Source organism: Thermobia domestica, chromosome 10, assembly GCF_964235325.1.
Source record: "Thermobia domestica chromosome 10, izTheDome1.hap1.1, whole genome shotgun sequence".
In the NCBI taxonomy this organism is placed as follows: Eukaryota; Metazoa; Arthropoda; class Insecta; order Zygentoma; family Lepismatidae; genus Thermobia; species Thermobia domestica.
The window spans coordinates 228,508,096-228,628,686 of record NC_137463.1 but is presented as its reverse complement, the minus strand read 5'-3'; the positions used below and the strand labels follow the sequence as shown (position 1 = coordinate 228,628,686).

At 36.0% G+C, this 120,591-nt stretch overlaps 2 protein-coding genes across 3 annotated transcripts; one reads left to right on the top strand and one right to left on the bottom strand.

The window, feature by feature from the left end:
• Positions 1-7,063: 7,063 nt before the first annotated feature.
• LOC145663035 (polycomb protein EED-like) lies at positions 7,064-56,564 on the bottom strand. 2 transcript variants are annotated; one of them, XM_081729174.1, is made up of 8 exons: positions 56,409-56,564; positions 43,491-43,630; positions 37,253-37,424; positions 25,514-25,646; positions 23,741-23,904; positions 20,617-20,856; positions 15,843-15,995; positions 7,064-9,442 (listed from the first exon to the last, which is right to left on the bottom strand). In XM_081729174.1, the coding sequence occupies exons 1-8, from the start codon at positions 56,505-56,507 to the stop codon at positions 9,242-9,244; spliced, it is 1,302 nt and encodes a 433-aa protein (XP_081585300.1). In that variant the 5' UTR covers positions 56,508-56,564; the 3' UTR covers positions 7,064-9,241. The 2 variants fall into 2 exon arrangements, with proteins under 2 accessions (XP_081585300.1, XP_081585301.1); XM_081729175.1 differs by lacking the exon at positions 56,409-56,564 and adding an exon at positions 56,298-56,363.
• A 14-nt stretch (positions 56,565-56,578) lies between these two features.
• Positions 56,579-95,724, top strand: LOC145663034 (uncharacterized). The gene is made up of 8 exons (XM_081729173.1): positions 56,579-56,737; positions 63,475-63,567; positions 68,049-68,201; positions 69,053-69,239; positions 71,081-71,558; positions 79,490-79,982; positions 84,739-85,034; positions 95,283-95,724. Exons 1-8 carry the CDS (start codon positions 56,700-56,702, stop codon positions 95,564-95,566), a joined length of 2,022 nt encoding a protein of 673 aa, XP_081585299.1. The 5' UTR covers positions 56,579-56,699; the 3' UTR covers positions 95,567-95,724.
• Positions 95,725-120,591: the final 24,867 nt, after the last annotated feature.

Genomic DNA, 120,591 nt, shown 5'->3' with positions numbered 1-120,591 from the left:
TAACTAACAACAACCATGATACATTTTATAATTCTTGTAATAAGCCTTACTAACGATTGAAGTTTCTTACAGGTATAATCTGGTTCGAACTGGGATGCACAGATTCTTAGAAGTGAATACTTATCTCTCAGTCTGTTTCTAATTTTTACCCTATTCTTATTTTCATTTGTCAGATTAAGAATAGTGTTCGGGGCCGCATCTGGCCCGTGATCCCATTATTACTCTAACCCATACAACAAATTTTGTCATAATCAGTATTATTAAAATTACTAACCTAGTAATTAATGTTCTCATCAATCTTTCGAGTGTGACACTTATTTTTAGGGGAACACAATGGCTTAAATCGTTTAATCAGCTTTTTTTTTTATTATTTTATTTTATTTTAATAATGATAATTATGAATACTGCGTAAATTTTATCTGTCTTATGGTTGCCTACCTTTTCCAATACTTTTTATAAATTGCTCTTGTTACCTCTACACCGTCCAATCTGAACGTATTGACTTTTTCGATTGTCTGATGTGTTCTTTAATTCGGTGTTAATATTGCGTTTGGTGTGATCTATATATGAAGAGGAACATTTACACTGAGCACAATAAACACCTGATTTATTTATTTGATCAACAAGATAACTTTTAAAGCCGTTGAGATGTTTTACTTTTCGGGGGGGATACTGGAAGCAGATATATGTTATGTTTAGCAAGAATATGTCACAAGAAGAGGGTATTTCGAGATTGTCACTTCGTCTAAAATAACATACATAAATATAAAACAGGTTAATGTGATAGGTTCAGGGGGAAAAAATGTGATTAAAGAATCATTCTTTATTCATAAATATAAACCGGCTTCAAATCTGGATTTTGGCAACATTGATAAAATTGGCTACATACGTTTCATGTATGTTTTGGATCTGGCAACAATGACATAATATAGACACCGCGTTTCTTCCAACTGAACTCGTTCTTTCTTTCAATGTGCTTTGTTCGTGGTTTTAGTTTCCATCCCTCACGTGTATTTATTTGGTGGTATGTACTCCTGTTCCCATACCATATTTCTCTCATCTATTTTTATCCTTCTTACCTTACTACTGAAGGCGGAACTATCTTGTTCCGATATGTTTGGAGAATATTAGTTTTCCAGGGGAGGATATTTCAGTAAGTAGTCATTTAAAATAAAAAACTCTCATGCGACTATACTCTTTCTAGCCTTAGAAAAAAGTAGATGTAAACAAACCCACCGAACTACCAGTGGGTCTATGACCAGTGATTGGTTGTTGGTCTCATTGCACTAGTGTCCTACCGCAATATAATCCCTACTAAGATATTACTTTCAAATAAAGATATCTGAATTTATCCTGCATTTTGTGATAAGAAACGCAATATATTTAATGTTTAACAACAGATGTAGCTTTATTTCAACTTCATCCGTATTTGAATATACAGTAAAACCTGTCTTTAACGGACCCTTTATTAAACGGAAAACTGTCTTAAACGGAAATATTTCACGGTCCCATGAATTTTGGAGAACAAAACGTGTAAAACTCCCTTCATTAAGCGGAAACTGTGTTACGCGGACAACGGAAAGAAAAATAGACATTTAACGGAAAATTCTGAATTCCGGACTACAGCGTTTAGAAGATGTTTAGACATTCTGTGAGACACACATTACACTGTCTGCGATAAAATGTTCGTTCTTTTGTTAAATATTTCTGGACAGTGTTGACCTTCCCCAACCACTACTCATATTCACCCCCACAAATTGTCCTTAATCCCCGTAACTTCATCAAGAATCATACGGAATGTCGGAAAGAAGAAAACGAGATAGAGGAAGAAGAGGAATACGATACCGAGTTCCAAGAAGAGTGTAGAAGAAATACATATCAAGATTCCCTTAGAAGTCTAAAGGAACTGCAAAAATTCGCCTTACGAAAAAATGATTCTGATTCACTTAGTATAATTTCTCAGGCTAAAGTGTATGCGGAAAGTCAAGCAGCCAAGCAGCAATGTACACAGAAAACCCTGCTTGGCTATTAGAAAAATAAAGAAAACGTGTGCATAGCATATTTTGTATTCATTTTAATTTTTTTGTGTATTTATTTGTAGAAGAAAGAAGTACTGTAATCAAACAATGTACGTACAGCAATATATTTTCTCAGTATGCCCCTTTATAAGCATGTATTTTTTTTAAAGAAAGGAAAGGTCTACCTCCACTAAGCGAAAACCTGACTTTAACGGAAATTTTTGCAAGTCCCGCTCGATTCCGCTAAAGACAGGTTTCACTGTATAATATTTATTGCGCATGCGTGTGCGCTCCGACTCTGTTCATTTGAAATTATAGAATGCAGAGTTTCATGGCGACGATAAGTGACAATAGTCCGTCTCATGTTACAAAACATAAAAAAGGGCCACAGGAACAGAGGCAATCTCGTTTACACAACAATTTAAGAAAATTCATATTTCCAACATTTAACCATAATTCCAGTGGTTAGTGTATTAATTATTTACCAACCAACCGAGCCTTACACTTTAGAAATTTTGCGACATTAACCTAGCATTCGATCTTGCTGCTCACATCTCTCGCTGCCGAAGCACGTGAGAGCCGCGGAGTAATACATTTCGCTTTGTTTACGTCTACTTTGTTCTAAGGCTGGAAAGACTTTACACAATTGTAATGTTGATTACACTGGACAACAAATTTTAACTTTTTTCATACTTCGGAAATGAAAAATACATTTTCTTATGCAAATGAGGATGCTGAAGACGAAAATGACAATAAAAATCCTAAGTGTAATCGACAGAAATATGTGTTACGTAGTATTAACACTGTTAGATTCTTGTATCTTCTTTGTTGATTTTCACTTAAGTAGCTATGCTTCAGTATTGTTCACCCAAGTATCGTGATTCATATATCATTCGCTTGAAAATAAACCAATCTTGCAAATCGTACTATGCACGTGCGTATGTGATATACAAGAGGAGGGAAATTTGAGGTAAAATTAGGATTTTTTTTTATCTTCAAATGTAGCGCCTTTGGTGCGGCCTCGGCTGCAGGTATCAAAATATATATCTCGAAAACTACTGTGATTCATACGTAATGCGTGTACCAAGATTCATTATAATATCTACAACAGTTATGAGGGGAAAATATTTCTCAATCCTACATGACAATACCAAATTTCATATAGCGAAAAGTGATATATAAAAAGAATTCATGATTTATACGTCTTTCTCTTGAGAATAAAACAAGCTTTCAAATGGTACCATGAGAATGTGTGTGTGTGATGTACGAGAAAACGGAAATTGGGGTGAAATTGGAAATTTTCCGTTCATACAATCCCTTTTTTCAATATAGTGCCCCTTGGTGCCGCCCCGGCTACAGGTACACAAATATAATATACCTTGAAAACTACTGTGGTTCATACGTAATACATGTGCCTAGTTTCATTGTAATATTTACAATAGTTATAAGGGGAAAATATTTTTCAATCTTACTTGAAAATACCAAATTTCATGGAGGGAGAAGTGATATAAAATAAAAATATATAAAGTGACGTTCGTGCGTAAAGAGCAGAAAATGCATTTTGTTATGACGTTAGACATGAGCCAAAAATCACTTGAAGCAAGTATAGATTTTATGGTATGATAATTTATTATACTGTGCGTAGCACAGCGTTTGTCCCAAAGAATTTAAAAGGGTTAATAAGAAATTAAAGCCATATAAAATGGAAGTGATAAAAACTTACATGGATTTTACAAACGGCGCCTCTTTACCTGTCGCTTGCATTGTGATTCTGGAATATCTCTAGCAATTGTCCAATAATAATCAACAAGCATAGATTTGCTCCAGTGGTCCTGATGTCGTTTCTCCATCGTAGATGTAACTTGGTTGAAATGTTTCCCATGTTCATCGCTGACTGCTCCGCAATTTTTCGGGAAGAAATCTATGTGGGAGTGCAACACATGTATTTTTAATGACATATTACACCCCATTGCGTGGTAGGAAGATACTAGATGCTCCACTAGTTCCTTATAGTTCTGAGACCGCTCTTTCCTAAAAAATTCATCACCGGTCACCGTCGGAAAGTACCCCATGCAATCTTCTTCTTATTTTCTAATAGTGGATCAAATTCAGAATCATTCGAAAATTGTCGAATTTGAGGGTCAATAAATATTCCCTGCCTGCAGGCCCGTATTTAGGTAAGTGCTATTCTGTGCTCGAGCACAGGGCGGCAGTTATTTTTTTTTTTTTTTTTTTTTTTTTTTGATTCGCAAGAATGTTTAAAATTAGCAAGGGGTGAGGATGAACTTGAACATCATGATACTGTTAAACCCAGCGACCTCGAAAACTATAAATTCAACACTAATATCTGTAGTTTTCGATTACTTTTAAAATCTCGCCCCCTCCCTGCGGAGTTATGATCTTGAAATTGAATTGGATTAAAACTGTCACTATTCATCTCAGTGACCCCAAAAACTGTGAATTCAGGTCTAATAATATTGATCGTTTTTCGTGGGTGGGGGGAGGGGAGAAATTTTGTGCGGGGGCGGAAAATATTTAAATACGCGCCTGCCTGCTTGATTTTAGTTTCAGTAATTTGTGGAAATTTACGCAGAATATGCTTGAAAGCATCATCTGTTTGGTTCATACTTTAAACGAAGTACTTGATTAAACCTAATTTAATAAGTAAAGGAGGAAGTAAAACTTTAATGTATCAAAGGAATATATTGAACATTGTAGAACCTTTTAGTTCTTCAGAATGTAGCACAGGACGAATAGCTGAAGGGATAATGGGATAAGTAATGTCCTCTTTCTTTCTGGATAGACCTTTAATTGGAGGAACCATGCAAAAATAGCAGTTTGAAGTATGATCTGTCAGCTCTCTCCATATCATTGGAACTGCAAACGACATGCATGGCCTTTTTACATGTAGCCAGTCCCGCAAGTTTGTAGAACAAATATTGCAACATACGTATATGTGGTGCTCACTTCTTGTCCATATTTCCCACTTTACAGCCAAAGTACAAGTGATAGGCTTTCTTTATGACAGAGGTGAAATTTCATTTTTGATTGGCAAATGTTACTTCGCCGCAAACGTAACAAAAATTGTAACTGTTAATACATTTACGGGACATGTTTTCTGGTCAATACAGTTATATAACAATAAACAAAGAAGTAACACCACTCTTTAACCCACTATCTCATCACGCCCACGTTTGGGATGGCAAATTGCAACTACAAAACAACCTTGCACATGTTTTCTCTGTCAAACTCTTCAATACAAACTAAACCGTTATGTGGTTGATGTTTCTTTGTTAGCGATGAAGTGCAAGCGGTAAGGATAGCAATAAAGTTAACCGTCAAAAAGTAGAAGTTCATTGAAATAATGAGACAGCTTATGTTGCCACGAACTCTTTAATTTGCGCGCAGGAGCACATCTAATAAAAACGCATTTCTTTGAAATCTGAACTAATCTTTAAAAACTAATTTCATATTCGTTATCAGCACCCTAAAATTAGTAAGAATTAGTTACTTTTATCTCCGAAGCATTTTCACTGTTGACCAGTGTTAGGCTTTAAAGAAAAACTCTGTTTTGTCTTGTGTAGTTTTCAAGCAACATGAAATTCCTAAGATATTTGAGATCGCTTTATTGATAGAAGGTACTATTTAGCTTATTATTTAAAAATTCAAAAGAATTAAAAAAAAAAAAAATCCTTCAAGTCGGTGCACCCAAACTGTCCTCAGCCGGCTGCCACTCGACATTTTACATTCGCCGTCTCAATAAGACATAAATGGCAAGTGCGCGGTGAACTCCTTAATACAATACAACACCACGTTGAACCAGTAACAATGTGGCTCTTTTTCTGATGAATGAAAAAAAAAAAATAATGTCAAGACCAGGTATACAACCCCGAAAACAACAGATAGATTATCTAAAATGCATCGGACAGGGATTCCAAATCAATTCAAATGGTATGTGGAGTTGCTGAACACCGTGGTCAAGCCTTGGGTGGTTGCTGGAAAACCCTACGTGTGGCAGCGAGATTCAGCTCCCCGCCATACCGGCGGGAAGACTCAGAAGTGGTTGTCACGAAATGTTTACTAGTTCACCAGTCTCATTGTGTGTCCCCTAACTCCCGTGACTGCAATCCTATGAATTATGTTTAACGAGTGGTTGAGCAAGTAACTAACCGTGCTTCCTGTAACACCAAGACCAGCTGATCGACGGAATTGAGTTGGCGTGTGAGACTGTGCCTGCCGCATGTAACAGATGCTGGAGCTGCCTTAAGGTAGTTGTGGATGCTCAGAGTGGCTTTTTGAATAATTTCTCTTTTCACTGTTGCAATCTTGATGTCACTTTTCCATGTTTTCAATATATTTCGTTTTCATCCAGATTCCCTGTTGTTTCACCAGCAATTCTCAAATTTAGCCCAGAAACCCAGTAGCTGTCTTGTGGTTTCACTGCATGTAAGATCTTCCTTCGTTAAACCTTACTCTCACATACACTGCACGCTGAAAAATCACATACATATATGAAACTAAAACTATACCTACAATCATTAATAAAAAGTGTGTTTTGATTACCATGAAGTTTATTTTCCGTATCATCTAAGTGGATACCTTACTCTTTTTAGCGAAATGAACTAAAACCACTCGTCTAGAAATCCTTGTGTGTTTCATATAGTGTGTAATATCTAAACCGAAGAAAGCAGAAATCAAGCAATTCGTTGTGAATCAATGGTACAGAACTGCTGATTGGACCACTCTTTCATCAGTTAGAAAGCATCATTCGTTCGTCACAGGAGCACTATTACTGTAAGATTTACTTAATGATTTTAGATTATCCCTTCAATCGCATCTAAATTGGTTTGCTTCCAGATTTTTCTATTATATGCGCCCATTAATATACTTCTACATAGTCTTGATAAGCCTGCCTTGTAAAGTTTAAGGGGGTAAGTGCCAAATTTGGAAATGCATAATTTTTCTGCCACTATGAGACAAATATTTGGAATATGGAGTTACCTTTTACGTTCTTTTCGTTTGGAAATGATATTTGCGTTCCAAAATACATGTAACATTTTATTTCGTTCTGCAGTTCATACTACAAGCTTTAGTCTCTTTTCGACACTTCCAGAAACAAATACAGTATGCAAAGAATACCTGTAACTCCTGTATATTTCTCATCTACAAATATCTTGTATAAAATTGCAAAACAATACACAGACATGTTTACTAAACATAATTATTAAACTGACAATAAATATTTGCATAAAAGAGATATCAGTCTAAAATTATCATTACACGATCTGTTCTGAAACTCATCATACAAGCTACTGATTCTGTACAATTCGTATACACTGTCTTCATGTGAAACAGCGACACCTTCCAATATGACAGCTGAGTAAACTTCCAATAACAAAAAAATAATCCACTATTATTGCTTTGGTGCAATCGCAAGTAACACGTAAACGACATTAATTCCTTTTTTTGCTGCTACACTTTTTGCAAGAAAATATACAGTTAATTCTAAAAAGTTTCACTCAAAACGAGTCACATTTCCAGAATTAAGTTAATTTTTGTTCACATTATATAATACATTAAAAGTACAATAATACGTTAACTAAACTCACCTATAATGTACCTTGGAAATTCTAAAAGGATATTTATATTTCTAGTTTAATTTCGGCAACTAATCCTGTTGTCTTTGACGGCTAGACAGTAATGAAGAACTTTGGCTTCACAAATATTTTTACATTTTATTCAACTTAGTCTTTTTTCCGCACAGCACTAAAATCAGCAATTAACTTCTTAAAATTTTACTGACACCGTGGGCACAACACGCACTAACTCAAAACGAGTTACCAATATGAACGCACTCTACAATGTACTTTTACATACGTTTCATATAATATTAAAATGCTTCACTTCACTTCCTTTAAGATTGCCAGGTCACATTACAGGTGTTAGTTAATCTGAACAAAATGTGCCAAATAGAATCTGTGCTAATATAATAATAATACGGTTTTCTACATTTGTATCTATAGCTGGATGTATACAATGAGAGAAATATTGAGGGTTCAAAAGTCCCTCCCGAAATATGTAGATAAAATACTGGAAAGTTATATACTGATTTTCTTTTCTATGGTAATCTTATGGGTCCTTTAGTTTTTTCTTTTCTTTTACAAAAAAAGGAACATTGAGTACAAGCATTTTTGTACGCAATTATACCACATACAACAACCATTAAAAAAGACAGATAAGAAAATCGCATTTCATTGAGATAATCCTGAAGTTATGCTAGCTTATTATTATAGATATTTCGCAGTTTAGAACTACTCTGGTCAAACTTGTACTAAAGTATTTTTGCTTACATTGTCTAAAAAAATATTTACAAATATCAAAATAACTGAAGAAAGAAAAACAATGTAGCCCGATACCAGCATTTTGTAGTAGTTGTAATATTTACCAAATACTTAAAGTAGTCGACTAAATTCTTTAAAAACGAATTATTACTTCAGATAAATGTTCATTCTCCACTTAGTCAGTATTTCATAATCTTTTTATAGAAGTTACATTCTTTTAGGTATTTCCTTACACAAATAAAAAACACTTGTCACATTGACCTGCTATGTGGTTAACAAAAATTGACCATCATCCAGTCAAGGGTTTGATAAATACAATCTATACAATGAATACTGAAGAAATTCTTATTGTCCAAATCAACTCCAAAACACTTCAGGTGAAATTGATTTAAGTTACTATGTAACAAAACACTTTCCAGCTAAATAATAGGATCCAAAAGATTCAGTATTTCCAGTTATCTCAGATAACCTAACAAGATTATTATGTCGCTAATAGGAAACATCTGACCACATAAAGTACCACTGAAAAAAAAGTAATAATAATAAAAAAGGAAATAATTACAAACGCACATGTGCACTACAACTATACGACAAAATCCTTAAATGTACTCAGAAAAATACATATCTACATTTCCTTTAAACAGGAATCTGTATCGCAAAACGATTAGTTGGTTATGTAACTGCAGAAACGTTTGCACACACGCTCCGCGGAAGACAGCATCTCATTCACGAAATCATTCTTCCATTCTAGACTATTTTATGAGTTAATGACTCGAATATTCATATACAAACAGTTTCTCCTGAATGATATATGTACTGACCAATTCATTAAAAACAATTAATGGTCCTGCATTGTCAAAACCTAGTTTTTATATAGCCAATTTATGTTACTTTGTCCCATCTCCAAATGGTCCCGTCGTCACATACACACAACAATACACTTCCGTCCCTACTCAGACTGGTTTGACGAATAGCTGCAGTACATCGAGGGTGAACGAGGGTGCTGCATCTGGAATGAGTGGGGTCACTCACATCCAAATCCCATACATAAGTACGACCTACTTGGTTTCCAAGTGCCAATATCTGCAATGAAGTACAACAGATTTACATAGAATTATATCTATGCGAAAAGTAAGACAATAAACATGTGAGTTTCCCAGAGTTACTGACGAAGGCAACATAGATTGCTGAAACAGACTAGTGCAATTAAAGTGCATTTGGATGCAATAAATTGATACAGATTTTAGTAAGTCAAAATCATATCCTTAAATAAGTATACAACAAACATTTAGTCAATACACGCATGTAAGGTTTATTGAAAACTTGTTGAGCAGACTGTTTTTTACATTATATCTGATATCAATCTAAAATTTGAACAGTGGATTCTAGGTTAATTTTCACAGATCCGGTAGTTTTTTTTTTTTTTTTTTTTAATGAAAGAAAAATTTAATTGGAAACAAAATTCTAGAAGACAAATCTCAAACCAACTAACTTTTCACCATATTTATTGGGTGCATGTATTCTATTTGTGGGTGTGGAAAAATATTAGTCATCCTGACTTGGGTTATGTGAAAATCTGGTAACAATTCTAAGAAAACTCGTACACGTGTATTTTTTTTTTTTTTAATAATAACGAATTTAAGATTTTTTTCAGACACTATTAACAAAAATTAAGCAAAAATAATAAACGTCAACATAACACTCTCTTTTAAAATGTACAAATTGTAATTTACCTTGATTAGTGAACCAGGCCATTTTATACCTTGACGCAATGATCCCCAACACACTAATAGATCGCGATATTTTAGAATTTAAAAATTAATGTTATGTCATCCAGAAGGCCAACGACACATTTTATTTTTACTATGGATCTTTAATAATGAGCTGAAGTTTATTTCTAGACAGACTCTTTATCAGTCAACGACAGCAAGAATATTCAATTCTACTTAAGGATATTCGGTACTATATCAGGGTGTCTACTGGAATACCAGAAAGTAAATTCATGACTTTTTCATGACTTTTCATGACCTTTTTGTTCAAATTTTCATGACCATGGCGATAAAAATTTACCATTAGTAATAATAAACCCCTACCATCAGTGGCGCATCGGTTAAGATGAAGATCACATTATGTTCTTATTTGTCTAATGTACATAATGTCGATTAGCTGACAACTAATTTTAAAATGCAAGAGCAATTTAAAAGGCAGTAAACAAATTTTTAATTGCGGTTCAAGTATGGATTTAAGGCTTACCAGGTTCTATAGATTTTTAAAAAAATCTTGTGAACAGTCCCGTTACATTCAGCTAGGTTTTTTATCTGCATTTTATGTACTCTGAATTCTAAATTTATAATTTTCGTTTACAAGAAAAGACTGATTACGTAAATATACAATTCATTTCCATCGTGTCACATTTGAAATTAGCGTACATAAACATATTGATAAGACCTACTGAATTTGTTCATAATGGAACCTTCATCCTGGATGGGGTCTGATGCCTTCTTTCTTCTCTTTTTTCAAGGGTACTTTTACAAATATTTTTTTCTCACAGTCTGCATACTAGTATCACATCAAAACTTTAAAAAAAGTGAACACAAAAATGGACATCTTGATTGAATATCACATAATTAAAGAACTTATCACATAATTAAAGATCATAGTGAGTTTAGTAAAAAACATTTCATAAAGCTTTATATGTAGAAAATTATATTAGTTTACATAGAGTCTGGATACTTTCATATACTTTTAAGCTAGTCATATACTTTTAAGCTCTTTCCAAAGTATTCATAATTTTAGGGGTCGCTGAGATAAATAGTGACATTTTAATCCAATTCAACTTCAAGGTCATACTCCACTCTCTAGGAGTGAGGTTGGGAGATTTTAAAAGGAATCAAACACGACCAATATTAGTGTTAAATTCATAGTTTTCGAGGTCTCTGAGTTTAACGATATCAGTTTTCATGATGTTCAAGTTCATCGTCACCCCTTGGGGTGGGGGTAGGAGAGGATGACTTTTTCAGATAAAATAGCTAATTAGTAACTACTGTAATTAGAGCAAACTAAAAACATTAACATATTTTCTCGTGCTTGCACGGAACTATGCGGGTTGCTGCTCTTAAATATCACTTATTGTGAATCTTAAAGAAAGAATCTAAAATTCTGCTGCCTTGTGCTCGAGCACAAAATAGCACTTACCTAAATACGGGCCTGCTCTTACCAGTGAATCACTCTATACTGTATTTGAAGTTTTAATTCTGAGTATAATTATCCATCTAGCAGAAATTTGTCTGAAATTAAGCACTCAGAGAACTGCCCAAAGACAAAACAAATTATAAAAGAAATTCGTTTTAAAAAAATAGATCATCAAATTTAAAATCTGCATACTCAAACGAATAATATTATTTGCATAAGTCTAAAGGCCCAAAAATACACAATTTACATTTCTTAGAAGTAAAGAAATAGCAGATCAGAAAGTTGGACAGTAAAAAGTTGTTACTATATTACAGAGACTAGAAGATGAAATGGGGAGCAGCTAGGAAGACAGTAAAGTACCAGTTAGCCAGCACTAACTGGTGGGGGAAATTCTCACAATTACTGACCTGATACAACTGTTTCAGTACATGCAGTATGAGGTATAAAAGTATGAAGTATAAAAATATACTCTGAGATTTCAGATTTTCATGACCAGTTGGGTAAATAAAGGACTTTTTCATGGCTTTCATGACCACTAAGCAAAATATATGACTTTTTCATGACTTTCATGACTTTCATGACCAGTAGACACCCTGTATATAGAAATTTATACTTTTAAACTACATTAATTTATATTAGCATTAATAAAAAATCTAATAAGGGTATCGCAATATCATGAGAGATCTGCAAAGTGAGTAGTCAGTCAAAAATGGTTGGAAATTTGCCTTGACGTACATAAAAAATATCTACTAGCCAGTCAGAATTCTAAATAAGAAAGCTTGAGAAATACGGCACTAGACACTTGCTAAAATAAAAATATAGTTGCTTTCATTAATTGTGCTAAGAAGCAATATCCAGAAAGCATTTCATATATAATTTAAACTCCCTCCGCCAGCTCTTGTCCATTACATACTAGCAAACTAAGTTGTAAATAGTATTACCACATAAGTATAAGAATGGTAAATACTTCCATTCTTATAGCAATATATTTTTTGGTATAAGAACAGTTTCCTGCAAGCCATACTCGAATGATAATCGCAGCCCAACCCTTTTAACACTTCAGAAAAAAAAAGTTTATTTTACACCACGCTGCACTGTACCCCCTGTATCACTCTCCCGAGACCATGTCGTCCCGTCAAGTGACTCATCAAGGTTGGTATTAATGTATTTTCACACTTCCTAGGAATATTCAAATCGATTTGCTTGCACTTCCTATATTCAATACGATCCAAGTTTTCTTGGCAGTTTCAATGCGAATTGAGATCGCAAGATTTCGTTATTGGTTACTTCAACGTTATGTCGGCGAACTTGTATAAAAAGATTAGGTATTTCTACATAGAGATACTTATGAGCTTAACAGAAGCACCTGGAGTCGGAAACACTTCAGATGTTTGAGATAGTGACGGACAGGCGGCGACTATAGTACTGGGCTGTTGGTGTTTATGTGTAAGGGTAAACTCCGTACTACGTGAGGAGCAGTAGGAAGGAGTGCAGTGAACTGAGCAGACGGAGATAATGTAAAAAGGGTGACCACTTTGATTGTTGCTTGGTTATGTAGTGCGAGCGTAACGAAAGTGTGTTCCGACGGATAGTGTCCAAGGTAATGATGATCTACAAAACTCACGGCAAAGACGTCGACGAGGAGGAACTTTGGTCCAAAGGAAACCCTTACTGATAAGTCTCGTCTACCATTAAAGAAAACTGTCAGTCAGAACCGTCGTGCGGCTGCAGTTAAAGAGACGAAGGTACTCATAAACAACACTTCCCATAGCCTGTATCGATTTAGGGATTTAGATTTCTGAAATTTCGGCATCTATGGCCATTTTGAACGTCACGTATGAGGGATGACGTCCTTCGGCGAGCACATTATCCGGGGAAAATAAAGGAAAAACTGGCCTGGGACCTATAGATAGGTACTACCTCGGAATTTGCCTGGTATGAATGAAGAAAACCGAGGAAAACCTCATTCAGGATGACTGGCATGAAAAAGCTGTTTACACTTTTTCGACCGAATGCCCCCACCCACAGACTGTATCGACATCACACCCCACCGCGAGTTACATGACATGGGGCATACAGGGTCGGGTTGCACTGCCGAAACAACTGATAAGGTACAGAAAGTTTGGTAAGATGTCACAGTGCCGCGAACATGCAACATGGCCCGCTGATGACTGGAAACGTGTCATACGGTCAGATGAGTCATTGTTTGCTTAAATATATTTGCCAGTATATACATATATATTTATTCAAAGCGAATTAGCTATGCTGTGTACTTTTATTTTTCCAAAAGGTCATCTCAAAAACTCGGGGTCGTATTATATTCGAAATCGCGCTACAACGGTATCTTCCTTCTTTACTGATTACCAAAAACACCCTATGAATCTTGAAAGACGGTGTCGTGTCCGTCTTTTTTTTTCCGGGGTACTCCCGTTTCCTTCCATATTCTCATTCTACGAGGGTCGGCTGATAAGTTCTCGGCCCGACCCCTTCCGAATGTACTATCCTGATGTAATTGATGTCTTGTGAAATGTTGATCTTTTATATGTTTAAGTACCAAATTTCACGATTCTACCATGAACGGTTTTTATTTTACAGGTAATTGAATGAACCATGGCGGAGCTAGATGTCAAATTCACCAAAGAGGAGTTGCGAGGTGTAATGAACTTCATGCAACAGAAGTCGCCCAAGGAAATCCATGGTTGCATGCTAGACACATTGGGTGGGCAGTACCCTTCATACTCCACTGTGAAGAAATGGTGTGCGAACTTCAAGCGTGGTGAATTTTCAACAGAAGATGATAACAAGTCTGGCAGGCCAGTGTCAGTGTCAACTCCGGAATAAGTGGATCAGATTCATAACGTGATTTTGAGCAACAGACGGATTTCGCTTCAGAAGATAGCTGACAAAGTGCACACATCCAAAGAACGTGTTGGGTCAATAATCCATGATCAGTTGGACATACGCAAGTTTTCTGCGAAATTGATTCCGAAATGTTTGAATGCGGATCAGAAACGCGAACGTGTGAGATCATCGCAGGAGATTTTACGGCATTTTGCAAACTCCAAGGACGATTTTTTGGATCGGCTTGTTACCCAGGATGAAACGTGGTTGCATTACTTTGATCCGGAAACCAAACAGCAGTCATGAGTGACGCCACTCAGGATCTCCAAGGCCCAACAGATTAAAAGCACAAAAGTCCGCAGGGAAGGTGCTTGTTTCAATATTCTGGGATAAGGATGGTGTTTTGCTCAAAGACTACCTTCCAAAGGGCCAAACCATAACTGCAGAGTATTACTGCAGTCTGCTGGGTAAGGTAAAGGACGCTATTAAAGAAAAGCGCCGAGGAAAGTTGACACGAGGTGTCTTGTTCTTGCAGGACAATGCTCCCGTCCACAAGGCTGGCAGAACAATGGATTTTCTGAGGGACCTAGGGTTTCAGTGCATTGACCAGCCACCTTACTCGCCAGATCTTGCCCCTTCTGATTATTATTTGTTTCCAAAACTCTAAACAGCACTGAAAGGACACAAATTTCACAGTAATGAATAGGTGATAACAGCTGCGGAAGTTTTTTGCAAACCCTGAGAAATCTTTTTGAGGGGTTGGAGAAGTTGCAGCATCGAAGTGCCAAGTGTGTTGACCTTCGAGGGGGCCTATGTTGAATAGCCTCACACTTTCATGCCTGCAGCTCAAGTCCTTCTGGGTTGGGCCGAGAACTTATCAGCCCACCCTCGTATCAATTTTTCCATTATTCACTCGCCTTAATCATTCGTCTCTCTCAACCTATAGGGCAAATCCTAGAACGTGAAACTGAAATATTTTGAGAGACGATATCATCGAATGTACACTCATGTCCAAAATAACTGTTGCACATCTATAACTGTCTTCTTGTAAGAATATAATTTGATAATTATTTTGGAGGGTATTAATACTGATACTATGTGTATAATCGGGAAATATATATATTTGTGGTAAATTTCCCGGGAAAATAATTATAAATACGAAAATTAGAATGAGTAAAACAAAATGTTGCTAAATGGAGAAGAAAGTTTTATTTTCGTTTTATTGTTCTTATTTACTGCTCTTTTGACATGAAATTTGCCACATGCATGTCTTTGCCGATTATACACATACTAACATTATAAGAAATACCGGGCGAATTCGTTTTCAAATTATATTCCTAAAACAACATATTTATAGACATGCAACAATAATTTTGGACATGAGTGTACATATTCACAAGGGAATTAGAAACAAAATACGCCAAGAGCACTACTATATAACTATCTTTACCTTCTGCCAGAAGTCCATAGCAAACCTCACGAACCATATTTCGCATTCACGATATTCAAACCGATGAACAATAGTTACAGTGGTTTCATTGGTGCGGAGTTCTTTGTCATCAAGGCGTCCAGGTTTCCAACATACAATGCTGTTCTCACATGACTAAAACAAGAAAATAATAATAATAATAATAATAATAATAATAATGCAATATGCACATAATAATGCAATAATAATAATTATACAAGAAAGGAAACTACTATTACATATAACTATTTTTTCATGACAGAATAAACCATAAAAACTGTGGTTCAAATACCTTTGATACAACATTGTAACAAATATAGTCTATTATAATCAAATTTTAATGTATACTAATTTGCAGACCAATCGCCTAAATTGGAACAGAATAAATCGATGCAAAATTTAACTTTCCGAGTTAGCTATTCTAATTAGAATATTCTTTAGGATAATTAGGTTTCCGATCCCTTCAGAATACAAAGCTAATGAAGCGATCATGTAGACAGAGAAATCCAAATTCCTTTAACTTCCTTCACTGAATCTCATTCTCAAAAATGAAAACCTAGATATTTCAAGATATTCGTGTGTCACAGTGATTACTATCGAAAGCGTGGCACTAAAAATATTATTAAACGTTGAGTGAACGAAAGGGATTACTACAACTTTAAGGGATTCGTAGATACAGATATCCTATTATACTAACTGGAACCCCCCACGCTTCTTTCTTCCCTTCTAGAAAAACTCTGAAACGCATATTTAGTTATTTTAAAGAAAAAGCCAAATATCAAATTTCCTGTCTCTAAAGTTATGGGATTCCGAAATGTAGCCATCTTATTATAATAACTGTAATTCCTGTATATAACAACCTTTTACCTTACGATCTCATTTTCTTTCCTTTTAAGTCAAATATCATAAAGCACTGAAACAATTATTATAACTGTTTCCTACCTAGATATTATTATAACTATATTATATCTGAATCTTATATAACAATTATAATCCCCATTCATTTTCTTCCCTTCTAGAAGATCAAATATCTGAAATTGCTGAAACATGTTTCAAGTTATTTTAAATGAGATGTCAATATAATACATTTCTTGTATCTAACCCAGCGTTTCCCAACCGGTGTGCCGTGAATGGGCCGCCAGTGTGCCGCGAGGAATCGAAACAAAATTATTAATTTTATAGCAATCAAATTGCAAAACGTAGGGGAAAATGTATATTTGTATTTCACATCACTATGAACCTCTGCTATGAATCTACAATTTTAAGTTTCATACCGGGTTACTGTTCTGTACATTTCTAATGTTGTAAAAAGTATTTGTTATCATTGTTATGACCATTATTGCTTCTTTACTGTTGCAGACTATTTCGTAACTTGAAAATTTAAAATATCATCCAATCCTTTCGAAAAATTACCTACATTCGTGTTTTAAAAGTAGAAAAGATTTGTTTGTTCGATCGTTATTTAGTGATCTTCCTTCTTAGTAACAGGTTGGATACAGTTTTTAAAAAGGAAGCGTATTTTTAAAAACCTGAGTCCAATATTTCATTGCAATTGTTTTCTATTTTTAAATTAGAATGATAAATAAGCATAATGAGTTACCACGCGGGAAAAAAAGAGTGACAGAGCTTTCTTCTCTGTGAGGAGATCAATAATCACAGAAAAAATAACACCAAATAATAATATATATATATATAAGTGTGCCGCGAGAATCCAAGTAACACCCGTAGTGTGCCGCAAGTTGAAAAAGGTTGGGAAACGCTGATCTAATCTTTAGTCTCTCGGAGATATAGGCATTTTACTATAATAATTTCCCCCCTCTCCTTTCTCGTCGAATTTCCAAAATTCCTTCCTTACTGGTATCTTACGTCACAAATCTTTTGTACTGTCTAAATTTGATATTCTATCTTAAGCGGTTTGACCTAAGCGTTGATCAGTCATTTACACAGGACTTCTTTAATAGGTATATAAAAATGAACAGTAATATTAAAACTAACATGGAGGCCAGGAGCAATATACTCATTTCTAGCTTATCAAAACATTTGTACGAATCCAGGTTAAAATACTTCATAAGTTAAAAATAACAAAGAAATTGAAATCGACAAAAAATTTAACACAGAGTGGGATAACCACTAAATAATATAAACGAAAAGTGCTTCTACATGGCAGGCTTATTTGTGTAGTAAAAACCTGATATTAGTTATTAGAAATTGGAATTAGATTTCTGGGCTTTCGGCATCTACGACCATGTTAGTCCGTCATGTATGAGGGATGACGTCCCTTGGTGATCTCACTACCCGGGAAATTGGAGAGGAAGAAAGGAATAGGGAAGCGACCTGGGACCATCAAGGCATTTGCCTGGTGGGAATGAGGAAAAGTCACGAAAACCTCACTCAGGATGGCTGGCCTGGAAAAGCATTTACACTTTTTCGACCGAGGAATCAAACCCAGGACCGCTCGCACCAAAGACGAGAGCGTCAGCGACTACGCTACGCTGGCCCACTGATATTAGTTGCTCTCTTCTTCTAAACCTTTTTCCTAGTTAGCTGGGGTCGGCTTTTCGGATCGCTTGTCCTCCATCTGTTTCTATCTTCTGTGTGACACCACTCCACCATATCGTTCTTAATACACTCTTCCCCATTTCTTCTTTGGTCGGCCTCGGGGTCGTTTCCCACTCACTTCTATAGCATCTACTCGGTGAACTACGTATTCCAAAGGTCTTCTTCTTACATGCCCAAACCATCTCAGTCTACTTTCTTGCAGTTTCTACTACTGGTCTCACCTTTATTGCTCTCCGGATCACTTCTTCCTTAATTTTGTCCTTCCGCTCACTCCACACATACATCGCTGCATCTTCATCTCCGCGACATGTAACTTTGTTCCTCTCTCTTCTTCGTCGTCCAACATTCCACTCCTAGCAATAAGGCAGGTCTCACTATTGTTTTGTGAACCTTTCCTTTAAGGTGTATTGGTACTCTATGGTCACACAACACTCTTGCCGCTTCTCTTCATTTCGTCCAACCGCTGCTAATTTTGCTGTTTACATCTTTTCTATTCCTGCGGTTTCCTCAGAACTGATCCCAAGTACTTGAATTTCTTCGTCCTTATCACGTTTTTCATCAAGTTGTATTTTTGTATTCTCGATTACAGTTTTCCTGAAAGGACAATGTAAATATTCTGTCTTAGTTCTACTAATTCTAAGTCCTTTCCTTTCCAATGCTCCTCTCCACGCATCTAATTTTTCTTGCAGCGCTGCCTTGATCTCACTCACCACCACGATGCCATCCGCAAATAGCATATTCCAAAGTGCTAATTCTTGGATATCCTTTGTAAGTTCATCCATCACAATTGTAAAAAGGTATGGGCTAAGACTAGATCCCTGATTAAGTCCCACTTTAACTGCAAACTCTTCTGTGATATTTTCCATAAGTAGAAGCTTTGCTTTGGTATAATTAAATATAAACTTTAAGAATCAGAAGAAAGATATCTTAGCTGTTGTGTGTATATACGATTGTACAGTTATCCTGTATCACATAGTGTCTGATGAAGCCAAAGAGTTAGTTGGCGAAACTGTAACAAGTGTTGAACTTTAACGAAAATATATAGTTTTGCTCAGCAAATAATTAGTTTATATTTAAAACTCTTCTGTTATTCTGCACGTGCTCTTCACTGATATTAGTTGTGTGGTCATTCTATCCGGACCTTAAAGGCAGATGAGAGTAAGTCATTTTTATTAAATTTTTAGGAGAGACAGAAAACAGTGACTTACTTCTTTTTGCCTTTAAGTGCCTTCGGACTTATATCCAATTTTATTGTTGCTATTTGATAAAGTATTCATAATACAACTACAAGCTTTTTAAGAATAAGAAGATATCAGAACACGCGTTTCAAATCTGGCAATAACTCATTTTCCGGAAAAAAAAAAAAAAAGACTTACTCCCCTCTGCCTTTAAGATCCAGATATGTTACGAAAGATTTTCATCACATAAGTACATTTAAGTTACAAATATTTCATAATAACAGGTTTTCTCTACGCTGAAGTAAAGTGTAACCAACTATGTATTTACGCAGTGGAAAACTTAAATTTTAGTACTTGTTTTTCGAGCAAACTTCAACAATACTTCAATATTTTATTTTTATACAAGATCCACAAAACCTTTATAGGATATAAAGGGTATTCCAAACATTTTTCATTTCATGTCCAATGAGTCTTCTTTAAGATGTGCAGACGAAGTAGTGAGTTGGTGCTCCGAAGTAATACGGATACATTGCAGCTTGAGGAGTAAAGTTTCTTTTTCAAAACTGAGTAGAGTAGTCTAAACAAAAATTAGGATTCAATAATCTTATTAAAGCACATAAATACAAAACAAAACTAAAAAATCACATCAACCAGATAACCTGCCAACTCTATTACTCTGCGTTCAACTGTCAGTCAAACACGAAATTGACAATGCAGCTTGACTGCTTCAGCACATTAGAGAAGCGACCTTTCGTCACGTTCTTCATAGTATAAATCCTGTTCTTGCCTTATTCTGCCTATGATTATGCCTGGTATCAGCAACGAAATATCTTAACCTTATTTTCATTTGATTACAGCCATTTTCAATATTTGTGTTCACTATGAACTTCCAAATAAAATCATTAAGTTTTTTTTCGAATTCTGTGCTCCTTCGTTTACGTGTTGCGTGATATGATTTTTAATTAAACGTAGAAAAAAGTTTGCATTACTGCATGATAAACGAAATGCTTCGGACTCACCTTTGACAGTACGAAGTCCCCGAGCCATCGAACACAATCGACATAATTCCGGTGGATATCCCTTGTAGAGAAGTCCGGAAAATGTTCTTTCACAGAGTCAAAAGGACGTACACTGCGATTAGCATTAAATGTATAAGAATTACGAATAGCTTCTTGAAGTTTTTCTTTGTCCAACCGCCATAATTTAAGTGAATGATCCATCCCACATGACATAATGCGTTCTCCACGAAGATCGAAGTCCTAGGAAAGAATGATTTAAATGCTCATAGTAAATGTTTCAAAATATTAGCACACATAATAAGAAATAGATATCTAGTAAATATCTTTTACTACATCTTTGTTACCAAAAACTGTGAAAACTTCCCAACTTCTGAGGATGTAATTGGCAAATGAAACTGTGGTGTGTAAGTGTATATTATTCGCTTATAACACTTTAAAATTTAACCCCTTAGCAACAGGCAATGTAAAAACAGTCTTTACCTCACAAATACTTTATATTCAAAGATAATAGGGATGCATTTATAACGGACAATTTGAAAATGTGCTTTGTTCTTAAATGCAAAAGAATGCAATACGCAAGTAATGTTTGCCGCGCTGCTTATTTAGAACAAATATTAATAATAATAATAATAATAATAATAATAATAATAATAATAATAATAATAAAAAGCATGTAACTATGCAATCTGACCAATGGTCGATCATGGGTTTTGGCTTACCGTGCTGAATGTTGATCATTACGTTGCATAAATCCTTCTACAAACCAGTCACACCTCTTCATTTTTGAGCTTGGTGTTTACCAACTTCTTTACACGTTCCTTCCGATGAGCTCATTCGCGGTTAAGCGGTTAGCACACGCGCCTTTGATGTGGGAGACCCGGGTTCGATGCCCGGTGGGAGTTCATGTGGTTCGGATTCCACGTTAATCAGTAGGTCCCGTCTGATATAGCCTCGCTACTGAAAGGAACGTTAAAATCAACTCAACTCAACGTTCCTTCCGATGCTTTATATTCTCTACATATACATAACCTCTTAACAATCATGACTGTTCATTAAAATATTATTTCAGTGCGACACAAGGTAGTCGCGTTATACTTTAAGTAAGTTAAGTGTGATGAACAATGTTTTCAAGAAAGACGATGTAGTGGCTGGTCTAAAAAGGAATTGATAGCGTAATGGTTAATCCAAATGTCCAATAAGCCGAAGATCCATACTTCATGCCTGGCCAAGTGGCACATCTTAATCTTTCGATTTTACTCTTTGTTTTACTTAATTTCGGATGAACTAGTGTACGTCCATGATGATCTTATCTGTTAGGTGATATCAATATTCTTACCGAAGTAAAGTATTGTCTAATGTAACCATAAAAATCATTAGATGCAAACTTCCAACGATAACTACGAAACATTACTTTGAAAATACGAGGCGTGTTTTTTTAAGTAAGCAACATTTCTAAATAATTAAATAAATAAAAACAACTATAATTTTTGTAACAATTCTATTGTTACACGAAAACCTGTACCTTAATCTACTTTTCTACATAGTTTCCACGAATATCAAGGCACTTATCGTATCGTACAACAAGCTTGTGAATATCATCCTCATAGAAGTCTGTCCCGATTTGACAACCACTGCAACACGGCCATGAGCAAAATTTTCGATAATTTAAGCGTTGAGTCATAATTTCATAAAGAATACTTCTTGCAACTTGAAGAAACTTCGCAGATAACAACGAAATCGTAAAGCGTCTGTTCTTTTTCATGTCTTCGTCAACTTTCTGCACCGAATCTTCAGTGATAACAGAAAGTCGCTCACTTCGTTCCTCATCATGAATATTCGTGCAGCTATCTTTACAAGTTCTAACTCATTTCCTTAAAATTCCATCACTCATAATGTTTTCTCCATACATGTCATTAATCTGGCGATGAATTTCAGCCACTTTCACGCCTTTAGCACTAAGAAAACGAATTACAGCGCGTATTTCACAGTCGGCGGAGCCTTTTCAACTACCCACAAACCATAATAAAACCATCTACTACTAAACAAGAAAGAAAGAAAGAAAGAAAAAAAAAACGTGAATGTAGACAAAACTATGGATTTCACACAAATATTGGTAATTTTACATTATTTTTACATGTCTCGGCACCCTTTTTACTATGGGCCCCGTTCCTTAGCTGATGGGGGCTTAAAATAAAAGTAAACGCTTTCTTGAGTTTCACCATTGAGCTCAGCGACCCCGAAAACTATGGATTTGACTCTAATATCGGTCATTTTCGATTAGATGTACATGTCTCGGTAACCCTCCCTCCTCCCAGCAGGTGGCCCTGGCCCGCATAAAATGGTAGATTAATTTGAAAGCCATTACTAATGGAAGCGTCACCATTGATCTCAACGACCGTGAAAACTATGGATTTGACACTAATATCGGTGATTTTGGATTAATTCTAGAACATTTTGGAATATTCAATCAATAATGATTTGTGTAGAAAGAAAAGCAACATTGAAATTGAAAATAAAGAAATGCACGCATTGTCGTTAAGATTTAACTTTTTTTTTTTTTTTTTTTTTTTTTTTTTTTTTTTTTTTTTTTTTAAAGCACAGTAACACCGTTGCTAGGGCGTTTTCTCCCTCTAGGACCCATGCTGGTCCAAACCGAAACCTTCTTCATGGATGGCAGATACAGGGCTACAATACCACATAACTTCCATGGGGCTCTGGGTCTTGGTTTCGGAGCCTTTGTGGCACGCACGGATAAACCACACTTACTTTTATTATATATATTTATTTATTTACAAGTGATGTTCTAGACACTTTCCCTTATTCTCTTGTAGGCGACTTTGCATGTACTTGCACTAGTCCACTTTTGAAAGGTCCTCCATTTCATCTCAATAGTTCCCAACAAACGAAGAAAATCATTTTATTATTGGCCATTTATTTCCGCTGAGCTTAGCACACAAAAATAACACCAGTTTTTCTTCAGTCAGACCTCTAATTATTTAAGTGGGTCAAATTGATTTCGCTTTTGCATGCTTTGAACGTAATTTTATTCAAAACAAACAACAATAAAAGTACCTCTAGAAACAAATGGAACAAAATAAAAATCGAAGTTCACATAGATACTTACTGCACTTAACACCTCGTCTCGATGTCCTTCGACTCCGCCAAATATGGCAATACATAAGTCTGTCTTGATATTCCATAGTCGCAACGCGTGATCTTTGGATACGGAAAGAAGAAGGTTTGGATCCCGAGGGTGAAATTTTAGTTCATTGATAGCATGGCCATGACCTATATTAGGAATAAAACAAAAAACAAACAAAAAAAAATACAATAAAAAGGAACACTTGAATCTACATGCTACAAGTAGAGAAATAAACGACGAGATTATTAGCACAGATAATTTAGGGAAACAACGGCAATTTGGAGCGATTTTGTCACGGACTACGTTAAATTTTTGTACATGATTGTACTTTGAGTTCATTACTCTTCAAAATGACTTACAAAAATAGTGAAACAAAATTTTGGATATTTCAAAACTCATTTGTGATTAACCTAAAATTTCTTTGTCTATAAAACTGCTTTGTAATTCTGTCTTTTGTTGCCCCGTACTGATGTCAACGTCATCGTGTAAGTTCATGCATTGACAAACATGATTATATTCCTGTAGGTACATGTACCTACTATTTTGCCATTAATGCAGTGAGTATGTGACCTCACCATTAGTCGAGAGACAAAACCACTTCAAAATTGTAACTAGAGGCATTAGACTTTATACTTAGACTAGGAAGGAAAAAAAAATCGTATCCAACCTGGGCGCGAACTAAATATTAAAGTTATAGATTATCAATAATAAAGTGTTCCATCAATATGAGCTCGCACTATAAGACCATCTGAAAATTCAACATCAAATAAGGTATGTACTTGCATAATATTCGTCAATATCTAATTTTGATACGGTACTTGCACCATTTTCACAGACATAAACGTTAACTACATGCATTCTCCAAAATTCAATTCTTTTCATTTCACTCTAAACAAAATGTCCATGAATACTCTTGTAAGATTACCAATGTCTAGATTTCAAAAAAAGTCGGTTATTGCTATGACTGAGGTATCTCTAGCATACGTCCCTAAAAGATGTTATTTATAAATAAACTCATAACATAACTACAATATGTGACTCTAAAATATTAGAATTATCCTGTAAGCTTTACGAGTATTAAATCCCGGAATTAATACAGGCGTACTAAAATCTACACCATTAATAAAATACATCAATTTCTTTTAAAAAGAAAGAAAAATCCAGTACCCGTAAGGTTATAATAAAATCATCAACATGAAGAAGTACAAATGTCTTCTTTTGAACTTCCATATAAAAGATAACGCATTTTACTGACACGACAATAAATAATAATTTCCTTGAAAAATACAAATACAAATACAAATAATAATAATAATAATAATAATAATAATGATGATGATGATGATGATGATGATGACGATGATGATGTTGCCACACAGTAAAGGCTTAATGTTGTGACTGGTTTTAAAATAAATACAACAAGTTTTAAACAGAGATCACATAACTCACGTATAATCACCGAAATTAGCTCTCACATGGCCAGATCAATTGGAAGTTCTACAAGTTTACCGAACCAACGGAAATAGCAATAAATATATTCGAAGAAACCACTCTTTTACTTACATTTCTTCTGAAACTTTAAGATTAATATTAGTTTTTTCTCTTTCTTTTCTTTCTTTTTTAACGTCAAATTTAACGCCACCAAAGTGCTATGTTTGAACCTCATTTCCATATTTAAGTTCACACGGACGGAATATACAATGATACATGATCTCGTACATTTTAACTGCTGCAACACAAGCTAAATTTACTTACCTATGTAATGACGAATGCAAGCCATTGTAGCTGGGCTAAAAATACGAATAATTCCTCTCGAGCCTGCTACAGCTAAAAGAGGTTTGCCGGCTTCGTCGTACGACCAAGCACATGTGTAATAGTTTTCATCCATCTATAAATCCTAGTTAAGGAATAACTGTCAGAATTTTCAAGGATATTATTTAAACTATTGTTCAAAGTGGTCTCGACATTTCGACCTGCTGCACACCATTTAGAGGGTACTCTTAATATACACTAGGGATGGCCAAAATTTTCCGGAATCCGGATTCCGGAAATTTTGTTTTCCGGAATCGGAAAATTTACTTTCCGGAATTCGGAAAAATTCCGGATTTCGGAAAAATTCCGGATTTCGGAAAAATTCCGGAATTCGGAAAAATTCCGGAATTCAGAAAAATTCCGGATTTCGGAAAAAATCCGGATTTCGGAAAAATTCCGGAATCCAGAAAAATTCCGGATTTCGGAAAAATTCCGGAATTTAGAAAAAATCGGAATTTTTCCGAAATCCGGAATTTTTCCGATTTTACTTTCTGGATTCCGGAAAGTAAAAATTCTGGAATTGGCCATCCCTAGCTAGTAGCTGTTAAAAGAGAAACACAATAATGAATATATATACTGTATTAGTTTCTTGTAGTTGGATATGTCTTTATCACTTACGTAGACAATTGCTACTGCAGTTATTTACTGTTTCATAAGGAAGGGCTTATTTTCACACACAAAAAAGTCGCCGGTATGTCTCAAACATTATCGCGTTCCCACCTGCAGCTGCTCCAAAGCACTGCAAACTACTTTATAACCAGACGAAAGGCAGTGGAGGAAAAGAAATCTCAACAAATATTCTAATAACATTCGCTTATTGTCAACATACCTACAGTGAGCGCAGAAAGTGTTCGTACACCGTGCATACTTTATATTGAAAACAGCTAGCATGAGAACGGGAGGTGGAAAATATATATATAACCAGAATTAAGACTACACATTCATACATTTTATTTCTATATACAAGAGAAAGGCCAAACAAACACAATCACTGTTTTGTTCAGAAGAAAAGAGAGATTTCCTTTTTTGTAAACGCAAAATGTCACCGTACACTTATGCTTGAATTAGTGCTTATAAAGTATATTACGTTATTTGATATTTTGTGGGATTACCCTGTGCGTTAATGATTGTCTGTAGTCTTCGTGGCATTGATTTCACCTGTAGTAGTTCGTAGTTCTGTAGCTTCGGGACTGATTATGTCCCATTCTTCTTGAATAGCTTTTCTTAGGCCTTCTTTAGTAGAGACAGGGCCGGCGCGAGAGAGGGTCGAGCCGTGCCACCGCCCAGAGCGGCAAGTCTAATGGGCGGCAAAATTTGAAAAAGAAAAGAATACTATCAAAATATAATGCTTCGTAATAGGCTCACATGGAAAAATAAGATTGTGTTAACCTGAGAATATAATTGAACTTACTTTACTCACATTCAAGAAAATACTCTCTCAGGAAATTCAGAGCATTCCTCCTCGTTTTCAATTATCAAACTACTAGCCACAGGTATCTCGTTCAATATTTCCCTTGTAGCAGTGTAGATAGGATTTTGAGCTAGAGTGCATAAGATTATCACGGTGTCTTTTTATATTTTTTTCTATTCAATAATGTTCTAACGCTCCGCTCCAAGTATGCAAAAGGTACACTCCCACTTGAGACAGGCCGTTCTAGCCTGTAGCATCCAGGGGCGGATTCAGGACGAACTACTGGGGGGGCGGTGGGTTGTAATACTGCTACTTAGAGCTACTTTTAAGAGCTTCAAAAAATAAACTATATAATTTATTTATATATAAAATAAAAAAGTTTCCTCTTCTGGGGGGGCAATCGCCCGATCGCCCCCCCTGGATCCGCCCCTGGTAGCATCTAGAGACATTTAGGTTCTAATAGCGAGTTTTTGACCAATTTACAAATTGTTCATTCCGAATATAGTAAATCGTACAGCGTATTATTTCTTGAGAAATGTCTCATTTTTTGTATAGCTAAAAAAAGTTTATGACTTTTTTTTCTGCGTCAGTTCAACGTTAGGCCATACTAAAGGAACATATTAGTAGTCTCACTTTAAAATCATAATCCACCACAAGGTGGGAGAGCCGAATTGATGCTCTGACGCAGTTATCAAATATAGGAAGTTTATGATGCCTTACTTCAAATAAGTAATGACAATAGAACCGATAGAATGGTCGTCCACGATGCTCTGTGTATAGCAAACCAGCTGAGTTACTTTTCTTTCCTTTACTCACTCGTTGTCTGATATGACTTTAAAGCATTGATTATCATGTGTTGGATGCAGTAGGATTTCTTGAAAATATATCTGGGTACTTTGAGAGGAGCAGAAATTATGCAAAGTTTAAATCTTACTTAGTTGATACGATGGACTTGGCATCAGCATTAGATACGGGTGATCCACTGATACGTAATACAGTGCAAGCTCGAAGTCGAAAGAAAAGACAGTTTCAGTACGAGGCAGAGGATGAAGCTACTGAAAACATCCACAAACAAGATACAAGATCGATTTTTATTACAAAGTTCTAGAAGTGATTGTGTTAGCTTTTAAGAGAAAGATTTGAGCAACTTAAACATCACAGCGAGTATTTCAATTTTCTTTGCGATATAAGTAATCGTAAAGATATAGCCTACCACCTGAACTTTTTGTCTGAAAAGTGTACTAAACTTACCATCATTTTAACACACGAAGAATTGAAAGATATTAACCCCAGTGATTTGAAAGACAAACTGAAAGTGTTATCCACTATAATTAAGCCTGTGAAAGTTCACAAATAATAATAATAATAATAATAATAATTTAGGAACATGACTTTGCTCCCAATGTTAGTATTGCACGTAGAATTTTGTTAATCTTGCCTGTAACAGTGACAAGTGGAGAAAGAAGTTTTTGGAAACTTAAGTTTATTAGAAACTATCTACACTCTTCTATGTCTGAAACACGCTTGAGTGGTCTAGCGACGATATCAATAGAACACAAATTGGCTAAAACATTGGACTACGTGATGTGATAAAGGAATTTGCTCATATCAAAGCAAGAAAAGTTTCTTTCAATTAAGGTATGTTAAATTTATGTATGTCTATTGTGTTTTAGTACATTATAAGGCTTAAGCTAATCACTTACATTTACCATAATTATCTGATTTACTGTATTATCTTCTTGCTCCATACTTTGTTGAAAACGCCTTTTGATATAAAATAAGCCTAAAAATTAAAATTCTTAGTCATGATTAAAGTATATTTTTAAAATTTTATTTTCTGTATGCGCTGCTCTATATTACAGATATACAGCGAAATCGAGCATACTGAATATTGTGTCAGTATAGAGTCGTTTAAATATTACGTGAACATTCCAGAAAGGTAGTTTTTTTTTTTTTTTGTTTGTTTGTTTACTTTTCCATTTTATACATGTTTTTAAATGACACTTGAACGTTATCTGTCAAAATAAGGTTTGCGGATTAAAGGGGCGGCATGTGAAAGCACCGCCCAAGGCGGCAAAATTGCTAGCGCCGGCCCTGAGTAGAGAAGCTGTGCCTTCTGATTGTTGTCTCCAGAACAGACCATAGATGTTCTATGGGGTTCATATCTGGGGATTGGGAAGGTGTGCGAAGCTGTTTCAAGGTATTATAGAGTAGCCACAATCGAGTATTTTCCGCTGTATGTTTGAAGTCGTTGTCTTGCTGAACAATAAATTGTTTTCAAGAACCATCTTCTGCGCACTAGTATGGAGATTTTCCTTTAATATGTTAATATACACTTTGTGGATCATCACTCCATCGATAAGGTGGAGACGACCCACTCCTGAGGCACTCATACAACCCCAGACGAGCACGGACCCTCCTCCGTGTCTTACTTTAGGGACGAGATTTTGAGGATTCATCTCTGTATTCACCTTGCGCCATACAATACGCCTCCCATTGGACTCGATAAAGTTAAATTTACTTTCGTCCGAAAATATGACCCTATTCCAGAAAGAAGCCTGATCCCTTATCTTTATACTCTTTTTCAAACTTTAGTCTCTTTATACGATTTGTCTTGTTCACCCAGAACATTTTCCTGGCTATCCGACCATGATACCTTGCAAATATTCCGCACTGTACTGGCTGATACTTTAACACCGCGTGTTTCCAGATCCGTTGCCAATTGCACAGCACTATTTTTTGGAACCTTTTTTCTTTCCCTAATAATGTAACGTTTATCTTGTTCACTCAACACTCTTGGTCTTCCAGTTTTTTTTTTTTTTTTTTTTTTTTTTTTTTTCACACAGTGATAGAAACATTATACATCGCAATTATTGTTTGTACTGTTGAACGAGGCCTGTCTGCAAGGTTTGCTATCTTTCTCAAAGACTTACCCTTCTTATGCAATTTAATAATTACTTTTCTTGTCTCCTCATTTGTTTCTGTTCGGTTGCTTCCCACTTTGACAGCCCACCGTGCAGTTTTTTCACTTCTATTCACAACTAAACTCATTCTGTTACTCGTCATGCTATACAGAGGTGTATACTCAGGTGAATACTAGTGAACCCCAGTTGTGGTATCTTTGTTTCGTATTCGTACGTCAGGTGTACGATCACATTTTGCGTCTACTCTATACACTTTCTACGGAATTTATTTACTTTCTGACCATTAAACTTGTCTTTGTGGTTCCTTATTGATATATTCATAAAGCTTAGTTTTCATTATTCATATTGTGTGTGTTATTACACTTCTTAAATTTTCTGTTTCTTTTTCGCAGGCATTCTCGTTTCAATAGCATAGGTGTACGAACACTTTCTGCGCTCACTGTATGTACAGTAAATACAAATTTATAATTTTTGACTTTACGAAGTGTACAATGTAATTGTTCAATAATTAACATAAGCAGGCATTCATTAATTTATATTAATATAATAATTAATAAAACTAATAAGCGGGTGATTGATGACTCAGTGGTAGAGTTTTCATCTATGGTATTCTAACCCAGGACATGTGGGTTTTCGATGGCTGATTTTGTGTTCGAAAATTTTCCCGGTGGAAGGCCTACCTTTCTTATATTTGTTCCATCATCACTCATTAACGAATTTAGTTTATCAAAACTCTATAGCCATATATTCATTCTGTCCGTCAGTGAAGCAAACAGTCTCAAGAACTATCTGATGGATTACCAATCAATTTTGGCCATGATGTACAGAGTCAATAGTTAAGAATCGAGTTCCCTGATAAATGTAATATTCAAACCGGAAGCGGTACAAATCAACCATTTCCGGTTTTAACGTTAATCATTATATAGTAAATATGGTAATAGATAGCGAGAAGCGGTTTCCAGTAATCGACATATATATAACATTCATGTAGATAGAATGTTACCCAATTTGTGCATGTGCTGAAAATAATGAGCTTAGGTATTTAGAGAGCATTTTCCACTTTAGAAAATGTGTGCTTGGTAAAGAATGTAGAGAATTAGCTGAGTCAGGCATGTAGCTAGAATATGGTAATAGGAAGGGGGGGGGGGTCTGTCACGAAATACTGTGGTTATTTACCAGGGGCTCAATCATTCTAAACTATTCTATTGGCAACATATATTGGTTCGTTTAGCCAAGATTTCTAATGGGGGGATGATATGAAATACTGTGGTTACACACCAGAGGCTCGATCAATCTAAATATTTTACTGACAACATACCCATATTGATTGGTTAGGACAATAAAATGAGGATATATTAGTAAGTATTTTAATAAGAAGCTATGAAGAAATCTCTAGTAAAAGAATATAAAAAAGTATTGAAAAAGATATAGTTTTCCGAGGTCATTCGAACGGTGTCGAGAATTTTGCGTCTGGGAAATTTGCGCCCTACCTCAAGAACAGGGAAAATTGCGCCTGCGATGTACCTCCACCGGGAAGTTGAGCCCTGCGAAATAAAAGAACCTATTGGAGCTTACGCATTTGCTCGGAGGGGCTGACATTACAGCATAAACAATCCTCCCCCCACAACCATGCCATTTGTGATTTATTTTCATTGTGGCTATATAAGGGGAGAATAAACTTCAATATAAGCCAAAAGAACACAACGGATCAACGCAATCACTGCTTCTTCCAGAGATGATTTTGGGGGAACACTGGCCTCCCCAGAGCTCTCAGAGTGCCCCCTCGGAGGAGACCAAAATAATACGTCTATAATATAATAATAAATAGAATAGTACCAGCAGTGACCCCCCTCCGGAATACTAAGTGTGCCCCCCGGAAAATGTTTTTCTGAAAGAACGACTGAACGCAATTGTGTGTTTGAATTCCAGCAAGTAAACACACTGTACATAGTTTTCTTGATAATATTACTGAACTGATTTTACATTCACTTTACATTTTCTTTTCTATATTTTGTGTCCTGAAAAGCCAAACAACTCGCAAGGATTGTGAACAGAGATATCTGGGTAGAGCCAAACAGCCTTTTGTAGATTAAATTATACTCTTTGATTATATTAATAATTATATATCAGTCATTTATACTTTTTTGTAAATTTTGTAGTATAATGAAAAATTGTATTTGTATGGATTGCCCTTTAGTGAACTAAAATTGTATTTTTTTCATTTGTTCGGAATATTATAACGGATGGAGTAACTCACTGAGACGATGATAGGCAAGCCTAGTTCAAGTGTGAGTGGAAGTTACTTTACACAATACAAAAATAAGTTGAATTGTAGGGCGCTAACATCCCAGTGCAAATATATAGCCGGCGCATTTTCCCCTCTTTTTGGGGTAGGGCGCAAACATCCCAGTGCAAATATATTGCGAGCGCATTTTTTCCTATTTTTGTGGTAGGGCGCAAATTTCCTGGGCGCAAAATTCTCTCATTCAAGGAAAATATAATGTCCGTGAAGTTGACAAGCCACTTATGTCAGACTCCATTTCGACTTTAAACGTCGCTAGTGCTACGTTAGTGTTCGATAGTGACGCAAATCGTTAGTACTTCACAGATAACGTGTGCTTTTTAAATAATGGATATAGGTCTTCTAACTGCATGCCAACACGCCCACTTCTAAGAATCATCTCAAAAATGAGGTTAACCGTTAGAGCAAGTAAGTGCTCATTAGTGCCATTAACATTAATGCCTCCATCGTACGGCCCTTTGAGTAATGATAATAGCACGCTCTTTGCTAGTCTCAATGCGTCCCTATATTCTCGCGAACATTCTGACGTGCCCAAGTTAGTTACTTTTTTTTTTTTTTTTTTTGCAACTATTGTTTATCTGTTATTGTTTATTGCTAGTCTGCAGAGTAGTCCTTACATTAATATGCCATTGTACTTGATAATCATTGCGTATTTACAAGCAGTTTGTTATTACTGTTAGAAGATATCAAAAAACAACAGATAAAATCTACTACTTAACGGTTCACATTTTTCTTTTACAGTACATAAACGATTAATAATAATAATAATAATAATAATAATAATAATAATAATAATAATAATAATACTATTCCAGCACAAAAGTTATCAATTGCATCCCACTGGCAACAAGCGACGGATATTTTAACTTCACAAAAATTAGTTTCTCACGATTTTCTGGAAAACTACGTATAACATCTTCATTATGTCAAGTTGTTTATCTCAGTGTGATATATGTCTTACCTCTAGACAATATCACAGTAAAACAAAAATTAAATATTAGAAGTACATCGTACTTTTGGACTACATCTCATTAACCATGGGAAGATTGAGTAGTGTATACTTTAGGATGTAAGTTTCAGCTTAACTTGCATCATACATTCTTAGGATTACAAAAAGGAAATTTGTTCGTTTGCGTTTGAACAAAATTCTTAGGATTACATAAAGAAAAAAAAATTTTCCGAATTCCGGAATTTTTCCGAAATCCGGATTTTTTCCGAATTCCGGAATTTTTCCGAAATCCGGATTTTTTCCGAATTCCGGAATTTTTCCGAATTCCGGATTTTTTCTAAATTCCGGAATTTTTCCGAATTCCGGAATTTTTCCGATTTCCGGATTTCCGAATTCCGGAATTTTTCCGAATTCCGGATTTTTTTCTAAATTCCGGAATTTTTCCGATTTCCGGATTTTTTCCGAATTCCGGAATTTTTCCGAAATCCGGAATTTTTCCGAAATCCGGAATTTTTCCGAATTCCGGATTTTTTCTAAATTCCGGAATTTTTCCGAATTCCGGAATTTTTCCGAAATCCGGAATTTTTCCGAATTCCGGAATTTTCCGATTTTACTTTCCGGATTCCGGAAAGTAAAAATTCCGGAATTGGCCATCCCTAATATACACACATAGAAAAGAATGAAATGTTTAACTTGATGCTCCACGCTTGTACCATTTAGGCTAAAAGAGACGGATGATTGATTAATGAGAGTAAATCATTATGGAAGAAATGGTGGAATGAGAATGTGGTAGGAAACGGAAGAACCCCGAGAAAATCCACGGACTCGACTTTGTCAACCACAAACGCGCACGACCTGGGATCGGACCAATGACCCTTCGCATCATACACGAATATAGCATGTCATTTTTCCCCTCGCGCCTAAGAGTAAGGCGTAGAAATATCGGCCACTAGCCCAATTTGGGTCCATAAGTAGTGAAAGTTACTAGAATTTAACGATCATGCTTTAATCTCATTGGAATTGAAACAGGAATACATATATACGCTTAATAATTTCGAATTTAACATTACACAATTATACACCATGGCTAAGACTATATAATGTTTACTCCATAGGATGGTGATCCAGATAGAGCAAGCATTATTTTTGATAGTCGTAAATAGGACGTTTGCTCGAGCGTTGACGATGAAACAAGTTATCCGAAGAAAGCTCCTTTCAACGCCAACTACACATAAGCAAAAATTCTACGTACAACTTTTAGAGACACAAAAGATTCAGCATCATATTTTCGGAAAATTAATGAATTACACACATAATAAGTAAAGTAAATTTTGCACCATGCACTTAAACGAATCACCACGAGGCGTGAAGGGATGACATGCACAATCGCAGAAAATACTCGTCAATCGATTCGAAAATTTTAATTATATTGATACTTACATAGCCTTAAAGTGGGATATAACAATTAAGGTAATACGACATATAGATGTTTCTTATGTTGTGAGAAATAATTCGATTCTGTTAAGTGTAGAACATAATTACGCAGTGTCTTGTTGCAGCAGGGTAGAATGTGCTGTTATATGTCCATCTTGTTGGCGCCAAGTAGTTTGTCTCCCGCTAAATCTCTTCAGCTCTCGCTGTTCGCGTGGGTTTCACGCGTTAAGTGACGTAAGAGCGGACAGAGCTATGATTGGCTGAAGAAGTGTTGATCAAGGTCACTCCGCCCACATGCATCCGATGAGTGAGAACACACACACACTCACACATAGAAACGTCGTCTGCTAGTATATGCTAGTCCTTTTAAATTAAAAAGAGAGTTAAACTGCTTGAACTGCATATTGCCAAAATGATGCATAAATGAGTTTATGACAACTATAATGATGATGTGAATGACAATGATGGAATGATGAAAGTAGGAGGAAACAGGTAACCTCGAGAACCCACACACACTGTGTTTATTTACTATAAAGCCTATTTGGCGAGAGCTGGGATCAAAACAGGGATCCCACGCGCCTGAGGTGAGCGCTCTACAACTGAGCCACTGCGGCCCTAATGATAATAATATTGAAATTCTTCATGACCGAAACTGATTGCCAATTAAAGTTATTTTCTTCTCACTGTTCGCGACAGAATCGGCCAGTTAATATTGACAAATGCTGCACGTTACGTGTGAGAATGCGACGAAGGCTGCATTCCCATCCCCTCATCCAAGTCCGCAGTCAAAGATGTATTTGTCGATGCTTAACCCTTTGCTATTCTGTCGAATGTAACTGCGACGTTATACTAATATCGGATATACTTAAATGTAGGCATTTTACAATATGTGGATTAACTGCTAAGAGCATGGAATAATTAAATAATAAAAGATTTTTATTAGTTCTTTAATTTTTTATTTTAAGTGATATTCTCTTTTGCCGACCTTAACCGAGTTGCTCTCACGGCCAACTCCTATCGCACTTGATAATATGGCGCAATTTCGGCCATAAGCAGAAAAAGACGCAGTGTATATTACGCACAAAATTAATGCCTTACACGAGTTTCCATAAGACTACTGTCTTATTGTAACGACCATCCCTTTATTCTTTACCGTGAGTCTGTGGTCGCATAGAACACCACGTACTTTCTTCAATTTCGTCAACCCCCTTGATTTCTGTGTGTTATTTCCACGTTCAAATCACTATGTCAAGACCGAACTGTTTCTCGGATCCAGAAATAATGGATTTACCCAAATCTACATAAACCATTAGGCAAAAATTTAGTCCATTTCTGCCATCCCAAAACATATATTTTAAAAAGCATTTATATTGTCAAAGTTATGTTGTAAAATCGCTTTCTTACACCTGAAATCGGATTTATTATTTTTTTTTTTTTTTATTTCGTACAAACTGCTACTTAAACTTTATATCCTTGAAACCGAATTCTCTACAAATCAACCTTAATTTTTGTCCCAGTGTCGATAATTAGACAAACTATCTTCTTGTATATATAAAAGTTTCAAAAATATAAAATTTTAATGAATCTACGAATGCCTCGGAGTAGAATTACTCTACGTTTTGTTCTAGAAAATTTCAACTTTCTTTTGATATTTTTATATTAGCCGTAGTCTAGAGTTCGAGGAAAATATTTTTAAAGATTCCAGTTACCAACACCCAACCGTTTTGGAAATCTGGTTTACAGAGGAAAACAGTTCAAGCCTGTTTTAACCTTAGGTTCACTTTTCGTAAACTCCATCCTCTCCTCAGCCTAGGATTCAATGAGTAAACTGATACAAAATTTCAAGTTCTGCACCCAAGAGTTCCAAAGATCGCGGAGAAGTTCAAGGAAAGTTTTAAACTCTCCTTCTTTCCTTTGTGATTGCAATTTTGTAATACTCTACATCATCCTCAGCCCATCGTTCAAGGAGAACATTTATATTAAATTTTAAGCTTTTGTGCATAAGAGCTCCGAAGATCTCATACGTAAAAGTCGAAGAAAATGTTCAAATATCCTGTTTTAACCCGTAAATCATCTTTACTTCGTCAGTTTAGGACACATGGGAAATATTTATATTAAAAAAAATCTAGTTTTTGCGGCAGTGAAATCTGGGTAACGGCAAAAATATTTAAAAGCACCCTTTTCAATCGTATTAAAAAAAAAAAAGTCATATTTACAGTCTAAGGTGTAAGGAGAACATTTACATAAAATCTGAAGATTCTATACCTAATAGTTTCGAAGATCTGACGAACAACAAAAAGTTATTCAAGCCCACCTATTCCCCGTTAGGGCCCACACTTCGCAAAATATTTTATCTACAGCTTAGAGTACAAGGAAAATACAATTATACAAATTCCACGGTTCTACAACCAAGTTTCAGAGATCTGTCAAAAGGCAAAAAAATCATTTGAGGATTGTTATCCTCTCTTAGGACTCGCATTTCAAAAAATTCCGTTTTATCTACAGCTTGCAATGCAAAAAGAACACTTTTAAAAATTTCGAAGTTGTATGCCTAATAGTTTTGGATATCTGGGAAACGACAGAATGTGAACTTTACAATAATTTTTTCGATTAAATTGTAAAAAATGACTTATTAGATATATTATCTGAAAGCAAAGGATACATCAGGATCAGCATAACACTGAAGCAGTTTCATTCCACTTCCTTCCAAGCATTCATATATAGTTACACGGTTGCTTCCCACAGCAGCAAAAATTAAAGGCTGTCCTTCTCTCAAATGATGATTAAACTGTGCACCAAATAAAGGTTGTCCGTGATCCTCTTTCACGCTGCATCTGTTAATAAAGAAGAGAAAGTTAAAAAAATACACTATACAAAGGAACAATTATTGGCAAGAGACTCAAAAACGAGACTGACATATTTAACACTGGATGATGCAATTGTGTTGTGTTACCTCCTTCTGTGTTACACCATTCATTATTACTTGAACAGCACTGGTAAACAGGGTTGGCAAAACATGGTTTTTATTGAGAAAAAAAAACTTTTTTTTTAAAAAAAAACCCAGTTTTTTTCTTTGTTTAAATAATTTGCTCTATGTATTTATATAACATATGGACAAAAATACGTTTGTTTGGCCTTGGTGTCATTATCCAACAATCGCGTTATGCTGAAAGGGATCACATAAAATTGTCCTTCATTTGAACTCGAAACCGGGACTAATTGAATACAAATGCGATACATCTGTCGACTCACTTACAAAGGAAAAATGAAATGAAATGAAATCTTAACGCCCCACGGTTATGCCGGTTAGGCTAAAGGAGACGGTGATTATGAGAAATGAATGAAATGGTGGAATGAAGAAAGGGGAGGAAACGGGAGAACCCCGAGAAAACCCACGAGCACGGTGTTTGTCCACCACAAAATTCACACGGCGCGAGCTGGGATCGAACCAGGGACACCAAGCACCGGAGGTGAACGCTCTACCACCGCGCCCCCTCACTCACAAAGGACTCCTGATACAAATACATTGTACTGATCCTTACATACTTGTTAATATAATTGTCAAGAGTCATTTCAGAAAAACAAAAAGATGAACAGTTGCACAAGTGAAACCATTATACAGAATTACATATGGACAATTTTAAAATACTGCAGAGTACTGTAATTTAGTCTAAGTTAGTTCACTACGACTTTTATTAGTCCAAGCTAAAGAAATACGACGACTTAATTTGCATATCAGTAAGAAAATTGAATAAAGATACGAATTATTTGAGTCCACTTTGGCTCTGACCCATTTATACATAAAATGATACCAAAGATACTTCTGATTTCAGTAAATGCCTCTCGTGGGGTTTGTATGACCCCCGAAAAAAAGTACGGCATTTCAATGTATTTTATCAATAGTAAACATTATTAAAACGAAACAATACGAGTTGTGGCAATTAAATAACGAGACTGGTGTCATAAATGTGATGTACTGCAAAGAAAGTTACAATTGAGGCGTGCCTTCCATTGTTCAAGGCAATGCTGTAGATCATCAGATGTCACCCTGTTCAACAACTCTGCCGTTTTTCGTTTCACCTCTTCCACAGACTGAAAATGCGTTCCCTTCAATGCACTTTTCACTTTTGGGAATAGATAAAAGTCACAGGGAGCCAGGTCTGGGAATACGGAGGATGGCTGAGCACAGGAATGCGTTTGGCTGTTAAAAACTGCTTCACAGAAAGGGCATTATGAGCAGGTGCATTGTTTTGGTGGAAGATCCATGTATCGTTCTTCCACAAATCCGGCCTCTTCTTTCTTATTCTTTCCCTCAGCTTGATTAGGAGTTCTTTGTAGTAGGTCTGATTCACCGTTTGGTCTTTTGAATGTCTTTTTGTTCCTAAGAGGTTTTTCGGGACAATTTTTGCACAAACTTTCATCATGTTTAAATTGTCATGCAAAATTTATCTTACTGTCTCCTTGTTAATGTTCGTCATGTCTGCGATCATCCGAATGCTCAGACGTCTGTCTTTCCGCACAAGTTCATTAATTTTTTGAACATTTTTGTCCGTTCTTGAACTCAAAGGGCGGCCGGGTCGTTCATCATATTCAACCTCCTCCTTACCTTCTGAAAACCGTTTGTGCCATTCGAAAACTCGCGCACGTGACATAGCATTATTACCATACACCTCTTTTAACATTGCACAACATTCCGTGTTTTTTTTTTTTTTTTTTTTTTTTTTTTTTTTTTTAATTTCACCAGAAATTTGATGTTAGTGCGCTGCTCAACTTTACTGTTCACCAGGATTCCGTCACTACTACAAAGAAAAGATTCAAGCCTGCAAAGAAAACAAATGCTTGCAGAATCATGAAACAAACAGTGGCTGCTAATGAAGGTTCAAGATCAACAACACATCATTAGCCACCTCCCCCCACGATCCTGCGTGACAGGAGGTGGGTAGTCTTGTTATTTAATTGCCACACCTCGTATTTAGAATTTTTCTTTTATTGCAATTGCATAACAATAACAAACTATAAAAAATCACAAAAGAAACATTCATAAACTTATAAAAGAAAATTGCTTTTGTAGTATAATCTCTTTGAGTAATGAATGGGAAATTTAGGTCTGAATATAATACGAATAATATACGAGAGTGAAAGGTGATAACTCACAAACGTGTGTTCATCTAGATTTTACGAACATTTACGATTTTTGGTTTAAACCAGCCAACCCTGCTGGTAAATGTCATAGGTTGTGAAGTAAGTTTTCAGTAGGAGTTTCAAATTGGCGAGGGGCGTGGGAGACCCGGGTTCGATTAACGGTGGGAGCTCATGTGGTTCGGATTCCACGTTAATCAGTAGGTCCACGTCTCATATAGCCTCGCTGCTGAACGGGACGTTAATTTAAAATCACCTCACCACCTCAAATTGGCGAGGAAGACAAGGGGCTTGTTGAAATATCGCCCCCGGAAAACAGAAAAGTGGTAAGCGCCGTTCTCCTTGATTTCCAACTAAGTGCATACCACTTCATGTTCAATGTTCGCAGAAACGAGACAAGTCGCAGGAGACAATATGAAAGGTCTGCAGTGTAAACTGAATTCTATAGAAGAATGAAAGAATCGGAATTAATTAGTATTTCATTCGTTTTTTTGCTCCCTTTAGAAATTTGCAGTCTGGCGCTTAGCAACTTTCTGCTTTCATGTGGCGATATGGAGTTTTCAAAAGTAAGACGGATGCAGAGGTATTTTTCTCTAAATACTGTAAAATTACCTTCAAGGGCAGTAGTTTTCATACCATAATTTAGCACACGGGATTCGGTTTTCTCCCACAATCTCTATTATATAAGCCTTGTATACATAAAGTCACTATAATTGTGTATGAAGACTAATACAAAGTTCTCTATGTAGTTTGTCTGGGTAAAAAGGTGTCTCAAGGCCAGGCAGCCAAGGGAAGAATACCATACAGCTCCAGGCAAGCAAAGAGAGACTGAAGTTCCATAGGATTCCAGGCAAGCTAAGCGAGAAAGGAAACGCAGAGCTCCAGACAAGCTAAGAGAGCAGGAATGACCACCGAAGCTGATACCGATGAAGGTCTTCTGAACAGCGATGATGTTAGTGATCCTTTCGTCACATGACTTGATGATGAAAATGCTTGTCGTCTGCTTCCTGTAATAGTGTAGTAGGAGAGCACGTGTTTTTGTTTCAAATAAGAAGCAGACGTTGGTGTTGACAAATACAGATCACGTGTAGATACTACAATACTGTCAAAAGTTTTTATTCTATTTATTTTTAAGTACTGCTCACTCCTACAACTTTATAACATTCTTTTAAACGAATAACAATTCGAATAAGAGATGAATTAAAATAAACTGTATTCTTAAAATATTGATGAAAGTACTACATGGGGATGCGTCTTGACTGAACTCTTAACAATCATTAGTTTGCTTTGTTAAACTGGACCTTTATGTTTTTTTCCATGATCAATTCTGTATTACACGAAACATACAGTAACGTAGAATCCAAAGTAAATGTAGCAATCCTTATTGCGAGTCGAATCAGAATTACATGCACAGAAGTTCGTGTGCTAGCTATACGAGAACGAGGGCCTCTGTAAAACCCTTCCAAAGATCAAAAGTAAAAAAGAATACAGTTAGCAGCTGAATATTTGGGAATGTTAATTAGCTGTTTGGCTTCTATTTAGAGTCGTTTGCTAATTAAAGATTATATTGCTAGGATTTCTCGATTCGGAATTTTGCGTCCCAATATAACTATCGAGATTGTTAGTCAAACACAACTTCCTAACCTTGGCTCGCGTCAAATTAATTAATTAATATTGAACTTAAATTATTGTTTCAAAAGTAATTCGTTGATTAAGGTGATGACTACTGATTAGATGTGGCCATTTTTTTGATTTTTTAAATTGAAGTATGGTTTATTGTGCTTTGAAATTACCTAGATAATATATAAGTAAATATATAAATTACGGGATTTGCTTCAAGCTTATTGGGAAATTATTTAATTTACTCGGTTGACTGTTGACTTGCTAGTCAGGATTAAATTTTGCATTTTTTAAATTAATTTTATTTTATTCTTTGAAAGTTAAGCTTGTTCGGCAATTAATGTGACTGTTTGAAAACAAAAGCCTTCCAATCTTACAAATCTTTGCTGATAATAAAGGCACGAATGAATTGGCGAAATTGTTGACATTGTTTAATGAATAAACTTGAATTTTATATACATACAGTGCCTAAAAATTATTTTGTTGTGTTCCCTTTATTATTACTTCTTTCAATTTTTACTAGAAATTGCTGCTAACGTTAATAAAATCTTTCTATATTAAATTTTACTAGTTTGGTATTGAAAAGTTACTTCTGTTAATCTTTAAGTATTGTTACCTACTGTCTTAGATTTCTAGTAAAATTTGTGCTTATCTTTGCGTTTTGCGATTGACTTTGTATTTCAGGAGCACGATTGTGTTAATCAAAGCCCTTTACTGTATTAAGTTTAGCCGAACTGTCCTTTCTAGTAGTAAAAAAGTTGGATGACTTAGATGGTTGTTCATTTTTAAGTGTGGCGGCGTTACAAGTTTCTTCCAAGCACCTGCGTGAGCAGCGATTAACACCAGCCACGAGGAAGAGCACAATGTTACAACAGCTGATTGTTGACGTCAGAATGCATAATACTTGTTACAAAACAACTAGATTAGTATATATTATTTCCTTCTATTTTTCTTTAAATTTTACCGTCCATTTACTATTCTTTTGTTTCTTTTTTAGAAAATAAAAGAGAAAACAGAAACTCCGTTATTTTCATAATTAAATTATATAAAATAAGTCTATTCCACATCAATAACCATAAGTTTCTATTCAATCCAATAAAATTCTATGATCGTTGAGGCCAAACAGAAGGATGCACCAAAAGTTCGGACACAAAAATGAAAATCCATTGATTTTACTGTGGCGAAGAAGCAAGGTCGTCATACCAGCTAATCTGTATTAACGTTTTGATGAATTAAGACTTGATACTGCATCTATTCCCATACACGGAATTCCTGGAAGCTGGTCTGATAGGCCTATCAAAGAGGTAACTTTTTTTTTTTATTTTGAAAAGTTTAATTATCGGAGAAATTTATCTCCATGAAATAATAAAATTTCCGGGGAAGCCTTTAACTCCATAATATTGTATTGAGATATACTGTGCCAGAAAAACAGAATTCGCAAAATCAGACATTGGACTCTCCACAGTTACCTGATTACAGCTACAAAGTACTTAATTACTAGGTTTTAACACCTATCCGTTCGAAATTCAAATAATTATTCGAGAAACTTTAGTCACGCACAATATTCTTTACAATATACTGACATTTTTAGTCGACATTGTTTTCTTCACAAGATTTTACGCTTAAAACATTGTAGATCTAAATTAATTTGTTTTTTCTTCTTCTACATACCATTTTAAAGTTACAGTATTTTCGCCTACATTTTAAATACTGAAAATGAGTAACGAAATGGTCGAAAAAAAAAATAAGAATAAAAACTTAGGATTATTTTGATAAATAAAAAAGTAAATACTCGAACACTCATTTTGAGCGAACTATAACATTTCGAAGGCTAATTTTATAGAAAAGGAATTTTGAAGGAGTTTCATTTCAAATAAACATTTTCTTTAACGTAATATTGAAAAGCACAAATATTTAAATATTCACCAATGTGGACTTCAAGACATTGCTATGTTTTCTTCTTTCTTTATTTTAAATACTTTATTCAATAAGATGTCTGTATGCTGCGTCTTCTGTATCTATTGAGTTGGGATAAATAAATGAATAAATTAGTTTTATATTAATCACCATTATTATTTCTGTTTTCAGCATTATTATTAAACAATAAATAACTTAAATAATTTCATTTCAATACGACTTACGTGAATTTGTACTGTAGTTTCATATTTTTATGCATATACTTCTTCCTCCCGCGCCTTCCCTTTCTACCTCTGTTAGTGGGAGTTTCACTTCGGGAAGTATTGTCTGTGGTAGATGCACTACCTACACTGGATGTTTCATCCTGCAACATAGGATGTAAACCACACAAATATAGAATGCAAACAAATAAGTAATAATACTAAGATTGTAAATAATCCGAATAACCTAGCAAGTTAATCAGTAAATCAACTAGAAAGAAACATTTAAAAAAAAAAAAAAAAAAAACTACTTAACCATCTCCCAATTACAGTATTCACGTGGATAAGAAAATCGTTCATATTAACAACATATCAAGAACACACCTTTTACGGACACTAAAATAAATGTAATTACATACTTTTGTTCCGAGCTTAGAAGTTGTATTCAGTGTAATGCAAATCTATCTACAAGAACAATGCAACGAAATTAGGGATGTACGGATACCACTTTTTTACCGATAGTCGATACCAATACTTTTGGACACATTTCTTATATATTATCACGAATTTTCAGAATAATGAAATGATCAACATTGCAATAGCGTATATTAGATATAAGGCCAAAATTTGACATCCTGTGAAGATATGTGTATTTGGACACATAATGAAACATTTTATTTCGGACTTTGGGACATTTTATTTTAAAATTTAATGCAGTAAAAAGCATCATCGTTTATTTAATGTTGAATCACTTTTCGTTAATTTTCATTTACTTTCTTGCTATCTGTTTATTCCTTCTACACATGTAATTTCTTAATCAATACAATTGACAGATTGTTTCCCTGTCAGCACTCCTATCATCACCTCATCTTTGGTTAATCTATGAGCACGCACTTTTCATCGAGTCTGAAGAAATAGTAAACGACCCAGGACATTAACCCGGAAGAGATATTGAACAAAAACCATTTAGAGACTTTTGGAAGGGGTAGTCCGGTTTAGATTGGAGAAGAGTCAACATGTAGGAACACGAGCTGCAATTCCGAGTTCACGAAAAGTTTACCTTGCTCTAACCTAGAGAGCACATTGTCTTAGCTAACGTCATAGCTGTCAACTACGATGGATAATATGTTAAAGAGCAATTTCGATTTTTGTCTTCGCAACGCTGGTTTTTCTGCCCGGGTTTCGCAGACTCTTAACTCATGACTACCTGGACGCCCAGTAGACCAGAGAGAAAGGATGGACGGACACCAATCCACTGGAAGAATCGTCGAGGAGGAAACACCGAGACCTTCAAGTAAGTGCAAGTAGATTAACCAATTCTAAAAGTTGTTCCCTTCTCACCCTTTTCAACCCCTTTGACATCACAATCTGTTTCTTTTGTATATGCTCGATTTTATTTGTACGCAACCCAGGTCAGATCCTGTACTTTAAGCTCTACCAAATTCAGCGTTTACGAAATCCTGGGCGCTACTTGTCAGTTCTGACATTCCCAATTACACAATTAATTAGCACGTTATCTGAGCTTTCAGACTGACAAGGGGCAACTGCACATGGCGGAAATGTGGTTTTACCCTTAATCTTGTGTACTGCACATTGTGGTGTTTACGCCTTATTTATAACTGTTAATCTTATGTGGATACACACATATTTGTAACCCACGACTTTTCTCATCTAGCTAAACATAATTAGGTTTCATTTTTGCATTAGTTTGCTTTCCGCCCACCGTTAGAATTTGCTGAAATTCTATTTGTTTTACCACCCTCTCAATTTGTCGCGTTATTTTGTTCTTTTGTGTGCATTATTAAACACACTATTTAGAGATTTCACAGAAAATGGTGCATTCTGGCATTATGGCACAAGCTCGACTTACGTCTCTGGACTCGATTGTGCGCCCCACATTTTTTCATGGCAAGTATGGGGAAGACATTATTCGTTCCTTTGAGCATTTTGAACCTTACTGCGTCGTTTACGAGTTTAACGCAGTCAAGAAACGTCATTTGCTTCCATATCTATTACGGGACGTGGTCCTGGCGTGGTTTTTAGCATTAACTAGGACAGACGAATTTGTGAACTTGTCGTATATTGACACAAAGAGACGTGTATGACTACATTATTTGGAGGTTTTGTAGTTAAGAAGGTTACGGAACACACCATTCGATTTAGAGACCAAAAAGACGGGGAACCCATTATGACATATATTTATGATAAGCTAGATCTCATGCTTAGTTTCGATAAAGTGATGTCTATACAGCAACAAATTAATTCCCTAGTCGAATGATTATTGCCTCAGTACTTTAAACTAATATGTAATAAATTGTTTACGACGGTTGATGCGTTGTGTGAATTCTTATTACAAGAACAGTCAACGGAATTAATTGTGAATTATAAGACGCTTGTTAAAGCTAAGTCTAAAGAACAAATCTTGCAGTATAGCACACAGGATTTATCGCAAAGATAGCTGATGTTTCGTTGCGCGATAATTCTCATGTTTCATTTCCTCTCGAAGAACAACAGCAGAGAAAAGGAAAGCTTGCAGTTTTAGAACATCATAATATCTTATCCGCTTGGAAAGAATGCGGTAATCAACAGTCTGTAGATTCCATCCCACTTCATCAACAGAAATATAGGGGAAGTGCGCACAGTACCGGACACCTAAGTTTTTTTCGAATTCACGAGATAAGTAAGAGGTACACCATGAAAGTAATGCAACCATATTAAAGTTGGACATGTATTATATAAGCTGACGTAAAAGAAACTACAACAATGGAGAGCATATATTTTTAAAATGAAAATGAAAATCAGGTTCAAATTCACACATATACAAAAATGTTACCCAGTACCGGACACAACATAAAATACATTGTTTCCTTTTATATGCAATGCATAGAATGATATATAGAACGTAAATAACGTCTGAAGGCACTTCTATAAATATTTAAGTTAATAAAACACATCTCGTTGCAGAAACAATAATAATACAAGCAAAGAAATATCAAGCCAATATCCCAGTACTGAACAAGGAGTGTGAAAATGTGAATTAGTCCTATCTCACCTGAACATAAACAAGCACTAAACAAATTTGCACCGATCACATAAATAATAGTCAAGATTCTCTTGATTTGTGCATGCAACATGAGCCCATTTGTGACACAAAATACACTGCACTCTCTCTTCGTCCACTGTTTCAGAACAAATGATGCATTCAGTGATGATGGCTTTTAATCCACTTCTGCACTTATCTGTGCCACCGGTGTCAAAACTCAGTTTTTTTTCTTATTGACTTCTTACTTTTCTTCACATCTGTCTGTTCGCTTTCATTAGCAACCTTTTCGTTATCTTCGTCTACTTGAAACTGCATGCTCTTCACTTTCGTTTGCTTCCTGTTACGTTTTTTCTTCTAATGTTTTCCTGTATGGCGCAGATGTTAGAATTTGGCTGGTTTCACTTCTGTTTCTTCTCATTGGTAACCTGCTGTTTGTTTCGCTTGTGGCTAAGTAGATCTCTTGAGCTACTGTCTGAAATTGTCTTGAAGTTGACGGCATACTAGGATCGAATGAAGACCTTTCTTGAGCTGAGCGAGAAATCGTGCTAACATAACTGTGTTTCACACCCTGTGAAGTGAAAAACTTCTTTTTTTAATTGGCAGCAATTGGTTGTCCAAGTCCTTTAGATGATTAACAAGCTGCGTCTCCATATCTTCTGAAAATGTTGTATCAAAACGGCCCATTTGAGGAGTCATTTCTATTGTTTCCAGTTTTGAAGTCTTTCACTCTATCTTCTAAAGTGCTCTTAGATACCAGAAAGTTACGTGCTGCTACCCGCAGACTCATTTGCCCTTCCATGACTGCTTGCGTTGAATTCCTCATATCCTCTTCCACCCATTTCCCCCTTTCTTGCTTGCCATCTTGCCTGGAAAAAACAACAACGAGAAACGCTACTATTATATAATTTCCGTAACAATGACATTGTGTCCTTGTCCGATACTGGGAACATACATGCTGTCCGGTACTGGGAAATTAACATGTTAACATATAATGTTGGATCACGTAGTAATACGTTTCGTAATTCAATATTTATTAGCATTCTTGGGTACATCACACAATAAGAGAAGTCATATATGAAATGAAATGCTCACGTGCTTACCCGTACAGTCGACACAGTAGACAAAACTTAACATACAGCTCCAACGTACACAGCAATTTAGCTACAAACGCCAATATCTTTCTCCACACTGGCCTGATACATGTCACAACTTGCTCACCTACACCTTGAAGTTACACAAAGGTGATGATAACCAATACACGTCTGTCATCTATCGGATACGGACTCTACAACTACTGTCCGGTACTGGGTAACGTCCGGTACTGTGCGCACTTCCCCTAACTCTTTTTCTTCCTTTTGTTCTTCTGAATGTAAGAGTGACATGAATAATAATATGCACAACAGAATGCACAATACAAAGACAAAAAACATAATTTTATATTAAGTTCCACACAATATATATATATATATATATATATATATATATATATATATATATATATATATATATATATATATACTCTAAACTTAATCCAGCTCACATAAAATGAACTGAAATGACGGATCTGCTATCTTGACTAAGGACGTTTGGCTTTTCTTCACCACTATTTTGGTATGAAAGGACTAAAAATATCAGTTGAGTACGAGTAGTGCAAATCAAAGGCGTACAAATGCATAAAGAAATCGATTGTACAGTTGATAATAATCTAGATTAACTTTAAGTCTAAAAGAAATCGATGAAATATAAATGTCACTGTTAATACTAAACAACAGTAGCGGTTCGTGGTCTGTAGAAGTACCGGTTGCAATGTTTCAATATCAAAGGTATGTAGTTACGCGCAAGTGTTCCCCTCCCCCCAGCATTCTTGAGTCTTATCCAAAAAATATTCAGGAAATATGAAGAGGAAAGTCCTTATAAGCTCCATTTGTATATTTATTGATTAAAGTGTATTCTCTAATATTGATTTAATATATAAGTTATTTCCTTTTTTTCAAACAATTACTATCAATGTACGTTTATACACTATTTATATACAAAAACTTCTACGTTCATGTTATTGAACAAGAGATAAATCGAATATATACCATGTGCTGTAAGCCATGAATAATATCGTTAACCCAAAAAGAAGAAAAAAAAGCAAAAAAAAAAAAAAAAAAATGCACATACACCCTCCATTCCAAAAGAAACCGAACTTTTGAAAACAAATAGTGCCACTAGTGCCATCTGTTGTAATATTTTACCGGTAGATGGCGTAGTCCCTCATTGACATCTGGTATAAATGTCATGACATTTGGATGCACGGCAACAAAGTTATTGCGTTTCAACTGTCAGTGCGTTGTGCACATCGGTCGGAAAATGAGTTTCAAACAAAGAGCTGCAATTGAGTTTTGGTTAAACTGGGTAAAACTTTTAGTGAAACGCACCAAATGCTACAAAATGCATATGGTGATGAGTGTCTATCCCGTACGCAAGTTTACGAGTGATTCAGGCGATTCAAATCGGGTAGAGAGACGCTGGATGATGACGAAAGATCAGGCCGTCCCAGAACCGGATTATCGGAAGAAAACATCGAAAAAGTGCGTGAATTCATCAAACATAACAAAAAATCGTCGGTGAAAGTTATTGAAATGGAATTAGGCATTCCTCAAACAACCGCATACCGCATTTTGACCGAAGTTTTGGGCCTTAAGAAGGTTAATTCGCGGTTTGTACCACACAAACTCACCGAAGACCAAAAAGTTGATCGAATTGCGCATTGCAAAGACATCGTTAAAAGTGCTCGGCAGGATCGAAACTTCTTGAAATCGATTGTAACTGGTGACGAGACGTGGTGTTTTGAATATGAGCCCGAAACAAAGCGGCAAAGTGCTGAATGGAGAGCGCCGGATGAAGGAACACCCAAAAAAAGTCGCTTGGTGAAGTCAAAAGTTAAGGTGATGCGGATTTGTTTTTACGATTCAAAAGGAATTATCCACAAAGAATTTGTTCAGCCCGGCCAGACAGTCACTGGAGAGTTTTACTTGGGCGTCATGAAGCGTTTGCTGGCAAGAATTCGTCGTATTCGGCCCGAATATCGCGAAATCGGCAGTTGGACTCTTTTGGACGATAATGCACCATCACATCGTTCGCGACTTGTAACTGAATTTTTGGTCAAAAATCACATTATTCGGTTGCATCATTCGCCCTATTCACCAGATCTCGCTCCGTGCGATTTCTATCTGTTCCCGAAACTGCATTTGACGATGAAAGGAAAGTGACACGCATCGATTGATGCCATTGAGAAGGCGACGACCGCCGTCCTAAAGATCATTCCAATAAAGGACATGGAGAAGTCGTTTGACAACTTGTTGGAGCGTGCAAATATGTGTATCGATGCAGAAGGGGAATACATTGATTAATAAAAATGATTTGTTCCAAAATGTACATTGCTTTTTTGATTTTTTAAAACGTTCGGTTTCTTTTGGAATGGAGGGTGTATTCATGCACACAGTTAAACAAAATTATTTAATTAAGTAAACTATGCATTATTTTAGAATGGAAGGTCTTTCTTCGTTCTTTTCGAGCTACAAATTCTTCTATGACTTCATTGAAATCTGAAATGCTGCTTGCCAAGTTTTTCTGAATAGAAAGCATCGCTACTGCAAGTATTTTCCGCTTTATTTTCTTTAAGGTACAGAAACACCTCTCTCCTCCGACAATATGCATTTTGTTAACATTTCTTTGTATGAATATAAGGGACAAAGAGTTCATTTTCAGTAGCTACGTATTTTTGTCTGCTGTTCTATTATAAAGAAGCATGAAATATAAGATTTTTTTCCTTCGAAAATGAAAATAATAATAATAATAATAATAATAATAATAATAGTTTAACATTCCAGCAATTTAGGCTAAAGAAGACAGATGAGTATTGAAAATGAATAATTTGAGATTAATTTTTTATGCTTTCCGCCGGAAATCGAACACGGGATCATGTGCACGAGCGACACACAGATAGGAATTAGACCAGTGGTAAGACATTCTCTTCTTCGAGTCTCGATCGCCCCCTCCCCCCCATCCCAAGAATAAATAAAATCCATCCCAAGAATTTTTACCTTTGTATTATAAATGTAAAATAAAATCTATTGACTTCGAACGACTGCCCTCCCCCAAATATTCAGCTTGGATCGGCCCCTGCTACCACCAGACGCGTATTTACTCTTTGCTTGTTTCTGTTTGGTGACGTAACTTCTTTCTTCCAAGCGTCCATATCTCACTCAACCTATCAATTGAGTCAAGCGCTGCCAAACGGAGGAATTCGTAACTACTACAGAAGCTGACTACATACCAGTTGCAACGAAATAGCAACTGCAAACGCGTAATACGGGAGGATAGCAGAGATGCAAGAATAAATCCACTTCCTCATGTTAAGAGATAGGAGCTCGCTGCCATATGCTCAATGTTACTGCTTCCACTGCTCAATGTGGCAACGCTTGCTGGCAGTGGATTTGTATATCACTCTCTTTCCTTCAGTTTTTTTTTTAAAGATGCACTACTTTAATACTTAAAAATATCTTTAGTATTAAAGAAATATCCGGTTGCACAACCATGCAACATATAGTACCAGCCGCCATTGCTAAACAAGTTGAAAATAGTTCGAAAATGTACCGGTAAATATCGGTGCCCATTTGCCAATACCGATACTCCCAAAAGTGGCCGATATCACCGATACATCCCCACGAAATATCATGAAGCACAGCACTTAATCGCTGTATTAGAAGACCAATTCCCAAATAAATAGGAAATACCAGATTTCAGAACTTCCTAGCAGCAATACATTAAAGGATAAAACAATAGCTACTGTAAGACGATGGGAGCGGTGACGTAGTAAGGAACTGCCTATACTTTGAGGGTTAATTTTGCATGATGCCTATGCACCCGCCCACTGCAACGGATTTAAGCCCCAGCCGTGGTTCGGAGTACATAATACGTCGTCCTTTATAACCTCGATATTGCAGGACCCAAGATTTGTAAGAATTATAACAATGCAGTGAAAACGTGTATCTTATTGTGTTCAAAAATTAGTGTTGTTTCAAGACAAATTTCTGACGGGGGTGTCAAACCCTTTCGGAGATTTCCTGCACAGCAGAGCAAATTCTTTGGCGAATAATGCCCCAACTGCATTCTCCCACATTTTGAACTTTTACTGCGAACAAAATTTTCTGAAAGAAAGACTGGATATATATGTTCAAAACAACTCTTCACTATTCGCACTTTACGCAATGATAAAACTTAATTATACGTAGAACAAGTCTGCCCAAGAGAGTTTTGGGGCTTTTGGTCGTGCCCATGAGATTTCTTTTGCAGGAAGTATAATTTTTCAATGAAAATGGCACAATCAAACTTATTATGAGTCCTTTAAGAACGCTAACTGTAATAAACTTAAATAACATGAATATCAATTTAAAATAATTAATTACCTCATTAAAGAACGCATTTTCCTTTGGAACGACGGTTGTTCAACGGTACAGCGCTCACCTCTGCTGTGTGAAGTCCCCGGTTCGATTCTATTTCGCGCCAACTGGACCTCGTAATGAACAAACACCATATAGGCCTACATTGGTTTTCCCATCTCCTTACACTTTCTTCATTCCATCATTACATTCATTGTCATAATTTTAACTTCCCTTAGCGTCGGTGGATAATCGTGGAATGTTAAACTAACAAATGATTCTCTTTAGATCGAAAGGACAAAATTATGGCGGGAGGCGTAAGCGGACATAGACTGATTCTGTTTTAAAAGGACGCTATCAACTGAAGTAGCCTGCTATATATTTCTTGGAGGAGAAAGAAGAATAAACTTGACAGGATTGCACTAAAACATTTAGGGGAGATGGTGTTGGGTAGATCATAAATATTTTTATATGTAAATGTATTGTAACAGGTAATAATAAAGTTGTAAACTACTGCGTATGAATTCTTTTGCTTGTTTCTCTCTTCATCAAAAATAAAGTCAAGGATCGTTTTCTCTCTTTATCTGAAAGCACTTAAGCTTATTATCGGACTGTTTTCCGCAAACACTGGCTTTGCCTGGGAGAATCGTCTGCTTGAAGACCTCAAGTGAAAGAAGCAGCTCTCTATATCAAGTTAAATCATGTGAGCAAGATCGGAAATATATTCCCACTTCCGTTGGAAGGCTTATTTCTTTAATGCGTGAATATACAGTTAATATACTGTCCCTCCAAAGATACCCACAACTTTGCATGCAAACATTTTTGACCAGAGTGTTGCATGTGTATATCTATTGATAGTGATGGGTAGTGATTATTGCACTTAATCCATATATAGACAGCATAGGTTGGTATCACATTCAATAAAAGTTATGATAAGTTAAACGTGGGAATTGCGCGAAAAAAAGCCTACTTTCATATGTCTATCATCAGGGCCGGCCTTAAGCCAATTGCTCTCAATCGGGCCCCACGCTAGTGCCGTCTACTCTACTCTTCTTACACACATTCCTGGGCGTAAAAATATCGTTTTCTTTGAGTTTGTGTAAAAATGTATATCATTATTCTGGGTGCACATCCTCTTTTATTTTGAACACCCAACTAAGTAAATTTTCCCCACTAAGATTATGCCATGTGATACTACAGTGAATGCCGAGATGGTATCAAATAAATCCCTCTCAGTGCGACTTCCTTGCATATCCTTTCTCTTATTATAGCCATATTAAAAATGCTAAATCAGAGGACAAACTTTGCTCTCTCCTGCGAAAAATCCCGTGGATGTATTTTCTTTAAAATCAAGTCAGGAAAACTGAATATATTCTAGTGCGTACTGAATAAATGGCTGCTTATGTTGGTTTGTCTCCTAACTCGAATAATCCAATGGAAAATATGTCACCCATCTTCCATCAGTTCCTTAAGGTTTGTGATCATCTCATCACCATTTCATTTTGTTTGTAGTTGAGATCGATTTCAAGCTGATTATACCTTCCATAAGTAGCTACCTAAGATGTTCTCACTAGCGTATATTAGGTTTTCCTGACTTGAATTCTTTTCAAAAAGATACAGTTGTCAAGAAATCTTTGAACCAATGAGTTCATATCGATGTGGCTTTCATTATGTTTTATGGAAACATAGACTTCGCCATTGTATTTCTCGTAAAATTCTAGGGCAATTTGATATATTACGTGACCCCCTTCCTATTTAAAAAAAAAGTCGAGCGAGACAAAAGATGGTCAACTTCAAGATGATGGTCATGATAAGCATACCCTCAAATAAATGTCTACTTTCTCCCGGTGTCAGTTAATGTGTTTGTTTTTCATCCCTTTACACGTTTTACAAATAAAATGCAATTTTCAAACTTGAAACACATTGTTATGATTTATTCTGATCAATCAGGTTTCTGACCACTGCGGCCGTCTTTATGGACGGAAGCAATTTAAACTTTGCTTACGTTCGTTCCTTGATATTCCACACTTTTCCGCCAAGTTTGGTCAAGAAACTAGATTTCGACATTGATGGGTTCACTTGTAAGAGAAGAAAACTATGAAATACTGTTACAGAAACTTCTTGAAAAATTACGAGGTGCAAGAGTGAAACATGTAGTTTAAAATTCATCACTGCCTACATTTGCGTTTGGGTTATTTCTCTCAAAAAACCAGCAGCTATCAGTAATGAACGGGTTGAGTGTTTTCACCAAAACATTTTGCAGATGGAAAAACGTTATAAAGGGAAATAGGTGTAACCATTAGACCAGCAGGGAGAGCGCAATATATATATATATATATTGGTTCTACAAACCTTGATGCAAGTTAGTTGTAAACCTGGGGCCCCGCACCACCTAAGGCCGTCCCTGTCTATTATACATTTTAAAAAGCCATCAATATTATATTCTAATGCAGCTTAAGAAGCTATCTAAGCGTACGGAAACAGACGTATATACCGCAAATTGTTACCAAAACATAAGGGGGAAAAATCTGTGAAATATTTTTAAAAAGTTCCGACATAACTACAAAAATAATAAACCAACCAATCAGATGCAACTGAAAAAATACGCTTTCTTTTTTTAAAGAAGATCAAACAAGGAGCGTACTCTCAATAATAAACTGGGCCACTGGAACGTAAAGTACTGTCACACTAGTTTACAAGCAGACCTGTATGTATGTTACAATTTTTTTCAAAAAGGCCGGCACTTCTGCAGCCTCGTTTGCAGAATGTAGATAAATAGTCTCTCCTTGCGAGGTCATAGAAATGCAACCGAAGAAAATATTGAACTGACAGTTGGTACATAATCATCCAAGACCTGAAACAGAACTTTTCCACTAAATTTCATTAGTTTTATAGATAGTCCAGATGGGACACTTGGTCCTTGATATGGAATAACTCATATTATAAATTTCTCGTCTTTACAGTCAAATCGAGTAACTTAGTTGGGGTTAAGTGCTGCATCGCCGGATCAATTTTAGGAAATTTACCGGGTCAATTGGAGAATTTATGAAGTTTGTGAGCAAGAATGAGTGAAAGTCAGATAAAGAGCATAGTAAAAGTTAAGAAAGTGGTTGAATTTGTTGGTAGTTTTTGATGTAAGCGGTTCGCGGAGAGGTACACTTGTTTTACTATATGGATTCATAGATTGTAAAATGTACAGAAAAAATTTGGCAAGTATTTAATTTGCCCATTCCATGTCGAGAACAGAACTCAACCAACCCCTGCGGGGCTTCTAACCCGTTCCTACTACTACTACTAATACTACTCCTATTCCTACCCCTACTACTACTTATACTATGAATCCGTATAGTAATACTGCACGCCTAATGTAATGTAATCTAACGTAACTTAATGTAATCCAACCAAATATAACCAAATGCAGTACGTTTTCGTACTTTATTTCGATTTTCAAATTGGTCCGGCGATACAGCACTAATGCCCTTAGCTGTATCAAACGGTAAGCTTTCGATGTTATAAGCTCCTTTAATTTCATTAATTTTGAAAACTTAAAACGGTTTCAGTTATGTCTGTTACTTTTCCCAGTAGAGAAATCGGGTTAATTTTACAATGCCCGCTCCAGCTGCTATACTCACTCAAAAATGAGAAATTACACTCTATTAACTTTATGAAAATGGATCAAAACTTCCCTAACCTTAAGGTAACCCGTTCCTACCCTACTTTACTCCACTATTCCCTTTTAAAGCGACCTTACTTATAGATGCGCAGCTAGAACGCGTATTGTATAGTTTACCCGAGAAATCTTCGTCTGCACATCTCTCTTTTGTTTTCCTTTCATTTTACTTGTTCGCTGCGCTTTTTATAATTACAGTAGCAATTTCACCGTATTTATATTCTCAATGCTAGTTAGATATTCTCATACAAATTAGGAACGTGAGAAGCATTCCGCACACAGATTTGGCAACTGAGAAAAGTACAGAGGTCCGTGAAAGTTTTAAATCTATACATAACATGTTGTATTACACAAAACATTTTGTTTTCTTAATTCAATAGCATACAAATACCCGTAGGTACCGTACCCTTACTGTTTTGTTACTATTATCAAACCTCCCAACGTTCTACGTTGAAAATGATATATTTAGCGTATGTAACATGAATAGAATTTAAAAATTGTTTTCACTTTCTAGGCAGGTGTCTTTTTAAAGTGAAGGAACTATTTTGCATACACTAACATTGTACGCTAGTCCGCCGATTTTGAAAATACTGAGAAAATGTAGAACAAAATCCACAGTATGTTTTACATACTGTTTCTGGAAACAAAAGTAAGAGAATACAAGCTCATAGACTATAATTCTACTATACCCAACCGATGTTCCCTTCAAGCATGAAGGATTTGAACCACGCCGAAACCATGACATGAAAGAAGTGATGTTATAATGAAAAAAAGGGATATTTCGAATAAAAACAACATACCGCATCATCAGGTGAATCTTCTGCATTTGCTGATGCTTCCGAATTTACTTGCGAGGATTTTAATCCTCGTGATTTCATCCAAGATGCACCGGGTGACATCGTAAATGTACAGGCATATATACATTGAATAACAAAACAAAACGAATTCAGCGCTACCTGCTAAGAGCGCTTCCGAAATGTAGAGAACAAAAGACACACGAGGAACGCGGGTGCAAAATGTGTGGAAAGAGCATGGTCAATGGCTCATGTTTGTGTTCTTGTTTTTACATAGAATCAAATTAATCAAGAAGAATGGAAATGGAAAAGAAAGTTGTGCCATGGTTTTCCATGTAAGTCTTTTAAGAGTAGAATAAATTATAATCGTCAACGCTATTTTAGTACGATTTCTTTAATGCCATCTGTGTAAGAGCTTGTTGTGACATGTCCAATGCCGGCACATCTTATTGTGAAAATATAACTTTCCTGTTAACAGCCAGAAGTAAACCTGACGAAAATTCTTTCACTAATTTTCTGTTTATAGTCTTCTAAATGATTTGCGCTGGGTGACATGAAAATATCTCACGTTGCATATATATGTATAACATACAAGGGGGCCACCAGAAGTAATTGTTAAAAAATTTCATGGAGCTGGGGTCGTAGATGGGAATACCCCTACTGGAAGCACACTATTATTGTTGGTCCTGTAACAGGGTATCTACTGATACTGAAAATACCGGAAATACTTGAATTATACTGGAATTTAATTTTGATACAGGAAATATACTGGAATTTTGATCCACATGCTGGAAAAATCATGAAGCTGCTAATTTGTCAACAATACTTCTTTTTAAAATTGTTTTAATAGTCTTAGATACAATTTTGTATTCATTGAGATTCTAAATTTGGATTGGGTATAGCCCGCTCCCCCCAGTGATTTTTAACGAATCATAATGATTCTAACGATTCATACTAGTTCATAATGAATCGGAACCGCATGTTATAAAGATTTAAGATGCAAATTCTGTGGTAAGGAAGTTTTAGTATAAATAGTAGTAGTAGTAGTAGTAGCGGTAGTAGTAGTAATAGTAGTAGTGGTAGTTAGTAGCAATAGTAGTAGTAGTAGGAACGGGTTAGAAGCCCCGCAGGGGTTGGTTGGGTTCTGTTCTCAATATAAGTAGTAGTAGTGACTCTTCCAGTTCCGGTGACAAAGAACTGGGGGGAGCGGGCTATACACAAGCCCTAAATTTTTCCAAAGGAAGAGTTATATTAATTTTGGGAGTATGTTTAGTACAAGGGGTCCAGAAGCACTTAAAAAACACAAAATTTACAGGAGAGATAAGTGATACAAGTACTTAGACGTAACATAACGTAACCAAATCTAACCTAACCTAACATAAGCTAACGTAAGCTAACCCGAACTAACCTAAACTAACGTAATCATTTTTTGGAAAATTATGCGGGACTTCTACACCAATATAACATAAACTAAACTAACCTAACGTAACCTAAACTAGCCTAACCTAACTTAAACTAACCAACTCTACCCTAAACTAACCGAATGTGAACAGAAATCACCAAAAAAGTAACATTTTTAGAGAAAAGAGCTGGACTCCTTAGAAATACGCGAAATTCTATCATTTTTTTTTGGAAAATTATGTTGGACTTCTATACTAATATAATCTAACATGAACTAACCTAATATGAACACAAACTACCGAAATTGTAACATTTTTAGAAAAAAAAAATAGCTGGACCCCTTCTCCTAAACATTGTCCATAAAAACTCCCAAGAATTCAAAAAAACGTGCATATTTACAATAAACTATGAAACTATAAAAATTGAAATAATTTACTCTGTATTTTGTACTTGAAATTTATCCGTAAGACAATTTGTACCCTTAATTTCTTTGCCAGTGCCGAAATAATTGCGTTCAGGTTGATAATATGCTGTAAGCTGATGTGGCGTGGAAAGTGCGTGCCATCCTATTACTTCGTATCGCATTGAATGCAATTATTTCTTCAGAAAATTCACTCTCGCGACTTTAGAAAAAAATTCTTAGGCCCGTATTCCGTTAATCCCCGCCAGCTTTTTAACCTTTAAGCACTACCGGTATGCATATTTTTTTGTCACATTACTACTACGCGGAGTCTGTCAGACTCCGAACAATATTTTGCGGAAAAACTACCGACAGGTTGTTAATTTTCGCATATACACTCAGTATAACCAAGAAGGTAGAGGAAACGACAATTTGGACAGGCGGTAGAACAGGAAGTTATGGCGAACGCGGAGTCTGACAGACTCCGCCTAGTACTTAAGGATTAACATCTTCACTTATTACATAGATTTGGCGCGGCGGGTCTCTTTCTTAAAATAGGAGTTGCATTCTTAGGCGCAGTTCCAGTTTAGTAACGGAATGCATCCGTAAGGAGCAGGCACGTCAGCATCGGAGGGTATGCGCATAAACTACGATATTGTCAACCAACTTGTGCAAGGTGAACACGAAAAGCTATAATGATTTCTAACCGAATCGAGACAGAAGCGCAGGAAAAAGGACACCAGGTTGGTGCATTCGATGCGTGTCAGGGACGAAGGGGATGCGCATAATCGAAGATAGTGGAAAAAACACACATCAAAAGAATGCACTTGTAAAAGTTTGAGTACTTTTCATCACGGTGTATTGATTTAAATCACTTGACTTTTTAAATAAAAATCGTTGATTTAATTCAAATTCCGAAATAAATTAATTTAAAGTGAAAATAAGTAAAATCCAGCCACTGTTGTGTTATTTCAATTATGGAAGATAATCATAATACAATAAGATGCAAATGTATGTACAGCACAGTATAAAAACGAGTGTTTCATGCAGAGGATGATTAGAGAAAATCCCGTTTTGAACGGGTAACGGAGGAATTCTGCTTTCTTATCTTCGTAACATAAGGTTTTTAAATCGTTAACTATTCCAACGAGAAAATCGCCATGGACATTTAAGACGAAAATTCTTTTGTGTGCGCGTCTGTTTGTTTGTTCCCAGATAATAGGGGCGTATTTATAAAGGGGTCCGATTCCCTCTCCGAAACTTGAATCTTTTTTTTAGATTTTATAACTTTAGGCAAAATTTGCGTATTTTATATGTATTTCGTGCCGCAAGCCAGGTTTTCCTTTTTTTTTTTTTTTTTTTTTTTTAAAGGTATACCCCTGCCAAATATGAGTAACTTTTGTGAAAAAAAAATATCATGTTGATAAGCGTCGACGTACTTTTTCCTTAGTGCTTGAGAAACATTGTTTGGGATTAGAGATGCAAAATAGCCGGCTTTTTTTATTTTTTTTCAAATAAAAAGCCGGCTTTTTAGGTAAAAACGAAAATTTTGCCTTTTTTCATTTTCATGATTTTTCTATCTAAATAGCTTTCTTATCGTATACTCTATAGTTAAACAAGATTTCATCACCTAAATGCCATATTTCCCTCTAGAATTCACCATCATGATGGATGGAGCACATGTTTTATGAATTAAACATTAAGTACGTAGTATTTGAGAGCAATTTTAGAGGCTATATAACTTTATTTTAACTTCTGACTTATCGACATTTTTTTCTTTTTTAGATCATTTCATTTTTAGTTATTCGTGTTTCATTTCTTAGAGCTTAGTACTATAGTTTCTAGCACATAGTTAAACTTATGTTTTTCAATATATCCGTCAGAGCATACTTCCACATTTCTGTTATACTGTAGCTGTGTAATGATGTAGCAATAATCTTCCGTATGCAACCTTGAATACCATTTCAGTATGGATTTAGAAAAGTGTTTTGGGAGGGGTTTTCTTTCTTTCTTTCTTTTTTTTATGCCTGATTTTCATTTGAGGGAACCTTAAAGTTTATGAGTAAAGACATAACTAAAATTTCGTTTGTTTTAGAAATTCCGTAATTTCAGAAAACAGGCTTCAGTCCGAAAGACACCCCCACCCTAACCCCTTTCGCAAATCCGTCATTGCTGGTAATTAGTAATAACAACAGTTTAAAACATAAGAAATGAAATCAGCCAGGAATCACAGCACACACTTTATCTACATTCACAGATGGAATTAAGAACTTTTGTCGGAGTGGTCGAATGCGGGACTGAATCCCGAATTTCCCAATAAAAGCGGAAAAGCTAACCACTCACACGTGTTTGTTGTACTTGACTTAAATGTATTTCGTAGTTTTTCTTTTTTTTTTTTTAACAAAAAAAGGAAAGTTCCGTAATGACATGTTGAATTTTGTTAAAAATTCAGAAACCATCAGGACTGGGTAAACCGTGTGATGGTGGTTATATATTAAAGGACCTTGGAAACCAAACGCTCAGATGAACAGTATTATGCTTATGATCCATGAACAGAAAATTCAGTACCTTCCAGACTCTAAACAAGCTTAAGGAACAGTCAGTGCATTACAGAATTTGGGACTTTACCGATTTTGCAGGTCCGAAACACCTGATAGGTAATAACAGATTATTACGTATGTAATGAATGAATAGAATATACATTTTCAACATTTCTGTTCCATTTCAAAGAAGTTTCTGTAGGGGTAGCAAAGACGGAAGCAAGAGGTGTATTAACAAATTAGGTGATTTTTGAGCGTTCCATACAAAGATTAAATTTTTTCAGTCTTTTAAAGTAATACGTTGACTTGTAATAAAACAATGATTATTTTTCATTGTTACTCTAGTACGAATGTTTATGAAAGTCTCGGAAGTCAGACATAATAAACGTATAGGCTATGACAGATTGACGAGGGAATGATATTTATTTATTTACATAACAATCACCAGATGCAGCTCAGAGGCTATTTTATACTGGATATCTAACAATATGGCAAGGATTTGGAAATGTGTCGGCCAGGGCCTATTATAGTAGGTACCATCCCGGTATTTGCCTGGTAGGACTGAGAGAACCACTGGAAAACCCAAGGATGTTATAAATAGAGGATCTGCCCATATGTATGGTCATCCTATTAAATCGATGAAGCCAAAAAACAACCGAGCATCGATACGTCTGATGGCCTACTCTCGTTTCCACCATCGCCTGATTGGCTACTTTAGTTTCCGCCATGATTGTTGGCTCAAAACATTGCGATCCTATTGGGCGGAGTGGGCAGAGTAGGAGTGGCGAAACTGTGACGTATGGCTTTAAGATTTTGTTGTAAGAGCAGATTCTCTATTTTATAAGATCCTTGGGAAAACCCGTCAGGATGGTCGGCAGCGGGAATCGAACCCATGACCTCCCGAATGCGAAGCCATCGTTGTACTACTTGAGCCGCTTGATATACGTAATGAACAAAGAGAAGAACATGTTATTTTTGAGAAGGCTACGGCGTCGAAACTTAAATTTGTTTTGTGCGTTTGTTCAGTATATATATATATATATATTATTTTCTTCCCGATGTGTTATTTGTTTGAACTCACACACATAGTACAATAAATTCTGTATGTCATGTAACAGTTTTTCCTTGTTTTTGTATTTTTAATTCACAATAAAAAGTATTGCTTATAATGCATATCAAAGTTAAAACTTAAGTGCAACTTATCATATACATGGATTAATTTTTTGGGATTCATAATAAAAGTGTGTTAAGAATTAAAATTGTTTAAAATATGTTTTTGAAATTCATGTTTATTTTCGAGGTTTTGTATTATTATCTGCATCCACTACTACTTAAATGAGTTTTTGTATTGTAAAGAAGCGAAACAATACCTGCTTTATCAATTTAAAGCAGAATTTGGAAAAAAGCCCAAAATTTCCCAAGCAAAAAAGCGAAGCAGAAAATACCGAGTTCCCCCTACTCAAACAAGACTGTTTTCTTTTCGAACCCTTACATCTGTATTTGGGATTGAAATAAGTTAACGACTGGCAATCAATTCAAAATTCAAGCCCAATACTTTCACTTAAATGGCATAATTAACATTTAATATTAATTCCTAATGTTTTATCTTCAGTTCGTGACTTGTATTACGCGAGAAGAAAGATTTGATTTAAATTTTTAAAAAAATCGATTTAAATAAAATATCAACAAAAATGTTTTTTTTTTTAATCATTATTTTTTCCACCCTGCTTTTCTTGTTTTCACACTAGTAACTCCATATTTATAAAGATATATTATACCTTCCTTACGTTGTTCAGAAACACTCCACCTGATAAGGTCCTCTGTTCGGTTCCCGGTGAGACTTGAAATTTGAACGCATTACGGTTAAGGTTCCATTTTAAATTGTAGATCCACGTTTCATATGGCCTTGATGTTGGAAAGGAGTTTTTCCGATTCTTGAAAATCATATATATATCTGTGCTTCAACAACGAAGTACTGAAAAGCTAAAACTTGCATTATATGGCCCGTATCGTATCCCTTTGTTCCCAAACAATTACTACATGAAAACTTGAAGTTGGAAGTTGAAGGAATATTTTCCTTTTATGGTCTTATACAATCTGTTACATAATTGGTTAAGTACTGAAATCCGTCGAAGTTAGTTTTTTCCTTTTCCTAATCAATAAACAATGAAAGTAATATGTAGGTATACATGTAGAATATTTTTTTCCATTTTGAGTGCACTCCTGAGTACGAACATAATTTGTGTAGATGCGTTTTGTTTATAAATTAAATATTATTATTATTATTTTTTTTTTTTAATCTTTAGTCAGAACTCACTCATAATAAATTAAGGTATCTTTTGCATTAGAATTGAAGGCTATGTTGCTATGAGCATGAACTATATATAAATATAAATACCGGTATTTGATTCCAAGTTGTGTCTCCTACTCATAAGACAAAATAGTTGGTAGAAAGAAGTTTTAATCGATAGTAGACATATGATTATAAATATTTCGTTTCAGACTAATCTTCATTGAGCATTATCAGCTTTCTTCTCTATATTTAAAAGAAAAGTTGAAAAAAAAAAAAATACTTGATTACTAAGCATAAATCCCAGCCACTTGCCAGTGTGCTACGCACTGGGTTGTGTCAGTGGTGGCCTCTGTTATTTCTTAAGTTTACCATCTGCCCATTTTATACGAGTACTTTTGTCAAGCATTAAATCTTTTGTATGTGTTTTCATTGTTTTAGGGAGGAATGGAAACAAGTATATAAGGAGATATATTCAGATGACCCGGAAGAGCAGGCCAAAGGTTACGAAAAATTGTTAGTATGGAAGGCAAGGTAAGTGGAAATGTAGCTTTAAGATTGATAAAGAATGCTGTAGGATGAGTATAAACGTTGTACTATAAATTAAGCAACATTGAACTATTTGTATGTATTTGTAATTGTGATTTAAGCTTTAAAATAAGGTTTCATATAACAGCAGTTAAATTTACAGTTCCCAGTTCCTATTGACAAACAAATATATAGTTACAAGAAAATTAAATGATTTTATTATTTATGTAATATATTATGCCTATAATAGATTTCCATTCACCATGCTTACCTGACATTATGTTGCCGTTCGCCACCGGACACGTATACCACTATGTTAATTCAATCTCTCAGCACCATATCAGTATCTTGTAGGGCCACTTTTTGCCGCAGTGGCGTTCGCTACCCTTCGAGGAAGACTTTCCACCAATTTGCTATATATTTCAAAGGGAATCTTGGCCCATTCATCTTCTAAAATGGCAAATTGCTCAGTAGTATTCTTTGGGCTGGCCAATTAAGTTTTGTAACACTTATGTCTTCAAATCACGTATTTATAATGTCTGCCATATGCTGGATTATTTCGTGCTAAAAGAAGTATGGATCTACAAGCTAAAACAGTCTTAATGTGCAATGGTGAACTCGAAATGGTCGACATATCATGTGTTTCTCTACTGGATTGAAAAAATAACTTTGGTTTATATCGATTTTTTTTTTTTTTAAATGTGAGTTACTTGTACTTGGTTTAAAAAAAATGGAAAATTTAAATATGTTAAAATTAAATCGAAATAAGGAGTTCCCCGATATTTATGTTGTGTTTACTGCAAGGTGTTTCTCTTACGTGACAGTTATTCAGTAGCAGTACATTATTGTTCACCTAAGAGTGGGCGCGGTTACCGTGTTCTTGCGAATTAATTCAAAATGATGTGACCAAAGAAAGACAATGTATGGTAATCTTATTTTTTTTAAGCCTCTTATTAGAGTAAGCCGCGCTAAGAAGAGCTCTGACAACTCTCACGTTCGATCAAGCGTGGTTGCCACATTTATCTTCTGTAACAATATAAATATAACAAGGGGCACATTTTGTGGAAATGAATCATATATGTATTACAACAAAAATATTATTTAACATTATGCCTGACGAAAGTATTAGACAAAATAAACAAACAAATTAGTATTGCGTTAAGATAGTTTACAAAATCGTAAAGAAAACAACCGTTACTTCTAAACACATAGGGCCTTATGCAGAGTCGTTTTGACATATGATTAGCGTCATACTAAATGCCTGACTACTGCATGGAAACATATGTTAGTCGAACTCTTTAGTATGAGATCGGGCTTCTTCGTAGCTAAGCGGTTAGCGTACGCCTTTGGCATGGGAGACCCCGGTTATATTCCCGGCGGGAGCTCATGTGGTTCGGATTCCACGTTAATCAGTAGGTCCACGTCTCATATAGCCTCGCTGTTGAAAGAGACGTTAAACTCAAAATCAGTTCAACTCTTTAGTGTGACATTAAACACGCGTCAGAACGACTCTGCTAAGATCCATAATGTTATATATATATATATATATATATATATATATATATATATATATATATATATATATATATATATATTTAATGAAAACTTTTTTTCCTAGGGTGGATAAAATTTCCGTCGATTCAGCGAGGCCTTTCAGGCACTTCTCTTTTGTGATTCTTTTCACAGTTGTAGGGCTAATGTATAAAGCTGAATCTACTCTTTCAATCACTTTATTCAATGGCAATAAAGGACCGTCGTTACGTTCTTTCTCCAAATATTCCCTAAGATTAAACACAAATTCCCGTTCTCCTGTAGCCTAACCGGCATATCCGTGGGACGTAAAACTCAAACAAATTCCCGTGCCTGACTTGTCAAGGGCACCCCCTTTCCGCACTTCTTACGCACTTCAGGCATTGTGTTCATAAACACAAACACACACACATACACATACTAAATTTATATTTTAGGTCTATGTGAATAATACGAATACAAACTATGTTCCACTGATGAATGAAAATAACAACACAATATTCACATCAATGCACTGAGATGATAGCACAAAAAATCAAAACAACCTGACAACACAAAAACTTTCACAGTAATAAGTAGGTATAAATGCGACAACACTGTTCGGTTACCATGGAAACAACCTAGTGTTTCCAAATGTATTTTTGTGGGTCTAAACCTATCCTCCCCTTCACATATTGGTGAAAAAATGTCTTCTACGAAAAGACGAACATAGCTGGATCACGTTCGTTACTTTCCAACCACTCAATTTCTAAATCAGTCCTTATGAAAAGCTCATTATAACAATCTCTGTAATATATAGAGTATGTAGGTACATTTTTTCCTTATTTCAACAAATTTCCTACAAAGATCATTAGAAATTATACTCATTTCAGCCTGACATTCCAAATAATGGTTCATTGCCCTTGAACTTTAGAAGAGCCGTACAGACTCACTACTCTCTTCGCTTTTAATTCCACGAAAACCTACTCCCTGCGGCGATAGGAAGGTGGACCGGTTGTTGTTCCATGTAACCCCACTTCTAATTTCGTAGCAAATTTGTCAAAAGGACAGAGTTGTGTCAATAAGTGGAAAAAGAAAAGAAGTATTCATTATTGTGGCAATAACTTTAGGCCTAGTGGAACTACGTTGTGCTGGAATGTTGAGGAGTAAAGTGAAGTACTATTATTTTTTTTAAATATCTAGTTTGTAAATATTTCAACTTATAATCTGATTCAATCAGTGATAAAGTAATTCGATTCCTGTATCGTTCTGTCATGTGGTCGCTTTGATTCTTCTTGCTATGACGGTTCGCAACACTGTCGTCAACTTACACGATGCTAGATCTGTCAGAGCTCAGGTTATGATGGCCCTAGTCTAGTAAACAATCAATATAAAATATGCAGTGTAGAATATGTTACATTTTGCAAACTATTAAAAATTTCCATTGCGCAAGTATATAGTATTTTTAGTGTTTTGTTTATAAAGTGAATGCAGTTTTTTATTCTCTTATCACAACTTTATAACGAATATAGATACATTTTCTTTAAAATTGTAAAAGTGTATTTTATATTGCGTATCAGCGTAAATTGTGCATGGGCATAAATATTTGATACGCACTCTGTATTGCAAAGATTACAGCACTGTATGTAAGATATTTTAATAATAATGTTTTTAATCTAGGCTGGCGTACTTTTTAATTTTTTTCTTCCTATTTATTAACAACTATCTGAAATGGCCGTTCTTAACATTGGAAAAACAGGTTTATGGCAAATATTTGAAAGGTTTTTTGAACTCCTTGCCGACCCCCTTCAAATGCATATTTATCTATATATATAAATAAAAATGAAAGTGAGTATGTTTGTAATTTTGAACCAGCCGACCGATCTCGATCAAATTTTCAACATAGATGAGGTTCGGGCCTGCGATGGTTTTTATCATTTCGCTTTGAATATGTAACTTAGGAGAGGGGGAGAGATATATATAAACGATCGAAAATAAACGATATCGAAGAGCGCTTCAGTAATAGTAAAAAGTGACCGACTTACGGAACATATTACTATTTTTTCTTATTGTAACCCAATGAAGCGAGTAATTGACGCTTGTGTTAATTAAAATGAAATAATAAAATTCTAGCTCTACCCATGTGTTAACTTTGTTCAAAAATTAATTTCAAGTAATGCAGTCGCTGTTAGTAGCCAAAAATATACTATACCTTTCTACCCGTAGGAAATTCATTTCAAAGTGTGAGACTAATGATAAATTCGCAGGTCAACCCAAATGCTAGCTATGTATAAAAATTCGTTTTAAACGGTTCAACTTTTTTGGGCGCACCTGACAACTTATTACAATGAGGAGTTTATATACCGAGTTCCATCTCCCTAACATGAGAAGTTCCTGAGACTATCTTTGGAATAAATTTTAAATCCCCCGCCGCCATTGGGATACACGTTTTAATCAAAGTGATAAGATAAAAATCTAGCTTAAGGTGGATTCTATGTTCAAAAATTTATCTCAAATCGCTCAACCCATTAAATATATGTAAAGTTTCGATTTCTGTTAAAATATGTATTACCACAATATGTAAAATTCTGAACTGAAAATTGTGAGTATTGAATTTTAAATAGATTCAAGTTTTCTCTTCAAGTGAAGTACAATGTGAAATGATTAAATTAAGTACATCGTCAAAAATCCAGGGCCAATTAACTTTTTTAATAAATAGACATTTGTTTAAACTTGCATTGTTAAGAACCTGTCGTCACATAGTATGGATTAACATGCTAGTTTTACACTGATATTCAATTAGTGTTCAGGAGTAGTCAGAATACATTGCATGTTTGAATACATTAGAGGCAGCAGAGTGCAATGACTGTATAGAAGAATTGTTATCACCTCTTGACTATATGTGCATCATCAATTATCACCACCAATAACGTCTTCTGTTGTGTTGAAATCATTTTGTATTTATATTTTCATCGTAGGTGTCCGCAACTAAGCTCTGGTGCGGAATGTACGTTACACTTATTCCAAGTCCGTGTTCAAGATCGACGTATGTGGGATCAGATTTCTGCTGGTGAATTGCCTCTATATCGAGAACATGATTTTAGATTGATGTATGCTACTGCAATAACAAGGTAAGAATGTTGAGAAACTAATTAAAATATCTTCTGAATTTCAAATATTCAAAATGAAAACAGAATTCGCATATGACTTGAGTGTTCTATTTTGACATTGAAGCATAGTTAATATTTGAATGATTATGCACTCTATTCAGTGATTATGCTCTGAAACTATGCACTTTTCACCATAGGTCCATATGAACTTTTTCCGTTATTTTGATGTGAGGAATCACCTCTTACAGTTTGTTAGTATAGTTCATTAACACTCTGTATGTATATATATGCCTTCGCTGAAATTCTTATATATATATAAATATTGAAAAGTAGTGAATTGATTGTTTGAGTTTTCAGTTAAAAAGACTGCAATTGGTTTACATTTAATAATTGCTCGAAAATGCGTGTTCGTGGGTTTTCTGGAGGTTCTACATTCTCATTCCATTATTATTGTAGTCATACACTTTCATTAAATATCTCTCGCCATAGTCTACAAGACATAATCGTGGGACGTAAAACTACATATTTAATTTCATTTCGTCTAAAATGCTGCAATTGGGATATTCTTCCTTCAAAATTCAGTTAATAATAAATGCCTACACGTTAATGTGTAATTTGTTGGGAGCATAGATATTTATAGTTTACAGTGAAAGAAGTACAACCTCTTTAATTCAGAATAATATTTGGTCTTAGAGTACAGATTGGTGCAGAAATCATGTTCCAAATATCCCTGTGTTCTTCATTGGTTTTTACCGAAGCGTAAATCTCCTAATTTCGGATCGAATTCTTATTTGCGTAATATTATATAAATTCGTGTCCGAAGATAAGAAGAATTTAATTGACAACTATTTGATAATTTTGTAACATTTCAGGTTCCTTAATCATATAACTACCCTTCAACAGGCGATGCCATTTGCTTCTAGTCTGTATTTCGTGGCGAAGCGTTTAAACATTCCAGAATGGGTTGTCAATTTAAGACATGAAGCGTCACATGGCAAGAGCCTGCCACCACTCGCAGTGCTGAGAGAAGGAGCGGAATTTGCATTGAATTGGCTGCATGTAAGTGTTTTACTACCATGATGAGAAATGAAAACTTTCGTAAATATTTGTCATTAGTTCGTAGTTACATGTTACACCTAAGATCATTGCTAAACAATAATCTTCGTTCATGTTGCAACTCACCTTAAGTCCTCTATGTTCATTATTAATAAAGCTTAATTTTCTGGTATTAAGTATACCCTTTCGGCGGACACGTAGTCTAGTAGCTAGACCGCTTTACTCATGTCTGCATGGTCCCGGGTCCGATTCCCGGCCGGTGCTTTCCAGCGTCGAGAGGCAAACTGGGGAGTCACGGAATAACTAAGTCTAGAAAGATCCCAATACGCCGGTTAGTGACAGGACCTCACAGCGCACTGACCACGTGCTTCTCGCTGGGCTGATGACAGCGTTCGAGCGGCTCAGGCCGTCAAATGGGCTGTTACGGCAAGTGATTTTTAAGTGTACCTTTTAAGGTGTCTTGTTTCTGGAATAAAAGGTACGAGCCACCATACTAAACTTTCTCGTTTGCATTTCTTAAAATAAACCATTCCATCTGCAGATGTTATTGAAATTGTCAATTGATTAATATGAACAAAATTGTAGTAGGCATTTCCAGGAAACTTAATTCGAGTGCATCCCAGCCCCAAGAGTGTGCTGCCCTTTCTTAATTCTGTATAAGAAACAATTTATACCATATTGTGCGGTTTCTTAATGAAAAATTTAATCATGAAATGTAAATAAATTGCCTAATTTCTTAAGAATATCATCTGGAAAGGATTTCCCCCAACAGTAAACTGTCCCTTCTAGATTATTCGCACAAAAATGACATAGTTTTGTTAATGAATATAAACAAAAACATAAAGGCGTTTCCGAGAAATTCTCATTTTTTTTTTTTAAATTTTTACCCTAGAAAGGTAGAAAGATTTTTAAAAAGTCCTACAAAAATCTTAAGTTTAAAATTTGGTCCAGATACGGTAAACGATGGCCTGTAGATGAGTGTACATTAGGTGGATCGTACTCGTAATAAGCTAACGTAGTGCCATATATATATATATATATATATATATATATATATATATACAGCTATATGTTGAGGTGGCAACACACTATTCTGATGGCATTACAGAGTATATCATATAACGTTCTCCTGACATTTACCTTGTACAAGGTTTCACTGTTTTTTGTCCATTAGCTTAAAAGTTATAAAGGCATTTCAAGATAAATTATCCTGTACATGGTTCTGTACATACAGGCCACACACTGTATATTTATCTTGTTATATAGATTGACTCCGATGATGAGATGCTTTTGGCGTAGGAGACCCAGGTTCGATTCACGACGGGAGCTTATGTGGTTCGGATTCCACGTCAAGCTGTAGATCCACGTCTCGTATAGCTTGGGTGCTGAAAGGGAAGCTAAACTAAAAATCAAATCAAATCAAATCCGATGATGAAATATAAACAGTTTTGAAAGTTTGTTGAAAAAAAAAAAAGGAGAGGAAACGTAGGTAATGTCTCGTGATATTCTCCTTGTCAGTAATTTCCAACCATATTGCTTGTGAGGTTACAATTGGCGTCTCCCACTCTTCATAAATGGCAAGATTACCCAAAAAACAATATACGGAGAAGACAGAGAAATCGAACTGCGATGGCTAAGTGAACGGTTTTCGGGTACACTACTCATGAATTCCTGACTACTTGATCCCGAATTAGTTCTTGATACTTAAAACCAACCGTCCCGCCTTGACTTGTTGGTTCTTCAGGTATCTGCTTGGAGTGCTGACGTCAGAGATCGCCTAGTTAGAAATATCTATTCAACAAGTTGCTTTATATTATTCTTTCTAGATGATTTTTATTTTTCAGGACAATTACTGGCAGGTTGAGGCTGAATTGTCTACAGATTGGGTTGTTACAGAAAAGGACATCCCTCAAAATATCCTTAGATCAAAACTAGAAGAATTAATCGAGAAATGGCAAGCCCTTAGGTTGTATAGCTTGGCAGGCATTAAAAGAGTTAAACGAATACCAAATCCTGAGCTTGTGTCGTATTTCATGCAACTAAGAACGACCAAAGCAGAGCGTAAAAAAAGAACTAAAAAAATTGGAAAATATAATCAGGATAAAGAAGGTTCTTCCAGTGAATTGGAAATGGCTTACGAACTTCTCGAGTCATCTTTTACTACCAAAGAGGCGGAATTAAGGATGTTGCAGGAGTTAAGAACGTGTATTAATCGAAAGAAAGTTAAGAGAATTGGTTTGGACATATTAATAGAAGTATTAGTAACTGGCAAGTATGGTATTATTCCTTCAACACACATGATGAATGCTATAGGAATGAACGGTAAGTATTGTTTGTGCTGAAGTTATATTAGGTATTGTGCTCAAAATTCGTATTAACTAATTCTTATTATTTATTTTTTATCTTGCACTATTTCTTTTAAAATTAGATTGATAAACTTCACATTTTTCTAAACTGAACTTAATAGTTTTACCGAAAATCACACATATTTTCTCTCATTAAGTTTTAACTTATTCAATTACAGATACCTGCGAGGAGGTGTCCAAAAGTCTTAATTATCACTATGCAAGAAAAAAACATCTAATACTCTCTGTAATTGGTTAGAGTTAGTTCTTTTCTACGTAGTCTCCCTGCAGAGTCAACTTTTTTCCCAGCGTTTCTTAATATTTTTCAAGTCCTCTTTGTAGAAGTCCTCCGATTTGCTCGAAAACGACTATCCCACTTCGAAAATGACATGCTCTCTGTCTTCAAATCGCCGACCACGAAGGGGTTTCATCATCTCGGGAAAGAAGAAGAAAAAGTCACTTGGTGCAAGATCAGGCGAATAAGGTGGATGCGGCAGATCATATCCTAACCGGTGGTTCGTGGCAAAGTCATGGTGAGTTTGCTTCTGAAGAGGTGTCAACAGGCGAGGAACCCATCGTGCAGACACCTTATTCATGTGCAGTTCCTCATGAATAATCCTCCACACACTTCCGTAACCTAGTAGTCTCCGCCATCACTATTTCCATGGTCGATCTTCTGTCTTCGAGGATAACGGCCTCCACTTTCTTCACCAGCGCAAGATCGTCCTTGATTGAGGGTCTCCCCGCTCATGGCTTCGCTGCGAGGAACGTGTAACCACTTTAAAACTTCCGTTTCCTCCTCACAACCGTGTCATATGGTGGGCTTTCATCCTGATAAACAGCTTGCATTTCGTCGTGGATTTGGCGTGCTTCGTTGCCCTTCAAATGGAGGTAATTTATGACACTTCGGGCTTCAATTTTATTCATCATGCAGGTTGATGTCTTCTACAGTTTGTGGAAAGAAAAATACTTTTTAGACATATAATTGATATTTGCATAAGTATGCATAGAAATGACACTAATTATGCACAAAGAGTTTCATGTAAATATCTGTATAACTTCGTTAATTAAATGTCGATAATTAAAACTTTTGGATACCCCCTCGTAATACTCAATACTGTTTTTCAAAATATTACATTTTGAAATGTAATTATAAGATGTAATTGTGATTTGAATTATAAGATTACAAAAGAGTCATATTTTAAAAAATAATTCCTCACTTATTTTTAGCAATGGAAATTATTTCATGCTTCGTGTTGTATGAGTATTCTGCCCAAAGGAAGCTTCTTGCATTTTATTAACATTGGAATAAAAGAATACTGAAGCAGACACGGAAAACGAAATATTTACTACCTATCTATGTGTGTGAACTGAGCAACTACGTATTGAACACCAGCATCACCTCTAAACTTTCTAAACTGCCATCTCTAGGCTTATTGGTTTTCGAACTTACTGTCCCCACGCTTTCCGGCCTTGCTAACTGCCAATATGTCCAATATGCTATATGTTCATATATGTTCATTGGCTATTCATGTTCTTTTTTTCTTATCTCGGTGTTGGGAAGCACCTTCCAGCGTTTGTTACATTAATGAAGTTACACCCGTACAGTATAAGAGGTTTCTTACCCGCAATAAAGTGTATTATAAGCACTGTTAATCAAGAATTGCCTCGGAAAGGTTTTTAATATAAGAAGAAAGAAAGAAAGAAAAATTGGGTGTGAAACTGATAAGGCAAACATATTGGCAAAGGAAGAGGGGAAATAGCCACTATCAGATCCTTTTCTATCAAAGATACTCTTTTTGACAATTTGGAAAAACAAGGGGGCGTCGTAGAACGCGTTGACGAATGGAATAGTTGTCTATTGGCATTATTTGAGTGCTGTATTGTGGCCAGCAGAAAGAGACCGAGCCTTTGAGATTCTGAAAGAGAATTTATCTAAGGTGATATTCTTCTTACATCACCTTTTTAGGGGAACCGTTTTTCTTCTGATATCTGTCGGTAGACGGACGGATTGCAAAGCCGTTCTATAAGACTTACGACACTTACATTTGACCAACTCCAGCGATACCATATGAAAATTCTGTTAGGGGATTTCAATGCGAAGGTAGGACGAGAGGATATTTTTGTAACCACCCAGCATCAGATTTCGTACTTTTCTTCTTTCTTCTTGCAATATACGCATCTGTTGTCTGTTGGTGTTATTTTAGTGCTGTTTTGTGGTTTCGGGGAAGAATGATCAAGCCTTTCAGATTCTAAACGAGTGAGTCGGGGCTGCGGTGACTCAGTGGTAGAGCGTTCACCTCTGGTGCTTGGGCTCCCGGGTTCGGTCCCAGCCCCCGCCAAGTGAACTTTGTGGTGGACAAACACCGTGTGCGTGGGTTTTCTCGGGATTCTCCCGTTTCCTCCCACTTTCTTCATTCTACCATTTTCATTCATTACTCATCATCACCGTCTCCTTTAGCCTAACCGGTATAACCGTGGGACGTAAAATTCAAAGATTTCATTTCATTTTTTCTAAACGAGTGAGTTTCGTTCCACAATGTGAAACTACGATAGACTTTCAAACTATGCGAATTCGATACTCAAACTTCAAGTAGTGTATCTATACTACTGGTTGCAATAAATTAATAAGTTTAAAGATAGAATCTGTTCCTCGGACGCTTAATCCATATCCAAAAGCCGTTACTTGCTATGCCTTATTGTTTTTATTTTATGAGACATGGTTAATTTTAACCACGTCCGGTTTGAATAGAGGGTTGACAAAGGAAATGGAACCTATTCTTAGAATGCTGCATCGATTGCGAAAACCTGCATCTCGACATCTCTTATCGTTTTTGCTCTATGAAAATCAATATTGAAAGAGGAAGTAGTAGTAAATTCCAACCACTTCCGGTTTTAATAGTGTGTTCTGGGCTGTGACGACATATTGTCTTCATACATTGCATCGATTGCAAAATACCCCATTTCGCTATTTGTTATCGTTTTCGTTATATGGTGATAAACGTTGAGACACGAAATGACTACTTTGAAGCACTTCCGGTTCGAATAAAGAGTTAGCAGAGGAGATAGAACTTATTCTTTGAACGCTGAAACGATTTCAAAAAACCGAATCTCGATGTCTTTTACCGCTTTTCCTCTTATAACTGTCAATAGATGAAGGGATGGAAAAAACCGTTTTATAAGAGTTACAACACTTATATTTTGCATACTTTGAAAGTCTAAAAAGAAAAAAATAGTTACTGATCATCGGTTCCCTAACTATTCAATACACTCTTCTTGACAATTTGGAAAGACACGCAACGTCGTAGAACACATTGACGGATGGGAAAGTTATCTTTTGACGTTAGTCGAGTGCTGTTCTCTGATTCCGGGGAAAAAGGACCGAGCCTTTGAGATTCTGAAGGAGGAAAAATAGCCACAGAACCCCAGATCCCTTTCTACCAAATATACTCTTCTTGGCAATTTGGAAAGATATAGGACAACGTCGTAGAACACACTGACAGATGGGAGGGTTGTGTGTAAGCGTTATTTGAGTGCTGTTTTCTGGTTTTGGTGGAGAGAGACCGAGCCTCGAGTTCTTGAAACTGCATGGAAAGCGAACAAGGTATACATGGAGTTCTATCCCACTGAAAACTGAAGGTACTTCTCTCTGCTAAAAGGAGACGTTTAGTGCTAATAAGCAAGCCGAAACTTCATGAGGTAGCATTTGAGCTAGCTTTAAAGATGCAACTGTATCCTACCTGGTGAAGAATTATCACTTTTTTTTTCTTTCTTTTTTTTCAGTACGGTTTCGTTCTGGTAATTATTTTGCATTTTGAAACGTACTATAGTGTTAGAAATCCTATGATTTGGAAAATCATTTTTTAAATCGATGCTCCTGGACAACTCTTTACTTTATTTTATACTGTCTAAGTAATCCATTCCAACATATTCAAGAATAGCAGGGAGTAGACATTTGGATCAGTTTACGGTTTTAAAATATGAGACCTCTTTTTCATGAATGTTGCTTATAAGAGTGAGGCAAAATGCAGAATGGTAATGTTGGTTCTGTTGTCATGGCATGAAGCGTCCTCAGGTTGCGGATCAAGGAAGAGGCCTCTAGATATAGAGGTTAGCTGCGAATATATTGAATAAACAGTCGCGGACAGCTGGCAAGGAATGGTTCTTCAGCTTGGTGGTTTGGCATGAGGCTAACAACTTCATCCTGTAGAAAAGGCACATGTTCAGAAACATTCACAGAAGCCTCGGACCAGGACTGATAATTTGGCACGACCTCAGTAAAATAAAATGGGCTTTAGATGTGGAACATGCAATATAAGAAGTCTTTATAGGGCAGGCCCGTTAATATCCGTAGCGAATCAGTTAGAGAAATATAGGATGGACCTAGTAGATGTTCAGGTAGTTCGATGGGAAGAAAGGGATCAGTGAAGTCCGGAAATTTTACGGGAAAGGATATAAAGATCACTGACTAGGAACAGAGTTTTTCGTTTACAAATAAATAATATCAGCAATTAAACGCATTGAATTTGTTAATGATAGACTTTCTTTTATTATTCTTAAAGATCGGTGGTGTGATATTATTGTTTTAAATGTACATGCCCCAACAGAAGATAAGAAGACAATTTTTACGAAGTAGAACGAGTATTGGACCAACTCCTGCAATACCATATGAAAATTCTGTTAGGGTATTTCAATGGGAAGGTAGGACGAGAGAATATTTTCAAACGAAGGGACATTATAGGGAATGAAAGTCTGCGTAAGGAAAGTAATGACAATGGCGTTAGACTCGTAAACTTTTCAACTTCCAAAAACCTTATCGTGAAAAGTACAAAATTTCCACATCGCGAAGTTCACAAATATACTTGGACCTCACCAGATGAAAACATTCAATCAAAATGATCACGTTCTAGTAGATAAAAGACAGTGTAGCGTAATTGATGTTGGGTCATTCAGAGGAGCTGACTGTGACACTGATCTCTACCTGGCAGTAGCGATAATAAGAAAAAGATTGTCATTGAATAAAGGAAAGGTTCAACATCTGGAAACGGAGAGGTTTAATTTAAAGAAATCAGAGGAGAGCCAGGCAAGAGGGGAATACCTGATTGAAGTATCGAATAGATTCTCAGTTCGGAGTGCATTAGGTTGACGATACTTGAGTTGAAATTCGAAATAGCATTAAAATTTCAGCAAACGAAAAATTGGGACAAGTCATGATTCGACCAGGAATGCGTTAAGCTAGCGGAAAAGAGAAAACAGGCAAAACTACGTTGGCTACAAAATCCGAATGTTATAACTACACGAAATTTCATTGACATAAGAGGGGAAACTTCCAAACGTTTAGAAAAAAGAAACGCAATTTTTCGAAAACTAAAATTAATGAACTTGAAGACAATAGTAAAAATAAAATCATTGAGACATGTATAAAGGCATCAACGAATTTAAGAAAGGCCCGACGCTTATGTATTAAAGAAAACCTATGGAACAATTCTCACCGAGAGAGAGAGCGATTTCAATAGATGGAAAGATTTCTTTGACGATTTCCTTAACACGCAGCCAAAAAATTAATGTTCGTGTAGAGAGGGAAGTGCACACAACAGAACCGTATATTCTAAATTATAGTTGAACAGAAGTAGAAATCACTATAAAGAAATTAAAGAAACACAAATCTCCGGGTGTAGACAAATTTCCAGCTGAGTTAGTTTTAGCTGGAGGGGAAAAATTGTGGAACAGGGTACACAAACGGATTGTCCTTATCTGAAACAAGGAGGAATTGCTACAAGAGTGAAAAGAATCAATCATTATTGCAATCACAAGAAAGGTGACGAAACTGATTGTAATAATTATCGAGGCATTTCTCTTCTGTCAACATTGTATAAGATCCTGTCAAACGTTCTATTAGCAAGGTTGATCCCATATACAGATGAAATTATTGGAAATTATCAGTGCGGATTGAGGTGAAATCGATCAACTTTCGACCAGATATGTACCATCCGACAAGTACTTGAAAAGGAGTAGGAATACAGTACCCCGATACACCAATTATTCATTGATTTTAGAAATGCCTACGACTCAGTTAGGAGGGAAACATTGTACACCATTCTTACAGAATTTGGAATACCGAATAAACTAGTTAGATTAAGATATATTTAAATGAATCCCAAAGTAAAGTTCGATAGGAAAAGTTTTGTCAACGAGCTTTCACGTCGAGAATGGCCTGAAACAAGATGTGTTGCATTATTATTCAACTGGAAGTTTTTACTGAAAATCCAATTGGAAAACGTCCATTAGGAAGACCTAGGCGCAAATGGAAGGACAATGTTGAGATAAATCTTGCAGAGAAACTGGATCCAAGTGGTTAAGGACAGGAATCAGTGGAGAAGTTTTGTGAACGAGGCGTTGTTCACAAAAGGTCATTGGCCATAGAGTTAGTTAGTAAGGCAGAATGTTCATTTCCTTACCAATAGTGTTTTGAATAATTAGATATCATTTTCGACCAGTGCTAAATTAAAACAATTTTCTTGTACACGCATTATATTATCCCATTTAAGTGTATGATTTTTTGTCCATGAAGTTATGGAGCGAGAGAGTATTAAGACCTTTTGCTACACTTGCTTAGGAGGTGCATACCAAAAGTACGGTTGTCATAATTTCGGTCATGTCCATTCTTTCCGCCCCCTTTTCAATGTGATGTTCGTCCACCTCCACACCATCGCAGCCTGTTTATCCATCTTTCAAAACTATCTACGAAGTCCTTTTTTGGGGGGGAGGGGAGGGAGGGCTGATCAGGCAATGAAAAATGTCAGTTCCGAGGGCACTTCTGGACGGAAAAACTGCCTCGCAATGAATCTGGCAGCTTTGAAAATTGACATAGGTCACTGGGGAATGGTTCTTGGGGGCAGGATGGACGAGGGACATCTACAGTGTTCTTACCCAGGAGACCAACTTTTCTTCATCCAGCTGTCGAGGGCCTAACATGAACCGACCTTGACAACTTCAAGTGGTCTTTGAAAATTCTTTCTGCGATGCAATGAAAGAATCCTGTGAGGTTACAGATATCCATAACGGTTAGCTTTCTGTCCTCCATGACCAGGGACCGCAACAGGATCAATGTTTTGTGAGATGGTTGCACAAATTGGGCTTCTGAATGTTGGCAGATTTTCAGCTGACTCCCGTTTACCGTAAATTCACGCACCCACTTCGGCATAGTGCAGCTGCTGAGGCACATTTGATAGAGCAATAACGTACACCGGATTGAACTTTCTCGCACAACCTTTTTATTATTGGAAGTTCTGTTATACATAATATAAGTATCTCTACAATTATGGTCCAGAGACCAAAATAATGTTCTCTAATAGTTTGTTGGCTAAAGGAGGATCTCAAGGGAAAGGAAACTCCAGAGCCCGAACAAGAGTTGCGATGAAGAGTTCCCAGTGCCCACGCAGGCAAAAGGAATGTGGTTAAGTACTTACAGAGCCCAGGCTCCCAGTAAGAAAGAAATGTAGATGTGACCAGCCAAAGACAGATGCCTTTGAAGGTATTGTGGCATCTTATATACCCTTTTCTTCTGAGTCCTCGTAGAACCTTGGGGTGATGATGACGTGTGTCCTTTTCCGGATCACATGTTGATGACGAAGATACCCGTCGTCTGCTTGCTTGTGGTGATAATAGAGAAGCACTGGCTTTTTTGACAGATATGAGGCACATGTAGGATATAACAATATCGGTACCTTTTGACAAAATATACACTGATCTTAATAATATCTCTGTGATGAAATCCGTCATTTCAGATCACCATCAAAAAGGGCTTTCTTTCCTTACCTCCATATAGTTAGTTATCTTTTTGTTTTTTTAATGATAGATTAAATAACCAAAAGAACATTTTTTAATGAACTTTCGTTTTTTATACAGGAATAGATGGAATATACGTGTTACCGAAGCGGCTAGTACACGTATGGAGTGAAGTGCTACATATAGTGCATGAAATGGGCGGACTACATAAATTGTTGTCTTCTTTGATTAACATTGTAAGCTCAGAAGAGGAAAGTCGTTACCGTTGTAAGTTGGCAGGATTATGGATCGTTGAATTATGTAATGGTTTATTGAAAAGCAAGAAAGTGCTTGAATTAAGACATATCTATGAAAACAGACTTGGAACATTACCAAAAAGAAGAGGCGTAGTATCCTTTGTCGCATCAAGGATACGAAGAAGGCCGTTTGGACTAATTAGAAATGATAAGGATATTGTGAGACTTTTGTTTAAGTGTGTAGAAAAAGATCACCCTCATTTTCGTCAACCATTAAAGTTTTCCGTTCATAACATACCAAACTTTAATGTTCTGATGAGTTTAGTGAAACAAGCTGTTTTAAATCCAAGTGAATGGACACTCCTGTTTTTGCCAGAGTAAGTAACCTACTTTTTTAAATATTCATTCATTTATTTGTGTTACTGTTGTAGTTTTTGACAATATTTCTTTTATTTGTGGGGTCATTCGGACGACAAAGTGTAAACTCTTTTTCAGGCCAGCCACCCTGAATGTGGCTTTCCTGTTTTCCTCATTCACATTAGGCAAATGCCGGAGTGGTACCTAACTTACAGGGCCCAGGCCGCTTCCTTTCTTCCCTTTCCTTGGATAGTGTGCTCGCCGAGGGACGTCATTCCTCATGCGTGAGGGACTAAATGGCCATAGATGCGGAAAGTACGGAAATCTAAATTCTAAATCCCTAACATTTTTTATTGTTTAACCCGCGTCGGAAAATTAAGCGCCTTTCGCGCGGGAGACTCTGGTACGATTCCCGGTGGGAGTTCATGTTAAGTTGTAAGTCCGCGTCGTGTAAATTTCGGTGCTGAGTGGGACGTGTTGAGAACTCCGAAACAACCAACCAACCGCATCTGATAAGATGGATTTCTAGTAGATACATCACTGCAAAAGCACCTAGCAAATAGGAAGTGCCTAAGATTTCAAGATGTTTCCCAGCATCCTCCTAATTGCTCAGAGGGTGTTCAAACCTTTGATAATATAATATCACTCTCTCTCTTCACATTACTAAAAGAACCTTGAAATGGGTTAAAAATATTGAGAGAGTTTAACATAAATAAATGAAGGGTAGATTTGAAAAAAGGTTCATAAGTGTACTGGAGAGATTTTTAGTTTCTGTCTCATAATGAACAGTCAGAAACAGTATATTAAGTATAGGTTGGAGGTTTAAGAAACTATAGCTCTAACCTATACTTGATATTGTTCCTGAATATCTGTAGAATCTGATATTGTATAAATTTTGTTCCTTTACTTGGTTTGTATTGATACAGGCTTATCCCCGAAGTGTTATACATAGGTTGTTTGCGTTCTATGGTGACGATTTCAAACGGTACTTACCTTAAGCAAAACCATGTCGCCACTATCGAGAGTACTCTATTTGGTAGCCCTGCGTCTGGGCAATTGTTGCACGACAGCGAAGTTTCAAAGTAGGAGACTGGCATGCAGTGTAATCATGTCAAGCCACAACTACTACTCATGACAGGCTTTTCATAGCCCTTCAATGGTGCGGAGTCTCCTGTGAGGCAAGGCTCGTTTCAGGAGGCCGAAGGCGCAAAAATCCATCGGTGACGAATTAGGGGACTTCACTACTATAATGTCTGTGAATGGAATGGCACGAATTCCAGTTTGTATACTTTAATAAGTTGTATGTAGACATGAGTTTGTATACATAGTCAGTCATTTATTTTATAAAACGAATTTTCAAGAAAGTGCTACATAAGCCCTCATCCAAATCAACGCTTCAAATGTTTATAAACTTTATATATCTGTCGCTACAACTATGACATTTAAAACATTTTTATGTACCGTATCGTCTATTGAGTGTACTTGTAAGTACGTGGAACTGGTATTGTTTTATTCGTAAGTCGTACATGATCTACGAAGACTTGGAAGAATATAAATAAAGAATTACATAAATGAACAATATGTGATTTGCTTTCTATGCCCACCTATGCTTAAATTGCAACCGGCGTTTTATTTAAGCGGTATCGCATCGCAGTTTGGTACCCAAAATCCTAGAAATGTGACACAAACGAAAAATTGTATCGCAAAAATGCAATGCATCTGTAATCATAATTTTATTACCGAAGTGGGTTGTTTTTACAACAGAACAAAGTTTGTCATTATCTTTCTTTTATGACAGAATGGTTCTCTTTCGATCTTACATACAGTTGAAACTCAGTAATGATTCCTCTTCTTGAAACCCGACGTTTATCTTTATGTATCTGTTGGTTCTCATCAACACGATCTACTACTGACTACAAACCAAATAATTGGAAACAAACCGTAGAACTGATGACAGAGACCACTTTCTCTACGACACTTTATTCTGTCTGTGAAGAAAGTGGCTCAATGGACTCTCCAAATCCAAGACTCGAGCTTACTTTTCAATAACTAGATTACTGGCTAGAATACGAGAGCTTAGCAGTACTCATTCCTGCCGTCCTATTTTTTTCATATTGTTTCATTGTACTGTCCTAGAAATATATATTTGGTTTGCTATGCTCGCTTATTTTGCAGTGAAGTTAAAAAAATAAATAAATAAAAAAAAAACTAGTGTTCGGTTTAAAATGTTTAAAATATGGAAAATGAATTGGATCCGAGTAGCAGTTGGCTACAATTAGAAATTAGACTTCGTGTGAAATAAGTTTTCTTCTTTTATTGTAAAAAATGAAGTTGACTTCGTGGTGCGTAATTCCTATTACCGTTTCTTCAAGTCATTACAGGTTCAAAACTTAATTAAAAAAAAAAAAAAAACTATATGGACACATTCGGAAACAGCTACCAGGTTAAACATTCTGTACAATGTCAAAGTTAAAACTTTTTAAAAATATAATTGCTATTATTTTCCTTACTTTACTTTTCATTATCGTACCTATATGTGATACATAGAAAATATTTACTATTTCACTATATAAAATAATAATAATAATATATTTCTTGGCTGCCGAAGTGCGATACAAAACTTACAAATTACGATGCAAATATAAATTTGTTACGCATTTTGCTACGCAAAAGTTAAAAAAAAAACTGATTGGAACTAATAATGTTGCGAATATATAAAGTCAAGTCCACTGCTCTCTGCTCTCTTTGTCAGTCAGACGTCGAAAAATAAGAAGCAGAAACTGGTAGCGTGATCCTGTAATCCAGCTCTTGGGGCCGAGATAATGACGGTTGATCTTCCATGACGGGCTTTAAACCGGATTCAAGCCCCGGTCATGGTTCTAAACCTACATTCGTAGTAAGTCCCGTCCTTTATAAATTCGGTCTTGCACAAAGATGCTAAACACAAAAAGAATTATGTAACACAACAACACATATCTTTCTGTAACAAAAAATGTTTAGTTTAAGGTAGTTTATAGCTTGCTGGCCAGCAAGTATCTCTAACAACACTTTAAAATTCAGAACTGGTTCTTAAAAATCTTACTCAAAATTTAATATAAAAATTAAAAATTATTTATACATGTACGAATTTACTGGTAAACACGCTGTATAAAACAAAACATGCTTGAAATGACGTCGTGCTACTTGGTGTCAGATTCAAATTATACACAGTAGTTGCTCCTTGTATGACTTGAGGACAGAACGGCAACGAAAGTCAGTTTTTTTTAAAGCTATTGTCAACCTGAGTTGGTACTCCTAATTAAAATTGAGCTTGGGATGTAGCTCATGTTATTATTGAGCACTTAGAGTATTCCGAGATTGTTTGCATTAGCTCAAAGTGCGTCCTAAATTACCGATAATGTTAATGTTAAATAAACGCACTTATGATGTGCTTTGAGGTACTTTGGGGAACTCCATCACTGTTTTAATTATGGCAAAACAGAAACGGTGTGTGTAAATGATAAGCTCTATTTAAAGTAGTAGATAGGTAACGGGACAATACCTGATAGTGATAGTGATGTTGACCCAAATCCAGAAGTCCACTTGCTAAGTGCAGCAATTTCTGATGTTCACTCATGTCCAAAATTATTGTCGCATGTCTACAAATATGTTGTTCTAGGAATATAATTTGATAACGAACTCGCCCTTTATTTCTTACAATGTTAGCATGTGTATAATCGGCAAAGACATGTATGTGGCAAATTTCGTGTCAAAAGAGAACAATAAAACGAAAATAAAATTTTCTTGTTCATTTAGCAAAATTTTGTTTTATTCATTATAATTTTCGTATTCATAATTCTTTTCCTATGAAATATACCACACATACACAGTTTCCGATTCTAAACATAGTATCAGTATTAAAAGTACCCTGCAAAATCATTATCAAATTATATTCTTACAAGAAGACAGTTATAAATATGCGACAATAATTTTGGACATGAGTGTACATTATCAGTCTATTCAAGCAAGTTCATAAATGTTACATTTAAGTCTCGATTACCGACTGTGACTAAGGTTCGTTATGTACGGTTCTTTTAAATACGCTCACAATGCTGTCTCCGACTCTTAACTTCAATTCCAACTTCAGCTCCCGCACTCGTTCTCTGACTTCCAATAACCGTGATGAAATAGACTGAAGTATTTATACAACAAAGATGTTTGCATTGCAGAACGTGGCTCCGAAAAAACGGGTAAAAATCAATACACGTGCTTATGAGATTTCTCTGAAGAAATCTTAGTTAATCAATACTTCTCAAAGATGAGCATCATGTCAACACTTCAGAATTTACATAACTTACATCACACTGTCCGATGAAATGTGTTTGTGGTAATAAAACATGGAATTACAAAATGCTTATATTTACATAAAATCTTTTAGACAATTTACATTGGAAACATTCACAGACTGTGTTTTTGAAGTTACAAATACCAAAACTAAAACAAATAAACTTTGATATTAGTCTGAAACTGAAATTGAAATAAACAATATTGTCAGTCAATTAAAATAGAATATCAAGATACTTGATACTATTGATGGTAAAATTCCTTTTATGTTGGTTATCTTGATCCATATTCAACGTCGAATTCTAATTCTTGTATAAAATAACTTGAAAACCATTCTTGTAATATGTGAAATAGTTTAACCTATGTTTACTTCTTTATGTATGTGTATGTTTTCTTGTGCAGTTATACATTAACGTTTATTTATTTATTATTATTTTTTTTTCTTTTGTACAGCCTTTTGAAAGTTCTTAGACCTTCACTTAAGAAAAGAGTGAACCGTAATCTCCAAATGTTGATTAAAGTCTATACTTGCACTACAAGTGAAATAGAAATGAATAAGACGGTAGAGAATGGTACTCCAGTATTTACGTTGACGTCTCTGTTGGAACGAAACGCAAAGCGGCGCAACAAAGAAGCTATAGAAATCGATGATACTGAAGACGTAGAAATGTCGAATTCAGTGGATAGTAATAAGACTAAAACGAATTCTGCAGCTTCAGATCGTCCTTCACCATGGATTTATTGTCAAGGTACTCGTGCACTTTTCTTGTTTGACAAATATTGAACAATGTTTGACTAGAACTGACTAGCTTTTTGTGGTACTAAATACTGTCGAGTATTCCCTAAATCATGGCATGTCTCAGAGAAATATTTTGTCATTATAGTTCAAATAACTCTTCGACAAGCCGCACAAGTGCCATCAGTGTTTACTTCGTAGTCCTTTGCTCTTTCTTCCTTGTTAAGAAAATGATTGTGTTGATTTGGAAGTTGCATAATCAAATTTCCCTCACTCTTCAGTAGCTTCAGAAACCAGTAATACTTTCATTTACCGTACTTTGTGGATCTCTATCTCATGCAGAAATGGATTATCTTGTACCCCATCTGCATTCTCTCTCTCTCTCACCCACTGCATTCATTCATTCAGTAAGTAAGAAAGAAAGAAAGAACACAATACTCAATTATTATTATTATTATTATTATTATTATTATTATTATTATTATTATTATTATTGTTATTATTGTGTTCAACAATACTCAACAGCAATTTCTGTTTCGGGTCTTGTGTGTACACCAGTGTATTCTGGTCGTGGCCAAAGGATCTCGAGCGAGCTACGATTGTACTCGAGCAAAACACTTCCTGCTGCCCAGCTTCATAGGTAACCTTGCTAATAAGACGTAAACTTCACATATGTATTGTTTCAATGACATGATGTCATTACCTAACTAATTTTTAAAATTGATGCATTTTGTTAATATTTCTGTAATAATAATAATAATACGAGGGGGCATAAATAAGTAATGCTAACGATTTATATAAAAGAAAGTAATAGGTAATATCATCAATATATACCGTGCGTATAAAGTAAAACCTACTTTTCAATGTAGTTGCCAAGTGTCTCAACACATTTTTCCTATCGTAACATAAGTTACAAAATACCTGTTCATAGAAGCCCGTCTTTTCGGAGTATAGCCATCCGCTTACAGCCGACTCAATTTCTTATCGGAATTAAAACGTCGTTGAGCCACACGAAATGTTCAACGTCTTCGACAGTGTTCGCAGATAGATTCTTGCTGGTCATTACAAATTGCTTCGTTAATGACTGTGACGTGCTGTTCGCTTGGTACAGTTACTGGAGCTCAGCAGGTGGCAAAATTCACAAGGGTCACACAGCCCTCTTCAAAAAATTTGTCCCATGTGCAAATGTTGCTACGATCCATTCAGTGTTCCCCATAGACGCACACACAATTTCCTTGTGAATTTCATTTGGATTTTCATCATTTCTCTGCTCCTTAAAGTAGACGACTATAATACACGCGCCATCTTTGCCCAGTACTTCATATTTCTGCCGCTAGAGGTACACTTGTTCGAATTACTGTCGACTACAGTGCGAACTTGTTAAGTCCCAGATCTATATGTATAATATCGCGTTGAAAAAAATATGCGTTACTTATTGACCCTCCCTCCTTATAATGATAATAACACAAACATAAAGCATAATGGTAAACTTTTATTTTAGAATCCGTTATAATGTAAGCCACTTAAAGAGCAATTGTAATAATAATAATCTTGGAAGATCATCTTACTCTTCTTGCATTCTATAGTTAAGACTTTTCGCTACGTTTATCTACATTTTTTTGATTTTTAGTGAATAATACATGAACAATGAAGAACGTAAAAAATAAAGTGATTCAGATAATGTCTTCGAGATGTTATTAAATAAACTAATACAGAAGGTTGTTCGCTGTATATCCGACCATTTTCGATTCGATGCTGCCACCTGGCGCATCATGCTGAAACTGTGGGTTTGCTGGCGGAGGCAGTATTGTGACTGGCCTTGTAGGCAAGGGCGGACTCAGGGGGGATCGGGGCGATACCCCCCTTCCCAGAAGAGGAAACTTTCTTATTTTATATATAAATAAAATCCATCCCAGAGTTTGGAGCTCTTAAAAGTAGCTCTAAGTAGTAGTATTATAACCCCCTCCTCCAGAAGTCCGTTTTAGATCCGCTCATGCTTGTAGGTGCGTGAGTTGGATCAAATGGCGCCGAAACTCAACCGGTACTGGGTGAGTTACGTAATTGCCCTTTTAAATGCTAAGTTTTCGTACGTGCGCATTGTGAAACAGTGTCGTGAGAGTGGATTAACACTCGAAATGGCTACTGCGTAAGCTATTGTGACCCCTTACGAAACGATCCAGAGTAGGGCTGCTGCAAGCACAGTGACACAGGTAATGCTAAGGTGGATCCGTCGATTGGCATGCCAGGAAAATCCTCCGAGGCAACGTGCGGAAGACTCGTGAACACCACCTGCTACTGCGTCATAGTGCCGAACATAAGACGACTTGCAGGAAACTGTATGAAAAGTACCTGGCGGGTTCCAAATGGAAGAAAGTTGTCACAATGGATTAATCATATGCCCATCTCACTGCTGGTGGTCACATTCAGGCAATCACATACCGTGACATTGATGGCAAGGGGCGCAGCAACTTTGTTCGTCAATACAGGGACAGTTTCCCTCATGGCTTTATGATTGTTACGGGATCCAAATACGAGGGTAAGTTGCTGATACGCAAAATGGACAAAAACGTGAAGGTGAATCCAAGATACTTTCGGGAATCCATTCTGACATCTATCTATCGGCGAGACATCCTACAATTGTATGGAATGGACTCAAACCAGGTGATGACCCATATGAACAAGACTTCGACTCACCGCCAGAAAATCACTACGTTTTTATCAGGAAATGACAGGAATTAGGAATTGGTGTCATTCCGTTTGAAGACATTCCTGTGAAAAGCACACATGACAGTCCAATGGATTTTTGCGCATTTGGACTGTTGAAACGACGTCTTCAACATCGCCGTCCGCGCACACTGGATGGTCTATGGAAAGCTTGCAAGGAGGAGTGGGACAGAATTCCCATGGCTGTCCTGCGCCGGAGCTTGCTGCAGTGGAAACTGCGATGCTGGGGGATGCTGCGGGTCCAATAAAACATGATCGATGATGGCAGCGCGGTATCTCTTAAGGTGAGTACTCGTAAAAAATGGTAGAATATAAAGTGAACAACTTTCTGTAGTTGCCTTCGAGATCTTTCGTATAGTGCAGAAATTTGAGTGACTGACAATTATATATATTACCAATTTCACACCCATATTTCTGGCCCATAAGGAAAGACCTGGAAATAGTTAATATTTGGTTTTAATTGCATTTTGCGGATGCTGTTTGTCTCAGTTTATATATATATGTATATTGTATTCTCATTGTACTTTTTTAGTTATTCACTAAAACTTTAAAAAGTGTAGTGAATTTAACGAAGAGATTTGTATTCAAGCAAATATGTTTAGAGAAAAGTATAAATAAATAAATTTCAGCAGAAAGTTTTCCCTTGGAATTTATCATCACAGGTTTAAATTATTTCCCAAAAATCCGAATTCACAACAATATTAGGTACTCTTAATATCATTTCTCTTGTGTAAGAATGTGGCCAACAGAAATTACACCATCTTGAAAATGTATTCATTTTAAATATGCGTTATTCGAGTTCTGTAAGGGTTGTACTGAAAATAATGCATGTTGACTTCTAGTTTATTCATTAACAGAAGTGCAGAGGTGAAAATTATACATATATGTACAGTAAACATTTGCAGACAGAATATCACTATTGAGATACAAAATCTTTTTGTCAGCTTTTCATCTACTTCTGGAAAACACTTTGGAAAAAGTCTGATGAGCACCCTTTCACCCATTCCCTAGTGACATCTTTTACCCCTTTTGTATCACTGAACCTGTGCCCCAAAGGGAATCTTTCATTATGTCAGAGGTGAACGTCTGATGGTATAGATTAGGGTTGTAGCGCAATGGGGAATCACTGACCTCAATATTTATGCAAATTATTAGTTTGTGCCTAAAAATGTGTATGCCTAAGCATTATCATGACGCAGTTTTCTGGCATGAAAATTATTCTTGTGATTGCTTGATAGATTTTTTAAATCACCCAATATAATGCTCTTCTGTTAATTGTTGAGTCTACTATTAACTGTTCAAAAAAATCAGCTTCAGACAGACAGCAGCTCTGTATACACTTTCGCCTTCAGACTTTCAAGACAGGTGTTAACTGATGAGGCTGTCACTTTTCTGTAGCCTCCAAGTCCTCCATAATCCTCTGCATCATGTCCACAATTTAAGGTTCCTACAATTTTACGTAATGTGATTCGCCGATTTGCACGAACCATGTCTTCAGCAAAAATTTCTTCTGATTTAAACCTATTGACCCAACTTCCAACGTTCCTCATGACTCTTCGTACACGTGTCTGAGCCCCCACTGAATGTTTGCAGATGTAGATCCATTCGTTTTTCGTTAAAAATTTGGATGACTCCCCTTTATCTATGCTTTCATCTGTTGCTTATTTAATTCCTGAAAATACAAACAAAACTTTATCAGTTATACATGAAAATATTCTTTGCTAGTAAATTAAATTTCACACGTTTTAGAGATTAACAGTCATGACATTGGTTTCAGTACTACTTTCGTATTATTTCACTACATTTCAAAATAGTTCGTTAAACACGTATTAGGATTGTGCTGGTGAAATGTGTTCTAACTTTAGCAAAAGAAAAAAAAAATAATACGTTCGCTGCGGCAGTATAAACTGAGTTTCGATCTCACAAGAAAAGTACTTGGGCTCGAACGGGTGAATACGCACAGATAGGAAAGCATGTGTAATATTAGCACCTCGGAAGCAAACAGTGATGTTCGTTTTCTGCAAGATGCTGTAAACGTCCGCAAGAGCAGAGCAAAATAGAATACGTGCCGTAACTTCAGGGCGTCTATAAAGTCTGATCCCGGGCCATTTTTGTGGAAGCGGTTGAGTGGATGGAAACATCGCTGCACACGTATCTCATTATCTTTCGTGGCACACATGCTGTATGAAAATGTATTGCCCCTGGGTCTCCCAGAGGGTCCCAAACTGGGTCCACTTCACAATTTTCAAATGGTAAGGGGGCAAGTAGTATATCGTTTGAAAGGTATTTTGAAAAGTTGCAACAAGTCCCGAGTTTGTATGAGCACCTATGTACCTAGGGAAATGGTAGTCACAGACTTTCATGACAACTGTGTTGACATTTTGACTACCTACTATTTTGTACAGGGTGAGCGTAGAAACTCGGGACTGCTTCATCTTGTTTCTTTTTACAATACCTTTCAAACGATATACTACTTAACCTCCCTTATCATTTGAAAATTGTGAGGTAGGCCATGTCTGGGACCCTCCGGGCGGACCCTGGGATACTTTTTCATTCAAAATGTGTGTCCCTAAAAATAAAGGGATACGTCTTCGCTGATTTTTCCATCCGCTCAGCCTTTTTCCGCAAAAATGGCCCAGGGACAGACTTTAGACGCCCTGAAGTTAAGGCACGTATTCTACTTTGCCCTGCTCTTGCGGACGTTTACAGCATCTTACAAAAAAACGAACATCACTGTTTGCTTCCGGGGTGCTAATATTACACATGCTTTCCTTTTCGTGCGTATTCACCCGTTCGAGCCCAAGTACTTTCATTGTCAGTGCTATACGAATCACCGTGTGTCTCGTTAAATGTTTGTCCGTCGGCACGTTACGAGTCACCAGTGACTCGTGTACAGATCTTACTTCGAGCTTCTCTCCGCAGATGACGACACGGTATTTAAAATTCACACTTCAGCCATCTCTTGATAGAATCTGAAGCTACATTACGCTAAAGCAGGACGCGTCACCGGTGACTCGTGTAGCACGTGAATGCTAGTAATGTTAAAAATCTATACAAGACAAAAATACCACAAACGCACAGAGGTAATACAATACATAAAACGGTACCGCACAAAAATGTATTTCACTAGCCACAGATGACTCGTAACGCAGCGAACGTGTTAAAAGAAAAAGCATAACTACGCAAATTTCAAATACTTGTGTTGTCATAAAGCAAAGCTTCTACTATTCGAATTCGACTCGACTGGCATTTGTGTGTGTGTCCGCCTTCTCTTTCCACTTGCAGAAATAACCCTATTGTTTGGGATTGCAATCCGTCAAGTATATGGGGATAAATAAGCATCTCCACAGATTTCCATGACGCTAATCACCAAACCACAAAAGCATCACTTCAGAAATGTTCCGTCTGTATGTATCTTACTTTCTTGGTGATCCTGTCCTCTACAGGCTTGAGTCGTCTCGTATTACCCAATCTACTAGGTTTTGATTTTTTATCTATCTATATATTATATATAGAGGGTGAGTCAAAATGATGGTCCCGATTTCGTTAATATATTATTCGAATAATAGTGAGCTTTCCTTGCCTATTTTTTTTTTCTGGAATATATCCTCAAATAAGTTTTTTTTCCTTTCTCTATTGCAGAGGCGTAGTTACATACACGTCCTCCAGGAGCCAGTTTAGTCGAAGTGAGCAATATGGCTTCTACAGGCCACAGAGCGTTCTGTGTGCTTGATTTTCATGCCACTAACTCCGTTGTGCAAGTTCAACAGTATTTCTGTGGAAAATTTAGGTATTTGTACCCCACTTGCTATAACTGTGGTTGAATTGCGTGAGCGCATCACTGCAACTGTGGCCGATATCGACCCTGACATGCTAGGAAGAGTTTGACAGGAATTTGTTTATAGATTAGATGTGTGTCGTGTAACTTGTGGATCGCATATTATTTTATCTTATGAGGTCTTTATAATATGTTACAAAGAAATCTTTTTGAATTGATCAATCAGTATGTGTAATCTCTGTTACATATGTATTATTAAAAACAAAAAATAATCATTGAAATCGGGAACATCATTGTGACTCACCCGTATTTATTTTTTTATGTATTTATTTTTGTCATCTATTATCATTGTATTCTATGTACATATTATATATTTATGATATTTGGCGTGAACGTACAGATGGTCGGTTGCTCTTGGAACACTACACCTGTTACTCTATGCCAAAATGGAGGAAAACTAAGTTTTCCTAAGCACAAATCCAAGGTACATAAGGATCTTCGTTGAATTCTTTGTACTTACACACTGGAAGGCAGTCTAGCTTTCTTTAAACAGAAGTGTACGTGCAAGACAATTTTCCTAAATAAACCAGGGAAATATTTCTCGCTTATGACAAACTTGTCTTTATAGCATTGTGAATATTCCCAATGCGTAGGGTTAAAATCTGCCAAGAATGAAAGTATGAATTCATCCCCACTCTCCCCTACTCAGTTTCTAAAAAAGTATTCCACGATACTTTTCATTAAAAAGGTTCGATTTTGACGTAATATGTTGTACATTTTCTTTGAGGTTCCCCAATAACCCCACCTGCAGGGGAGTTAAAATCAATAAAGAATAAAGTAGTGGATTTACCCTCCTAGCACCTCCCCTCTCCGCCCCCGACTTCTTTTAGAGTTTTTATTTATTTATTTAATTCTTTAAGCTTTGATACAATATAACAGCGTTTTCCAACCGGTGTGCCGCGAATGGATCGCTAGTGTGCCGCGAGGAAATCGAAACAAAATTATTAATTCTATAGCAATCAAATTGCAAGACACAGAGAAAAAGATATATTTGTATTTCACATTACTACTATGAATCTAAAATTTAAAGTTTCATACTGTGTTACTTTTCTGTATAATATTTTTCTGTACATTTCTAATTTTGAAAAAAAAGTATTTGTTATCATTGTTATGACCATTATTGCTTCTTTATTGTTGCAGACTATTTCGTAACTTGAAATTTTAAAATATTATTCAATCCTTCCAACAAAGTAAACATGCACACGAATTACCTATATTTGTGTTTTAAAAGTAAAAGAGATTTGTTTGTTCGTGATCCTCCTTCTTAATGAAAGGTTGGATACAGTTTTCGAAAAAGAAAGTGTATTTTTAACAACTTGAGCCCTATATCTAGTTGAAGTTGTTTTCTATTTTTAAATTAAAATGAAAAATAAGCATAATGATTTACCACGGAGAAAAAATCAGTGGTCGAGCTTTCTTCTCTGTGAGAAGGATGTCAGTAATCAGAAAAAAATACCACAATATTTTATATTTTCAAATAATAATAATATGTGTGCCGCGAGAATTCAAGTTACCCTGAAGTGTGCCGCAAGTTGAAAAAGGTTGGGAAACGCTGCAATATTATGTACATTTTCTATGACTGTTTTCCGTAATCCTCTGTACTCAGGATTAAAATCAATTAAGAATGAGTGGTGAATTCAGATCCCTCATGTAGGATGGATTACCACCTTCAGCCACTCACTTTATTTAAAAAATAAGTTACACAATAGTGTCCGTTACAACTGTTCGGTTTTGGTGTAATATGGCGCATATTTTCTTTAAGGTTTCATAGTCACTCACCCTACATGGAGCTGAAATCAGAAAAGAATGTAAAGAATATAGTAAGATTACTACTCCCCCTATGACTCTTTTTTAGTTTCACAATAACTTACATAAAACTCGTTCAGTTTTGTTACAATATTATGTATATTATCTTTGATGATTTGCTGTAATCCTTTGTGCTTGGGATTTAAATCAGTCAAGAATGAGCAGCTAATTTAGTCCTCTAACGTAGTAAGGCTTACTCCCACACACACACACTTCCGATTAAAAATGATCCAACATATTTGTCGTAAAAATATTATATTTTCATGGAATATGGGAAATACTTTTTAAGGCTTCACAATCATACCCGCTACTTGGATTTAAAATATTTCGAGAACGAAAGAATGAACATTCCCGCTCCATTTTTTTTTTAATAACTTTCGAAATATTCCATTTTAACACAATATGATGTATGTGGTAATTGAGGTTTTCACATAAACCGCACTCTTGCAGTTGAAGTCAATCAAATATCAGGACTCACATCCCCTCTCCCTGAAAATTTAAATAAAAATCCTATGATAACTTTCGTTAAAATTACAGTGTTGTCAAATATGGTTTATTTTTTTTTTTTTTTTCTGAAGAGTTTCCAAACATCTCAATTGCTTGCACTTGAAATAGGCCAATTATGAGGAAGTGCGTACTCACCAATTTTATACGTAACTTCCTGAGTACTTATTACGCGCACACAGATTTTTCTAGAACAGTATGTGTCTTTGAGATTGGAGACTTATTCCTGTAATTTGGGGTTGAAATTAGTTAGGAGGATGATCGCTTTTTTCAAGATTGCACGGCGTTACTTGTTATACTCTTTTTCAGATGTAATGTTTGCTAAAGTCGAAGGTTACTCTCGATTTGCCGTTCGCTTGTAATTGGTAAACCTTAAACGAGAAAACCAAGAACAACAACCAACTACATAGTTACATAGATAATAACAAAGACAACAGAGCTCACTCGTGGCTAAGCAGTTAGCGTACGCACATTTGACATGAGAGATCTGGTTCGATTCCCGGCGAGAGCTGACGTTCAGATTCCACGTTAAGCTATAGGTCTGCTTCTAATGTAACCTCACTGCTGAAAAGAACGCAAAAGTAAATAAACAAATCAATTAAGACAACATTTAAAGAATATTGTTTCTTAATCGGACAACCATAATGCATCAGACAATGGTTGTTCTATGGTATTATCTCGATCCAGTGACCAAAATTTGTACTGTACATGTTCGGTTATTAATAGAAATGAAACGTAATTTCTTAGACAATTAAATATGTAAAATATCTTTTGTTTCTTCAAAATAACTCAAGAATAATCAACGCGGTTCATTTAAAATAAGTTAGTTACGAAATTGCTTTTTTTTCTACCCAATCTTTAAAGCCAGTCAGTGTAAATTACAATACATTTTCCATCTTAACTAAGTAAAACTTATTTTGCTCGATTTTTGCACAAATTAAAAACACTAATAGTTACCAAGCTCTTTTGCAGGTGAATTCTGAAAGAAACAACTACATAAAGAGTTTTTACTCTGATTGAATGGAAAGAGGAAGGGGAGAGCAGTTAAGTATACTGTAGCCGTATGCGATTTTTTTTATGCTTCACGTCTGTACACTTCTATAACCTTGTTAGGAAAAAAAGGTCATGACCTTTTTCAAATACTTTTCCGGTCTCAATAGTAGTCGGAGTATTTCATCGATGAGACTTGTTACAAAAATGTGAAAGTGAAGAGAACTAAGACTGCGTCTAGTACCAATTCGTCTATAATGTCACGAGTGAAGTCAGTCTTTTAAATGGAGGTGAATATTTTTAATAATTATAATAAGGTTGTATGTAGTATTTTAATTTTCATGTGCCTGCACAGGAATTCCGTTATTTTAATAATTTTGTATTTTTTTTCTTCCTCAGATGAAGGTGGATGGGGTTCGTGTCCCATTGGATTGTTACCATGGCAAAGAGAGAAGCAGCTTTTGAATTTTGATCTTCCAAAAGTTCAGTGGAAAGCACATAAACCGTTATCAGGACGTGCAACCGCAGCAGCTCAGCAATCTCAGAAAAAGGTCCAATGGACGAGGCCTAGACCTAATGCTAACCGTAAACGATCGAGAAAATCAGGCACTGCGAAGACTGAAGACCAAGACTCTCCTGTTGTTAAAGCTTTCAAAGCTATGATAAATAATAACCTTACATAAACGTTTGCAATGTATAAATCACATTGGAGAGCTTTGTGCCAAGAAAATTTACTGTGATGTCTCTTTTTCTTTAATTACTCGGAAATGAATATTCCGTGTATTTTTCTTTACTTTTCTCCCGTTGTTTAGAGATTAAAAAAAAATTATATTCGACCATTCTTTTGTATTTTATCTTCTGTATGTCTTGTATCTTCCTTATAATCATGAGTTGTATTCTACCTAATGTTCACTAAAAATTGATCAGGGTTCACACTGTCTTTGAAAGTCAGGGAATAGCTTCAAAGCATATCGTCGAAAGTCAAGAATTCTGTTGTATTTCACAGATGAGTATATTTTTTATACAGGGTGTTTCAATACAACACCACGACATTTGACAGGTGATTCCTGACACCAAGATAAGTCAAAAAGTATAGACCAACCTGTTTGCACAAATGCTTCCTTTCGGACTTATAAGTTGCCGAAAACAGTTGCCGACTTATAAGTTAAAGCCCAAAGCTCCAAAACTATGGGACCTACCGTAATCGGGTCGACTTCACTTAGAAACTAGTATGTGCACTTTCCAAATATCCATGTTTCAGAATCCTGCGTTACTTCCGCAACAATTTTTATACAGGTAGTTTGTAAGTACTTCAATTACATGTCCGTAGCCCAGATTGTTGCGTGAGTGCCTTAGGATTCTGAAACGTGGATATTTGGATAGCGCACATATTTGTTCCTAAGTGAAGTCTTGACCCGACTACGGTAGGTCGCATAGTTTAAATGGAAATAACTTTAAAATTTTAAATGGAAACATAGGACGAGTGACACCTCGTTCGATAGATCTTTAAAACTAAAAAGCGATGTGGCGAAAGATTTTTCATATCGGTCACCGTATTCAAAATGGCCGCCAAGATACGTTACCTGTATGAGATAAAAGTCCAGTATCACTAACATGAAAACGGTTGAACATAAATGAACCAAACAAAAGCTCAAATAGGAAAGCCATGGGGCAAATCGAATGATGTTGTCGCGGTGCCCCCAGGGCCGCCTTTCATCGGGGTCCAGGCCCAACTTAGAAATTTTAAACGAAAATGTGGATCAAGTGATACCTCGTTTGATAGATCTTCATACACTAAACAGCGGTGTGGCAAAAAATTGTTCATATGGGTTACCGTTTTCAAAATGTCCGCCAAGACATGGTGCCTGTACCAGATAAAACGTCCAGTATTACTAATATGAAAACGGTTGAAGATAATAACGGATGAACAGAATAAAACTCCTATAGGAAATCACAGAGGGTATTTATCATTTCTCGGCTCGAAAATGTTGCAACAGAGAAGATGATGATTAGAGTAAAAGTGCCATAATGCAAAGGAGGAAATCTAATTCCTAGAAAATCATCGTTCCAACGTCCTCCGTAAGTGGGTGAAACGGGACGGGAAGGAACGGTGAAATTTCAAATGAGAACCTTAGCTTTTGCAAATTGTATCTACACAACAAAATTATCTGATATATGTTTTTATAAGAGATAGATGTCTGTAATGGAAAAACGTACGTAAAATTCTTGTTAAATTTTACATTCCGCAGCAAAAAACCCTGCAACATGAGCATGTAAGTTTATTGTGAAATGACTAAGTGTTTTGCTCTAAAATAAGTGTGCAGGGGAGGACGCCGAGGTTTTCCTGGCGTGATTCGTGTCACGTAGACGTTATGTTGATTTCCTGCGTTGCTGGGCGTAGTTTCACAATAACTTACATGCTCATGTTGCAAGTTTTTTGCTGCGGACTGTACCTTCCATTTTGATTGCAGGCAATGATTTGTGCAAAAATGAATCAACTGAAATGTGAAACCAATTTGTTAAACAATACAATTTTAGAACAATGTATACAAACGTTGGTTTTGCTCAAAAGTCGTCTGCACAATACCGGTTCATTACAGTACCAGTCACTTGTACACCCAACCCAAGTGTTTCAGACAAACCATACCTATTGCAAGTAAAAGTGGGGTTCTTATTTGAGATTTTACCATTCATTCCCGCTTCACCCACTTACGGAGGGAGATCGGAAAGATAATTTTCTAACAATTAGATTTCCTCTTTAGCATTATGTCACTTATACTTTAATAATCTTTTTTTTTTTCGTTGGATTATTCTCGAGGCGTGGAATGATAAATACCCTCTGTGATTTCCTGTACGAGTTTTATCCTGTTCATTTATCTCCAAACGTTTTCATATTAGTGATATTGGACGTTTTATCTGATAAAGGCACCATGTCTTGGCGGCCATTTTGAAAGCGGTGACCCATATGAACAATCTTTTGCCACAACGCTGTTTAGTGTATGAAGATCTATCGAACGAGATATCACTTGATCCATATTTTCGTTTAAAATTTCTAAGTTGGGCCTGGGCCCCCATGAAAGGCGGCCCTGGGGGGCACCGCGACAACATTATTCGATTTGTTCCATGGCTTTCCTATTTGAGCTTTTGTATGGTTCATTTATGTTCAACCGTTTTCATATTAGTGGTACTGGACGTTTAACTGATACACGTAATTTATCTTGGTGGCCATTTTGAATGTGGTGATCGATATGAAAAATCTTTCGCGACGTCGCTTTTTAGTTTTTAAAGATCTATCGAACGAGGTGTCACTCGACCCATGTTACCATTTAAAATTTTAAAGTTGGGCCTCGGGCACCGTTGAAGAGCGGCCCCGGGGGCACGGCGACATTACCATTCGATTTTCTCCATGATATTTCCTATTTGAGTTTTTGTTCAGTTCATTTATGTTTAACCGTTTTCGAGATATTTCCGTGGAAAGATTAAAATGGGGCACCCTATATATATATTTAATGTTCACGGTGTCGCAGGTCAGCGAATTTTTATTAACTAACACGGGGAAAGCAGAGTTCGGTAAATGAATTTCGGAGCCATCTCTCGCGAGGTAGCAGTGCACATTTAAAATGTTAATATTACAAACTGGGAGAGCGCAATAGCCAAAAATAGCGGAGAAAAAGCGTCTGAAAGTTTGCGACTCGCCGCATATATGGTACGACGCGTTAAGTTATCAAGTGACGGCGTGGCAGAGTGAGGAGCATCTACACCTTACGTGCAAAGTCTCCTGGGTTTGATTCCCGCTCGAGTGATATTTTTGTCTTTTCCTTTAACCAATAAAGTAGCCATTTGTAACTACATCTGTAGCATTTGTGCTCCTGGTTATAGCATACATCCAGTATTACCGAAAAGAATTTCCCCTTATCTCCCTTGTAATTTGCACTGTTTGGAGGTATAGACACGTAGCATCAAGAACATTTTTTACACAACGACTGTGGTAACCATAATATAACTCGTGATATCAATATATTTACGGAATAGGTTACATTTTGTTGCTAGTTAACATGGAACATTGCAAGGTTTTACAGCTGATTTGAACATTTCTATTATTTAATCGTTATAACCATATGGTGAATCAATATTTTACTTGTGACTACTTTATTGGTTAAAGCAAGAAACAAAAGATGACTCGAGAGGGAATCGAACCCGGGTCCCTTTGCACATGAGAGGTAGATGCCTCTCACTTTGCCACACCGTCACTTAATAACGCGTCGTATCTTATATGCTGCGAGTCGGAAATTTTAAGACGCTTTTTCTCCGCTATTTCTGGATAGAGCTCTCTCCGAGTTTGCAATATTAACACTTTAAATGTGCACTACTACCTCGTGAGAGATGGCCCCGAAGTTCATTTACCAAAGTCTGCTTTCCCCTTGTAAGGCGTGGAAATTCAGGAAAATCAATACCAAATTTCAATATGAACCCTGTTGATACGCATTCGTATATGATCATTTTCACTCAACACCACTGAAGGATTCCTTTTAGCTGCGCGATTGATCATCGGTGGTGGTTGTAAAAAAATGACAAAAATGAAATCTTTGAGCTTTACTTCCCACGGTTATGCCGGCTAGGCTAAAGGAGACAGCGATTATGAGAAATGAATGAAATCGTGGAATGAATAAAGTGGGAGAAAACGGGAGAACATCGAGGAAACCCACGGACACGGTGTTTGTTCACCATAAAGTTAACTTGGCGCGAGCTGGGACCGAACCAGGAACCCTATGCACCAGAGGTGAACGCTCTACCACTGAGCTACCGTAGCCCCTCGTGGTGGTTGTAGTTGAAGCTCATGTCTCATACCTTTGATGCTGGAAAGTGACGTTAAATGACAAACAAGCAAAAAAAAAAAAAAAAAAAAAAAAAAAGTTGATACCTACTCCTCACGTTCGAGAGGGTGAGAGGGTTGTGGACATCAGGTTGAATCCATGTTCTCATTTGAGGGAACTAAATGATATGGTACTGCCCCTTATATGCATGACATTCGTTTTTTTTTTTTTTTTTTTTTTTTTTTTTTTTTTTTTTTTTCTCGTGATGATGATAAAGAAACTTGGCTATAACTGATGCATGTTCGAGACTACAGTACCGTACACATGTTTAGTTTAGAATAACAAGAAAAATGAGTAAAAGAACAATAATCATAAAACTGGTAATATGTTAAAAATACAGGGCGATTTTTTAAAACTCATGGATTTCATTTGAGTCTAGAATTTCCAACTGCAGTCCGATTGTCATGCTCTTTGTGGCAAATGGTGAAGGAAGAAATGGAGATTCATTGTACTATGTTTAATGGTTTAAATATATCCTGGATAATATCGGTCACGCCTCAAGAAAAACAGCAAATATTCGCCAGCGTACCTTATATCTGGAATGAGATGCGGTGTGGTAGTTTGAGTTTTGTCCGGTAGATGGCAACTTCACCAAGGTCAACAGAAACAGGAAACTAATCCGTTGTATTCGGAATTGTTGTGCTGTAGAGTTGTATGCTATTGAGTAATTGTGATCAGAACACCGTGAGAATGATGTACTCTTTGGAACAAAGTGTTTGTATCATTAAAAGTTTTTTTGGAGAACTGAATCTGTTGTTGATATGCATAGGTCATTCAGAAACAAATTTGCCTCACGTTCTGCCCCAGACAGGAACACAATATTGCCATTAGTGAATAAATTGGAGTAAACATTTTCGCTTCTGAGTGAGGCAAAGAAGCGTCGAACCACGCAGGCGGATCTTGTGGAAGATGTCAGTTATCTACTCCTTAGGTCGCCCAAGAAACCTCTCCGTCGTTTGTCTCAGTGTAATGTTATAATGTAATAATTTTTAAGTTATGTTACCAGTACAATTAATTTGTATTCTTCAGTTGCACTTCAAAATCCAAAACCTCATTCCAATTGTAAGGTGCACTGAGGAATATTTGCTGTTTTTCTTGAGGTGTGGCCGATATTACCCGAGATGAATTTAAACCAGTAAATATAGTCCCATAAATCTCCTATTCTTCCTTGATAATTTGCCACAAACCGCATAAAAATCGGACTTCAGTTTAAAATTCTAAACCCAAATGAAATGTATGTTTTTTTTTTTTTTTTTTTTTTAATACCTTATATAATAAGATTTATAGCTATTTTTATTTAATCATTCGAGAAAAACGAGAATACGGTCGCTGCAAAGTGAGAGTGGTAGTAGCCTAATGGTAAATAGTTGAATGTGAAACTGAAGGTCTCAGTTTATATTCAGGTACTTCGTAGAATAATACACTGCGATAAATCTCATTACAATTAAAAGAAGACACTTTCCTTTAACACCTATGAAGATGTATTTCATACGAAGGCTGTTAGCACCAAAACAATATGATGTCAGTAAGATTCACGAGGATGATATGAATATGCTCTCTCTAATGCATTCACAAACTCTAAAACGGTTAGTGGTTTTGAATGTCCTTTAAAAAAACGATAACTATTGTATTGGTGCGGTTTTTGTGTATCATTTTGTCACTTCTCATGAAAATGGATCTTGATCGATTGAAAGTCCGATTTTGCGTCTAATAGAAAACCATCCTGTGTAATGCAACCTGTTGTTACGCGTACTGTATCACAAACTCCGTATATCTTCAGAAAATAGGCCGAGATTACAATCAGACAGGAGACACTGTATTGTTGATAAGTTGTTCCGCAACCTTTTTGTATTGGCGGCAGCATAAATTACCCGTGACTCAACATGACACACCAAATGTTATACTCTTTAAAGACATATTATACGACATAATTTATAAATGCGTATTGCAATCAACCTATTATTATTAGTAATAGTAATAGTAGTAAACAGAAATCTAATCTTGCATTTACTACAAGTAATAATTTATGAATTAAAATTTATTATTGCAGATAAGCGCATTGGATTTAAGTTCTATTCTACTGAGGAAAATGCACCATATACAGGGGTTTCAAAGCAACACCGACAACGTTTGGGAAATGATTCCTGATATCAAGATAAAGCAAAAACAGATAAATCTGGGTACAGAAATCCGTCATTTCAAAGTTATATGCTGCCAAAAACATGAAAAAAATAATCATTAAAGGTCCATAGCTCCAATACTATAGGACCTACTATAGTCGGGTCAAGAGTTTTCGTAGGAATTAATATGTGCGCTGTCAAAAAATACATGTTTCAGAATCCTGTGGTACTCACGTAACAATTTTTATAGAGGGAGTTTGGCTACAGGCATATAATTGAAGTACTCACCAACTACCTCTATAAAAATTGTTGCGTAAGTACCTCAGGATTTCTGTAACTCCGAAATGACGGATTTCTGCATCCAGGTTGGTCTATACTTTTTGTGTTATCTTCGTGTCAGTAATCACCTCCCAAACGTCGGTGTTGTGAAACACCCTTATGTTACTATTAAACTAGTTGATGGTCCTAAGACCCTGGCCCGTTCTACGCCATAGGTTAAAATAATGCCTAATTAAAAGCTCTAATTGATTGCATTTAACATTAAATTGATCCACTGACCGCGACAAACCCCATGTCATATTTGTGCAGTTATTCAAGGACTTCAGTATACATAACACTAGTTTTAATTTGGCGGAACAAACTTTGATGTTTTGATTTCTGTCAACTTTGAAACGCTCAGTTCAACTTTGTAGTTGAAAATGATTTCGGCGACTGATCACTTTTAGAAGTTCCACTAGTAGCGTCTGAACCTAGGATTTGTACAGTCTCTCTATAAGCAACCATTAACAACATTTGAGTTATTGTGTGTTGTTTCTTGACTTTGCGGCCAGTCGTATATTAACTAGAGGACAGGGCATCCGAGACGAGGTTCAGTACTGTGACCAATGCATCATATCCCGTATATATTCGAGCACTTGCTAGACAAAGGCTTACTTAACGTTGTGCCTCTCTCTCTCTCTCTCTGATTCGGCTTGGTGGCTTTCCTCTGCCAAATATGCGGACAGCCTGAAACATGAAGTGAAATTGTTAGTTTTAATCCTACTCTTATACCCCTGAGGTTAAAGGAAATCGTTAATTAATGTGGGTCCATGATTATTAAATAATTGATGGAATAACAATATGGCAAGAAACTGGAGAATCCCAAGAAAACCCCGAACACTATGTCATCCACCACCAACTTTCCTGGCTAGAAATCGACCTAGAGACCCCCACATTAGAAGTGAATACTCTACCACTGGCTATTGCACCTCCAAGTGACATAATTAATTTCCTGTACTTTTTCCGAAACAATTAGATAGTATGTTTAGAATTAAACAGCACATATCTTCAGAAGTAGTATGTTTGGAACATGCAATCTGAGATGAGCATTAGGCGGGGCAAAGTAAGCGAAGTCATATGGAGAAAAAGTTGAGCGTTGTGCACATGCGTAGTTGTAGGCTGAATGGCAGTGTAGACATGCTTTTGTGTGTATGTGTGTGTGTGTGTGTATGTACACAGACATGACTGAGATATGTTTTACCCATCTCGGAAAAAGTAATACATTTGAGTATTAGAATTATTATATATTGGTTATACAAATATATAGTTCTACAGTTAACACATGTCATAATCGAAATAAGAATACGCTAATGAAACATACCAATTTTGAAAGAATAAATATACTTCTTTATCTAGCTTGAAAAGCAAAAACCATAGAATTAAACATTCAAACAATACCCTTTTTAAAGAATCCAACTTCAATAATGTTAATAATAATCATAATCAATATTACCATGGAAATACTTTTATATGTAAGTTTACATAGAATGGTACAAAATTCCACACACCACGATCCGACGTGGAATGGACGTATACAGCTCCTGAATCGTGGTGTGTGGAATTTTGTACTATTGTTCCTCCAAAACATGCTCCAGTTCCTTAAGGGATGCTGGTGGAGAGTAATGATACCGAACACGCCTTTCTAACTCAGACCATAATGGCTCAATGATGTTCAGGTCTGGTGATTGTGGCACCCAAGGGAGATGTAATAGCTCCTGGTCATGCTCCTCAAACCATGATTTCAACGTTTTTGGAGTGTGACAGGGTGCCAAATCATCTTGGTAGATGCCATCACCATCAGGGAACAATATTTGGGCTATGGGTAAGAACCTGGTCCCCCAAAATGGCCTCATACGCCTTAGCATTCATCATTCCATGCAAGGCTATGATGGGACTTACAGAAAACCACGATATCACTGCCCATACTGTAACAGAACCACCTCATACTTTACAGTTGGGAGCAGACAGTCTGTATCATAGGCCTGCGACGGTGTTTTCCATACATAAACACAACCAGCTGTTGGAAACAAGGCGAAGGTCCAACTATATATATATATATATATATATATATATATATATATAGTTTATAATAATGTCTTGTCAGGCTTTAAGTCCAAAATTGGAAGCTGGAAGTAACAATCAACCAATCAGATTTCACTAAAGATAACTTTACACCAATGGCCTTAAGCTAGGAATTGCAAATAAAGGTCAAAGTGTGAAATTGTTATTATTGCATATCAATCGGTTTTAATAATTACCTATTAGATTTCGTCCTAAATTTGTACACAAATGGCCTTAGCCTATGAATTGACCCTAAGTTTCAAAGTATGAAGATGATATATTAGGTCAACATCCTCAAATTTTGGCTATTTTTACCCATGAAAGGACACAAGTTAAACCATCCAAATTTACCCGAGTCCTAAAGAACACTTACGAATTTATATTTTTTTTTGGCAATTCCAAAATTTAAACGTGGACCAAATGTACTACTTCTGAAATTTAAAACAATGTCTGAAGGTTCAATGAAAGACAGCGAGACTTTGTATTCATTTATATGATTATATGTTACAATTTATTGTGAATTAAACACAAAATTGAAAATTCGCACTTCATGTTAATTCAATTTTTCCAGTCAATTATAAAATGTTACTTTGGATAATATACGTAAGTATTAGTAACAATTTTATACCTATAAAAGGTTATAATCAAGATGAACAAAATATAAAGAACATCTACCTATATATATATATATATATATATATATATATATATATATATATATATATATATATATATATATATATATTGACAATTCCCAAATTTAAGAAGTTACCCAATGCATTCCTCTCAAATTTTAAAAGGTGAGCATCAGTGTACCAGTATCCTTATCCTTGACTTCTGTACTCATCTATAGAAAATATAGTAGGTCAAAAACTTCTATCTTTTGACCTTTTATCCATGGAAGTGGATAAGCTGGCCTAACCAAATTTACAAAAATATATATTCAAATCCTAGAGAACATATACCAAATTTTATGTTCTGACAAATCCCAATTTTAAGAGGTGAGCGAATGTACTCCTCTTAATTTTAAAAGGAAAGTATCAACGTATGTATATGTTATGAAAGGGAATTGACTCTTGTACTGAACCATATAATCATATATTATAGTAAAGCCTTATCAAAAATAAACTAGGTCAATAACCGATCACGTGATTATATGAATAGTTTGGCTATTTCTCTATCCATAGAAGGGAATAGCACGTCCTCCCAAGTTTACAAAATTATATACTCAAGTACTCTATTTAATTTTTTGACAATTCACTAATTTGAGGGATTGTTCTATGTACCCCCTCCCAATATGTTGAAAGGAAACATCATTGTACCATGTCTTATGAAGGACAATTTACCCCTATACCTGTATAATACACTAAAGCCTAATCAAAGCTGATGTAATAGCTCAGAAACCTCCAAATTTTGAATTTTTGACTCTTTTACCCATGGAGATGGATAAAGTGGACCATTCAAATGTAAGGAATAATAATTGAGTCCCAGAAAACATTCACCGAAATTTTGTCTTTTCACAATTCCTAAATTTTAAAGTGGGCCAATATACCACTCCCAAAATCTAAGAGAAATACGTCAATGTACATATCTTATGAAAGAAAATAGATTCCTGTACTAAACCATATAATCGTATAACGTGTTAAAGCCTCATCAAATAAGATAAATTAGATCAATAACCGATTACGTGACAATACTAATATTTGACATTTTTTTTTTTTTTTTTTTACTCATAGAAAGGGATGAGCGTAGATGAACACCCAAATTAACAATTATACAGGGTGTTCATTTATTATGTAGCCAAACTCCACTGATGAAATCCTCACACCTAAACAATAAAAGAAGTCCATATGAACATAAGACGAAAAACACGTTGTTTCAAAGTTGTGAGATGCGGAAATCGAGAAAATTGTAACTTTAAGGCTGCCTAGCTCGAAAACTATGAGAGATATCAAAGGCAGTTAAACAAATATTAGAGGAATTAGTACACTGTCTATCTAAATAACCATGTTTCAGAATTGAGACGTATCGGCGCAATGGATTTTATAGAGGGAGCTACGCTCTCCCACCTCTCTCTCTAAAATCATGTGCGCCGGTACAATCCAACTCTGAATCATAAGGATTTAGATAGAGAGTGTACTAGTTCCTCTAATATTTCTTTAACCGCCTTTGGTATCTCTCATAGTTTTCGAGCTAGGCAACCTCAAAGTTACAATTTTCTCGATTTCCGCATCTCATAACTAAAACAATGCGTTTTTCTCCCTATGTTTACGGACTTTTTTATTGTTTAGGTGTGAGGATTTCACCAGTGGATTTTGGCTTCATAATAAATGAACACCCTGTATATTCGAGTCCTAGAGAACAATTACCAAATTTTATTTTTTGCCAATTACTAAATTTTAGGAGTGAGTCAATGTACCCCTTACAAAATTTGAAATAAGTGCATTATTTGAAAATGGTGCATTAATGCACCTATGTCTTATAAAAGAGAATAGACTCTTGTATTGAACCATATAACAACATAATGTGACAAAACCTCATCAAAGAAGATAAAACAGTAACTTACCACGTGGTACGATGTATTGCTTACGTTTGCATTTTTGGCAATTTTTTATCCATAGATGGACATAATCAGGACCAATCTAATTTACAGAAATGTATAATTAGGTTTGACCCTTTTACCAATTTTTTTGATAATTCTAAAAATTTAAGGGGTGTTCTATGCTCTATGTACTCGTCAAAGATTAAGAAGGTATCATTATTGTTCCCATGTTTATGAAAGTAAATGGATTCCTATACTCAACCATTTACCACATAATGTGTTAAAGAAGCAACAAAAAATATGAATTACGTCACTAAGCGACCACAAGCCGAACACGAGGCAATCGTAATATATTTTTTTTTTCATAGAAGGGAATAAACAGGACTACCCAAATTTACAGTGGTATATTTTTGAGGCCTAGAATACATTTACCTTTTATTAATATAATTTCCAAATTTAAGGGATATGATAATGCACCCCTCCCAAAATTTGGAGTACCTCAAGGTACACACATCTTATAAAGGAAAATGAACTCAGCTATATAATTATATACCATGATAAACCATCACCAAATGGGATAAATTAGTTCATAAACTTTCAAACTTTAAATTTTTGGCAATTTCATACCCATTACAAGGAACAAGATGGACCACCCAAGTCTACATTGTATATATTTGAGTTCTAGACAACATTTACCAGATTTTTTTTGACAACTTCCAAATTCAAGGGGTGGCCTTATGTACCCTTCAAAATTTAAAAGGGGGTCGCGATGACTCAATGGTAGAATGTTCATCTCTAGTGCGTGGGATCCTTGATTCGATCCCAGCTCCTACCAAGTAAACTTCATGGTGGACACAAATCGTGTGCGTGGGTTTTCTCGGGGTTCTTCCGTTTCCTACCACTTTCTCCATTTCACATTTCTCATCATCACCGTCTCCTTTAGCCTAGCCGGCATAACCTGGGGACGTAAAACTCAAATTTCAAAATTTAAAGCAGGAACATCAACGTATGCATGTCTTATAAATGGTGGGAATGGACCCCTATACCCAACCATACAAGATACAACAATATAAGGTTTTTAAAAAATTCGTCATCAAAGTGGATAAATAGGTTTAAAATCCCCTTAATTTACAATTTTGGCCATTTTTACGCATAAAAAGGAACGAGATGAACAACTCAAGCTCACAAAGGTACACTCATGTCCAAAATGATTTTCGCATATCTATAGCTGTATTCTTGTAAGAATATAATTTGATAATGATTTTGCAGGGTACTTTTAATATTGATACTATGTGTGTAATCGGGAAATATATATTTGTGGTAAATTTCATAGAAAAAACTATAAATACGAAAATTAGAGTGAGTAAAACAAAATGTTGCTAAACGGACAATAAAGATTTAATTTAGTTTTATTGTTCTTATTTACTGCTCTTTTGACATGAGATTTGCCACATACATGTCTTTGCCAATTATACACATAGTAACATTATAAGAAATACCGCGCGAATTCGTTATCAAATTATATGTCTACAAAAAAATATTTATAGACATGCGACAATAATTTTGGACATGACTGTACATATCGCGGTCTTATACTACCATACTAAATTTTTAAATTTGGCAATTAACAAAATTTAAGGTTTTGGTTTTATATATCCCTTCTGAACTTTGGAGAATGGGCCAAGGCATCTCTGCCAAAATTTAGAGGGAGTAGTTCTAGGTACTCCTAGATCATTGAGCCCTGACCAAGGTACCCCAAAGTTTTTCTGCTGACTGTCGCGCCAATGCTTCCCACTATTAGTACTCACATGTTTCCATGGGCGGCGATTAGGGGGGGCAAAGGGGGGCAGTTGCCCCCGCACTTTTTTGAAGTATCCAATTAATGTATATAGTTTCATTTGGAAATGTAACGATTTTGTATTGTTACTGATTAATAGGAAAAAATGCTGCCATATAATATTTGCTGTTGCGTGAATACGTATTGGTTGTCTTCCCGTGGAGTAAAGAAAGCTACAGTAATTGCGTTTTAATCGCCACAGAAAATAACCCCAAAAAATAACCTATTGGAGCACAATTTCAGCATACTTTCATTTCTTCTTACAAGGGCTCGATATGTTAGTGAGCCGCTTTGAAGCTAATCGAAAGAACATCATGCAAAAAAGTAGGGCCTATTTCACAAGTTATTCTTTAATTGCACAAAAATTGACAGTTCCTAAAATGTCTTTTCTTCTTTCTAAAGTAAGGAACATCGATTGAAAAGAGCGTGATAAGAAACAACTTCTACCTTTTCCATTGTTTTGTACTGTAATATACGAGTGAAGTGTTGTGTTTAAGGATGTACGAGTGTATATACAATAAAATTTAGTAAATTGAACATAATTCTAGTTTTTAAGTTTATTTTGTATAACTAAAGTGTGGATTGATTCTAAGTATTGTTGTGTTTTGATGTGTTCCAAGAAAGTGAAAACTGCACCTAATGGCAACGAACATATTTCAAGAAGTTGCAAAAGCAAATATTTCTTTAAATGTCGTAGCATATGCTTGTAGTATTTACTGCCTTTCATTTTCTAAGAGTAATAACATACATTTAACAGCATGTGTGGAATTAAATATTAAGTTTTTCATTAATCCTCAGTTTCAATATAACTTTTGCAAAACAAGCATCATTATTCATTACTATGATTAATATTATCCTTTCTATTTATTTGTTTTGCAAATTTATTAAATAATCTGATCACACAATTTTCCAGACAGAATTTTAAGATGTTCATGAGCAAAGAATGAAATCTCTTCTTACACTTTCGTTGTTTAAGAGTACAAAGGGCTAGTATCTACTTGCGTTGTTCTTCTCAATTTACTTAATAAACTATTATATACGATATACGGTATTTTAACTGAAAACATAGTATCCTATTAGTTATACAACCTTTCGTCAAACAAAATGTTAGAAACAATCAGGAAAAGTAACATTTATATACAAATATTCAGATCGTGTCTTGCCCCCTCACTTTTAACGTCCAACCGCCGCCACTGCATGTTTCACCCGTTTTTTGATATTTTCTCTAGAGGGAAAAAAAGGAAGGGGGTTGCAATTGTTAAAATAAGATGACCATTCCATATCTCAAAAGCCCTTAAGGTTAGAGACATGAAATTTGGTATTTAAGATTTTCACTTAAAATAACTAAATATGTGTTTCAGGGGTTCTTGGTATTTTCCCTAGAAGGAAAGAAAAAAGGCGGATAAAAAAGACGGGAGTTAGAATTGTTGTAATAAAATGGCCATGTCTCGAAATTGTTTAAATATTAGACGCATGTTACGGCTATGAAACTTAATATGTATACTTCTAATTCAAAACAAGTGGGAATATGCCACAGCGTTTTTCGAAATTCAGGAACAATGTTTCGGGAAATTCCGCTTTTAACGAAAGAAGGGGGCAATTTTTTACTGTGTTACTTGATATATAAAAGTGACTTCAAGGTTGTCAGTCTCATAGTCATGTGTGAACCAGTTGAAATAATTTTTGAACACAATTAGCCTAGCTCTTGTGCTGACATGGGTTTTTATCATTTCGCTTTGATTGATTGAAATGCGTATTCTAAAGGGTAAAGAAGTTTAAGCAATTAATATATGTACGTGTCTTTGACGTGGGAGACCCTGGTTCGCTTCCTAGCTTATCTGGTTCGGATCCCAAGTTGTAGGTCCACGTTTATGTCTTATGTGGCCTCACTGCTGAAAGGTACGTTAAACTGATAATCCACTCAACTCTACTCAACTCAAAATTTTCACAAAGAATTACACCATAAACATATGCTTGCCGTGCAAAGAACGGAAGCAAAGGCTGAAATATGAGGTACGAGGCCGTAAGTTACGGAAGCGCGAGTGTCTGGCGGCGAAGTCCGCAACTATATTCAGGATGTTTCAAAACAACACCGCTACCTTTGGGAGGCGATTCATAACACCAAGATAAGACAAAAAGTGTATACCTACTTGGATGCACAAATGCTCTCTTTTGGAGTTATAGGCTGCCGAAAACATAAAAAAATGAACTTTAAAGGTCCATATCTCCAAAACTATAGGACCTACCCTAGTCGGGTCAAGACTTCTCTTAGGAAGTAGTATGTGCCCTATCCAAATATCCAAGTTTCAGAATCCTGCGGTACTTCCGCAACAATTTTTATAGAGGTAGTTGGTGAGTACTTTAAATTATATCCCTTTATCCAAACACCCTCTATAAACATTGTTGCGTGAGTACCTTAGAATTCTGAAACATGGATTTTTCGATTGGGCACGTATTAGTTTCTAAGTGAAGTCTTAACCCGAGCACGTTAGATTTTATAATTTTGGAGCTATGGACCTTTAAAATTAATTTTTTCATGTTTTCGGTAGCCTAGATAACTCCGAAAGGAAGCATTTCTGCACCCAGGTTGGTCTATACTTTTTGTCTTATCTTGGTGTCAGGAATCGCCTCCCAAACGTTGAAACGTTGTCGGTGTTGTTTTGAAAGTGTGTGAGTGTGAGAGAGAGAGAGAGAGAGAGAGAGAGAGAGAGAGAGAGAGAGAATTTTTAAAATAAATCCTTATTTTTTGTTTTTCTTCTTTCTGATAAAAATCTTTTTTCTTACCCCTTTCTCCTTTCAAAAAAAATAAAAAGTAAGGGATCTTTTTACCCAAAAAAGAAGAAAAGAAAAAAAACTTTATTACTAGGAGAAAAGAGAATTATACAGAAAGAAGAGGATTGAGAGGAAGATGTGATGAAAAGAAGAGAAAAAGGAAAATAAAACAAATTTGATTTCACATTTGAAAGAGAGAAAAAATCTTTTTATTTCTCCCTCTCTCTTCTTTTCTACTTGTCTGCAACTTTCTATTTTCTTCTTTTCTTTCCATTTCTTTTTTAAAAATATCAATCCTTTCTTTTCTCCTCTGCAAAACTCTTCTTGTTCCTTTTTCGTTTTCTACGAACTCAGAGAGAAAGAGGGAGAGGAGAGAATTGTGTTTTTTACGATTTTTTAAATCTATAACTTCAAGTTTATTGCAGAAAGAAAGAAAATGAAAATTATAAAAAAAGGTAAAAAGAAACTTTTCTTGAAGGAGAAAGAGGGGAAGAGGAAGGTGTCTTTGACAAGGAGAGGAGGAATTCATTTTCCTTTTTTTTAAACTACTTTGTTTCTTCTTCTTGAATAGCAGGAAAGAGAGGGAGGGAGCGAAGGATACAAATTAAAAAAACAATAAACAAAAGAAAGAAGTGCTTTTCCCTTTGTTTTCATATATATATATATATATATATATAGGGACCTAACGTAGACAGGTTAAGACTTCACTTAGGAACTAATATGTCTGCTATCCAAAAATCCATGTTTCAGAATCCTAAGGTACTCACGCAACAATTTTTACAGAAGGAGTTCGGCTACGGGCATATAATTTGAAGTACTCACTAACTACCTCCATAAAGATGGTTGTAGAAGTGCCGAGGATTCTGAAATATGTATTTTTGGATAAGGCACATACTAGTTCCTAAGTAAAGTCTTGACCCGACTAGGGTAGGTCCTATAGTTCTGGAGCTATATGGACCTTTAAAGTTCATTTTTTCGGCAGCTAACTCTGAAAGGAGGCATTTGTGCACCCATATATATAGGGTGTTAATGAACTACACCGACAAATTGTAAGAGGTGATTCCTCACATCAAAATAAGGGGAAAAGCTCATATGGATCTATGGGGAAAAGTACATAGTTTCAGAGCTACGGCTGTCCAAAATCGCGAAAAAGCTAAATTTGAATAGGCCCTATTTCGAATTCGAGAAACTGTGGATAGTGGCCCTTATCAGCTTAAGGTAAGTCACTCATACACAATTCAAAAATGTATATTTCATCAATGTTCAATGAGTGTGCAGGATATTCTCTACAGGGTGCTATTCTCAGATATGCTTTCTACCGGGGCTTCAAGTATCGCCTATTCAATATTCTCCTAATACCTCCTATCTATGCGAACGTCAATTAAAGCGATGACAATGAGTTAATTCTCTTATTAGGCCAAAGTTGAATTTTTAGAACTTGGTTTAGCTCGCATACATTGGTAGTCCTGCACTTCTAATAGTTAACATTTCTTTTGAAATTATTTTCGCTGTCTTATTAAATTACGGTCTTGGAAATTATAACAAAATATTTTGTAAATAAAATTTCCCTTGTTTGATATATAGTTCATCTCTGTAGGTTAGGTAGGTGTAAAGTTACAAATGATCTTCTTCTTGTTCACCTCAACCATAGGTTGGTAGGCAACTTGGAAATTTTAAAACTTTTCTCTCGCTTGGGAAAGCTGTTTTATACTTTGATAAGGCCTTTCTTCGAAACTGCATCTAGATATTCTATTCTTGGTCTTTCTCTTCCTGGTTTTCCTTCTGCCTTTCCCTCTATCAGCACAGTGATCCAATCGGAGTGTCGAATAAGATGGCCAAGCATGTTTTTTCTTCTTTTTCCAATTATCTTCATGATATGTCGTCTTTCATTAGTACGTCTTCATTCCTTTCCCTTTCGGTCCATGAAATACGCCAACACCACATTTCAAATGCTACCAGCTTGGATATTTCAGCTTTTCTCAATGTCCACGTCTCTGATCCGTACAGCGCCACGCTCTATACCAGTGTTTGAATAAATCGTTTACGAACGTCCAGCGACACATTTCTTGATGTTAGTAGTCCTCTTTTCCTATTGAATGCTTGTTTAGTCTGTGCTATTCTGGAACTTACGTCTTTTTCACTTCTTCCGTCCGAGGATATTAGACTTCCTAAATAGGGGAACGTCTTAACGTCATCGATTTTTCTCTCCATCTAGCGATACGTTTGCCCCTTCCTGTCCTGCTCTTGTGCACTTTATCACTTTGGTTTTCTTCTTATTTGTCTTCATTTTGCATGTTTTTTCCAGTTGGTCGTTCAGGTTTGAAAGTGCTTCCTTCATGTCCTCATCGTTCTTCGCTATCAATGCTATGTCATCAGCAAACCTATTGTGCTGAAAACCTGACCGTTTACTTTTACGCCTTTCTCGTTTTTATCCAAGAATTCTTTCATAGCCTCTTCTATATAGACGTTGAACAGGAGAGGTGAAAGCCCACATCCTTGCCTCACTTCTTTACTTATCCTTGCTTCCTTCTGACCTCTTCCTATAACAGCTGGCTGGTTCCTATAAAGTTGGTATATTATTCTTCTATCTCTGAATCTACTCTCAGCTTCTTCAACGCTCTGAACATGATATTCCAATCTACGTTGTCAAAAGCTTTCTCTTTTTCTACAAATGCTATCACAATTGGTTTGTTTATTCTGATGTGCTGTTCCATGATCAACCGTAGGCTCAGTATTGCTTTCCTTGTTCCTCTTTCCCTCCTGAATCCAAACTGGTCCTCCGATAACCGTTCTCCGATCTTCCGCTCTATTCGTTGTGCGATAATTTTGCACAGTATGTTTAATACTGGGAAAGCAAACTTAACGTTCTGTGATCTTCGCATTTCCGTGCGCCTTTCCTCTTCGGAATAAGTGCCAATATGCTTTTCTCGAAGTCTCTTGGTATTTTTCCCAAGATGTACATTTCATTAATAAGATTAAATAGTGTCTTCTTTGTTGCTATTCCGAGATTCTTAATCACTTCCGTTGGTATTTGATCTATTCCTGGGGCTTTACCATGTTGCATTTTCTCCAAAGCATTGTCAAATTCGCACTGTAAAATCGATGGTCCTAATTCATTTCCATCCACGTCTTCTTCCTTCTCTATCTCTTCTTCGTTCACTGTCTCCTTTGTAGAGTTCTTCAATGTATTCCTTCCATCTTCTTGTTATCTGCTCCATTTCTATTAGCGTTGTTCCGTCCTTGTCTATGATGTCTGTGCGTTTCTTTTTCTCATCGAACTGTTTTCTAACCTTTCTATATGTCGTTTCTGTATTGCCTTTGACTATTTCAAGCGTATTTTCCTCAATTTCTTTGCATAAATTGTTTATCCAGTTTTCTCTCGCCTTCTTTACTTCTCTGTTGATGTTATTTCTGCACCTTCTGTATTCCTTTTCTTTGCTTGTTATCTTGAACTGTCTTCTTTGCTTCATCATTTCCAATATTTCTGCTGTTATCCAGGGTTTATATTGGGTTCTCGTTTCTCTTCCTATGTGCTCGTCGGCAGCTTTTGTAACTCCTGCTTTCATGGCTTCCCATTTCGAGTCGATGTCATCACCTTCTAAAGCCACCGTAGACGTCTCTCTGTCTGTCGCATTTGCAAATTCCCTTTTCATGTTTTCATCTCTTCTTAGCTTGATTGTGTTCCATCTTTTGTTTGGTGCTACCACTCTTTTCTTCTTTAGTCGGTGTTCGCTCTTCATCAAAACTAAATTATGGTCTGCTACTGGGTAACTCTTACTGTTCTTCAGTTGATTTCTAAATGCTTGTCGGACCAGTATATAGTCTATTTGATATCTTTCTTTGTCTACTGGTCTTGTCCATGTGTATCTTCTTAGTGGTTGTTCGAAGAGAGTGTTTGTTACAGTCAGATTATGACTTTTGCAGAAGTCAATTAATCGTGTACCTCTCGCATTCCTTTCTCCTAGGCCGAAATTCCCAGTTACATTCTCTTCTTTGCCTTCGCCGACTACTGCGTTCCAGTCACCCATGATGATTAAATTGCCCTGGTCTTCAACTTTCATCAATACTTCTTCTATTTGCTCATAGATTTCTTCTACTTCCTCATCTGTGTAGCTTGATGTAGGCATATATACTTGGATTATCGTCATATTTCTCGGTTCGGTTGCCATCTTCAACATTATTATCCTTTCATTGTATTTCCAATTGTCTATAACTTTCTGTCCTATCTTCTTATTCAAGACAAAACCGACTCCTGCTGTACAGCTCCTGAGTAAATCATTCTCACGTCTCCGCTCCACCTGTCTCCTCTATCAGGTCATCTAACTTCGCAGATTCCCATGATATCTATCTTCATGCGTTGCATTTCTTTCTTCAGGTATTCTAGTTTTCCACCTGTATCAGCGATCGTACATTCCATGTTCCTATCCTGCAGGGGTTTCGTTTGATGACGACGAAGGAAGCCCTGCTGTGTTTCCTTCCACTGCCGGGGACGACCCTCTGTAAAACAGTAGTGTCGTATTCCCTAATATTACATTATCATATTTCTCTTTCCATGTTGTTTTCTAGGGACTGAATAAAGTGGTAGTGTCCCAGGTCCATTCCACCTCGCAGTGAAACAGCTATAGGGGACATCCTGTCCCTCCCTGTTTTTGTCCAGATCTAAGCCTTGCCGATGTCAATCATCTTCAGCCTCAGTGTGGTAATGGTATAACTGTTGCCCACTACCATATCTCTCTTCGTCTGACTCATACCCCTAAAAACCTGTCCGTCATGGGAAGCCCTCTGATAGCGAAGGTATTTCCTGCATAGCTCTTGGGATTATTAGAGTAGTAGGCTTATATCACTTAATCTTGTACTTGTGTTTCTTTCAAGCGTATTTCAAGCGTGATTTTCTTGTTTTTTATACATATAATATTTGTATAAGTAAAAAATTAAAGAAAATATGTCAACATGCCATAATTGCAATTGATATATAAAAGATATGGTACATTTGGCAATAATGGAGCATTACACAGAAGTTTCTGTAAACGTATTTAGCAACATAGCACTTAGAGAAAATGTTGTTTAAGTAAAATTCAGTGTTTTATAAACGATAGAAATAATGTATAGTACATGAAAGACACAAATATTAACCCATTCCAGGCACAGTGCACTTTTGGTACACAAACCATACGGTTGAGTTGGATCAGATTCACTGCTGTTTTAGATGAAAAAAGTCATTGAAACAACGAATTTAGGTAGAGCGTTTATATTTGAGTAATTTAAATTTCATACCATAAACACTGCTTCTTTTAGAATAGGAAAGGTGCTATTCTAATTTTTAACAACCGGTTATATATATATATAAGAGAGATAGTAGATAAATATGATTCTCTTAGGAAATAAATCACACAAGGTAGACAAAACGAAAACCAAATTTTTTTACTGGATACCACAAGTGACAACGAAATATACAGCATCCTAATACAAGGTGGTGTGACGAAAATTATGTGTAGCACTGCGAATACATTGAAAGCGAATTGTCCAAGATATATGGTAGTCAATCCGTCGGATTGGAATCGGACCAGCAATGGATCGGTAATTGACGATAATGGTAGGTGTGTATTTCAAATATAAATAACCTTCACCACATCACTAATATAAGCCCAGTTCTCATTCTGGATATACAGGGTGGCCCAGAAGTAGGTATACAGTCCCGTGCTAACCAGCTCATGACATTTTATAAAATTTTCTTATTGTTATCCATTCAGGTAGTGACTTAGCTTCTTTATTATTTGTTCTTAATCTCTCTTCACTCATACCTTAAGCTTGGAACAGACAGAAGCAAATAAACTAATTATCTTAATAAACTAAAATGTCATACTTTGTAGGATTGTATTCTTACTTTTGGGCCACCCTATATTCGGAATAAACGCTTATACCTTGTTCTGAGAGATCTAATGTTTAACCCTATAGCTATGAGAATTTCTAAAAGCAAAGATAAAATAAAATTTACCATACCCCACCCCGCCAGTAATATTCTGATATGTACAGTACAGAGCAAAGCAAGGTTCTTTAAATAAGTCATTTGTTTTTGGCTGTCAAAAACTTGTATCCAACAAGCTATCCCTTCCAGTTGCTTGTGTGTGTGTGAGTTTGTGACTCGGTATAACAAACGGTTCTGCGAACTCGAAATATTTTAACAACCGGTTCTAGCGATCCGGTGCGAACCGGCTGACGCTTAATAGCACCACTAAAGGTAACTATTACACTGAAAAATTAAAAAGAAAACGAAAGAACTTCGAAAGATTGATAAAAGTATGTATAATTCGAGGATAGTTCAACACTAATATAACCTCAACATGTCACTTTCATCCTCTTGCTTTTTGATGTGATTTACCTTTGATTAATGCACATCTGAGTAAAATAATCTCGAACATGAACAGTTGGACTAAGTACATGAGAGTTTTACATTTGCAGTACATCAGATTCAGAAAAGAGTTTGCTGCTGCTACGTATGTTCAAACAAGTAATTGGGCAGCATTCTTCATTTTCTCCTCCGATCCCCAATCAATTGCTTGAATATCTTGATCCAGTCAAGTTTGCTTCTGATGGTATACCTTCAATACGTGTCATCTGCTCGCACTTGCTCTCATAGTAAAACTGAGAGATGAGTGACTGGCGTGAAATAAGTCTTCAGTATGTGAAATATCGACAGAAAGCCAATGCGTCACCATCATGCGATGCATAAAATTATAATTGGAAATGTTATTCCACTTTTACTAGTTCTTTAGGATTCGTAGTAGATTTGTTGAATGTACTCACAACGTGTTGCAATTAACTATATCTCTCGACTAGTTTGTTATAAGTTTTCTTCCCTTTCTGGAACAGAGACGAAGTCGTGTTACTCCATGGAAAGTCATGTAAAAACAGTACCACATCATCTATGTTTTCTCTTGTCTTTTCACGTATTTAAACATTTTGTTTGATTGGTGAAAACTACCTTCTCTATGAAAGAGTTAAAAAATTAGAAAAATACTCTTGAAACAGATACAGGACTGAGCGACATAAGCCTACTTTACTGTGTTTCTTTCAGAAGAAGTGTTCAGGGGAGGACACATTTACAAGTAACACTTCCGAAGTGTAACACTCCGATTTTGATCAAATTTGGCAGGTAGATACTACACATGAAATAAACAAATACGTGTTTTTTTTTTTTAATTTTCTGCGGAAAAACGGTTTTAGGGGGCAAACCAAAATTTTGAAAGTTGACCAAAGGCCCGAAAGGCAAAAACAAGTGAACCAAAGTCAACATATTGTAGACATAAAATGAGGGAATAGCCCACGTGTTTCGTATTATCCTGGGAAAAACGGTTAGGCGGGGCACGCCCTCTAAACTATTGATCACGAAATATCAAAAGTGCTAGTAACAGTATGTCAGATGCGTGTAAAGGACATGAACAATTGAAACGAAACTTTGTGTATGAACAATACGCAAAAATAAACGAATACGGGTTTTTTAATTTTCTGTGGAAAAACAGTTTTAAGGGGCAAACCCCCTCCCAAAATTTTGAAATTTGAGGCGCAGAGGAAGTGAACTGATGTGAAAGAAATTGTACACACATATTGTAGACATAAAGAAAGGAAACCATTTGGGTGGGACACAGGCTCCACTAAACCTTTGATCGCGAAATATCAAAAGTGCTAATAACAGTAGGCCTATGTCAGAAGTGCTTATAGGACATGAAGAATTTGAACATCACATTGTGCAGCGACAACACAAAAAAAAAGAATATTTTTCTTAATTATTTTCAGCGGAAAAATGGTTTTAAGGTGCAAAAGCCCCCACCCAAAATTTTGAAATTTGAGTCCCAAAAGGCAAGAAGAGGTGCACGAAACTGAATGAAATTGTGCACAGATATAGACGTAAAATGAGGCAATTTCGTTTCGTATTTTCCTGGAAAAAAGCGGTTGAGTGAGGTACGGACCTTCTAAACCGTTGATTACGAAATATCAAAAGTGCAAATAAGCATACGTCAGAAGTTCCTAAAGAATGTGGAGAAGTGCCACGAAACTTCTTATAGGAACAATCTACAAAACAATAAATGAAACGTGTTTTAACTTGTTCGGAAAAACAGTGTTGGGGCCTAGACTCCATACCGTAATAGCGCAGGAAGGAGTGGACTGAAGCAAATGAAATTGTGTGTAGATATTGTATAGACCCTATGTAAAATAAGCTCTTTCATGTTTCTCAAGTGTCCCTATCCGTTTTGCTTCAAATTTCACGCATCAACAGCAAACAGGAAATAAATCGACACGTGTTTTTTGTTTATGTGGAAAAATATTGTAAGGGTTAAATGTGCCTCCTGAAATACTATAAAATACGCTATACTTTTTGTGCTTGTTGTTGATTTGCCAAATTTGAAGAAATCGGATGGAGACACTTGTGAAACACGAAAGGCCATATTTTTCATATCCAATATCTACATACAATTTCATTCGCTTCGGTTAACTCCTTCCGCCACTCAACGCCTTGGTCCACTCAACAGTTTTTTTTTTCTTTCTTTTCAGGAAACTACGAAATCAGTATTCTCTCATTTTACGTCTACAATATCTGTGCACAATTTCATTTACTTGAGTCCATTTCTTCTTGCGTTTCGGGCGTCAACTTTCAAAATTTTGGGTGGAGGCGTTTCCCTCCTAAAACAATTTTTCCGCAGAAAATGTAAAACCCGTGTTCGTTTATTTTTTGCGTATTGTCCATACACAAAGTTTCGTTGAATTCTTCATGTCCTTTACACATATCTGACACACTGTTACTAGCATATTTGATATTTCGTGACCAAAGGTTTGGAGGGGTCCGTGCCCCACCCACCGTTTTTTGCAGGAAAATACGAAACCCGTATTCCCTCATTTTATGTCTACAATATCTGTGCACAATTTCATTCACTTCGGTTCACTTGTTTTTGCCTTTCGGGTGTAAACTTTCAAAATTTTGGGTAAAGGCTTTTGTCCCCTAAAACTGTTTTTTCCGCAGAAAATAAAAACTCATATTCGTTTATTTTTTGCGTATTGTTCATACACAAAGTTTCGTTGCAATTCTTCATGTCCTTTACACACATCTGCGTACTGTTACTAGCACTTTTGATATTTCGTGATCAAAGATTTAGAGGGGCCCGTGCCCCACCCAACCGTTTTCTCCAGG

Bases quoted from the DNA above. Each gene is read 5' to 3' on its own strand.
- LOC145663034 (XM_081729173.1), top strand. From the start codon at position 56,700: ATGGAAATGGAAAAGAAAGTTGTGCCATGGTTTTCCAT. The intron at 56,738-63,474 runs GTAAGTCTTTTA...TCATTGTTTTAG, and splicing joins GTTGTGCCATGGTTTTCCAT to GGAGGAATGGAAACAAGTAT. The intron at 79,983-84,738 runs GTAAGTAACCTA...TCTTTTGTACAG, and splicing joins ACACTCCTGTTTTTGCCAGA to CCTTTTGAAAGTTCTTAGAC.
- LOC145663035 (XM_081729174.1), bottom strand. From the start codon at position 56,507: ATGTCACCCGGTGCATCTTGGATGAAATCACGAGGATTAAAATCCTCG. The intron at 37,425-43,490 runs GTAAGTCGTATT...CTTTATTAACAG, and splicing joins AAACTACAGTACAAATTCAC to ATGCAGCGTGAAAGAGGATC. The intron at 25,647-37,252 runs GTATCCTTTGCT...TAGGATTTATAG, and splicing joins AGTGTTATGCTGATCCTGAT to ATGGATGAAAACTATTACAC.